General features: G+C 40.5%; 2 protein-coding genes across 5 annotated transcripts in view; one reads left to right on the top strand and one right to left on the bottom strand.

Moving 5' to 3' along the window:
* Positions 1 to 44,036, top strand: part of Nt5e (5'-nucleotidase ecto) — a 61,602-nt gene extending 17,566 nt beyond the window's left edge. Inside the window, exons 2-9 of the mRNA XM_070010973.1 lie at positions 5,640 to 5,862; positions 8,030 to 8,218; positions 28,105 to 28,302; positions 29,954 to 30,108; positions 31,195 to 31,300; positions 32,167 to 32,316; positions 33,968 to 34,168; positions 42,238 to 44,036. Of these exons, the coding sequence (XP_069867074.1) occupies positions 5,640 to 5,862; positions 8,030 to 8,218; positions 28,105 to 28,302; positions 29,954 to 30,108; positions 31,195 to 31,300; positions 32,167 to 32,316; positions 33,968 to 34,168; positions 42,238 to 42,401 (1,386 nt within the window). The 3' untranslated portion in view covers positions 42,402 to 44,036. The remainder of the gene's footprint in view (positions 1 to 5,639; positions 5,863 to 8,029; positions 8,219 to 28,104; positions 28,303 to 29,953; positions 30,109 to 31,194; positions 31,301 to 32,166; positions 32,317 to 33,967; positions 34,169 to 42,237) is intronic.
* A 13,196-nt stretch (positions 44,037 to 57,232) lies between these two features.
* Positions 57,233 to 137,314, bottom strand: Snx14 (sorting nexin 14). 4 transcript variants are annotated; one of them, XM_070010837.1, is made up of 29 exons: positions 137,053 to 137,314; positions 117,381 to 117,501; positions 117,190 to 117,266; positions 117,030 to 117,108; positions 110,952 to 110,995; positions 109,215 to 109,302; positions 104,713 to 104,797; positions 101,534 to 101,690; positions 97,140 to 97,215; positions 95,594 to 95,638; positions 95,421 to 95,501; positions 95,213 to 95,327; positions 88,509 to 88,664; positions 87,967 to 88,106; positions 87,357 to 87,415; positions 83,942 to 83,968; positions 80,316 to 80,448; positions 77,764 to 77,965; positions 75,705 to 75,788; positions 73,311 to 73,411; positions 71,902 to 72,013; positions 69,917 to 69,957; positions 69,664 to 69,783; positions 64,570 to 64,693; positions 63,452 to 63,616; positions 62,919 to 63,014; positions 59,609 to 59,700; positions 58,958 to 59,014; positions 57,233 to 57,710 (listed from the first exon to the last, which is right to left on the bottom strand). In XM_070010837.1, exons 1-29 carry the CDS (start codon positions 137,295 to 137,297, stop codon positions 57,672 to 57,674), a joined length of 2,961 nt encoding a protein of 986 aa, XP_069866938.1. In that variant the 5' UTR covers positions 137,298 to 137,314; the 3' UTR covers positions 57,233 to 57,671. The 4 variants fall into 4 exon arrangements, with proteins under 4 accessions (XP_069866938.1, XP_069866939.1, XP_069866940.1 ...); XM_070010838.1 differs by having other exon boundaries at positions 87,967 to 88,091; XM_070010839.1 differs by lacking the exon at positions 83,942 to 83,968.
* Positions 137,315 to 144,179: the final 6,865 nt, after the last annotated feature.

The following is a 144,179-nucleotide window of genomic DNA, read 5'->3' as shown; positions in this document are numbered from 1 at the left end:
CACAAGCTTTTTTCTGTTTCTTAAAAACATAAAAATGTGTTAGGCTTTTTTCTATACATGAAAGTGGGGTTGGACAGCTGGAGCTAGCCTAGATGTTCATGTTGTATCTCCATGATATGCCCTACTCTGGAATGGAGGCTTGGCAGGAAATTGTGTTTCATTTGGCTTTGGTGTTTTACCTATTATCATACCTTCTTAAAGGTGTGAGGGGTTGGTATTTGTCCAGACATGATTCTGGTAGTCAAGATGCTACAAGTCATTTTGCTAAGCTCAGCTCCCTTAAATAAAAAAAAAAGATGAATTTGGTGAAATTTAGTGCTGGTAGTAAAATATACAAGGTTATGCTAGGCACCAGTGGCTCATGCCTATAATTTTTGTTACTCAGAAGCCGGAAACCTGGAGGATTGTGCTTCAAAGTCAAGTGAGGTAGGAAAGTCCATGAGACTTCATCTCCAATTACTAGCAAAATCCAGACTAGAGGTATAGTTCAAAAGGTAGAGTGTCATCTGTGAGTAAGAAAGCCAAGGGAAAGCCCAATGAATGAATGAACCTGATATTCAGAATGAAATCTTTAGAAAGCAAAAGATGAGAAAGAGAAATCGTAACTTAGGATCATGGAAATTACTTGCCTAAGATGATGGTTAGTAAGTGACTATGATGTCACAGTCATGTTAATGTAAAATGCCAGCTGTATTTTTATAAAGGAAAAATGAGAATCGTCTATTCTGATCCAAATGAGTGACCATTGTTCCTGAACACTGATTTAAGTTACTCTGAGTGGCTTGCTCCATGTTGGAGAGGTTACTTGGGCTTTTATAGCCACAGCACTGCATTTATTACTAAGCACTCTGATGAGTCCATTAGGCAGGTGAGTTACAGAAGAACAATGTGGGAAATCTCTTTTTTTTTTGGCCGGTCTTGGGTATTGAACTCTGGGCCTGGACGTTGTCCCTGAGCTCTTCAGCTCAAGGCTAGCACTCTACCACTTGAGCCAGAGCGCCACTTCCAGTTTTCTGAGTGGTTTCCTGGAGATAAAAGTTTCTTGGACGTTCCTGCCTGGGCTGGCTTTGAACCATGATCCTCAGATCTCAGCCTCTTGAATAGCTAGGATTAAAAGTTTGAGCCACCAGCACCCGGCTGGGGAATCTCTTTTTTTAGGATTAGTTGTTAATTGAATTCTTAGCTTCAGGGTGAATGGTGGTTAGCAAAGATCTGTCCAGCTTAGCAATATGGTATTTTCAAGTTCTGTCTAGTGGTCAAAAAGATGTTAGGTAGATACTCTGGTAGAGAGTAAATGCTAGTAAGAAAGCCTATAATGACTTTGGCTCTGTGTGTGTGTGTGTGTGTGTGTGTGTGTGTGTGTGTGTGTGTGTGTGTGTCTGTGTGTGTGTGTCTGTGTGTGTGTGTGTGTGTCCAGGTCCTAGGGCCTCAGCACTATTCCTGAGCTTTTTTTGCTCAAGGTTAGTGTTCTACCACTTGAGTCACAGCTCCACTTCCACCTTTTGTTTTGTCTTTTTTTTTTTTTTTGATGGTTAATTGGATATAAGAGTGTTTGGACTTTCCAGCCCCCTTGGCTTCAACTCCCAGATCTCAGCCTCCTGAATAGCTAGGATTACAGACAAGAGCCCCCTGCACCTCTGTGGTAACATTACATCTTTCCCCATTCATAATGCTCTGTTCAACCAAGGTCAAATAATTTGAACACAGGCTCTTCAGTCTTCAAAGAACTTGAGCTCACAGATAAGAACATGCAGAGAGAACCAAAAGAGGCAGAATAAGAGGATAATCAAAGCCAAATTTGGTAGATCATTCCTGTAATCCCCCCAGGTTTGGAGAGTGAGGGAGGAGGATTACAAATTTCAGACCAATCTGGGCTACATAGCAAAACCTTATCTCAAAACAGCAATAATAACATCTAGTCAGTCCTATCTAGCCACTAGTATTTAATAATAATAGTGTTAAATTTAATAGTAAGAGCTAATAGTATTTACATGGTAGTAGGTAATATATAATCAAGAGATGATTTAAAGTTTGTGCAATATGTGCATAGTGTGTTTCAAAAACTGTGCCATTTTATGTAAATGTGCTCTTCTTTTGGGGATACTGGGTATAAAGTATTCTTAGATGAGAGACTTTGGTATCCCCTAGGGATCCTGGACCTCTGTGTTAATGGAGGCATGGCTGTCCCCTCCATTAATTGCTTGTATCTTTATTGCTCATGTCCTTCTTTTTGCATGCAGAAATTTTAAATGCCGACCTGCTTTAGTTACCACTTCTCTTGTATCATGCACAGCCCTTTTCTGAGGAGACTGTAGCTTAGAATCATGCCCTAGGTTTGCTGTTCCTAAGTGGATAGAGTAGCCAGCCCTGCCTCGGGCCTCAACCAGCAGGGGCAGGTGTCAGAACAAGCCCCCCCACCCCCAGGAATGTGATGCCAGATCTCAGATAGCCTTCTGGACCTCTTTGCTCATGGTGTTGGAGTCTATCCTAAAGGCAGCCTCTCTGTGGGATCTTAAGGTGTAGAGCATCAAGGTCAGATTTGCATTTTAGAAAAGTTATGCTGGCAGCTGTGTAAAGATGGCTTAGAGAAGGGAACAGTGATTTCTCAAAGCCCAAGTTGGAAGCCAGCGTGATGGTCCAGGAGAGAAGGGTAAGGACTGCTGTAAGGCTGTAGTGGTGGGATGGGTGGACGCTGGGCATTTCTTGGGGCAGGGAAAGTCATGCTGGGGGAAGAACATAAAGGGGTCAGCCACTCCATGGCTTTGGGCTGAAGACATGGTGGCACCTTGGGTCCAAATAGCAAGTCTTGGAGAAAGGAGCTTTTAGCATGGAAAGCTTGAATATTGTCGAGACATGGGGGAAAAATAACCACCAAGCAATTTACAACTTTGAGGTATGGAGAAAGTGGACCTGGGGATTGGAGGTTTCGAGCAGGTGGTGTGAGTGTGAATGAGATGATTTAATCTGTCCACAGCACTGAGCTCCATGGATCTGGGCTCACCTCTCCATGGGAACAAGTAACAAACAAGAACTGTAACTTTGGTGGGAGGTCAAGAGGGGAGGGAGGGCAGAAAGATGGAGCAGGGGAAGAGGGGTGAATGCAGTTGTTAGGTTCAAGGTAGATATGTGAATATGGAACAAGTCACTTAAGGGGACGGGTGGAGTTGGAAAAAATGGGGTGATGTTGGTCAAGATGCATCATACTCATAAACTGATATGGTGAATTGAAACCCCTTTGTACAAGGGGTTGGTCTTTTTTTATTTTAACTGTATCTGCAGTTGTTACCAAATGCTGTCACTGATAGGATGGGTAATCTTTTTGTGGAGAACTAGAGGAATGGCTAGGCACAGTGACATACAACTGTCATCTTAGAACTCTGAGACAAAAAGATGGTCATGAGTTTGAGGCCAGCTGGGGAAACATAGTGATATTTTGTCTCAAAAACCAAAAGAATGATAGAACCAGTCACCAAAAACAAAGCAACTTTACACTTACACACAATTGTTATGTGACACATGTCTTTCACCATAGGAAGAAACCTAACAGTTCTAAGAATAAAAGAAAACCAATATTAGGAGAGCCTTTAAGATTAGATCAGCTCTTAGGAGGGACTAAATAAGTAGAAGAGGTAAAAGGAATGGATGGTGGTTTATGCCTGTAATCCCAACTGCTCAGAGGGCTGAGATCTGAAGATCAAAGTTCAAAGCCAGCCCAGGCAGAAAAGTCCCTGGGACTCTTATCTCCAATTGGACCAGCCAAAAAGCTGGAAATGGAGCTATGACTCAAGTGGTGGAGCATCAGCCTTGAACAACAAAGCTAAGGGAAAGCACCCAAGCCCTGAGTTCAAGCCACGGTACTGGCACAAGCACAACAGCAAAGGTAGAACATTAGAGATGTGGGGAAAGGCAAGTTGAGAAGTTCTTAATTTGATAGGGAAGACAAATGTGGGAACATGAGGACACTGTGCTGCTTTCTCTATGTAAATGTATCCTTTAGGTTGTACATACAACTATTCAAGTCACAGGTACTCAGTGAATGCCTGTGTGCCAGGCAAGGGAATCATGGCACTGTGCAGGACAGAGGTGGCTCCAGAGACAACATAAATGAATGATCCACTGAGTGCAGGAGATGTTGAAGATAGATGGTGGTGACCCTCCTCACTTAAGGGGTCACCAGCCAGGGCTTCTAGGCCTATTTCCAGGTGATTCACGAAGTCAAGTGAAGCGAGAGGTGATCTTCAGAAAGCTGAGTTCACTGGTTAAAGTATTAAGTGAGTAGTCTTACAGCAAGCAGTTGTAAGTTCCCAGAGGAGGGAGCCAAAGAAAAGAGGTTTGCTGGGGATGGCATAGTTATTATGTCATTCATAACTACAGTCCTAGTAAGGGGAATGGGATCACACCATCAATGCCTGAAGCCACCCCTGCTCCCCACAAAGCCCCACACACAGGAAGGACCCAGGACCTGCTGAAGGTCACATGCTCATTTCGCCATGAGGTCCTTCCTCAGAGCAAACTGCTAAAATAGAATGAAGGGTGACCCAGAGAAACTGCATCACACAGCAGCAAGCATGGTAAAATGGAGAGATGCTAGCTCCTGCTCGCTCCTCCTTACTTCCCCAGAATTAGAGGACCAGAGCAATCCATGGGAACAGACAATTGCAGGAACCCCAGGGAACCATGACCCAGGAGATGCAGTGAGGAGGAAAACCTCTGGTCTCTGCCCACAACAAGTGCAAGTTCAGGGGCTGGGAAGGTGGCTCAGTGGTAGAGCACTTGCCTTGCATGCATGAGGCCCTGGGTTCGATTCCCCAGCACCACATAGGCAAAAAGAAAAAAAGCCAGAAGTGGTGCTGTGGCTCAAGTGGTAGAGGGCTAGCCTTGAGCTGAAGAGCTGAGGGACAGCGCCCAGACCCAGACTTCAGGTCCCACAACCGGAACCAAAAAAAAAAAAAAAGTGCAAGTTCTCTTTTTCTAAAGCCCTGGTTTATTTTGTTCATTTGGTTTTTCTTTTGTGCTGGTACTTGGGCATGAACTCAAAGCCATGTACCCTCTTGGCTTTTTCACTCAAGGATGGCACTCTACGATTTGTGCCACGCCTCTACTTCTGGCTTTTTGCTGGTTAATTGGAGATAAGAGTCTCATGGACTTTCCTGCCCAGGTGGGCCTCAACCTATGATCCTCAGATCTCAGCTTCCTGAGTAGCTAGGATTACAGGTATGAGCCACCAATGTCTGGTCAAAGTCCTGTTGATGGATGGTTCTGTTCTGACAAGCAGTTGGTGGTTTAGATGATTAGCTCTGGAATGTGGGTTTATAAGAGAAAACAGAATTTGAAAGTCTGAGCAGAGCTGATTAAAGGCAGATTGAAGCTTGCTTGGATCTGAGGATGATAAGATAGTGCCTGTGCACTTGTTGACCTCTTCACTAGGTGGGCAGCCTGTGATCTGACTGGCCCTGGGTCCAACCCCCAGTGTTTCATGATCAAAACTCTGGAGATTTGGACACCAGGCCTTTGGGTCTGTCTCATAGAACCCAGCCAGTTTCAGGAGCTACTGAGTTACTGAAATATCTTTAAAGTATGCTTTTACTGGCAATTCCAGGGTGCCTAATTCTTTTTTTTCTCTTTTTCCTTTTATCTAGGCACTGGGAAACCATGAATTTGATAATGGTGTAGAAGGGCTGATCGATCCACTCCTCAAAAAGGCCAACTTCCCGATTCTGAGTGCAAATATTAAGGCAAAGGGGTCACTAGCATCTCAAATATCTGGACTATATTTGCCATACAAGATTCTTCATCTTGGTGGAGAAGCTGTGGGAATTGTAGGATATACCTCAAATGAAACCCCTTCTCTCTCTAATCCAGGTATATTTTGCTTTTTATAGCATTCATGACTTGAAAATAAATTCATTAGGTCAGGGTTTGGCATTATTTGTATGGTCTTAGGTAAAAGAGACAGCTAGGGAAATGGTGCACGTAGCACGACACTGATAAAAACTAATCTGATAGATTCTGTGCTGTTCTAACTTACTACTTAAAGACTTTACCTCTCTGCTCAGTGAATTTCTTTGTTGACATAAACAGTATGTTTTAATTCAGTGCATTCAAACTAGAGGTGTAGCTCATCTCAGTCTGTTCCTGTACATCTCAGCCCCTAACTTAGTCCAATTGTTCCAGTCTTTATGGTCTGTATAACACGTACTTCCAGCATTTAATTCATTACAGCTAGGTAATAAAATTCTCGAATATAGCACACTTGTTTGTTTGTTTCCACTCAAGGCTGGTGTTCTACCAGTTGAGCCATCCGTGCATTTTCACCACTTCCTGTTGGTTAATTGAAGATGCTTTTCAGATTTGTCTGCCCAGGCTGGCTTTGAACTACGATCCCCAGATCTCAGCCTTTTGAGTAGCTAGAATTAGACATGTGATCTGGGTGTGAGTCCCAGGCTTATCTCATCTTTCCAACCCATGGATTTTTCTGATATCTTAGGAGAATACACTCCTTTGTTCTCAATTTCTCTGGAATTTTGTCTTCCTTCTCACCTGACTAAGAGGAGAGTCTCCTTCTCTTCACTCATTTGTTCCCCTGAAGGCCTGTCTATAGGCTAGGCACTGTGTGTTTCTAACAGCCTTGCTGCTTTTTGGAAAGAGAATTTTCAAACCAGAATTTGTAGGCTCTTGCATTTTAAAAGTGATTTATGAGGGTTTTGTATGTTTGGGTGGTTGGTTGGTTTGCTTGCTTGTTTTTGGCGTTTTCATCTTTTGTGCGGGTTCTCAGAAATTAGCCCAAGGGAGTTAAGGTCAAAGAGGACTGCTTGCTCTGTGGCAGAGGCTGTGTGGCTTCCAAGTGGCATTTATATCACTTTCCTGACAGTTGAAGCTATAATATTTGTTAAGCCATCATCCAAGGTCTGCTTGTTGACAGTTTTATTTTTGTTCTTGTTTTGTGTGCTGGTACTAGGGCTTCAACTCAAGACCTCACTCACACTCTTGCTGGGCTTTTTTTACTCAAGGCTGATACTCTACCATTTAAGCCACAGTTCCACTCCCTGCTTGCTGGAAATTTTAGGTTGGAAGAATGATTGTCCCAAGTGTCCAAACAAAGCCTTGAAGTTGGTAGTGCTGTTTGCACATCATGCATATAAGCTGAGGCTTTTTCTGCAGGGGTATTATGGAAGTCTAAATATAAAAAGAGACAAAAACAAGCCATATCTGAAGTCTTATAGTTTGGAATTGAGTCCAAGCAAAATGTTAACTGCAATCTAACCAGGCACTGGTGTCTGTAATCTTAGCTACTGAGGAGGCTGAGAGTTGCACATCATGATTGAAGCCAGCCCAGGCAGATAAACACAAGAGACTTTTTTTTGCCAATCCTGGGGCTTGAACTCAGGGCCTGGGCATTATCCCTGAGCTTCTTTTGTTCGAGGCTAGAACTCTACCACTTGAGCCACAGTGTCATTTCCAGCTTTTTCTGATTATGTGATACTGAAGAATCAAACCCAGGGTTTCATGCATGCTAGGGAAGCATTGTATCACTAAGCTACATTCCCAGCCCTTCCAAGAGACTCTTATCTCCAGCTAACCAGCACAAAGCAGGAAATTGAGTGTGACTCAAGTGGTAGAGCACCAGCTTTGAATGACAAAAGCAAAGCAAGAGTGAGAAGCCCTGAGTTCTAGCCAGGAAAGAAGGAAGGAAGGAAAGAAGGAAGACAAGGAGGGAAGGAAGGAAGGAAGGAAGGAAGGAAGGAAGGAAGGAAGGAAGGAAGGAAGGAAGGAAGGAAGGAAAGAAGGAAGGAAGGAGGGAGGGAGGGAAGGAGGGAGGGAAGGAGGGAGAGAAGGAAGGAAGGAAGGAAGGAAGTTACCTACAGTCTTCAACTAATTCAATATCAAGTAAATGATTTTAATTCTTTTTGACTTTGTAAGGATTTTGTATTTTTGATGTATTTGAAGAGCTCTAATAAGGTGTTTATTATGCTGATAAGTGATATAACAAAATTAATGTTCCTGTCATTTTACTTATTTTGTACCTTAGGCCCAAGCTTGGTGTTTGAAGATGAAATCACTGCATTGCAACCTGAAGTAGATAAGCTAAAAACTTTAAATGTGAATAAAATTATCGCACTGGGACATTCTGGTTTTGAAATGGATAAACTCATCGCGCAGAAAGTGAAGGGAGTGGACATCGTGGTGGGAGGACACTCCAACACATTTCTTTACACAGGTAATTGCTTCGAGACAATGACACCAGCCAGGATGTGCACAGAGGTTACATTGTCTCTCCTGCTGTAATTGCCAGTGCTACCAAATGTTACAGTTTGTATCTATGTCATTCATATTGAATGGGAATGACTGTAATCTTACTTAGAGACATTACTAAGAACTCATTGATTTTAATCTTATAAGACGGTTCCACTTATATATGGAATACATATACAAAATGGAAAAGAATACTAAGCTCGTTTGTTTATGACAGGTTCATATTGAAAAGCAGCATGTCATATTAAAAAAGAACTTTAAACATAAAATAATGTGAATAGGGTTATCAAAGTTCAAGATAATAGGACCTTTTGTTTGTATTTTCTGCCAGTACTGGGGCTGGTACTCAGGGCCTTTTCTAGCCTTTTCCATTCATGGTACTATGGTGCTCTACCACTGGAGTCACAACTCCGCTTCCTGGTTTTTGATAGTTGGAAATAAAAGTGTCACCAACTTTCTTGCCTAGGCTGGCTTTAAACTTGGATCCTCTTATCTCAGCCTCCTGAGGAGCTAGGATTACAGACATGAGCCTCTGTCACCCGACTGAAGGTGACAGGATTTGATCTGTAGCTTACACACATAGTAGAAGCTGGAATTTCTTAGATGGACTTAGAAGACTATTTGTGGGTTTTTTTGTTTGTTTGTTGTTATTGTCATTGTTGTTTTGCCAGTTATGGGGCTTGAACTCAGGGTCTGGGCAGTGTCCCTGAGCTTCTTTTGCTCAAGGCTAGAGCTCTACCACTGGAGCCACAGCACCAATTCTGGCTTCTTCTAAGTATTTATTAGAAATAAGAGTCTCAAGGACTTTTCTGCCCAAGCTGGCGTCAAACCACACTCCTCAGATCTCAGCCTCCTGAGTAGCTAGAATTACAAGCATGAGCCACCGGATGGCATGAGCCATCTGTTTTTATAAAACCAAGTTACACTAAGTAATAGGGAATATCCAGAAATGTTAAAAAGCAATCTTCACTAAGAAAGTAATTTTTTTTTTTTGGTCCCAGGGCTTGAACTCTGGGCCTGGGTGCTATCCCTCAGCTCAAGGCGAGCATTCTACCACTTGAGCCACAGCACCACTTCCAGTTTTCTGAGTGGTTTTATTGGAGATAAGAGTCTCAGGGAGTTTCCTTCCTGGGCTGGCTTTGAACCGCGATCCTCAGATCTCAGCCTCCTGAGTAACTAGGATTACAGGCGTGAGCCACCAATGTCAGCTCAGAAAATAAATTTTTTTATTTTCTTCATAGCACTTTTTTTTTTGCCAGTCCTGGGGCTTGAACTCAGGGCCTGGGCACTGTCCCTGAACTTCTTTTTTGTTCAAGGCTAGTACTCTACCACTTGAGCCACAGTGCCACCTCTGGCTTTTTTATGTGGTACTGAGGAATTGAACCCACTGCTTCATGCATGCTAGCAAGCACTCTACCACTAAGCCCCATTCTCAGCCCTCATCGTACTTTTTAAAAAATTAATTTACTTTATTGTTATTATAGTGGTGATATACAGGGGGATTACAATTACATGGTCAGGTAAAGAGTGCATTTCCTTTCGTACAGTGTCTTCTGTTCCCTCATTCTCTCCCAGTCCTTCCATCCTATCTCCACACATAAGTGATATACTTTACTTTCATCAGTGACCAATGAGCTCCACTGATACACTTTTGCACCCTTTTTCCCTTGAGTTCTGTACTCCCTGCCCCCCGACCCTCCTGAAGATATACATATGTGAATACACCATACATAAGGTAAAGAAGATAGAATCATCAAAAACTAAAAAAGAAATAAAGAGGTCTCTTGTTTCCATATTTTGGAGTTTGCTTCAGTATGTGTATTATTTTATATAAATATGAAGAGGCACTGAGGTCTTGCACCTTCGTGTTTCTCTCATGATTATCCTCTTTTGGTCTTACTGTGTTGAGTATCTAAAATCCTGTATAATTTATCATATTCCAAGTGTATTTTAGATCTAATTTCCACATGCCAGAGAGAACACTCACCATTTGTCTCTCTGAGCTTGGCTTACCTCACTTAACGTGATTTGTTCTAGGTCCATCCATTTCCTTGCAAATGACATTATTTTATTCCTTCTAATGACTGTGTGAAATTCCACTGTGTATAGGTAGCACATTTTTTGGATCCACTCATCTATTGTGGGGCATCTGGGTTGTTTCCTTATCCTATTGTGAATAGTGCAGCAGTGAATGTGGATGTTAAGGTGTCTTTATCATATCCTGGTTCATGAATTTCAGGGTAGATGCCCAGGAGTGATATGTCTGGGTATACAGGAAGGTTTATGTTTCCTGCCGTCCAGATAGCTATCCAGAGTGGTTGTACTAGTTTACATTTCCACTCACAGTGCAGTAAGTTTCCTTTTTCCCCCCACCCCCCACCAGCTTCTGTTGTTGTTTGAATTAGCAATGTCGACAATCTGACTGGGGTAAGATGGAATGTTGTTGTTTAGATTTGCATTTACTTTATGGCCAGGGATGATGAGCATTTTCTCACGCGTTTCTTTGTCATTCTCACCTCTTCTTCTGAGAAGTTTCTCCTTAGCTCCCTTGTCCTTTTAGTGATTGGTTTATTAGGTTTGGGAGGGGTTAGTTTTCTGAGTTCCTTGTATATATTGCCTATTAGGCCTTTGTCTGATATATTGCTGGTAAAGATCTTCTTCCAATCTATTAGCTGTCTTTCTAGTTTAATAACTATGTCCTTAGCTATGTGGAAACTTTTTATTTTGATGTAGTCATACTTGTCAAGTCACTTTCCTATCTGTTGTGCATCTGGGACTCTTTACCACAAATTTCTACCTATATGTGTATGTTCTCATGTTTCTCCTACTCTTTTTTGCAGTAGTTTTGGATCTGACTTTGATCCACTTTGAACTGATATTAGTGCATAGTGACAAACAGAGATCCACTTTTAGTTTTCTGCATCTTCATAGCACTTTTGAGCTTTTATCTTTACAATTAGAAAATGGGATACAACTTATAAAAAGAAAAGAAAATACCCCTCAGTAGATGAATGGATCAAGAAAATGTGGAATATTTATACAATGGAACTCTATGCCTCCAGAAAGAATGACATCACTCCATTCGTTAGGAAATGGAAAGAATTGGAAAACTTATATTAAGTGAAGTAAGCCAAGCCCCCCCCCCAAAATAGGTCCCATGGTTTCCCTTATTTGCAATAACTAGTATATGTCTAGGACAAGCAGAAAAGGTCAAAAGCTATGTACATGTGACCAGATAAGATGATATTTAGTGAAATGAATCCCAAGATAGGGACACAATTGGTTTTTTTTCTTTCTTGCTATTGTTTTTAACATGTTTAAAATGTACTGTCTGATTTTTTTTGTTTCTCTTGTGTGTTCTTCCCCCATGGTATAACCCCTGTTTTCACTGTATTTGATGTCAGTGCCCTGCATCTTGTATATACATTTTTCTAATTTGGGGAGGGGAAGGGAAATAACAAAATGCTGAAATAAGGATACAGATTGACTCATTGTAACAATGAGATGTACAAAACACTATGTTGAAAATGAACTTTCCAACTTGGGGGCATGGGGGGAAGAGAGGGAAGAGTTGGGGAGGTGGGGAGGGAAGGGATGGTAGGGTAAAAGCAAAGGAGGAGGCAACAGTGCTGGATAGGAAATGTACTCATTACCTTACTCATGTAACTGTAACCCCTCTGTATAGTATTAAAAAACATACAAAAAAAGAGGAAAAAGAAAAAAAAGAGGCTGGAAGTAGGCTTCAAATGCTAGAGTGCTGACCTACCAAGCACAAAGCCTTGAGTTCAAAACTCCATTGTCCTCCCAAAAGAAGGAAAGAGGAAATGGAAAAAAAAAAAAAAAGGGAAAGGCAACATTGAGTCAGAAGTTGTCATTCTCAATTCACTTGAATGATCTTGAGTGGGTCGCTTAACCTCTCTAAACCTGTTAGCTTAGCTCCAAAACAGGGATGCTCTCTTTCCAAGTATGGCATTGTATGGTGGCTGTGAGAACCCTATGTAAACTGCAAATAGCTATATCCTGCTCTATGTACATTGCTCAGTGGTAAAAATATGTTGCTCAAAGTTGTGACTCACAAAGCTGTTCTTTCACCCAAGAAAATAATGCCAGTATTAATGTGTACTAATCAAATTCTCTCACAGGTATTTTAGCCATGGGTGGTTACAAGTTAAAGAATGATTTCAAACTTAGTTTAAACTCATTAGTGATTGTAAAATGAATCTGGTAGGCCCTAACCAGTAGACTTTTTAAATTTTTTAACAGAGTAGACTAAAATAGATTAGGCACTCATCTTGCTTCACCTTGAGAATAAATATCGTTTCATGGGGGGAAAAAAAGATGTATGTAAGATGGTGAGAATGGCCCTAGCACATACAACCAACAAATGAATGTAATGAGGAGGAGGAGGATACATGATGAGTTGAATTTATTATTGTTGGTCATGGTGTAATCCAACACCTGAGAGCCTTATAGCAACTCTGGGAGCATTAAATTCACAGAGAGAGCCAAAAGCAGGACAATCAGCAGTCAGCACCAGCACAAGTAAAGCTATGTGGTCCTTCTGACCCTACCACAAGCCAATAGTGGAATCATTTGTGTGCTTGAGTCCCCTTTCTGTAGAATAAGGGCAATAACAAGAATATTTATTCTCTCCTGAGCCGCTCCTACCAACAAACAGCAGGTGCACACTGTCATGCCTCAACCTGAGGGGTAGAGTCGAGGTGATATGGAGGTTTCATGACATCAAATAACCTGCTCACAGTCCATAGGTGCAGCGTGGTAGGGAGGAGACTGTATCCAGACTGTCTGAACCATAGGTCACCCTCTTGGCTAAGTGCCGTACCACTGGCCTATCAAATCTGGTTCTCAGAGGATCCAGTCATTCTTTTTGACATACCACATAGTCTTTCCCTTCCCTGACACCTAGATGACTGTCCAGCAGTCTCTCTTCTCTGCCATCTTCTCTCTCCCTTCCACTTCTGCCCATCTTCCAAAATTAGTTTTCCAGACTTTGGTAGCTCATACCTGTAATCCAGCTACTCAGTAGGCTGAAATCTGAGGCTCACAATTTGAAGGCAGCCCACTCAGGAAAGATCATGAGAGTCTTATTTCTAATTAACCACCAGAAAGCTAGAGGAGCACCTGTGGCTCAAGTGGCAGAATTCCAGCCTTGATCAAAAAAGCTAAATTCAGTGCCCAGGCTCTGAATTCAGGCTCCAAGTACCAGCACAAAAATAAGTAAATAAATAAATTTATAACTTAATATAGGTAATGGATGGATGTATATAAATGCCCTTTGTCTTAGTCTTTTTTTTTTTTGGTGTTGCCATTGCCATCACAAAGTAGTTAAAGCTAAGTAGTTTACAAATAAAAGAGGTTTATTTAGCTCACAGTTTGGCCTGCAAAGCAAGTGACAGTGCTGGCTTCCTATTAACTGTAATGACTCTTGGTCCCATCATTGTCCCAACCAAAGAACTTTTACAACACAGGATGAAAGAAATCATTGAGGATATGGTCAGTTTGGTTATCTGTAAATCTGGCAAGAGATAATTACACTGTCTTTAGAAAAGCATACTAAGACTCACTCATTTACTTCACATTTCATAATGGCTTACCAAGGCTAAACTTGCACAGGAAAAGCTATTTTGGCAGTTGTTTTGAGAAATGAACTTAATAATTAAAGGTAATTATAAGACACTCTAAGGGCTGGGGGCCTACTTATCTATGTAAATTTTTTCAGCCTTTAAAATAAACACCAAATCATTTTATGGTGTTAGCATGAAATTAAAAATATAAATCTGCTCCACATGATTAGTTAATAATAAATTCCTGTATGTGTGTGTGCTTTTCTAAAGGAAATGCTTTTTAATAATGCTTTTTTATAATGCTTTCTCTAAAGAAGATAAAGCCTAGAATCACAAAGCAAAAATCATATTATTGCCCTCACAGAAAAGAGAATAAAGTGATGGCAGGTTGGGATCTGCAGCAAATATGTCAGGGGCCTCTGCACTCTTTCTAACCTTCTTCTTCTTCTTCTTCTTCTTCTTCTTCTTCTTCTTCTTCTTCTTCTTCTTCTTCTTCTTCTTCTTCTTCTTCTTCTTCTTTCTTCTTCTTCCTCTTCTTCTTCCTCTTCTTCCTCTTCTTCCTCTTCTTCTTCCTCTTCCTCTTCCTCCTCCTCTTCCTCTTCCTCCTCCTCCTCCTCCTCCTCCTCCTCCTCCTCCTCCTCCTCCTCCTCCTCCTCCTCCTCCTCCTCCTTCTTCTTCTTCGCCTCTGCAGTCTTTCTAACTTTCTTCTTCTTCTTCTTCTTCTTCTTCTTCTTCTTCTTCTTCTTCTTCTTCTTCTTCTTCTTCTTCTTCTTCTTCTTCTTCTTCTTCTTCTTCTTCCCCCTCCTCCTCCCCCTCCCCCTCCTCCTCCTCTTCCTCCTCCTCCTCCTCCTCCTCCTCCTCCTCCTCCTCCTCCTCCTCCTCCTCCTCCTCCTCCTCCTCTTCTTCTTCTTCTTCTTCTTCTTCTTCTTCTTCTTCTTCTTCTTCTTCTTCTTCTTCTTCTTCTTCTTCTTCCTCCTCACTCTTCTTCCTCCTCCTCCTCCTTCTCTTCCTCTTTTTCTCCTCCTCCTCCTCCTCCTCCTCCTCCTCCTCCTCCTCCTCCTCCTCCTCCTCCTCCTCCTCCTCCTCCTCCTCCTCCTCCTCCTCCTTTCTTCTGCCATTTCTAAGGTTTTAGCTCAGGACTTGGGCACACTGAAGCCACTGCTCAACTTCCAGCTTTTTTTGGTAGTTATTAGAGCTCAAAAAACTCATGGACTTTTCTTCCTCAGATGGCATCAAACCACAATCCTCAGATCTCTCCTGGGTAGCTAGAATTACAAGCATGAGCCACCGGTACCTGGCTCTCTCTCTAATTCTTTTTTTTTTTTGGGGGGGGGGGGGTCCGGTCATAGGGCCTGAACTCTGGGCCTGGGCGCTGTCCCTCAGCAATTCAGCTCAAGGCTAGTGCTCTACAACTTGAGCCACAACACCACTTCTGGCTTTTCTCTTTTTGCCTATGTGGTAATGAGGAATCGAACCCAGGGCCTCATGCATTCAAGGCAAGCGCTCTACCACTGAGCCACTTTCCCAGGCCCCTCTCTCTCTAATTTTTGAAAGGACTCCAAGGATGCCTCCTGTTTACCTTGCAGGATTTTTAACTGAAGTTTTGGTTTGGCACATCAGTCTGGTGAGCCTGTGTCCTTGGGTAGGATGAGACACCCATTTCTGTATCTGCATTTAAGGGTTACTATTGTAAATTCTGTGGCTCTTCCATAGGTAGAGCCTGATTTATGAATTTGAGGAAATACATTTTTCTGGTAGGACAACCTACAATTTCCCTAGGCTCCTGAAGAGGCCTTCATGACCCCCTTCATCCTCAGAGGCTCCCCTTTTACCACTTCCATGATGGCCCCCCAGGCGCCAATCCACATAGACTATGTTCCTGTCTTCTTTGCTCCAGCTCTGGTCTGCGTCCAGCAGGGTGTCTGGGAATGAGTGACCCAGTGCTGAGTTCATTGTGCCTTCATCACCTCTCCCCATTGACTGTCACCTCCACCCCATTTCAGCAATGTCACTTCTAGCCAAGAGCTGAGTCTCGGTCATCCTCAGATCACCCTAAGACCCTGCTCCCCAGCTCTCAGCACAGACTTTCTGTTATTCCTAGAGCTTTCCCAATGTTTTTTTATCAGAGCTAGCCTTCAGCATGAGTGAAACCTCAGGTTAAAACCAGGATCTTAGACTCCCAGATCCAAAGTCCAGGAGACCCAAGTTAGGTCCAGACACTTGCCTCCATATGCCAAATAAAAAGATATGGTGAAGGGCAGAAAGAGATCTATTGCATCGCAGCCATGGGCAGGAAGCACTTCACTACATCTTCAGCTGTCTTCTAAGGTACACATGTTGGCTTCAGGTTAAATAGGGAGAATTGGGACCAGGGCAGGTATAGTTTTAAAAAAAAATCCTAAATCTTGGCCTGGTTGACCATTAGCTTAGACCTTAGAGGGTTTCTGGAAAAGTTTCTTACTTAACAGAACAGGAACAAGATGGTCTCTTGATTTTGGATGATTGTTTTAAGATGGTAAGAGATGATAGGTCCTTGTTTGAGGGGTAGGGTGCCTTCCACACAAGATGGTTATCTATCTGAGTCTTCTTTCTTTTTCTGCAAACAAGATGATTACAAATGGAGGGCAGCGGATAATGGCTCAGATGAATGTACACCAATAGTTCTGGAAGTTTTACTTAATTCATAGTACCCAGTCAAAGCATCTTTTTTGGGGGGGAGAGGGAGGTCCGGTCATGGGGCCTGAACTCTGGGCCTGGGCACTGTCCCTCAGCTCTTCAGCTCAAGGCTAGCGCTCTACCACTTGAGGCACAGTGGCATTACTGGCCTTTTTCTTTTTGCTTATGTGGTGCTGAGGAATCGAACCCAGGGCCTCAGGCATGCAAGGCAAGTGCTCTACCACTGAGCCACCTTCCCAGCCCCTCAAAGCATCTTTTAAGTTGCCTCTTACAAGGTGTTAGCCCAATAGCCTCCTCTCTCATAGCTTATCATGCTCTTTCCCTAGTCAACACTAGGCCCATTTTGTGGAGGTAGTAAATAATTAGCCTCCACCTCCCTTTAACCTTGAGAGAGCTCTTCTTTGGAGAGCTGTAGCTATATAAGACAGCAAGATCCCCTGAACCTCACAGGTCATATAGGTCACCTGGGATGGTACTCCTTTGGGGCAACTATAACCATATAAGGCACCAAGAATCTCCCAAACCTTCAAGTTATAAAATGGTCACCTGAGACAATAGCCAACACTTCTCTCTTGTAAGAAGGGGTCTTGCCAGACACTTTGCTGGCAATAAACCTTTTCTGTGTTCTTTGTACCTGTATATCTGTGTGGTTTTCTGGCAAGTCTAATATACTCTCACACAAAGTCTCTTGAGCCCTCTACTTCAGCAGCTTTGGCTGGATAAAATGCTACCCCATGTTGCTCCTTTAAAACAGTTTTTGTTGTTGTTCATGGGGCTTGAACTCATGGCCTGAGTGCTGCCCCTGAGCTCTACAAGGCTAGTGCTCTACCACTTTGAGCCACAGCACCATTTCTGGGTTTTGAGTGGTTAACTGGAGATTAGAGTCTTACAGGACCTTATTCTGCCCCACTGGCTTTGAATTGCAATCCTTAGGTCTCAGACTCCTGAGTGGCTAGGATTACAGGTATAAGCCTGGCTAAAACATTCTTTGACTTATCAACGTTCTTTTTAATTAATGACCTCATTTTTATTAAGATTGCTTCTGAATTTAGGCACACATTGGTTGGTTGGTTGGTTTTGTACCAGTACTGGGGCTTGAACTAGGCACTAGCTTTTTTACTCCAGGCTGGCACTCTGCCACTTGAGCCACAGATCCATTTTTTTGGCTTTTTGCTGCTGAATTGGAGGTAAGAGTCTTACAGACATTTCTACCTTGGTCTGGCTTTGAACCATGATCATGAGATCATCAGATCTCAGCCTTCTAAGTAGCTGGGATTTCAGGCATGAGCCACTGGCACCTGGCTAGGCTTACATTTGTTGAATATGGAATTTAAATGTTCAGTTATTTAAAGAGCAGTATTTTGTTTGGAAAGTTGCAGTGTAATTATCAATTAGACCTTCTTTGAATGTGTCCCAGTTGCACTGGGATAAGTGAAGGAAGAAAGAAAAGGACTCAATTGTTGTTTGAAAACATTGTTCCACTCTCCTTTAATTCATAGCCTGGTAGCTTAGATAATGAGGACTAGGAGAGCAAGAAAACAATGTTTTCCACATTCACAGGACAGGGAAACATTCTCCAACAAAGAATGTGCCCTTGGCCATCAGGGTGGTTGATAAGGACTGCTGACATCCTGGTTTACTGAGTAAATGGGAGAATCAGCCAAGGGGCAGAGGTATGGCCCCAAAGATGATTTCCCGGTGAGGTTTTGAGTGGGGTAAGCATGGGGCTAACTTGTCCCCCCCCCCACATACACACACTCACTTACCTTCTCAAGTCATTTATAAATGCCCAGTCCTGACCCAGACCCAGCCTCTAATGGGAAAAAGCTTAAGCGTGCAGACTTGTGTGTGACTTAGTGGCTAAATCACACACATCAGTGTGGGCTACATTGCTTTCCAAGATAAACTGAGACTAACCAAAACCAAAATTGCAAAGGAAGATCCTTTGCAAGGAAGGCTGATAACCAACTGCTGGGAAATCCTGAGCCCTCTCTTTCTTCACCAGACACTAATTACTCCACCAGAAGTAAGTTTTTGCTTCCTAGGACATGCCTTGTGATTGTTTTGGTTAACTTGGTTTGTTCCTTGGCTCAGTCACTGCTGGCTAGTTGACCTTAGGCAAGTAACTAAGCCACTCTGAACTTCATCTTTTTGCATTTTATGTTTTCTTTTATAAATGGTGACCTCAGAGGAGCTACCTCCAAAATGTGCTGTAGGGATTAAGCATGGTAATACATGAGGGAATTGTGGCCTTAGGATATAATAAGGAGAAGACAAGTAGGCCAATTCTCTACCCACTTTGGAGAACTCCAACTAATATTGGATTCACTAAACAAATGGTTTTTTTCCCTAAAATATATTTTGCCCCCAACTCCCTCCTCAAACTACTCATACATATATATGTTTAATATATATGATTTCAAAGAGGACGTGTCTTATGAATAATTGTTTCTTCTTTGCCAACTATTTTGCTATGCCAATTTCATTTTTACAATAAAGCTCTCTAAATCCCATAAACTTAACCATCAATCTTAAATCTTAACCTAAGCCAGGCACCAGTGGCTCACACTTCTAATCTTAGCTCCTCAGGTGGTGTTGTGGCCTAGCTCCCTGGCTGTTGAGTGCACAGGTCTGGGCTTACACTTAGGCAAGACTCAACTATGTGGACGGAGTGAAGACCTGTAAGAACAAGGCCTGCTCTGAGTCATCTGACTCAGTATCAAACAGGAAGTGCCTACAGCAAAGAGTTTATATCACTTAGTCCTGAATAGGTACAAAAAGCAATCCTTGTCAGACACCCGTGGCTCACACCTAGTTGCTTGGGAGTCTGAGATTTTAGGATTACACACAAAAGTCCATGAGACTTTCATCTCCAATTAACTAGCAAAAAACTAAGAAAACAAAAACAGAAATAGAGGTGTGGCTCAAGTAAAGGCTAGCCTGGAGTGAAAAAGCTAAGGATGTCATTTATTGACTTTCTTGGGCCTTGGCTCACACATACACACAGGGCTTTTGCTCCCCAGCTTAGTCACCACTGACTGTCTGAACTAAGGCAAGATTCTAAACCACTCTAAGCTTCAGCATTTTTCCTTTGTGTATGTATGGCACACTTATACACAACCCCCTCCCGCAAAAACCCAAAGAATAGCAAAATTTACTTTGCTATATTTTTGTGTTGTCTTTTTAATTGTCTCTAAGATTTTTCTGCAGGGGCGGGGGGGGCAGGGGCGGGGGGGCAGGGTCGGTTGTCGGGGCCTGAACTCTGGGCCTGGGTGCTGTCCCTCAGCTCTTCAGCTCAAGGTTAGTACTCTACCACGTGTGCCACAGCGCCACTCCCAGCTTTTTCTGCTTATGTGGTGCTGAGGAATCGAATCCAGGGCCTCATGCATGCAAGGCAAGCACTCTACCACTGAGCCACCTTCCCAGCCCCAATTGTCTCTGAGATTTAAGAATCTGAGCTGAATTCATGAATAGTTGTAGCTTCTGACCTTAAAAAGACAAGAAAACAAGGATGCAGTGGTTTAGCCCAAACACCATGGCTGTGCTTCACCCAATCCTCTTACCTCAGTTTACCCATTTCCCCCAGGACTAGAAACATTTATGGTTGAAAACTTGGGACTACTGGTTGGTATGAGTCTCCAAGTACTTCCCATGATATGGAGCCAGGGCTCCTGCCTTATTGCCCAAGGAAGGGCTCCTGGGAAGAGTGTGTGTCACATTCCCTCACTTCCCCTCCCCTCCCTGCCCAGGGCTGTCCTTAGTGACTGCTAGGATTCAGCCCTGAGTGACCAACCCAGCATTTTACACCATAGAAGACCACTCTGGGAATACCTTCAGCTCGATGCTTATTTCCTATAATAATATGTTATATACATATATGTGTGTTTACATATATATATACATACATGTGCCTGTGTGTATCACAGGGATATCACCTATTGGCCTATTGGTCCTATTGGCCTCCTTTTTAATCTCATAGTTATTGCTTCTAAGAAGTGTTCCTAGTAAATAGAGCCACATAAGCACCCCAAAATGAAAACCAATCATTTTCTGCCCCTTTCTCTTGCTCTCTGCATTTTAATAAGCTATAGTGATAGAACTAGGGGATATCTGTGTTGTTGTGATTTTTTAAGTGTTTTCCTCCATTTGATAGACACTTGATGTAGAATGTAAAACATGAATAGGAAATCTGGAATCTAGAATCATACTCACCCAGGAGAATGCCAGGTTCTAGTAAGAGAAGAAACGGGTGGGCTGGAAAGGTGACTTAGCGGTAGAATGCTTGCCTAGCATGCATGAAGCCCTGGGTTTGATTCCTCAGTACTACATACACAGAAAAAGCAGGAAGTCTGCTGTGGTTCACGTGGTGGAGTGCTAGCCTTGACAGTGCCCAGGCCCTGAGTTTGAGCCCCAGGATTGGCAAGAAAGAAAGGAAAGAAAAGAAGAAAGGAAGAAAGGAAAAAAAGAAGAAAGGAAGGAAGGAAGGAAGAGAGGGAGAGAGAGAAAGAGAGAAAGAGAGAAAAATCAAAGAAAGAAATGGGGTTCTCTCCTGGCCTCATAAAGATGTAGCAAACACCACAGGCCTTGCCCTGTTGAACAGTCAAACTGGAAATCTCTGGCCCACACTGGAGTTCTGTAGGTAATGTCTGGATGAGGGACACATGAATGCTGAATTCTCCCTAGTCAACACATCTTCCTGCTTTCCTCAGTGAGGCAAGCAAGGAGACAGGCAGATATAGGAGCTTGCTTGCTTAGATTTCATGAGAAGTTTGGGTCTTCTATCTTCCTTGGGCACTACCTGACAATGCTTATCTAATCCCTTTACCAGCTCCCATTTGTCACTGAAAGGGTAAGAAAAAGAATGGGTGCAGTACATAGGAAGATGTACGAAGTATAGTAATTCCGTGTGGGCTTAGGTAGCAAGTAGTACCTAGGCCCTTGAATTCTGAGTGAATAGGGCAGTATGTGAAGCCTGATTTAGAACAGAAACGATCGATGAGAGTGACTCACTCCTACCATTGCTGGATGCTCCTGAGTGAGCCGTGTTGATAGGAAAGAGGACCCCCTCCCTTTTCCACATGAAGAGCCACTCCTAGATAAGGCATAGCAGAAGTGGCAGCCGGGGCCACGAGACGTCGTGAGTGGCTAGCAGTCTCCACCCTGACCCTGAGTAGCAGGGACTAGAAAACTGGGTTGTGCCCTTAACCTATTTGAGTCACTGGACTTTCATCTTGATGGCTGGATCTACTTGATACTGGATCTTTGTGTATAAAAGATCCCCATAGTTGAAAGAATAGGGAGGAAGGGAGAGAGGGATGGAGGAAGAAAGGAGGGAAAGAAGGAGAAAGGAAGGGAAGTGAAGGAAAGAGGGGAAGGAAGGAAGGAAAGAAAGAAAAAGAAAGAAAGAAAGAAAGAAAGAAAGAAAGAAAGAAAGAAAGAAAGAAAGAAAGAAAGAAAGAAAGAAAGAAAGAAAGAGAGAGAGAAAGAAAGAAAGGAAAGAAAGAGAGAAAGAAAGAAAGGAAAGAAAGAGAGAGAGAGAGAGAAAGAGAGAGAGTTAAGCCACTATTGATTTAAGTCACTAATATAAACTTAAATTTAGGAAACAAAATTAGGCCACAGAGGCTAAATGCTTCTCTACAAATCAAAAGATCAAATTGAAGTGGAGCTAGCCAGACTTGGCCTGAGAAGGAGAGTTTGATACAGGGTCTAGCAATGTAGCCTAATGTGGTCTTGTTTGTGTGTGTGTATGTATGTTTTTTTTTTTTTTGCCAGTCCTGGGGCTTGAACTCAGAGCCTCAGCACTGTCCCTGAGCTTCTTTTGATCAAGGCTAGCACTCTACCACTTGAGCCACAGCGCCACTTCCAACCTTTTCTGTTTATGTGGTACTGAGACATCACACCCAGGGCTTCATGCATCCTAGGCAAGCGCTCTACCACTAAGCCACATTCCCAGCCCTATATATTTTTTATTGTTATTATAGAGGTGATGAACAGAGGAGTTACAGTTACATAGTCAGGTAATGAGTACATTTCTTTTTGAACAATGTCACCCCTTCCCTTGCTCTCTCCCCATTTTCCCCTCACATCCTCACCCACAAATGGTATTCTTCATTTTCAACTTCGTATCTAGTGAGTACCACTGCTGCATTTGTTCACCTTTTGTCCCTTCATTTCTGTGCCTCCATACCCTCCCAAAGACAAACAAGCATGACAAAAGGAAAATAAAACAAAACCACCAGCGAGAAAAATAATCTTCTTTCTATTTCTTGGAGTTCATTTTGATAAATGTTATTTGATATGATCAAATCACATAGCTATCAAACCTTTGTGATCCTCTCTTAAGAATATCTTCCTTTGGACTCACAGTGTGAACACCAAGAGACCTGTAGAATTTATCATCTCCCAATGCATTTCTTTTCTTTCTATGATCCATTGCATTTCTAAGGTGGTCTTGATCATGCTACAGCAGCCTCTCAAATGCTGACATTATAAACAGGTGCCACCAGGCCCAGAATAATTACCAGTTTTTAAGGATCCCACATTGAAGTTCTCAGACTTAATGCCATCTAGGAGTACAGATTGCCTCTGCCCACTAGAGAATGAAAGGCCGGAAGTCTTCAAGGTAAACAGAGGAAACTTATTTGAAAGTGAAAGGAAAACCATGAATGTACCCACTAGAGAATGAAAAGCCGGAAGTGTTTAAGGTAAACAGAGGAAACTTATTTGAAAGTGAAAGGAAAACCATGAATGTAGAGACTATTTGGAAAGGGACCCCACCATGAAGCCTAATGAATCCTAGCATGGGGTTCCTCTGATACTACCTTCCCTAGGCTTTGTGCTGAGTTCTTGATGCCTGCATATCCCCAGTTCTTTTCATTGGCTGGTCAGGCACCTAGGGCATTGTGGGAAGAAGAAACATTTGAGCAGGAGCCCAAGGCACCATGGTTGGCCACATGGTATCTGACGCATGTGATGTCTGCCACTTTTTTTTTTCCCTATCTGTCTAACAATTCTCAGGCCAGCACCAGTGGGTCATGCCTGCTATTCAGGAGACTGAGATATGAAGGCAAAGCCAGCCATGGCAGGGAAGTCCGAGACTCATATCCAGTTAGCTATCAAAAAGGCTAGAAGTGGGGCTGGGAAGGTGGCTCAGTGGTAGAGTGCTTGCCTTGCAAGCCCTGGATTCAATTCCTCAGTACCACATAAGCAGAAAAAAACAGAAGTGGCACTGTGGCTCAAGTGGTAGAGTGCTAGCCCAGAGCTGAAGAGCTCAGGGACAGCGCCCAGGTCCAGAGTTCTGGCCCCATGACTGACAAAAAAAAAAAGGCTGGAAGTGGAGCTCTTGCTCAACTTGTAGACTGCTAGCCTTGAAGGGAAAAAAAAAAAAAAAGCTTAGGACCAAGACCCAGACCCTAAGTTCAAGTTCCAGGACCAGCAGGAAAAAAAAAAAATCTTCAGATAGGCTACCTTAACACACTCAGCCAGTGGAAAGCCACCAAGGCCCACTCATTGGCATGCGTGTTACCATGTGACCCAGGAGGACAGCTGTCCAGACATGTACTTGGAATCACCGAAATCCTTGGCTCTGAGAAGAGTGCTTTAGAAGAATTCCTCAGGTACCCTCCTGGCACTAAGAATCCTGGGTTTCCCAACACCCTATCAACCCACAGCACCATGCTCGTCCAGGTTTGGTTCCTGGCTAGGTGACTGGAACAGAAAGATGGACAGTTTCTATCCTGCCCAGATGATGAATCTGGTTTCTAAAGACAAAGATGTGGCTAATGTGGAGAGAATATTTTGAGCATAAGAACCTTCGGCTGAGTAGCAAAGAATGGTGTGGAAAATGTGAAGTCTGGGTTGCCCTCCCTCCCAGTGGTTTTCTGGAATTGCCAAACGGAAGGGGAGGGCCGAGAGCAGAGAGGGCTCAGTCACCCGAGAGGCAGGGATTAGCTGAACAAGACCAGCTATTGCCTCAGCCACATCAGAAACCACCTCCGGCTCCTGATTCAGTTCATTTAAGATGCAAATGAGATATTTTTTTATTCTAGTAAAGGAAGCAACAAGCTTTTCATCTTTCCTTCTTTCTTTCTTTCCTTCTTTCTTTCTTTCCTTCTTTCCTTCTTTCTTTCTTTCTTTCTTTCTTTCTTTCTTTCTTTCTCTTTCTTCCCTTCCTTCCTTCCATCTTTTTTTATGTTGGTTCTGGGGCTTGAACTCACGACCTCAGCACTGTCCCTGACCTTTTGTGCTCAAGGGTAGCTAGTAGCTCCACTTCTGGTTTGTTGGTGGTTGGAGATAAGAGTCTCACAAACTTTCCTGTCCAGGCTAGCTTTGAACCATGATCCTCATATCTTAGCCTCTGAGTACCTAGGATTATAGCATGAGCCACTGATGCCCAGCTTAAGGCCTTTCTGATCTGGGAATTGTTCTGTCTGAACAAATTCTGTCTGAATTTGTTAAGTGCTCTTGTTTGCTGTGTACTCCTATTTTCAGAGTATATGCTGATTGACAATTGACTCAATTAATTGTCAGTGTCCTTTTTTTGGGGGGGTTTTGGTCTTGGGCTTGAACTCTGGGCCTGGGCACTGTCCCTGAGCTCTTCATCTCAAGGCAAGCTTTACCTCTTGAACCATAGTGCCACTTCCCTATTTTCTATTCAAGCTCAGCTATTTCTATGATAGGCATAATAATTATAATAATAATAACATAATAATAATAATGGGGTTGGTAGCTTATGCCTGTAAATCCTAGCTACTCAGGAAGCAGAGATCTGAGGAAAGCAGTTTGAAGCCTGCACTGGCAGGAAAATCTGTGAGACTCTTATCTACAATTAACCACCAAAAAGCTAGAAGTGGAGCTCTGCTTCAAGCTGTAGCGTGCTAGCCTTGAGCGAAAAAGGCTCAGGTACAGAACCCATGTCATGAGTTTAAACCCAGGACTGGCACAAAAAAAAAAGAAAAGAGAAAAAAAGTACGGCTTGCCATTCTCTGGAAGTTGACAGGAAACTGCTAGACTACTTACTGACTTAGGCAAACTATTAGTGCTTTTTCCTCCTGCATAGGATGTTCGCCACCTAGTGGACATTTGTGGAACTGCCTCTGCCCAAACCTCTGCACTCAGAAGAGGAAATTAGAAGCTGGGGTGGGGGCTGCCCTAACTACCTGGTCAGCTGAAGTGAAGAGCAGGCTCTAGCAGGGTCCAAAGGAGAAACACGGACCAGAATAGGGACAGTGAATTCATCTTTCCTGCTACTGTGCAGCACATCTGTCTTCCTGCTGCCTCGGATTGTCTGCTTGTCAATCTGTATTACTGCATGTGGAGATGGAACAAGGCTCTCACTGGATTTCAGATCTGCTGCTTTTGTAAAAATAAAAGGTCTCAGGCTTTTGCTTTTCCTCCAGAAGAAGCATGAAAATGGTACTTTAAAGTTGGAAGCAGCTGTCTCCTACTTATGAAGTGCTGGTGTTTGCAATTACCCTGTGGTTATTGTGCTCCAAGGAGCCGCCCTTAGCACAGAAGCATGGCAAGGCTGGTGAAGAGACAGGAGCAGAAGTAGCTTGGCACAAATTATGAGTTTGCATTTAACTTTGTGAGGGGCTTTGACAACCAGCTTATGGACTTTATGAGAATCACACATGGTAAGGAGTTATTGGGTGGTAGGCAGAAAATAAGACTCTGTCTCACAGCTATGGTTTTCAACAAGTTCCCCATCGCATGTCATTGTGAGACCTTGAGTATTTTGCATTTTACAGGTAGTCTTTTCATTTTCCTTGTCTGCTTGGTGGGTGTGTGTGTGTGTGTGTGTGCGCGCGCGCGCGCGCGCACACACACGCTCGCACGCACACACGCTCGCACGCATGTGTGTCTGCACCAGCACTGGGACCTGAACTCAGAGCCTCACATACTAGCTTGACATTTTTTTTTTCTTTTCTTTTCTCTTTTTGCCAGTTCTGAGGCATGAACTCAGAGCCTGGGCACTGTCCTGAGCTTCTTTTGCTCAAGGCTAGCTCTCTACCACTTGAGACACAGCTCTGCTTCCCACAGCTTGCTACCCAGGCTGGCTTTGAGCCATGATTCTCAGCCTACTGGGTAGCTACGATTTCAGAAGTGTGCCACCAGTACCCTGCCCAGTCTTCTTATTTAAAGTATAGTTAAGGCCAGGTACCGGTGGTTCACACCTATAATCCTAGGTACTGAGGAGGCTGAGATCTGAGGATTGCAGTTTGAAGCCAGCCCAGGCAACAAAGTCCATGAGACTCCTCTGTCCAATTAATCACAGAATAAACTGTAAATGGTGCTGTGGCTCAGGTGATAGAGAGCTAGCCTTGAGCCAAAAAGGAACCAAGGGACAGCACCCAGGCCGAGTTCAAGCGCAAGACCAGCAATAAATAAACAATAAACAAAGTGTGGTTAATAATAGGGCCTGCCACATGGGAAGTTTAGAGAACTAAATGCAATACAGCACAGAGTCTGACTCAAGGCCAGCTCTTAGGATTGGTATCTGTGTGTAACCAGCATGTGCTGAAGTCTTCTGGACCTCTGTAAACACCTAACAGGAGTTCATACCTAATCATAAACAAACATAGACAGAGATGACAGAAAAACAGTAGTGAGTCTATGGGGATTGATTTCATAGTCTCTGGTTCCAAAGAGCCCAAACTATGTCATTATTCTCTATGGAGATAAGACATGGCCGGGCATGAGAGACTGCACAGGAGGACAGCTAGTTTGAGGATAGCCTCGGCTACATATTGAGACGCTGTCTCGAACAAAAAGACAGCCACAGTGAACAGGGAAGAGGTACAGTGAAAGGATGTGTACAGCCCAGCTGATGCATGCCCAGCCCAGGCTGCGGCCACGCTTCCCCCGCAGGTGGGGGCATCTGAAAGCCTGTGGGAGATGCGGCTCTCCCTAGAGCCCCCTTGAGGCTGGGCTTGCAGAATCTGACAGGGCTGAGGGCTGGCTGGGGAGGGAGTCTGTGTGCTGGGCAGTCCCCTTGGTGAACATGGTTCTTCCAAAAGGAACCCCAGGAGACAGCTTGTGTCACCACAAAAATCTAAGGACAGCTCTTAGTTATTTCTGCTTGCTTTCCATTCGTGATTCTAAGCCCGTGAGTGTGTGGCCAGGGTTCCCAGAGGTCGCCTCCACCTTGTAAGAAGCGATTGCCTCATGTGCCTGCCAGACACCATGCTAAGGAATCGTAGGCATTTCACTGTCTCAACAGGCCTGCAGATCTGGCCTAGTTATTTCACCCATTTCCCAGGCAGAGACACTGAAGTATGGTAAAGTTAAATGCCCACCTCAGAAGAATAAGGCTGAGCCAGGATGGAAATAGGGTAAGCTAGGCACCAGGCACAATGCCCTGGACTTAGGAAGGGCTTAGAAAATGCCTACTGAGTTGAGAATGGAAGGGTTTATGTGCCAAAAGGGTATTTAGAAATGGGCAGATGCCTGGGCAGACTCTGAAAGACCAGCTATGTAGAGCGGCAGCTGGCAAGTTTTAAAGCTCACTGTCATCCAGCCAGAGGTCCACGGGCCCACAGCCAGCCTTGTACAAGGACTGACTTGATCAGCTCTGGCATTTTTATTTCAGGCAATCCACCTTCCAAAGAGGTGCCTGCTGGGAAGTACCCATTCATAGTCACTGCCGATGATGGGCGCAAGGTTCCCGTGGTCCAGGCCTATGCTTTTGGCAAATACCTAGGATATCTGAAAGTCGAGTTTGATGAAAAAGGAAATGTTATCACTTCACATGGAAATCCCATTCTTCTAAACAGCAGCATTCCAGAAGGTAAGTGAAATTCAGAAGGTCATACTAGTAAAAAAAAAACAAACAAACAGGTGGTTAGATTTGCCCTTCTCTCTTCCTTTTCTTAAAAAAAGATTTCAGAAAGACTCTGATACTTTTGAAGAAGTTAGCTGCACAGAGGAAGTGATTTGATTTTTTTTAACTCCCAATACCCCAATTCCCATTGACTTCTCAAAGTTCTCTTACTTTGTTTTCTGCTTTTAAAAAGCTTTGCCCTAGCCAAGTAATTGCTAGTGACTCATGCCTGTAATCTTTTTTTTTTTGGGGGGGGGAGGGAGGGTTCAGTTGTGGGACCTGAACTCTGGGCCTGGGCGCTGTCCCTCAGCTCTTCAGCTCAAGGCTAGCACTCTACCACTTGAGCCACAGCGCCACTTCCAGCTTTTTTTTTTTTTTTTTGCTTATATGGTGCTGAGGAATTGAACCCAGGGCCTCATGCATGCAAGGCAAGTGCTCTACCACTGAACCACCTTCCCTCATGCCTGTAATCTTCACTAGTCTGGAGCTGAGATCTGAGGATCACCGTTTGAAGCTAGCTTGGATAGGAAACCTCATGAGAGACTCTTCAATTAACTACCAGAAAACTGGAAGTGGAGGTGTGGTTCAAAGTAGTAGAGTGCTAGCCTTGAGCCAAAAAGCTTAGGAGAGTAAAAACAGCACCTAAGCCCTAAATTCAAGCCCCAGGACTGACCAAAAACAAAACAAAATGGGGGGCTGGGAAGGTGGCTCAGTGGTAGAGCGCTTGCCTTGCATGCATGAGGCCCTGGGTTCGATTCCTCAGCACCACATAAGCAGAAAAAGCCGGCAGTGGCGCTGTGGCTCAAGGGGTAGAGCGCTAGCCTTGAGCTGAAGAGCTGAGGGACAGCACCCAGGCCCAGAGTTCAGCCCCCCCAAAAAAAAAATCGGGCCAAGCAGAATGCAAATCTCAGCCTCCATTCAGTAAGGACCGGTGCCATGGTCAAGTGGCTCAGTAGGATGGACCCATGTTGTTGTTTTTTGTTTTTTACAGGGGGGTAGATTAAAAATATCTTTTTTTACTTTTACTTGTCTGGGATTTAGAGTCAAAATCCATTTCATTTTCCTATCGCTTGTGTTCACACAGGATGCATACGCACAGCCGGTGCTTCTCTTACCAGCCCTGTGCTGTTTCTCATGATCAGATGAGGATGGATGGGCCATGAGACCCTCCAGCATCCAGGAGAGCCTGTGATCACAACACAGATCTCTCATTAGCTGGTGGGGGGCAGAGAAGGGACATCTAAGACCATGTCCATAATTCAGCAAGTTCTCAGTACTTGTCCTGAAACTTTCAGAATCCCTGACACTACCACCAAATCTGTCCCAGGTAGGCAGACAGGTACTCAGCCTGATGTAGAGAGTTCAAGTTCAATTAATGAACTTACATGTTCATCAGGTCCTTGCATTAAGATCCATTCCAAATCTAATTGCCAAAAAACAGAACAGCTTTTACTAAGGAAATGTCATAGATAAAGCTAAAATGTACCTAGAGATGGGAACTAATTAGCAAGTGGGTTTGACTCCTTCTCCAGGATTTACATTGTCAGATCTGCTGTAACCACAGGATTCCTCTCTTCCTCCTACCTTTATTCCATCTTTTTCCCCCATTTCCTTCTAGATCCAACCATAAAGGCAGATATTAACCGCTGGAGGCTAAAATTAGATAATTACTCTACCCAGGCACTGGGGAAAACCATTGTCTACCTGGATGGCACTACCCAGTCATGTCGCTTCAGAGAATGCAACATGGGCAACCTGATCTGTGATGCTATGGTAAGTGGCGTGGAGGTGCAGAGCACTGTGACTAGGGAAAGAAGAAAGGAAGACGAGAGAGGAAGAAAGGTACCACAGGCACCTGTGGCACAATTGGGAATTTTTACACAGTTAGTGCCCAGACAAAAGCTTGATGATTTCACACCAAGTAGCTGACCTAGATTGAGTAGCCATCATTTTATAGCTAAGAACTACAGTATTTTTAGCCAGGCACTGCTATACTATGCCTATACTCCTAGCTATGCAGTAGGCTGAGATCTCAGGGTCAAGGTTAGAAGCCAGCCTGGGCAGACAAATCCAAGAAACTCTTATCTTTAACTAGCAAGCAAAAAGCTGGACCTGGAAGTTTGATTCAAGTGACAGTGTCAGCCTTCAGTAGAAAAAGCCAAGTAAGAGTGCAAGCCCCTAGAGTTCAAGCCTTAGTGCTGGCACAGAAAAGAATTAAAACTGAAGATGTTGCTAGGTAAACAGATAGACAGTGGATAGATCTGCTTAGATCTAACTTGTCTACCCTCTTCCTCCACTTGACTCAAGAGAACCTGGAACCTTTTCCCAAGCACAGAGTGACAGCATGTAGCAATCAGAAAACATGATCGCCTGTAAAGAGCTCTTGTTTGGAGCATTCTGACTGGTGCACACAGTCTGGTATTCTGACAAGGCTTGAGGTCACTGCCTGACCCAGAGGATCCTGGGAGGAGAAGCCCTGCAGGCTGGTCCACACCAGACTTAGCTTGTAATCCAGACTGCACACATGGCAAGGGATTGTTCTACCATGGTTCTCTAGCCTGGGGGATGTGGGTTTTAGACGGGCTAAGAGCTTTCTTCTTTTCAAAGAATTTTAGAGAATCCTAGTCACATCGTAGTTCACTTATAATAAATTATATGAAGACCAAGAAGACAACTAGACCAATAATGTTTTATGACTACTGGCACATAAAACTAGTTCTAATTCCAGATGAGAATTCTCTGGGAACGTAGGTGAGGGGAGGAGTAATTTCATTTTCTTAGCAGAGCTAACTAGATTCCTGGAATTGATCCTAAGGAAGAAGATTCAGGAAAAAAAACTAATGCAAATATGTGTTACAGATTAACAACAACCTTAGACACCCAGATGAAATGTTCTGGAACCATGTGTCCATGTGTATTTTAAATGGAGGTGGTATCCGATCACCAATTGATGAGCAAAATAATGGTATGCTGCCCAGGCCTAGCTCCCTCTGTCCTCTACCCTGTTTTCCCCTGGTGTTTCAGCCCTGATCATAGTCCTGACTAGCCTCAGTATCCCTCCCCTCTGCTGCCACTCATGTACCAACACGCCAGACCTTTAAGGTTGAGTTAGCTGTTCCTTAAGTGTGGTGCCTAGCCCAAAGGATACACACATGATTCTTCCATGTAGTCAGACAGATGGACATGCAGCAGCCAGGCTCAGCAGAATCCAAGATGGCCTGTATTTCTGATTTGCAAAGCCAAATTGCTAATTGAAGCAAAACACAATGGCATATCTGCTTGAAAAAAGAAAGTCAAAATCACCAGTCTTCTGAGCAGGCCAAGGACACGTTATTGGATTAAATTGGTATTTTAGTATATTTGCCTATAGATGACTGAGATTCTGAGAAATGGGAAACAAATCAATTAGATTTCCAAAACACTCTTTTATATGCTGTCAAACATAACTGATGTCAGTATGAAGCCTCAACTGATTTTCTAGCCAGACAAGAACAAGTGGTGGCGATACACCTCTCTGAAGGAAGGAATCATGCTTAACCACCTCCTGGAGATTGTGTCCAAACCAGGCGCAGCGTGGTGGACTTTTGAATCCCAGAGAGCTCCTGCGTCCTTGCCTCCTGAGCTTGGATAAGACTCAACTCCTCCCAGCCCCACCATCCATCTCCTCCCTAAGCAACCTGCAGCCTCCTCAGCTTCTAGGTCTGCCACCCAACCCCTCCCTAAGCTCCCTGCCGCTCCCTGGCTTCCTCCCTTGCTCCAAGGGACCTGGTCTCAGGTAAGTGTTTTCTCAAGCTGTGTTTTCCTTTTTGCTGCCTCTGCGGCTACTATCAGGAACCATCACCTGGGAGAACCTCGCTGCTGTGTTGCCCTTCGGAGGCACATTTGACTTGGTCCAATTAAAAGGCTCCACCCTGAAGAAGGCTTTTGAGCACAGCGTGCATCGTTATGGCCAGTCCACGGGAGAGTTCCTGCAGGTGGGCGGTAAGTCGCTGGTCTGAGGACAGCTGATCAAGATGATGTGAGCTTTCCTGCTGGTTGGCTCATCCACCCACTCAAGGTGACCTTTGTGGTCAAGCTTGTCTGAGTTCCCCCCTCCACACACACTCAACACCAATACGTCATATTTCAATTGCTATGGAGATGAGGGTAGAGTTCATGGTTCCAAAGCCCTGGCACCCTGGCAGTGAGCAATATTTGCCAACTGTGATTTGGACATCAGGTAGGTCCTCCATGGGAGCTCACCCTACCAACACTAGGCTTATCAGCTGCTGGAGGTCTTCCTAGATTTGAGGCTGAGATCTGAGGATTGTAATGTGATGTCATCATGGGCAGAGCAATCTGTGAGACTCTTATCTCCAATAAACTAGCAAAAAGCTGCAAGGGCTTCTGAGATGTTTCCATACAGAAGTGGCGCTGTGGCTCAAGTGGTAGAGTGCTAGCCTTGAGCTGAAAAGCTGAGGGACAGCGCCTATGCTCAGAGTTCAGGCCCCATGACTGAGACACACACACACACACACACACACACACACACACACACACACACACACACACACACACACACATTCCCATCCCCCAGTAATTTTAACACTCCAGAGAATTAATCCTTAATCATTTTCTTTCCTCAGAAACCACCTTCTGGCTGCACTTTCTTTCCATCATAGCCCTACTTGAAGAGTGGTACTGAGCTGGCGAGTCTTCTTGGGCAGAACTCACTGTTGTTAAGATTGAACAGCTAGCCCTGGCCTGCTCCTATGGCATGGCCCTAACACCCAGCATTTTCCCAGCAGGAAGCAGAAGAAACAGGAGTGCTCTGATACTCTAGGTGCTAGTTCTCTACCCCTTGAGCCACATTGCCACTTGCAGCTTTTTGCTGTTTTATTGGCAATAAAGAATCTGTGGGACTTTTCTGCCCAGCATAGCTTCACAACATAAGGTGCTAGGAAACTAGTCCAATCCCAAGTAACCACAGTTTAGTGTTCAGAGTTGTTTACACAGGCCTTCTGCCTCTTTTTCTCATTGCTAAACCCTTTGAATTAAGTTACTAGAGTGATTAAGGATTTTAGGGTGGGCAATGTGGAGGTTTTTTTCCCCACAAAATTTTGATTCAATGCCCATTTTACTTCCAGTGGGTCCCACAACTCTTGGGGGAACTCAAGATGGCCCCAAGCTGGCTGCCAGTGGTCCTGCCTCTAACCCTAAGTATTTAGGAGGATGAGATGTAAGGAACAAGAGGTTCATAGCTAGCCTGAGTAGGAAAGTCTGTGAGACTTTTATCTCCAATTATCCAGCAAAAAGCCAGAAGTAGAGCTGTGGCTCAAGTGATAGAGTGCTAGCCTTGAGCAAAAAAGCTAAGGACAACAGCCTTGAGTTCAAGTCTGGGTACTGGCATACCACCCACTCCCTGCTCCCCACACACACCACGACCCTAACGAAGAAAGGGTCACTAAGCATCCCTTTGATTTCCATGATGAAATTCCACTTAGGCTCAACCTGAAGGAGAAGCAAGTCCAGCACCTCAGTTCCAGATATTGGCAAGACTCCCTTCCTTGCTCGACAGAAGTCTGTCTTGGGTCTAGTTTTAGGAGTTTTGTTTGTCTTTAAATTCTGGACATTTTTACAAATTCTTTTCTAGGAATCCACGTGGTGTACGATCTTTCCCGGAAACCTGGGGACAGAGTGGTCAGATTGGACGTGCTCTGCACCCGGTGCCGCGTACCACAGTACGAGCCTCTCAACTTGGACGAAACGTACAAAGTGATCCTCCCCAGCTACTTGGCCAGCGGGGGCGATGGATTCCAGATGATTAAAAAGGAATTGTTAAAACATGACTCCGGTAGGCACACAGGGCTCTTCCTCTGTCAGTCCCAAAAGTACTCAAGACCAAAAGAACTGGGTTGTAAAGGATGCTATTATAGTACCAGGAGGGCAGAGCTAGAAAACAGATCCTGTCCCTGTGCTGCTGACTCCCTTCTGCTTTGCCTGTTGGAAGACAGCAGCACAGCGCTGGGGAATATCATCACTCTGACCTTCCCTCACACACACATATATACCCAACCATCCCTAGGGTAAGTCTTTTTGTGTGTATGTGCCAGTCCTAGGCTTGAACTCCAAGCCTGGGAACTGTCAATGAACTTTTACACTCAAGGATAGCCCTCTACCACTTGAGCCACAGCTCTACTTGTGACTTTTTTTGGTAGTTAATTGGAGATAAGAGTCTCACAGACTTTCCTATCTGGGCTGGCTTTGAAACATGATCCTCAGATCTCAGCCTCCAGAATAGCTAGAGTTACAGGTGCAAGCCACTGGTCCCTGGCTAGTAAATCTGTTTTTAAATTTATATATATATATATATATATATATATATATATATATATATATATATATAATTTACATATATATGAATATATCATATATATACATATATTTATATATTATTTGTTTTGTACTGGGGCTGGGGCTTGAACTCCAGGGTCTGGATGTAGTTCCTGAGCTTTATCACTCAAGGCTGGGTCTCTACCACTTGAGCCACAACTCTACTTCCAGCTTTGTGGTATTTAATTGTAGATAAGAGTCTCACAAGCTTTCCTACCCTGTCCGACTTTGATTAGCTATCTTCAGCTCTCAGAACCCTGAGCAGCTGGGACTATAGGCATGAGCCACCAGTGCCTGACTCTCAACTAATTACTCTTGACCCAAGTTCCCAATGGCCTTAGTTTTGGAGTGGTGCAAAAACTATGATATCGATGACTTCTCTGAAAGGCTTCATTCAGACACATGGTCACATACAAAGAAAGGAATTTAGTGTCAGTAACCTGACAGGCTACCTTCTGGACTGAGAGTAGTAGCCAGGGGGGTACTATGAGCACAGTTACATAGGGTCTGGTTCGTGTGAGCCCTGAAGGGTGTGAGAGCGAAGGGCTCCATTATGGCGGGGCTAAGATTTATATGGTTGCAGCTGCATGAGCAGAAAATTACTTCGGGGGGGGGGAGTCTCTTGTTACCATTTATGGTTGTAGCTGCACAAACGGGATACTGCTTCCAGTGGGGAGCTGCCATTATCGGTTGCAGCTGCCTGCTTTGAAAGGCCCTGTGTCCTCTAATTTCAGGGAAGGGCCATGCTTTACTGCAAGGCCTAAGACACCAGTGTGTCTCCTGAGATGAGGAAATCCGGGTACCATTCCTCCCTTTTCTGTTTATGTTTGGTGGGAATATCACATTAGGGTGCATGGGTGATGGTCCATCTTCTGTAATTGCTTCCTGTTGGATAATAGCCAGTTATGTGGCAGTATCCTGAGGGGTAATGTGGTATTGCCCCAGGAGCATCTGACTGACCATCTGGTTGGTGAAGTCTTGCTCTTTCTGTGAGGATATTTTGCAGGCATCTAAAAATGCAAGGAATAATTAAAAGGAAAACAAAAATGGCCCTAAGAGGACCCAGCAGGGGCAACATCCATGTGGCTAGGGAACTCCATAGGGATGAATACAGAAACGAGGGAGCGTCGCTAGCGTGTAAGTCAGTGGCAAGCTTGTCTAATGCCTGTATATTTTCTTCCACTTGTCCTGACATGGTTATATAGTAGCAACACTTTTACCTTAAAAAGATGTATGTCCAACCTTTTTCTTCAGTGAGAAGGTCTAAAGCTCTCCTGTTTTGGAGTGTGCCATCAGCCATAGAATTAAGTTGAGTTGGTAGAAGGTGTAGGGTCTCTGCTTTCCTCAATAGAGAAAAGCAGATGTTCACTGAGTTCCTTAGATGTTATGGAATGGTAGAGACTCGTACCAGATAGCCCTACAGAGATGACAGTGGACATCAAGCTCACTCCCACCAGAACTGGGAGGAAAATGGCCTGTCTCTGTCAGCCTGGATGTGGGTTTGAGGTGAAGGTACTTAAGGTTTTGAACTCTGTGTGGGCATACAAAGTGTACTGTGGAACTGAAGAAACCAGTATGCAGGGGGAGGGAGAGCTCGGACTGATACACCTGGTCAAAGAGGAGCTGCACCAAAAGACGGTTCCATTGGTGCTAAGGATTTGGTCATGAGATGTTTACTTGACGTATTCCTCAGGTTTGGCAGGACACACAAGGAATTATGAGTCCTACAGCAAGACACAGAGGCATTTTATAATGCAAGAGGAGGTTTGAGGGCCACCGCGTAATGGGTGCAGAGCAGGTTTTATCTTTAGCAGAAACATTAAGAGGAACCATAGTTACAGGGGATTGCTGTAACAGCACAAAGGAAACAATTTGTTGCAGTATAATTGAGGGCTTGAAGAAAAGACTGGTTTAGTAGACTTTTCCAGGTGAGAGGCTTGTAGGAGGATAGAGAATTTTTTAAGGCTGTAGAGGACTTTTTTATGCTAGGGAAAACCACCTCAAGGGCTATTTTGAGGTTGATGGGCACATACACCCAGTAAATCTTAATTATTCTGGTAGTTAGTTGGGAATTCGTTGAACGCATTACTCCTATTTCCCACTTTTTGTCCCATGGGTTATTTATTGTAAAGGTAATATTATGGGTGCAGTTGATAAAAAAAATTTTTGTTTCTCAGGCCAAATTTTTGGTCAAGGTCCAGGGAATGGCAGTAATGAAATTTGTAGCTCCAGGAAAGGCAGCTATGGAAAGTAGTGTCTTGTTTGCAATAGTCATTGCCCTGATCTGAGATGAGACAGAGGGTCTTAGGGTCATAGTGGTAATGTGACACATAATAACATTCTGAAGTACAGGCCTGTCTTAGTTGAAGGAGAGGGCTATGGGTCTGGTGCATCCTGTGGAGGGGCACCAAGCCGAGGAAAGCACAAGAGGGAGTAATCACATAAAAATGCCAGGCATATGGTTTATGTACCTGGGGCTCTGCTCAAGTATGGGCCACATGCTGCAAGGTTTCCAGAATATCAAGGGCAAGGAAAAATATTATGTAGAATAGAAGAAGGTAAGAGAATAAAAAAGAAAGTGGGGAAAGGTATATATCTCTTCTGGGGTTAAGTCAGATATGTGCCTTGCAAGTGTAGATCCTGCACCAAACAGAGGACAATAGGAAGGGCAGGGAGGTCTAGGGTGAAAATGGCGTTCAGCCCACAAAATATGGAGAAATTGATAGTAGCGAGATATGGAGAAAAGTGGGATGTGGGGGGAGGAGATTACTCACCTGTGGAGAACAAGTCCTCAGGTGTTTTACTGTTGTGGAGTCTTCCAGAATGCTGGGCAGGCTCAGCTCCACTTTCTTTGTAATCCAGATGCAGAGGTCTTGAGGGGAGTCTGGGGAGTGTGCTGTAAGAGAGTGCTGTAGGCTGATGAAGCTTTCTATTACAGTTGTGAATCCAATGCAGCGGCTCTGGACCTTAGAGGCTGTTGGATGGAAAGTATAATGGGGTAGGGACCATCCCATTTAGGAAGGAGGCTAAAGGAGTGGGTGGAGGGTTGAGATTGATGAGTATTGGAGACATAAACTAAATCTCCAGCCTGTAAGGGTGATTGGGAAAGGCATGGGGACTTGTTGGTTTTTATACATGCTCAGGTGAGACTCTTCTTTGGATTCTTTTTTTTGTCCTGTCCTGTTGGGAACTTATTGTCTAAACTGTCCCCTTTGGCAGGTTTTATGGTAGGGGTATCCTTCTGACACTGGCAGCCTGCACTTTCAGATAAAGGCCAGGGGTGAAGTTTTTCTGAAACCCTGGAGGGGTGCTTTAGGGGAGGGTGGTCAGTAGACCATGGGAGCAGCATGGAGTTATGAGAGCAAAGCAGATCCCCATCATGTGAAACCCTGAAGAGGTATAGAAAGTTGAGGGGCATCGTGGTCTTTTCTGGCTACTTCCTGCTGACATGGGGGCCTCAAGGAGTCACTGGGTCTGGGGTCTTCAGGATCCAGGTCTGTACAGGGCAGGGCAGAGCAGGGCAGTGTAATTGAAGCCTCTGGTTGCCGGCAGTAAGAGGATGGCTTTGAGTTGCTCCCAGGTGGTATCCTGAGTGAGGGCTATTATTCTGTTAAAGAGAAACGTTTGAAAAAGGTGAGATCAGGCAGAAGGCTGACAAGGTAGCAGGACCAGTTGATATGAATGAGACATGAAAGCACACCCTGGGCACAAGCCAGAAAAGTTTCATTCTGAGCACAAGCCCAGTGTGGCCTATTATAGGGAAGGAGGAATTCCCTTGTAACTAACCTAGGGGAAGAAAGGGAGTGCCTAGGGTGTCTGGCAACTGGGTGGGGGAAAGCATGGTGGACTGGTTGAGAATAACCAGTCAGAGAGTAGGGCTGGATTGGAGTGGTTAAGAGACCAGTGAGAGGCCTTGGTAGATGTCTGGATTATAGAGTATGTATGGGAGACCTACGAAGCTGCCTAGATTAACTGCACTAAGACTCAGTTAAGTTCCTGTCCAGTGAGAAGACAGGTATGACCATTAGGCATGTTCATTAACTATTTTCTTTTGATCTCCCTGCTCTGGTTAATTTGAAAGGGCGAGCTCACAGTGACTCCATTTAGGATGTGATGCCATCCCTTCTTACTCCCCTCCACGATCCCTTGTTGTCAAGAGTGGCTTTGTCCCAGGGGTCTAGGTGCTCACTGCTGGGATGTCTTGTCTCAGTTGACATTTCTGCTCATTGGCCTGGGTGCTGTCCCTGAGCTCTTTTGCTCAAGGTTAGCACTCTACCACTTTGAGCTGTAGTGCTACTTTTGTTTTTTGGTTTTTGGGTTTTTTTTAGTAGTTTATTGGAAATAAGAGACTCAAAAGAATTTTTCTGCCTGGGCTGCTTTGAACTGCAATCCTCAGATAAAGTGAGCCTTTGCCACAAAACCCTTTTATTTCCAGTTGAAGCAGCAAAGAGAGTAATAGAAATAATAAGCAGAACCTACCTGTAATTCATTAAGAATTGACCAACAAATGCTTGCCAGCTATTTCTCTGTAAGGATAAAAATCTGTAATGATTAAAACTCAGTAGACTTGATGAGGGAGTTTTAATTAACAACTGCTTAGCTAGGTATAGCACTTTAGGATACTACTGAAACTATTGTCAGCTCTGTATCTAAGGTGGCTTACTTTTTTCTTATGTTTTCTTTATATTTAACTCTTAGACACATTTGTTCACACCCAAATCTGATGAGGTTTGCATTTAAAACTGCCTCCTTTTTTTCCTTTGGCCTGTGGAGCCAGGTTATCTCAAAACTGTCTCAAGGCAATTCAGTGTGACTCTCCCCACAGTCAGGTTGCAGGGCCAGAACAGTTTGCTAGATTTTAGGCTCACATCACAGCTTCTATTGATAAAGATTTTTCCTTTTAACGAGCAGCACACTTGATAATTAACACCTTTAACACAAGGTTTACATTAGCTACTATTGCAGTCCAAAAGCAAAGAATTTTTATACCATGATGACAGTTTGCATGTATTACAATGAGATTACTTTAATGTGTTCATACACACACTTGCACACAAAAGTTTTAAGGCACACTTAGGTTTTTTCTTAAAAAAAAAAAAATCAGCCAGGCGCCTGTACCTCATGCCTGTAAACCTACCTACTCAGGAGGCTGAGATCTGAAGATCACGGTTCAAAGTTAGCCCAGGCAGGAAAGTCCAGGAGACTCTTATCTCCAGTAGACCACCAGAAAACTGGAAGTGGAGCTGTGGCTCAAGTGGTAGAGCGCTCACCTTAAGCTGAAGCTCAGGAATAACACCCAGACCCAGAGCTCAAGCCGCACAACTGACAAGAAAGAAGAAAGAAAGGAAAGAAAGAAAGAAAGAAAGAACGAAAGAAAGAAAGAAAGAAAGAAAGAAAGAAAGAAAGAAAGAAAGAAAGAAAGAAAGAAAGAAAGAAAGGAGGGAGGGAGGGAAGGAAGGAAGGAAGGGAAGAAGGAAGGAAGGAAGGAAGGAAGGAGAGAGAAAGAAAGAAAGAAAGAAACAGAGAGAGGGGAGGGAAGGAAGGAAGGAAGGAAGAAGAAGAAGGAAGGAAGGAAGGAAAGAAGGAAGGAAGGAAGGAAGGAAGGAAGGAAGGAAGGAAGGAAGGAAGGAAGGAAGGAAGGAAAAGAAGGAAAGAAAGAATCAGTGATAAGTTTAGAATCACATGGCCAGCACTAGAAAAACAGCAACACCAAGACAATTAGTGTACAAAATGACCTCTAAGAAGCAAGCAGACAGACAAAGGTAGAAAGACAGGGTCACACAGTAACAGAGTGTGGGTGCATTCGAGGAGAGACAGAAAGACAGTTTTAACTAAGAATTTAAGCCAGGGAGGCTAGCCTTGAGAGGAAACCTGGGGGAAGGGACCCCATCTGCATCTCAACTCTCAAGAGCATAAACAAGAAAGGCAGAGAGACAGACAGACAGACACAGACAGACAGACATATAAACCCAGACAATGCCTTTGGTGCTGGCCACTTCCCCGAGGGGAAGGAGAGGAGCAGGCGCCCTGGGCTGCTGAGCTGCAGGAGGCTAGACTGAGGGAGAGTGCATGGGTGGTATGGGGGAGGACTCCAGCTGTGGCAGGAGGCAGGGGGGAGAGAGGAGGCAAGTCGAGGCAGTGGAGGTGGCAGTGTTGGTAAAGGGGAGCATGAGGTGCAGTGACTGGGCTTAGAGGGGAGAAAGGAAAAGCCTGTGTATAGGAAAGCTCTTCCCATTTTCCCCCCAGCGCTCCCAGAAGTTATATCCCAAAGGGGAGTGGGAAGGGATATGTGAAGAGGACTCTCCTCTGGTGAAGAGCACATGGTACTAGTTACAAGGGACAGTGAGCACCCCCAAAAGTTCCTCCTCTGGCAAAAGTGTGGAGGAGACGGGGAAGGGATGGTCACCCATGATCCACCAAGTCCAGGGCAAAAAGCCTGGAAGGCAAAGGCCTGGAAGGAGCCCCAGAGCTCTGCACCAAGACTTCAGCCATCAGCAATGGAATCTCAGTTCTGGGAAAAGAGCTCACTCACCAAGGAGGATCAGTGGAAGTAGATGGCCACTGGTGGATGTGAAGTCCGAGTGCTCAGTGATGGGAGAGAGAGAGAGAGTACCTCCGGTGATTTTCAGTGGGAGCCAGAGGGGTCGAGATTCGCTGATAGGGGAAGAGCAAAGTCAATGGGATGGCCCTGAACAGAGTCACAGCACCTACGAAAGGCTTCCCCAAGAAAATCACTGGGCCACATGGTCACATACAGAGAAAAGGAATTTAGTGTCAGTAACCTGACAGGCTACCTTCTGGGCTGAGAGTAACAGCCAGGGGGGTACTATGAGCACAGTTACATAGAGTCGGGTTCCTGTGAGCCCTGAAGGGTGTGAGAGCGAAGGGCTCCATTATGGCGGGGCTAAGATTTATATGGTTGCAGCTGCATGAGCAGAAAATTACTTCGGGGGGGAGGGGGTCTCTTGTTACCATTTATGGTTGTAGCTGCACAAACGGGATACTGCTTCCAGTGGGGAGCTGCCATTATCGGTTGCAGCTGCCTGCTTTGAAAGGCCTTGTGTCCTCTAATTTCAGGGAAGGGCCATGCTTTACTGCAAGGCCTACGACAGTGGCATGTCTCCTGAGATGGAGAAGATCCTGATAACATTCTCTATTCCTCTAGTCATCCAATTCCAAACAACCAGCGTATGTCATGTCTGCAGTATGAAAGGTCAACCAACTCCTTTGTCCTTATGATCACCAGTATTCTTGTCTCTGTGAACTGGACCCCTGGAATTGTAAAGTGAATGCCATCCCTTTTTTTAAAAAAATCCAAAATGGTTATTATAAATATTATGGACCAAAGGGTTATAGTTGCATAAGTCCAGGTAAAAAGTGCATTTCTTTTTGGACAATGTCACCCTTCTGAGTGCCTTCCCTTTTATAATTACCAAAAGCTTTAGAGAAAGACACTGTTTGTCCCACACTTCTTATTATGAACTGGTAATTACTTTTTCTGTAATTCCATTAATGTATGTCTTTTTCTAGGTGACCAAGATATCAGCGTGGTTTCTCAATACATCTTAAAAATGAAAATAATTTATCCAGCAGTTGAAGGTCGGATCAAATTTTCAGCAGGAAATCATTACCATGGGAGGTTTCCCTTAATATTTCTTTCATTTTGGTCAGTGATCCTTTTTATATACCAATAGCCAAAAGTTCTCCTTGCCATTAATGTGAAACTGCAACTCCCCCCAAGTGAGACTCAAATGTTCCCTGTAGGTCCTAACTTTGGGACTTTGCACATCATCCTCAGGCTCCTAAGATGCATCTTAGAGCATTGTATAAGGAAGAGATTGACCTCAGCTCTCCAGCAACCTAGTTAGAAGAAAGAGAAAGCAATCAAATAGGGAGAACACAAATCAGACTGCGCATGTACATCAAAATGTTAACAAAATCGTATTAACTTTAAGCCACATAATTTTTCTCCTGTTTATCCATTTTTATCCCATCAAACAGCTGTTTACATGGAATTGTATCTTGTCCAACAGGATTTTAAGCACACTGTCTCATTTAATGCCCACAAGTTCCTTCCCCTACTTTGACAGATGAGGAAACTGACCTCACAAGGTTCACTTGCTCAAGGCCATTTATTCATGACTGAGAAATCCATGACCTATTTCCAAAGTCCTTGACCTCAAGTCCAACCAGCTTTCGACTACATCAAGTTGCTGTTAAGATTGATAGTGAAAATCTCTTCATAGCCATCAGTGGCTCCAAGCTCATGGATGACAAGCCTCTGCTTTTATTCCTGTTCTCTACCATTTCCTTTCTGACTCCTGTTCAAATGGCACATTTAATGGGCTAAACACAGGACAGTATTCTCTTGCATCACCTTGTGCCTTTAATGAGTCAGGTTGCAAACTCGTGGAACAGATCATGGGAAAGGCCAAGGGCTGTCAAAGACAGTCTTGGTGCAAGGGAGAAAGGAAAGATGACAGAACTGATTTGCATTATAGAAGAGCCAGAGCAACTGGGTATTTAGGTCTGTTAAGTAAATATTTGCGAAAGAGTAACAACCTGACTTGTAGCTTTGGTGTTGTTAATTTTATGAAATTGTCTGGCCCTGCTTCTATGCTTACTGTACCACAAGAAGGGAACCTTCAAAAATGAGCTGTAATTCTAACACTGTACCTCTCCCTCCCCCAAGACACCAACATTGCACATATTCTAGACACATCAAACACACTATGGGAGATCCAGAGTTCCAGAGGATGAGTTGCTTTTAAGAAGTGCTATAAATAAGATGTCTGAAGTCCATCTGCCTTAAAATAAGCATTGTAAGTCATTCTCAAGTCCAGATATAAGAACACATGCCCAGAAAATACTTAGACTGATGAAATAATTTATGCCCCAAAGCAAACACAGGTTCAACGTGGAGTGGGACCAGGTAGCCTCTTCAACATTGCTTCAGTAAGTCAACAAAAATCATGGGCAAACAACAGCTAGAGGTTTTGAGAGGGAATATGTTTGTTTCCTAGTGTTTACAAATAAGTACTCTTCATAGAATTGGAACGTGGTTGAAGTAAAATAATTCCCTCAATTCTGTGCATCTACAAGTTATCCATAAACAAACATCAATAAGATTGTACAAAACAGTAAAGAAAGGTACATTAGGAGTAGATATTTTTATGCTTGGCCAGTAAACTATGTCCTAGAGTATAATTTTTAAGGAATAATTTTGCAATTTTTCTAAATATGTGTTCGTGTATTGTGCAGTGGTGTTAAGAAATTACCTTAGGCCACTTGGCAATTGTAGATTCCAAATAATAAAACTGAAGATATGCTTCTTTGTCTTTGATAATTCTTTCAATTCACTCCAATATGTGTGACTTAAGACATGTCTGAAACCTTCTTTTTTTCTTATGCCAGCACTGGTGCTTGAACTCAGGGCCTGTGCTGTTCCTTAGCTTCTTCACATAAGGCTGGCACTGTACCACTTCAGCCACTCAATGATTTCCAGCTTTTTGGCAGTTAATTAGAGATAAGAGTCTCAGGGATTTTGCTACCCAAATTGGCTTTAAGCCATAATCCTTAGATTTCAGCTAGTATTACAGGTGTGAACCACCCATGCCTGGCTTGAAGAACTTTTGACAACTTTTCACTACTATCACTTCTCTTAATTATAAACCCTAGGCCATCTGGCAACTCTCCTATTCCCTTCCTATTCTAAAAATAAAAATAAAAATTGTGTGCAGTTTTTAAGTAGGAGAGAAAGATAATTTTTAAGGGAAGACTACTGAATGTTCTGGGTTTGATACATAGAATCTAATGTAGACATGATTTTGAGGCCTAATTTCCTAAAAGTAAAACACCCAAGGTAATACAGTAGTTTTCACTAGTTTTATCTGAATTGGTTGTGTGCCTATGAATCTTTTCAAACATGCTGATAAGAAGCTAGTTTTATATCAATCGGCCACATTAAAGTCATTGGCAGTTAGTACTTCTTGTGTGTGTGCTAGTCTTAGAGTCTGCACTCAGCACCTGGGTACTGTCCCTGAGCTTCTTTGCTCAAGGCTAATACTCTACCACTTTAGCCACAGCTCTACCTCTTGCTTTTCTTGGTGGTTAACTGGAGATAATTGTCTCACAGACTTTCTTGCCAGGGCTGGCTTCAAACTGCAGGTCTCGGGGCTGGGAAGGTGGCTCAGTGGTAGAGTGCTTGCCTTGCATGCTTGAGGCCCTGGGTTCGATTCCTCAGCACCACATAAGCAAAAAGAAAAAAGCCGGAAGTGGCGCTGTGGCTCAAGTGGTAGAGCACTAGCCTTGAGCTGAAGAGCTGAGGGACAGTGCCCAGGCCCAGTGTTCAGGCCCCACTACCGTACCGGACCCCCCCCCAAAAAAAAAAACAAAAACAAAAACAAAAAAACTGCAGGTCTCAGCCTCCTGAGTAGCTAGGAACAGACATTAGCCATCATCACCCAGCTAATATTCTTTTAATTAAAGAAAATTGGTAGCTGTCTTAGTCTGTTGGGTCAGTGTAACAAAAACCACAGAATGGGTGGCTTATCCACAGAAATGTACTTCTCATAATTCTAGAGGCCAGGCCTAGTCAAAGATCAAGGTGCTGGTAGAGGTAATACCTAGTGAGGATCTGTTTCTTGCTTCCTGGATGGTTCTTGCTTTGTGTCCTCACTGGTAGAAGAGGCCAGGCAACTTGGAGTCTCTTTTATAAAGATACTAAATATGAGGCCCCTGTCCTCATCACTCAGTGACCTCCCAAAGGTGCACCCTCCTATCACCACCATGGGAGGTATTCCTAGCAGAAGGATTGTGGTGAGGGGACAATGTGTGCAGACATTCTGACCTTGGCACTAGTTGCTTTCAGCACTTTGCCATAAAAAAAGGTGGCTAAATCTCCTAGAAGGAAGTCTAGTCTGCTAACAGTTGACCATTAGAAAAAGAATCCGTTCTTCAGAGACTATAGTCTCATGGATGTGTGGATTGGTGAGCAGTGTAACTGCTAGTCACAATTGGGAAAAGGTCCCTGCATTTGTTTTCGTTTCCTGGGCTGCCATAATGAACCACAAAAAACAAGATGGCTAAATGACTGAAACACATTGTTTCACAGTGCTGGAGCTACAAATCTGAGGTCAAGTGGCAAGTAGTTCTTCGTGCTGGGGTGGGTGGGGGGAGGGAGAGAGAGGGAAAGGAGAGCTGAATGGGAGAATCTGCTCCATGTCTCTCCCCCAGCAGCTGCATCCTCAGATATCCGTGCCTTTCATCCTCTTCCTTCTGCATTTTTCTGTCCCATCCACTTTCTCCTTTCATAAGGTCAGCAGTCATACTGGATAAAGCCCACAGCAATTACTTCACTTTTGTGATCAGCACAACCCTATTTCCAGTTACAGTCACTGAGTTTAGGATTAAGTCCAGCCATGGTACTTCATCATCTTTTTGGAGAACACAGTTTCCCACCTGACCTACAGAACCAGCTGCAGTAGGTCAGTGAACAGGTGTCTGTCCTACATGTTTTGAAAATGAGTTATATTTAATGATGTGTGCTGACAAAACAATACTTTTTAAGTTCTTTTGGCGCCATTATCACTAACAAAAAGAAACAATTTTCCTATCCTATAAAAACCTGAAGAAATCTTAAATCCCAGGCGTCTAAGAACTTTAATTAAATACTTCACAAAATCCATTATTGATAAACGAGCTAGGGAACAATAACATCGTAAGCTCGATCCACAATACAAGGATGCCTGGAATATTAAAAATAGCAAAGGACTGGTGGGTGAAAAACAAATCTCTAAGCAAAGACAACTCCAGAAGGACATGAGCTAGTGCCCCACATCGTGAAGAAGCATGGAAAACCAGTTCAAAAAATGGACAGTAAGGCAGACCAGTGAAATATGGTGCAAATCCACCACAGCAGCAGTCTTGGAACACAGCTCTGGTGATGAACATTCTGAACCAAGACCAGAGGGCTGCGATGCTGGCCTCCACTGATGCTACTAGTCACAGCAGCCTTTGATTACCCATGGTCCTTGGATTCTTGCCTCTTTATAGATGGGAACATATAATTAGCGGAGACTGGCTAGCCCATAATGTCTTTCATAAAGATAAAAGCCTAAATGACAAATGAGCTCTTTTTTGTCTTTTGTCTTTCATCCTAAAAATGTGCCTCTTTCCAAAGATTTTGGGATTTCTCTAAATAAGGTTTTCTTTTACAGGTCTTTCTCCAGGATCCAGACCTTAGATTATGTTTTCTTTCCTGCTTACTCCTAATCTCTTGGTAATCTCATCTGGTTTCCTGACTTCAAAACGATATGCTGGTGATTCCCACATTTTGATCCCATACTCTAGGCCACTCCTCCCTGCAATTCCAGAGTTAGCAACATCTGTTTACTTGACATTTCTAGTCCAGATATTTAATAGGCATCTCAAATGTCAGATGTCCTAAAATGAATTTATAATTTTACCTTTTTGTTTTTTTGGCAAGTCCTGAGGCTTGAACTCAGGACCTGAGCACTGTCCCTAAGCTTGTTTGGCTCAAGACTGGCACTCTACCACTTGAGCCACAGCTCCACTTTCAGCCTTTTCTGCTAGGCAAGCACTCTACCACTAAGCTATAAACATGTGCCAGTCTCCGGCTGGGATGTAGCTCAGTGGCAACGCACTTGTCTAGAAGTGCAACATCCTGGGCTCGATCCACAGTACCAAGAAATAAAAAATAAAAATATAGACAAAAAATTATAGACAAAAAAATCTATGTACACACACACACACACACACACACACACACACACACACACACACACACACACACACACACACACGTGTATCACATGCCAGTCTCAATCCTCCTTGTTTCATTTACTAAATCTTTCATGGATGCTCAGGGCACACTATGGGCAACATTCCTGCCTGCTTCCTTTTTCTCAAATTCATATTCATCACTAAACTCTGTTGCCTATCTTTAGAAAATAAAGACTTCAGGGGCTGGGGAGGTGGCTCAGTGGTAGAGTGTTTGCCTTGCATGCATGAGGTCCTGGGTTTGATTCCTCAGCACCACATAAGCAAAAAGAAAAAGCCGGAAGTGGCGCTGTGACTCAAGTGGTAGAGTGCTAGCCTTGAGCTGAAGAGCTGAGGGACAGCGCCCAGGCCCAGACTTCAGGTCCCACGACCAGACCCCCCCCCAAAAAAAAGAAAAGAAAGACTTCAAATCCCAACAACTCCACAAATACTACCCTGACACTCATCCCACCCGAGAGCTATCTTTATTCTTGTTCTACTTTAGCCTTAATAGAGAAGCCAATGTAATTCTCTTAACACAGGTGGCCCTTGGTTTATGATGGGATAATGTCCTGATAACCCACTTTAAGTTGAAATTTTGTAAGTTTCAAAATGATTTCAGAACACTTAACCTAACAAACATCATAGTTTTATGACTCAGTACACACTGTAAAGTACTGGTGGTTTATTCTGATCTCCTGCTTGAGAGCAGAGACTTACACAGATGTTGGGAAACATCTGGAAATGCTACTAGCCCAGGAGATCATCAAAATTCAAAACTCAAAGTATGGTTTCTGTTAGATATGTATCACTTTCAGATCAACATAAAGTTGAAAAATTGTAAGATGCAGAACATCTATATAAGATCACGTTTATCTGCTCAAACCCTTTCTGTCCCACTTCAAAGTAAATGTGATGTGGTTTCCTCTGACTCTAACTTAACTTGGAACACTGCCTGGTATCTGTACATCTGCCCCTGACATCCTTCAGGGCTTTTCTTCAATGTCTCCATCCAAACTGTTTAAATTGACCACCTATACCCATACTACTCTTTGCCTTCTAGGTTTACTTTTCTCTGAGCAGGTATTGTTTTCTGAAACACTGTACTATTTCCTTCATCTACTGGGTCTCCCTCAGCTTGAATGTAGGCTAATAAGCACACAAACACATTCCTAGAATTGAAAAGTAGCAGGTACATGGAGGTGCACGGAAAATACTGTTGAATAAAATGAATAAATCTAACAGAATTCCTTCTTTCATACTTCTCTGTACCCTCCTCTCACAGTTTTTAATTTAATAGAATTTATTACAAATTTCAGAAAACAAAGCTTCACAACTGCAACTAATACATAATTTGAATAACAAAATTCCTCTCACAGTTTCTCTCTAGCATGACTCCTTCCAAAGAAACTAAGAAAACTCTCCCAGGGCACCAGTGGCTCATTCCTACTAATTCTAGTTATTCAGGAAGCTGAGATCTGAAGATCTCAGTTCGAAGCCAAGCCAGGCTGGAAAGTCCATTAGACTTATCTCCAATTTACCAGCAAAAAGCTAGAGGAGGAGGTATGGCTCAAGTGGTAGAGAATGCTAGCCTTAAATGAAAACACTAAGGGTTAGCACCAAGGCTCTGAGTTCAAGCCCCATGCTAGCACCAAAACAAAACAAAAAAAAGGAATCTTTACCACAAAAAAGCCAAACTATTTCTTTATGCTGAGCAAACTGACTCTTATTTCAACTCTCTGCAATTAAGAGGCTTTTTTCCAAGGGTTGTGTCTATCTCCAAAGATTAATTTTTGTGGCCTCCCCTTCTGTTCCATAAAGGATGGTGATTACAATTTTTCTATCAGTATCCTTTTTTTCTCCTCCCACAAACTACAGATTGAGGGCCAAATCCTGCCTTCCACTTTATATAAATAAGGTGTCATTGGAATACAACCATTCATATGACCAGGAATTATATCTAAATAATAAAATTTGATAGAAAAAGAACACAAGTGATTTCAAATTAAACTAGAGTGAAGGAGGATGGGAAAAAAGAGAAAGAAACTAGAAAAAATAGAAAAATAGAAAAAATAGAAAATAGAAAAAATTAAAGGATAGTGTCTGTTTATATGTGGTTTGTGTATGTGTTGTGTGTATGTATGTGGAGATAACATAATGACATCCACCTTGAAAAAAAGAAGAGTAAAGTGGTGCTGTAGCTCAAGTGGTAGAGTGCTCGCCTTGAACTGAAGAGCTGAGGGAAAGCGCTCAGGCCCAGAGTTCAAGCCTCACTACCAAAAAAACAAAAAAAAGAAAGAAAAAAAGAAGAGTAAACTGGTTATTACACTGAATGCATCTATAGAATCATGACAATGAAAGCCTCTTGTATTATAAATGCATGCTAATAAAAAAAGTTAAAAAAAAGGGGGGGCTGGGAAGGTGGCTAGTGGTAGAGTGCTTTGTATGCATGCATCAGGCCCTGAGTTCGATTCCTCAGCACCACATAAGCAGAAAAAGTCGGAAGTGGGGCTGAGGCTCAACTGGTAGAGTGCTAGTCTACAGCTGAAGAGCTGAGGGACAGCGCCCAGGCCCAGAGTTCAGGCCCCATGACTGACAAAAAAAAAAAAAAAGTCAAGCCAGGTCTGGTGGCTCACACCTGTAATCCTAGCTACTCAGGAGACTGAGTGAGATCTGATGATCGTGTTTCAAGCCAGCTGGGGCAGGAAAATCTGTGAGACTCTTATCTCCAATAAACCACTCAAAAAAACAGAAGTGGCACAGTGGCTCAAGTGGTAGAGCACTAGCCTTGAGCTGAAGAACTGAGGAACAGACTTCAGGCCCGGAGTTCAAACCCCATGACCTACCCCTCCCCCCCAAAAAAAGTTTAATGATCGAAGAGTCCATAGGTCCAATGTTACAAGATTTCTTCTTTGTGTATCTAGCACTGAAGACATTAACACAGCATATTCTTTGAAATGGAAGTATAGCTGTAAGGTATATTAAGTAGGCAGGTTTCATTAGGTAGCCCATCAAGAGAACACCACACGCTATTCAGGCAGGAAAAGAAGTTTATTTACTGAACTGCTGCCCCCGCCATGCATGGGGGGGAGGCATGGCTGGAAAAGGAAAAAAAAGGGGTGACCCACCCCTGGGCCAGAACTTATCTAGGCCAGGGACAGGAAGAGGTGTGGCCACACTGGATCCCGATGTGACCTCAGGATCTGGGACCCTTCTAAAGTAAGGCGTGTGACCAGAGGTGACCCAGGATGTGACCTAGGAGGAGGGGAAGGTGACTGTTTCCAGGTCTGCCAGTTACCTTGGTAACAGATACTGGGTGGAAACAGCCAAGAGGGAGGGAGGTATCCTTGTGCAGACCTTACAGTAGTATACTATCAAGACACATTCATCCATCCATGCATAGTATGCTGACTGTATCTGAAATAACTTATGCGTATACTGTTATAGTCTGCTAAGAACAGTGGGCAATTTAGGCTTCTAATTTACTTTCATATATAATGTAATAACTTTTAGCAAATCAGTAAAGAAAAATTGATTGCTTTCAACCATTTTAAATTATCTATCTATAAATTAGTATACTTATAACACCATCTTAAAATGTCCTTTATAAGTTTCCAAGTGTTTTCCCATCTACTATTTAACTTCATTGTATTCCCCCAGGCAGAAAGATGTAGTTCTGTTCCCTGTAAACACCTTTCAAGATGTTTGACATTCATGAATTAGAAGACACAAACAAAAGTTAAGTAGAAAAGAATGAGCAAAGTACGAGATTTGAAATACCCATGGGAACATATTTTTTGTCATTATAAAAGTGATGTACAAACCGAGCGCCAGTGGCTCACGCCTGTAATCCTAGTTACTCAGGAGACTGAGATCTGAGGATCACAGTTTAAAGCCAGCCGGGGCAGTAAAGTCCACGAGACTCTTGTCTCCAATAAACCACTAGAAAACCGGAAGTGGCGCTGTGACTCAAGCAGTAGAGCGCTCGCCTTGAGCTGAAAAGTGTAGGGACAACGCCCAAGCCCAAAGTTCAAGCCCCACAACCGACCAAAAAAAAAAATGTACATATACCACATTTTCTTGATCCATTCATCTATTGAGGGGCATCTAGGTTGGTTCCATAACTTAGCTATGATGAATAATGCTGTGATAAACATAGCTGTGCTGGTAGCTTTAGTATGGCCTTATGATCATTTGGGTAAATACCCAGAAGTGGGATTGCTGGGTCATAGGGCAGCTCTATGTGAAGCCTTTTGAGGAACCTCCATACTGATTTCCAAAGTGGTTGGACAAGTTTACAATCCCACCAACAAAGCAGTAGGGTTCCCTTTTGCCACATCCCCTCCAGCATCTGTCATTAGATTTGTTAATTATAGCCGTTCTAACTGGGGTGAGGTGGAATTCAATGTTGTTTTGATTTGCATTTTTTATGGCCAGAGAAGTTGGGCATTTCTTCATGTGTCTACTGGCCATTCTTATTTCCTCTTCAGAGAAGTCTCTCTTTAAGTCTTTAGCCAACTTGTTGAAGAATGACACCACCCCATTTGTTAAGAAATGGAAAAAAAATCATATTAAGTGAAGTAACCCAGTCCCAAAGAAATCTAGATCTCATGGTTTCCCTTATTTGCAATAATCTTATCAGATGAGCTTCAAAGCTTCAAAGCCATGTATATATGACCATATAAGATGATGTGAAATGAAATAAACCCCAAGATATGGACACAAGAGGTCTTTATTGTTATTGTTTTAATGTACCATGTGATTTTATTTTGTTTCCCTATGGCATATCCACTGCTGTCACTGTACTTGATTTTGATATCCTGCATCTTGTATATGCATATGTCTAATCTGGGGAGGGGAAGGGGAATAACAAAATGCTGAAACAAGGACACAGGATGACCCATTGCAACAAAGATACCTACTGGACAGTATATTGGAAATGAACTTTACAACTTTGGGCAGTGAGGAAGGGAGGGGAGATAGGAGAGTGGGAGGTGGGAGAGGAAAGGGATTGTAGGACAACAAGGAAGGGAAGGGGTAACAATGATGGACAAGTAATGCACTCACTGCCTTACTCGTAACTGTAACCCTCTGTACAACATCTTTACAATAAAATTTTTTAAAAAAGAAAAAAAAGTGATATACAGACAGGTTGAGTTACATTTCTTTTTGGACAATGTCACCTCTTTTCTTGCTCTCTCCCCATTTTTCCCTCCTGTTCCCACCCACAAGTTGTATAGTTCATTTTCAACATAGTGTCTAATGAGTACCACTGCTGTATTTGTTCACCTTTTGTCCCTCCATTTCTGTGCCCTCTCTGGCCCTCCCAAAGGCAGATAAACAAACAAACAAGACAAAAAGAAAAGAAAAAACATCAACAAGGGGGGAAAAAACACAAATAAGCCTCATTTCCATTTCCTGGAGTTCATATTGGTAAGTACCGTTTTTATATGATTAGAGGCACACAGGCATTGCACCGTTATAGGGGAACTTTTTATTTTTTGCCAGTCCTGGAACTTGAATGCAGGGCCTAAGCACTGTCCCTGAGCTTCTTCTTTCTCAAGGCTAGCACTCTACCACTTGAGCCACACAGTCACTTCTGGCTTCTTTTTCCTGTTTATGTTTTTGTGCTGAGGAATCAAATCCAGGGTTTCGTGCACGCTAGGCAAGCACTCTAGCACTAAACTATATTCCCAAGCCCATGGGAACGTACTTTTTAAGGGACTCAAAGAGTAACTACTTTTGAAAACAAAAACTTCATGAAATAACATTATCAAGAACATGAAAATTAAAGAGATTTAAGTTTGAATTCTATCTTTACAGTTCTCTTTGGCCCCAACATCTCACCTACAAAATAGGAGTTACATGATCATAAAGATGAGATCTATTGGGGCTGGGAAGTTGGCTCAGTGGTAGAGTGCTTGCCTTGCATGCCTGAGTCCCTGGGTTCAATTCCTCAGCACCACATAAGCAAAAAGAAAAAAGCCGGAAGTGGCGCTGTGGCTCAAGTGGTAGAGCACTAGCCTTCAGCTGAAGAGCTGAGGGACAGCGCTCAGGCCCAGAGTTCAGGCCCCACGACCGGACCAAAAAAAAAAAAAGATGAGATCTATTGTACAAGTCGTTATGTTGAAAAACTAACTTTACAACTTTGGTGGGGGGGGGAGGATATGAAGGGATGGGAAGGGGAAACAAAGCAGGAGGCTACAATGCTTGATAGGAAATATGCTCATTATCTTACCCATGTAATTGTAACCCCTCTGTACAGTATTTTCACAATAAAATATATATATATATTTATATATATAATATATATATATATATATATAAAGATGAGATCTATGCAGCCATCCATCCATTCATCATTTGTCATCTTTCTTAGCAATAGTTGTACAAGGAGACGGTCCAACATGACAAGTCCATATATGCATACAATGTACCTTGATCTGCTTCTCTATCCCTCATCACTTCCCCAACTCAATCACAAATAGGCTTCATTGTTCCATTTTTACCATGTACATAATGTATTTACTCTCTTCATTCACCATCCTTCCTCCCTTTAATTAAGACCCACACACCAAACATGTTTTACTTTTCCAGCCTTCATTTTTTTAGTGTATACTAATTGTTCAAGTATGTTTTAGCTTGGCATTTCACACATGCATTTTGATACAGCATTTTGATCAGATCAGCCCTCTTTTACTCTATCTTCCCCATTCCCACTACCCTTTTATTATATCACAGCTTTCAGTGAGTTTCATTCTTACCATCTTTATTCACAGATGCAACATGTTTCTGTATCATTCATTCACCTTCTAACATTTTTCCTTTTGCAAACAATCCCAGTTATGTGTTTTACAGACACACACACACATACACATAGTATACAGAAGATCTGTGTATGCTTATCTTTTGGGTCTAGCATCCACATACAAGACAAAATAGACATGCATTTATTTATGCAGGACTAGGGTTTGAACTTACAGGTTTGAACTGAAGCCATTCACTCTCATTCCTCCTTTCACAATGTGAATGCTTAATGTTGCATGAATAGACTTCTGTGCATTACATTTTCTTTAGAGCTCACCCACTGTTATGGTCTGAGTTGTCTTCTCTGAATCCATATGTTGAAACCATAACTCCCAATGAGATTGGGGACAGCTTTGTAGAAAAGTGATTCAGCCTCAATAGCTACTGATCATAATCCTTGCAACTTACGAGGATGAGACTAGGAGAATCATAATTCAAAGCCAACCTGAGCAAAAACTGCGAGCTAAATGTATGGTAAGTGTCTGTTATTCTAGCTAAGAAGCCTCAAGTAAGCATATTACAGCACAGGTAGGTAGTAAGGTCCTACTTCAAAAAAGGACTAGCACAAAAAAGGACTTCAGAAGTTGGAGGCAGAGTACTAGCCAATGAGCAAAAGCATCAGAAACCAAGTTTGAGTCCTGGTTTGAACCAAAAAAAAGAAAAAATAATGATAAAAAAGGAAAAAAGGACTACAGGTATGGCTCAGTGGTAGAATGCCTGTCTAATATGTCCAAGGCCCTGAGTTCAGTACTGTACCCCTCCAAAAACAAAAACCGAGAGAGAGAGAGAGAGAGGAGAGAGGAGAGAGAGAGAGAGGAGAGAAGAGAGAGAGAGAGAGAGAGAGGGGGGAGAGAGAGAGATCTTAAAGGTCCAACAGAATTATGTTATGAAGAGGAAAGATTTCTCTCATGTATGAAGAGTTCAGGTCAGCTGACAAGAAAGTGGCCACTTACAAGCCAAAAGAATAGGCCTCATGTGGGCTGCTCATGACTCATGCTTCTATTCCTAGCTACTCAGGAGGTTGAGAGGATCAAAGTTTGGAGTTGACCCTGACAGACAAATCTGAGAGACATTTATCTTCAATTAACCAGCAAAAAAAAGCCAAAAGTAAACACATGGCTCAAGTGTTAGAATGCCAGCCATGAGCTAAGAGAGAATAAGAGAGAAATAGGCAGGCCCTAAGTTCAAGTGCTAGTACTGGCAAAAGAAAAAGAGAAGAGAAAAAAAACAGGCTTCTAAAGGTAACCTTGACTCTGAGCCTGTAAGAACTGTGAATCTGTTATGTGAGCTATCTACTTTAAAGTTTTGTTATGCAACCCAAACGCAATAGTAACATTTTTCTCCTTCAAATAAACGAAGTATTGGGCTGGGAAGGTGGCTCAGTGGTAGAGTGCTTGCCTTGCATGCATGAGGCCCTGGGTTCGATTCCTCATCACAACATAAGCAAAAAGAAAAAAACTGGAAGTGGCGCTGTGGCTCAAGTGGTAGAGTGCTAGCCTTGAGCTGAAGAGCTGAGGGACAGCGCCCAGGCCCAGAGTTCAGGCCCCACGACCGGACCCCCCCCCAAAAAATAAATAAATAAAAAATAAATAAATAAACAAAGTATCAGGAGTAAAGGCAAACTGGTAATATGAGTATTGAAAAAGCTATAAAAAATCTTAGTTTTCCACTTACATATTAAGTCATGTTTAAATATGGACATTTACCCCGATTAATTTTTCCTATGTCCCTGAGAAATTAAATATTTAAGCTTAGTAGTAAACCCCACTGATACAAAGAAATTAAAATATATTCTAGAACTTTCAAATATTAAAAAAAAACAGAACTACTAACTGAACCATTTCTAAAACATGCTAAGAAGCATGTTTTTAAACTTAAATGAATGGTGTACTTAAATGTGTTAGTTTCCAAATCACATTAATTTCCCACATGACACAGTGTAGTATCTGGTACATGACAACAGCTTGGTCATACATTCTCCATGAAGCATTAAACCATTAATCAAACAAATACAAGATGCTCAATCCAAGGAATTTCAAGTAAAAGTATTTTGTTTGTTTTCTTGAGAAAGTTTTGCTAGGTAGGCTGGGCTAGCCTGCAACTTGCTCTGTAGCTAACAATGGCCTTGAACTTACACTCTTCCTCTCCGATCACTAAGTACTAGGATTCATCATGTCCAACGCTCAAATAAAATTGTAAATAATGAATTTTTTTGTATTGGTTCTGGGACTTAAACTCAGGGCCTGGGCACTGACCCTGACCTTCTTTTGCCCAATGCTAGTGCTCTACCACTGCTTCCAGCTATTTGGTAGTTATTAGAGAGACGAGTCTCTGGGACTTTCCTGCCTGGGCTGCCTTTGAACCATGATCTCCAGATCTCAGCCTCCTGAATAGCTAGGATTACAGGTGTGAACCCTCAGTGCCTGACAATAATGAACCTTTTTGGGGGGAAGGGGAGCAGTCCTGGATCTTGAACTCAGGACCTGGCACTGTCCCTGACCTTTTTTTGCTCAAGGCTAGCATTCTACCACTTGAGCCACAGCTCCACTGCTGGCATTTTAGTAGTTAATTGGAGATAAATCTCATGGACATTCCTGCTAGATCTGGCTTCCAACAGTAATCCTTATATCTCAGCCTCTTGAATAGCTAGGATTACAGGTGTGAACCATGAGTGCCTGACAATAGTGAAACTTTTAAAATAATCTTTTAAAATTACTATCCTCAGGAAATACAGTTCATTTTATATTTTCTTTTGAAGAAATAATAGACAGCATACACCCAAGATGTACTTGTGAGTTTTTGGAATATAGTAGCACACAATTTAGTGGAACTTAATTATAATCTGACAATGCCTAAGTATTCAGTTTTCTCATAGAAGAGGCTATTATCTAACAGTCACACACAAAGATTAAGGAAAAATTCTGTGCACTGTAAAAAAACCGGTATAGATGCTTTATTTATAGACAGTTTACTATGTACGATTATGAAGGAAAAAAGAACAAATCTTTAGAAAGGTAGTAACACTAAATTAGAAAGCAAGTGTCTAATGTTACTCCTATTTTTCTACACTAAAGAAAATTGCTTCTTTGATACAAGACAAAGATTATTGCCCTCAAGAGATTAGGAATTGTCTATTTTACAAATTGCAGTAAGTGATATAAATTCTAGTTAACAGCTGGTGTAAAATGAAAAGCTATAAAACCCAATCACTTTTAATTATTATTGTATTTCAATTAGGTCTTTATTAAAACAAAAAACAATAGTTCAGACACTGAAGTACATGATATATACAAAAATATACAAAAGTGAAAGAAAAAAAGTACAGTTTGATTACATCAGTATAGCAGTAACGTTGATTCTACACGAAATCCAAATGTTTACATCCAGGATGTCACAGAGGCAACTTCCTTTTGTACCTAAAATAAAAGTAAATCCATTTAATAACAGGACAATTGGATAGGAGTTCATTTGTGAATTACCTAACAGTGCCAGTATATTAAAATTCTAACCTAAAATTCTAACCTACTAAGGCTGAATTTGCTGGCATATGCATGTATAATAGCTATGCGTTAGAAAAAAAATAACACTGTACAATGACAGACCTGATAGTATAGAGTAGGTAGTTTCTTGGTATTCACTGCACATAACTGGATATAAAACGTCTACAATGACCTTTTCAAAAAATGCATTTAGTCTTACTAGAATGGGAAAGCTTTTAATAGGTAAACAGTCCAAATCTGGTTTCTCCTGCCGTACATAAGTCTAGTCTTGAACAAGTCCTTTCATTTAACCAAATAAATCGGTCAAAAATAAGAGAAAAGGACATAAATCTTTGTTCAAAACTCAAAATCCTCAAGATTAATTGTAATATTGCTATGTTCTAACTACAATTAATTTTGTGCTCTTTCAATTACTTAAGTCTCTGACTTACACAGCATACAATGTTCTAGATAACAATCTAGACAGCTTGGTTCATTCTAATGGTTAAGATTTAACACTCCCTGTGAGCACCAAATTTAAAAAAAAAATTAACATTCCCATCTTCCTCTGTAAAGGGTCCCTATCTGTTTGTAATTAGGAAAAGATGGGTCAAAACAGTCCTGCCCCCTTTCTGTAGTGCTGGTGATTGAAGCCAGACCTCACCCATGCTAAGCAAGTACTCAGCACTGAACTATATCCTCAGCCCAGAGTTTATTCCATTGTTAAAGGATCATAGATGCCAAGGGCAGCTATGGGAGGGAGAGAGGGAGAGAGAAAAAGGGAACAGATTATACTAAAGAAAAGGAAAAAGATGTACTTATCATGTGATTTGGAAAAAATAGCTGTAGTGTCAAAGTTTGTAGAATCCATAAGCTTTATAGACTTCACAGACTTTATAGCTTTACAGCCTCATGAAGGTTAAAATGTGTTTGTAACTCTAAGTATTACTATCCCACAATAATGTGAAATTTATGTAATAAATCTCAAAAAAACTTAAAAAAGGATTGTAGTTGCAAGTGTTTCATTAACTTCTGGGTCCTCAGAGAATAACAAGAACAACAACAAAAAATTTACCAATTTTGGTGGGAAGGACTATGTACAGGATCTCACCATGACCCCTAAGATGGCTTCAAACTCTTTGATTTCTCTGCCTCAGATTCAAAATTACTGCTTTTTCACTTACCTTATTGAGCTCTGGAAAAAGTTCTTGTATCACAATGTCCAACAAAACATAGGTCAGCTATAAAATAAATTAATCAATTAAGGAATTAAACAATAAAAAATAAACACAAAACTCAAGATGGTGGTTATTTCTAATGGGAAGGCAGGGAATGGGGTTGACAATATAAAATAATCTCAATAATGTTTGTTTCTTAAAATCCATGTGTTTACTTGTGGATATTTTATCGTTTTTATCATGTGCCTAATTCTTTCTTGTGTTAAATATTTCATATGTAACAATCTTTTTTTGCAATAAAAAGCTTAAAGAAACAAAATATAAAATTGAAACAGTACTAAGATTCTAATAAAGTATACATGAAATATAAACATAAAAATGTTATTCTAGATAACTTTGAGTTGATTTTTAATCTTTATTTCATGAATTTCCTACATAACCCAAATTTTCTACAATTCAGTATGTATTAATTTTAACTTAAAAATTTATGTCACCAAGAAAAAAGGGAACCATCAAAAACAAAGAAACACAAATAAAACTTTTTCTCTGAATGTTCAAATTACACTACCTAGAAACATGCACACTAATAATAATATACTGTATCATGCAGCAAACCTAGGCAGCATTAGTCTCTGCTTTTTTTTTTTAAGATTTTACCTGTTTATTGAGTACTGGCTGCTGTAGGCCATCAAAGAGAAGTCTGATGCTTTCATACTTGGTTTCTTCACCAATGCACTTGACTATCAGATCTAAACAAGAAACCCATATATGAAATAATTTGTAAGTGACTCATCATCAACTGGATAAAAGACCAAAATTTCTCCTCTGTTTCCAGCTACCTAATAAATCAGTATTTTCCAAACCAGTACTTCTGCAAGAGACTCCTGGAATAAAAAGGTTCTTAAGGTTGGCTTATTTATTGATTGATTGATTGATTGATTGATGGGTGTGCCAGTCCTTCGGCTTGGACTCAGGGTTTGGGCACTGTTCCTGAGCTTTTCTCCTCAAGGCTAATGCTCTACCACTTGAGCCACAGCTCTTCTAGCTTTTTGGGGGTTCATTGGAGATAATAGTCTCATGGACTTTCCTGCCTAGGCTAGCTTCAAACCTCCATCCTCAGATCTCAGTCACCTGAGTATCTAGGATTACAGGCAAGAGCCACTGGTGCCTAGGTGGATAAAAAGTTTTATAGTCAAGCTGAGAAATAGCAGTGTCCTTCTTCCCCAATGTACAGACACTACTGCACACTCCGAGGATGCTTTAGCATATAAACTCACAACTACAAAATCATTTTTTAAAAAAAGAGTATAAAATCACACATACTTTATTATACCATTTGGGTAAAACAAAAAAGATGTCTGCACATTTGTGCATACACATAAAGAAATACATAGAAAAAGATCTGGGAGGATTAAGGCCACACTGGAGCACAAGCTATCTTCTACATAGCTCAGAGGACACCTTCCACTTTTTTTGTGTGGTGGTCCTGGGCTTGAACTCAGAGCCTGGGTGCTGTCCCTGAGCTTCTTTTGTTCAAGGCTAGCACTTTACTCCTTGAGCCATAGCTCCACTTCTAGGGGTTTTTTTTGTTTTGTTTTGTTTTTTTGTTTTTTTGTGTGTCCAGTCGTGGAGTCTGAACTCTGGGCCTGGGCGCTGTCCCTCAGGAATCAGACGCAGGGCTTCATGCAGGCTAGGCAAGTACTCCACCACTAAGCCACATTCCCAGCACCATTGTTTTATTTTCAGACATGCATATAAGATATCCACCCTCATTTATCCTCTCCATTTTCCTAACCGCCTCCTACTTGTACCTGTCCCCCAAAAGACCCTATTTTACTTGGATGGGTAACTTTTTTTTGGAGGGGGGATCTGGTCGTGGGGCCTCCTGAACTCTGGGCCTGGGCGCTGTTCCTTAGGTCTTCAGCTCAAGGCTAGCACTCTACCACTTGAGCCACAGTGCCACTTCCGGCTTTTTTCTTTTTGCTTATGTGGTGCTGAGGAATCGAACCCAGGGCCTCAGGCATGCAAGGCAAGTGCGCTACCACTGAGCCACCTTCCCAGCCCCTTGGATGAATAACTTTTTAGTTACAGTTCAGGTTTCCCTGGTTAAGCCCTGGTTCCAACAGAGATATGAGTTCCTGTTTTGCAAAAACAGCTATGGTTCTCTAAATTTACCCATTGATCTCTCCTATGAGGGCAGTGATTTGTGCTGTCACCCTATCTCGCTAACTGCTGCTTTTTCAGTTTTTTCAGCTTCTTTACTTACAACTAGTGCAGAGGAGCAACTTCAGCTTACATGAAGATATTCCAGCCAAAGTCATCCTCTTCTCCTTTTACTCTGTATTTTCTCCCTGTTCATTAAGACTCTCATACTGCTACTCATCTACCTTGTACTATCACCTATACTTTCACTTTTTATTTTCTGGTCGGTCATGGGGCTTGAATTCTGAGCCTGGGTGCTGTCCCTCAGCTCTTCAGCTCAAGGCAAGCATTCTACTGCTTGAGCACAGTGCCACTTCAGGTTTTCTAGTGGTTTATTGGAGATAAGAGTCTCACGGAGTTTCCTGCCTTGGCCGGTTTTGAACCATGATCCTCAGATCTCAGCCTACTGAGTAGCTAGAATTACAGGCATGAGCCACCTGCACCCAGCCTATACTTCCACTTCTAAAATAAGATATTTAATTGTTTTACTGGACACGTGCACCTGGATAATTACAGACACTTCACATTTAAAATGTCCTAAACTTCAAAGTTCTGGGGGTTGGGATGTTTTAAACTAGTAGGTGCTCTGCTTGATCACCTGACATTTTTCCCTTTATTTCCCATCACAGTAAGAGCTTACTGTCATTCATTTACTTAATGGCAAAAACTTACCAATTTTACAAGACAGATGACCATCTTTCCCTTAATGCCTCTATAACTTAAACATTACTGCAACAAGTATGTTTTGTCTAAATGTCTGTCTTCCTACCAGACTGAGTTATTAAAGTCTACTTTTTGCATCCTTTGCAATCTGCACAGAATCTGGAACATGAATAGTACTCCATAAATTTGAAAAGGATGAATGAGCTCTGATTTTTTTTTTGGGGGGGAGGGGGGGTTTAGTCATGGGACATGAACTCTTTTGCCAAGGCTAGCACTCTACCACTCTGAGTCACAACACCACTGCCAGTTTTCTGGTGGTTACTGGAGATAAGAATCTCACAAACTTTCATGCTGGGGCTGGCTTTGAAATACGATCCTCAGATCTCAGCCCCCTGAGTAGCTAGGATTACAGGCATGAGCCACCAGTGCTTGGGCCTGATTACTTAATCATATACACTAGCATACCTAGCATACTCATGTTGTAGTGAGCAGCAGGCATTGTCCCACAATGCATCACTTTAATCAGCTCAATTATATAAGTTTGAAAGAATCTGGTTAGAAATGTAGCTCAGTGGAAGTGACATGTACAAGGCCTTGGAATAAATCCTAACACCATTAAAAAGAAAAGAGGCCAGACATTGATCACAACTGTAATTCTAGCTACTCAGAGGAGGCTGAGGTGTAAGAATCATAGTTCAAAGCTAGCCTGGGCAGTATAGTCCATGAGACTCTTAACTCCAATCAAGCACCAAAAAAAGCCAAAAGTAGAGCTGTGGCTCAAGTGGTAGAATGCTAGCCTTGAGCACATAAGCTCAAGTTCAAGCTCCAGAATTGGCACACTGACACACATACACATACACACATACAGAAGAGAAAAAAGGGAAAGAGAAAGTAAGAATATGGCTTGCTAATATTTGAGAACCAGCTTAGTCTTAAATTTTTAGTGATAACACTAGAAAAACAAACTAAGTTGTGAGTTAATTTTAATTTGTCTTTATAACTATTTCTAAAATGAGAGCCCAGAGTAAACATTAGCTTTAATAATTACTGTACAATGAAACCTCAAATGAGTGCTAATCTATATAAAATTAGGCTACAATACCTGGAATGTAATTCATCATTTCTTCAAAAGTCTGTTTTGCACCTTTTTGTTTATCTTGGGGAGAGCGAGGTTCAGTATTTTCACAGAATATAGCATCTAGAATAAGAGTAGAAAAAATATTTCTCTAAGGATATAGGTTGACCCATTGTTACATTGAGATGTACAAGGCACTATGTTGAAAACAAACTTTACAACTTGGTGGGGGTGGGGGGAGGGAGAAGATGGGGAGGTGGGGAGGGAAAGGATGGTAGGGGAAAAACAAAGGATGTAACAACGCTCCATATAACTGTAACCCCTCTGTAACTCATATAAATGTAACCCCTCTGTACAGTATTTTCACAATAAAAAATATACCAAAAAAAGGAAAAAAGAAAAATATTTCTGAAATCTTCATCTATTCATTCATACAAAATATTTCTTCAACAGTAGAAATACTAATAAACAAAAGGCAAACAAGACTCCATGTTCTTTTAGATTCAACTGAAATCACTGAGTATATACAATACGAAACAAAGACATGATAAAATACAAACCTCTGAGAAGTGTTATGAGTGAAACTAAACGGTGCTCTTGAAATAGCTGCTCTAGTTTACACTGAAGATAGTAGTCAGTGTACATTTCCAGGGTGTTTTTAAAGAGGATTCGAGTTCCCATTAGAAGATGATGAAGCCAGTCAGGAACTTGGAAAACTACCCGTCCTGAGAAGAATCAATTAGAGTACTTTTTATTTATGAGACAGATACTCTGAACATTTCTTTCTCTCTCTCTCTCTCTTTTTTTTGTTGCCAGGCCTCAGGCTTGAACTCTGGATCTGGGTGCTGTCCTTGAGCTCCTTTTGGTCAAGGTTAGCACTCTACCACTTGAGCCACAGTGCCACTTCCCGCTTTGTCTGTAATTTAATTGGAGGTAAGAGTCACAGACTTTCCTGGCCAGGGTGGCTTTGAACTGCAATCCTCAGATTTCAGCCTCCAGAGCAGCTAAGATTAAAATGATTACAGTCACCAGCTACATATGGCTTGATTACATTTTTTTGGGGTCAGTCATGGGACTTGAACTCAAGGCCTGGGCACTACCCCTCCTCTTTTATGCTCACATCTAGCATTCTATTATTTAAGTCATAGCTCCACTTCCAGCTTTTTGGCAGTTATTGGGGATAAAGAGTCTCATGGACTTCCCTGCCCATACCGGATTTGAACCATGATCCTCAGATCTCAACCTCTTGAGCAGCTAGGATTGTAGGCATTAGCCACTAGCACCTAGCTGAACATTTTTCAGTATAGAAAACACAAGTAACAATGGCCAGTCTTTTATTTGTAAATAATAACTTTAGTATGTTCAAAATTGATATTAAATTTTTTGTTAAAGAAGTATCTTCAGTAAAAATTCAATAAGGAGGGCCGGGAAGGTGGCTCAGTGGTAGAGCGCTTGCCTTGCATGCCTGAGGCCCTGGGTTCGATTCCTCAGCACCACATAAGCAAAATGAAAAAAGCCGGAAGTGGCGCTGTGGCTCAAGTGGTAGAGCGCTAGCCTTGAGCTGAAGAGCTGAGGGACAGCGCCCAGGCCCAGAGTTCAGGCCCCACGACCGGACCCAAAAAAAAAAAAAAAAAATTAGGGGAATGACAAATTTTAACATAAAATACTTATATCTTACCTACATACATCAGATAATCATAGACTCCTTCTATAGTCATCACCTCCATAAAATAGTTCTGATTTTGCTTCCTCTCTGTGTTCTCAGCGCGGTTTGCATTATTCTTAAAGAGGTCATTGAAAAGCTGAAGTTGAAATAGTAAGAGATATATTGCTTAACATACTTTCTGATGATCATCACTAAGGCTCTAGTAACATAGAGCAAAAGAAGTTCAAACTTTTTCCAATTAAAACAGAGAATTAGAATATGTTAAGATCTACTTTGAAGATCCACTTTTTTATGAACAAATTACATTTTTTTCCACAGTATACAAAATGAAAAAAATTCTTTAATTTCATTAAATATTCATCTTCCTCTCTAAAACATTTATATTCCTCTCTAAACACGAGAATAAATCCTATATAGAAAATATGGTTTCTACTTAGAATTTACATCATGTATTTTTTTTATTGTGAAAATACTGTACAGAGGGGTTACAATTACATGGGTGAAGATCCACTTTTATGTTCAAAATTACGTAACATGTATATTCCTCTCAAATGATCACATAAAAGTTTACATTTAACTTTAGATACAACAGCTAATGCATTAACCATTTAAAAAATTCCTCTTTTTTTTTTTTTTTTTTGGTGGTGCTAGGGACTGAACCAAGGTAAGTATTGGACAACTGAACTATACCCCTAATCTCCTTCTTTTTTGTTGATTTTTTTCAAAGAAATTGAGATAAAAGTTTCACGGTCCAACTTTTTTCTGTGTCTAGCTAATATTTAAAACTAGAAAAACTATTCCTAATCAAATAAAAAAGTTTCATTATGTGTCTAAGATGTCCTCAAACTCTTAATCCTTCTGCCTCAGACTCCTCACTACTGGAGGTACAAGCATGCCACCATGACCAGCTTCCTTCCTTTGTTTTTATATGCCCAAAGAAGCCAATTAACTTATAACAACATGTAAATTCAAACAATTCAAATACCTAATAGATACAGGTCAAGAAATAAAGATGTAAAGTAGGCACTAAAAAAAGAAATAAAGTGTTACAAAGTCTATTATAGCACTGCTGGTGGCTCATGCCTACCTATAATCTCAGGAAGCTGAGATCTGAGGTTCTTGGTTTGAAGCCAGCCCAGGCAGGAAAGTCTGTGAGACTCCTATCTCCAATTAATCACCAGAGTGGAGCTGCGGCTCAACGTGGTAGAGCACTAGCCTGTAGCACAAAGAGGCTAGGGACAGCACCTAAGCCCAGAATTCAAGCCTTATAACTGACCAAAAACAAACAAGCCTTAGTATAGAAGTTTCATGACAACAGAGACAATACCTACTACGGGCTCTCCTTTAAATTATTATCTATTCAAGTAGCTGTAAAAGAGGGTTCAATTTTACATGTCCATTTATGTGTACAATGTATGTTGATCACTGCTGCTCCTTTCATCATTCTCCTCTGCTTACCCAACTCTTCCCCCACCAGCCTCATCAAATTTCCTAGTTCTATTTTCATGTATATACATTGAACATTATGCTTGCATTCATTTTACTTTCCCTCTCTCCATTCATTTTTCCCCTCTCATAACCCTTATCCTCTCAAGACATGCTTCAGCTACCTAAAATTCTTTTTGTTAAGCAGCCTGTTAATTGTTCAAAGGATATAATTTATACCATGGGAACTCACTCCTACATATACTTAGGTAGGAGCCATGTCCTCAGTCCTCTATTGGCTCTTGTGTTGGGTAATCTTTTTTTTTTTTTTTTTTGCCGGTTGTGGGGCTTGAACTCTGGGCCTGGACACTATCCCTCAGCTCTTCAGCCCAAGCACTCAACCACTTGAGCCATAGCGCCACTTCCAGTTTTCTGGTAGTTTATTGGAGATAAGAATTTCACAGCTTTTCCTGCCTGGGCTGGCTTTGAACCATGATCCTCAGATCTCAGCCTCCTGCGTAGCTAGGATTACAGGCATGAGCCACGGGCGCCCAGCTGGTATTCTTATTCTTAGAAGCATAAGGTCAAAACATTTTCCCCAATCCAAGAAATATGAAAAGGGCTCTTCCTCCTAATCTACTCTCTCTCCTCTTCCATGTTTTTAAGTTCAATTTTTCATTAAAAAATGCTAATAATGGGGCTGGGAAGGTGGCTCAGTGGTAGAGCGCTTGCCTTGCATGCCTGAGGCCCTGGGTTCGATTCCTCAGCGCCACATAAGCAAAAAGAAAAAAGCCAGAAGTGGTGCTGTGGCTCAAGTGGTAGAGTGCTAGCCTTGAGCTGAAGAGCTGAGGGACAGCGCCCAGGCCCAGAGTTCAGGCCCCATGACCAGACCAAAAAAAAAAAAAAAAAAGAAAAGAAAATGCTAATAATACAGTAAATCTGAAAAGACAGGGAGACCTAACTATCTAAAACCATAACTATTACACTTATGGGCACTCCCTTATAGTTCTATGTACACTACCTATATATATGTGTGCTATGTGGTGTGTGTGTATGTGCTGCTTCAATCAACAAGGTTTAAAAAATAGCATTTACTATTTTTTTTACTTAGTAACATATTAAGGATTTTATGTTGCTTTATAGTTCATGTGAGTATAATTTATCTGCTGCAAAATACTCTTAAATAGATATTACTTGTTTATTCTCTTTTTTTTTTTTGTTGGTTGTGGGCTTGAACTCAGGGCCTGGGAGCTGTCCATGGGCCTCTTTGTACTCAGGTAGCTAGAGCTCTACCACTTGAGCCACAGCCAGACTTGCAGTTTTTGAGTGATTTATTGGTGATCAGAGTCTTACAGGGACTTTTATGCCTGAGCTGGCTTCGAACAGCAATCCTTGGGTGCAGGTGGCTCACGCCTGTAATCCTAGCTACCCAGGAGGCTGAGATCTGAGGATCACGGTTCAAAGCCAGCCCGGGCAGGAAAGTCCGTGAGACTGTGATCTCCAATAAACCAGTAGAAAACCGGAAGTGGTGCTGTGGCTCAAGCCCCATGACTGACAAAAAATAAGTAAGTAAATAAATGGAATTGTTTAAAAAAATATTTTAAAAAAAAGAACAGCAATCCTCAGATCTTAGCCTCCTGAGTAGCTAGGATTTCAGGCATGAGCCACCGGCACCCATCTGTAGATATTCCTTAACATAAGCATTCCTGCAAAGTTAAGGGTTAATGCTGTTTCCTTTTTTTATTCCAAAAGCAATACTTCAATACATGTAATACATGTCTTCACATATTATCATTACCACTTCTTCTTCTACTATATTATTTTCTTCCCATAAACTGCTAGCATTTGGACAAGGTCAAAGACCATAAACATCTAGAGATTTTTTTGTTTCATTTCTTTTTCTGCCAGTCCTGGGATTTGAACACTGGGCTTGGGTGCTCTCCCTGAGCCTCTTTGTGCTCAAGGCTAGCACTTTACCACTTGAACCACAGTACCACTCTGTCTCTTTCTCTCTCTCTTTTTTTTTTTTACAGTTTATTGGAGATAATAGTCTTTCAGGGACTTTTCTGTCAGGGCTGGCTCCAAACCAAGATCCTCAGATATCAGCCTCCTAAGAAGCTAGGATTACAGGCATGAGCCACTGGTACTCAGCTTGATAGTACCAAATTCTTTTCCCCAAAGTTTGGGCTCATTTTTAAGCCACTAGCAAAGTACATTTCTAACTTAAGCAAACTTCCGTCAACTTCTTTGCAGATATATCCTTTATATATTAAAAGTCACATTCCCATATAATTACTCTTTCCTTCTGTAATCCTATACATTAGATCTCTAATATTCCATCACTCACAAAGGTATGTGTATATACTAAAGACCACTCCAAAAATAACTAAAATTCTCACGTCTTTTCAATCATTCTCCCCCCACTCCCCCAGTGCTGGAGTTGAACCCAGGCTCTCAAACATCCTAGGCAAATATTCTACCATTGAGCTATATCACCAGCTCTTCAAGCAGTTTTGAGTATAAACATCAAGATATATTCATACCCATCCTGAAAGAAAGGACAAGTATAACTAAGACATGTGAGTGCACTTGTGTCTATTTCTGGTCAGAGAGAGCTATTAACAAGGAGGTTTGAAGACTTACTCTAAGAATCACTTAGGGTGATGCTTGAACAGAGAGGACGATAAAACTATGCCCATATTTCAAAGTCTTCTCTTGATCATTTTTTAATCTATGAGCTTTAATGATGGAATTTTTGTGCTAAGGAAATATAAAAGAATTACTAAAGAAAACAAAATGGTATATTAAGATAGACAAAGACTAATCCACAAACTGGGCTGGGAAAGTGGCTCAGTGGTAGAGCGCTTGCCTTGCATGCATGAGGCCCTGGGTTTGATTCCTTAGCACCACATAAGCAAAAAGAAAAAAGCTGGAAGTGGCGCTGTGGCTCAAGTGGTAGAGCGCTAGCCTTGAGCTGAATTGCTGAGGGACAGCTCCCAGGCTCAGAGTTCAGGCCCCATGATCGGACCCACCCCCCCCCAAAAAAATAATAATAATCCACAAACTTTCCATGGTCCAAAAACCTCTTACAATATATATTCTTCAATGTATTCACTGTGTTCATTCAGTACCTGTTAAACATGAACTTTTATTACCAAGCAGGGTTTCATAATACAACAGATCAGACCCAATTACTGTTTTGCCTGAAAGTATTTTCAGAATAGTAAACCATTACTTAAAAAAAAAAAAAATAGACTCAGGGGAAAAATTTTAATTCTAAAAATAAGCAATAAAATTTTTGCAAAAGTCTAGATAGGTTTAAACAGCTAATCAGTTACTATTAAACAGAACTAGAGAGAGATCGGGGGAAAAAAGATGTATCAAGGAAGTATCAAAAAAGATGTATCAAGAACAAAAGAGACAGGAAAAGTTGGGGGAAAGGATGAAAGATATGGGAAACAGAATAAGAATCAGTGTTCTAGGACAAGATGAGAGAGAACAAGATCTACATAGATAAAAGGAAAATTTTATACAAAATTGATAAGAGAACTAGGAAGGCAGATTGGTAAAGGGACAGCCCAATGATTGTCCCTCTTAGCCATGTTCTCATAAAACTTCCACTCATATCAATTCTGGACTTGAATACATGATTTAATAACTCTTTAGTATTGCATGCAGTACCTTTTTGTTGTTTTCTGAAGTAGGACTGAGAATGGTCAGTTCTGGTCTACTTGGTTTAGGCTTTGGAGATTCACAGGAATTAATGAAATTCATGATGAAAGGTTCCAAATGTTGACCTTTCTGTAGTGACAGATGATTGTAAAAAAAAAAATCAGTATTATGACTTCCAGTATCATATAAATTTATCATTTAAATTTATCAATATTTACATATGCTATTACTATCATGCTATAAATATATACAAATTATTCACCTCTTTCATTAGTTTTCCAGGAACAGACTTTATAATTTTCCCTGCAATCAAAAGTAAAGTATTAATTTTAAGAAGGTATAATATACTTAAGAGTTGCTTATATAAGTATTTCACTAGGTATTTCCAAATAGTAAATAGCCAAGTAAAAAGTGAAATAATCTAAAAGTTTTTGTAGTTGACCATTTCACACTCAACAGAAATTACAATCAATGGGGTACTACTCTGAACTATTTATAGGGACACTTGGGATTTACTTAATCTGATGAGGTTAAAGGTTGACAGGAAGGAAGTAACAAAAACAATGTTAAAACTGTGGAAATACAGTTGCCTCTATTTTTGTGAATACTTCAAATTTCCATAAAAGTGTTTTCAAATATTTTAAATTGATGAATGTACAATAATAATGAAAAGGTATTACTAAAATATTAAGACAAAAATTTTTCAAGTCATAAGAAACATTTAAAGTACGTGAATGATTTATATTCATGAATTTGAGATTAAGATTCCTATTGTAGCCATGCATTGTGCCACTCTTGTAATCTCAGCATTTGGGAGGCTGAGGTAGAAAGATAGACAGCTCAGCCTGGACTATAAAGTGAAACCCAGTTTTGAAAAAAATTATTATTTTAGTCTAATCATATTTTGTCAAATAAATTACTTCTTGATCTTAGGTTCCATATCATAAAGTATTAAGCATTTCAAGATTTTCTGAAACACTTAGAAATGACACAAAAAGTTAATCAAAATTGACAGATCCAACTTCAATTTCTTTCTGCTTAATTTATACAAGAGTAGACGTGTCAACAATATACTATATTAATAATAATAGGATTTTTTAGACATATAAACTACCTAGTCCTCTCACCTATTCTTGATTCTCATTCCATCCCCTCAAAATCTTTCCAACTTTCTTAAGTTATAGACTTTATTTCTATGTTTTCTGCATGTTATTACTTACTATGACATCAAATAAGATTAAAATCTCTAGGAAGCTTGTGTGCTATCTTTTCTTGCCCTATAAAACTTAGTTAATTGTTTAACAGAAACTCAGTTCAAAATTTCTCTAAATTTACCCTCTATCCCAGCAAGTAGCAGCAGTAATTATGGTGCATAGATAATCTTTTAAATTTTTTCACTTTCAGTTAAACCTAATCAGTAACCAGGTCTACCCAATTCCATTTCCTAAATGCTATATATAACTAAGCATAAAATATTGTCACAAGTTTCCCTAAAAAGACTATATACAGCAAATATTTTGGATCAATAAATGTTGATCCAGTGTTGGGAGATTAAATGAAAACTAAACACCCACTTACATTACATTACTTAATCCATTGGTTTAGTTCCACATAAACACTTAAGAGTGTATCAACTAAGTATGTGGAGAAATACTGCTTTTACCTTAATTTTAACAATTTTATTCCAGCTTCTCCATTTGGTACCTTAATTCTTTCATTCATTTTATGTTTTCTTTTGTGCATGCACGCACACATGAGCATGCCTGTCCTGGGGCTTGAACTCAGAGCCTGGGCACTGTTCCTGAGCTTTTATGCTCATATCTAGAGCTTTATCACTCGAGTCACAGTTCCACTTTTGGCTTTTTGGAGGATAGGAGATAAGAGTCTTACAGACTGTCCTGCACAGTCTGGTTCTGAACCATCATCTTCAGATCTCAGCCTACAGAGTAGCTAGGATTACAGGGGTGAAGCAGTGGTGCCTACTTTCTCCTTTTTTGCATGCAGCTTTGTTTATATGACTGATATTTAAGTTCATAAAGGCTAAAAACTATTGGTTAATTTAACTTTGTGTGATAGAATATTTATGTAGAAGTTATTAGAAGCACAAAATAAGACAGCTTAAAGTAAAAATAAAGTCCTTGCAATTCATCAAATAGCCATACCACATAAAATATTTTTCTAAACTAATCTGAAAATGGTGACTATTTTTAGATTATTCTCTTACATATGTTTTTTCACTTGACTTACCAAGATTTACATCTGGTAGTATCTTATCAAGAAACTGTGTTTCTCCACCATTGGGAGAGAGAAAGTCTGCTAGAAGCTGACTATTACTCAGTTCTGGATGCTGTAGAAGTTTCTTTAAAAAAAAAAAAAAGTTTGCAAATTCAGACAGGTAAGCAAAACTGTTGAGAAGTAACTTTTTGTTTTGTTTTTGTGCGGGTCTTAGGGCTTGAACTCTAGGGCTTGTGCTCTACCACTTGAGCCACAGTTCCACTTTCCAACTTTTGGTAGTTTTATGAGAGATAGGAGTCTCATAAACTTTCCTGCTCAGGTTGGCTTCTAACTGCCATCCTGAATAACAGGCTTGAGTCCTCAGTGCCCAGCTGTATTGAAGTAACTTTAGTAACTTTAAATAAACAAAACACAAGTTTTAAATCACCCAAAGTAATCAACCTATTTTATGCTTCACATCATGGGATGACAGACACACACATCATCATGCCTAGCTTCTTCCACTGAGAGAGAATCTCATGGATTTCTGCCTAGAATGGCACAGAATCTTGATCCTACCAATCTCAGTCTCTCATGTAGATGGGTGATAGGCTTATGTAACTGCCCAGCTATTGGCTGAAAGGGGTCTTGTGTATATGCTCAGGCCAGTCAGTCTCAAGCCACAATTCCCTAATCTCAGCCTCACAAAATCTAGTATTATAGCATGAGCCTGGCACCCAGCTATTATTGAAAATTTTTCCATTTTAAGAAGTAATTGTTATGGGCTTGGAATGGGGCTTAGTGGTAGAGTGCTTGCCTAGCATTCATGAAGCTTGGGTTCAATTCCTCAGTACCACATAAACAGAAAAAGCCGGAAGTGGCTCTGTGACTCAAGTGGTAGAGGGCTAGCCTTGAGCAAAAATAAGCTTAGAGACAGTGCCCTGAGTTCAAGCCCCAGAACTGGCCAAAAAAAAAAAAAGTAATTGTTCTGAGTGTGCTGTGGCTCAAAGTTATAGAGCATTAGCCTTAAGCACAAAAGCTCAGGGACAGCGCCCAGGCCCTGAGTTCTAGCCTCGGAACCATTCTAAAACCTACAAAATTGAAAGTGTAACAAAAATTAAACTTTACAAGAACAGGTACTTAGAGAGCAAAGCATGTATGTACAAAAGGACAAATCACAGAATACAGTTAGCAATGTTTGGAGAGGGCTGGGCTAAAAAGGAGGATGAAAGATTAATATGAAGTAAATGATTTGCATGTAGAAAAACAGAACAATGAAACTTGCTGTAATGTTTCCGGAAGTGGGGAAGGGAAAATGATCAGAGGGGACAAGACTGATTGGAATACATTGTACACATTAGTTAAAATATCACAAAGAAATGTCCCCTGTATAACTATGTATGCTAATAAAAAGGAGACTAATTATACACTTGGTGCCATACCTGTAGATATTCTTGAAACTCTTCTCTCTTTGACTTTAAGAATTCATAATTTTTAGGTCCAATAATCCTCTTGGAGGGAAGCTGGGCATCAGGAAATGTGCCTGTAATTTGTACATATTAAAATTCTTACTATGCTCTGAAACTATTTTAAAAACTAAGCTTATTTAGTTTTTTAAAATTAGAATACGGCAAATTCTGTTTTAGACCCATGCCTTGTAGAGGTATGTTGGAAATGAATTGAAAATATAAGGAAAATTAAGCTTTACAAGAACAGGTACTTATACTTTGCGGGGAGGGGAGTAGAAAGAGATAAGTGGGAGAAAATGGGGACGGAGTAACAGTGTTTAAAAAGAAATGAACTCATTACCTTACTTATGTAATTGTAACCCCCTGTTCATCACCTTTACAATAAAGATATTAAAGTAAGTGTCACAAAAATCCAGAACAAAAACTTTGGGAAATAAGTGAGATTCTATTAAACACAACTTCATAAAAGAAATACTTATTCTATTATGGGGAAAACTGTATTTTGTCAATGCTACATAACTTTAAATCCATAAGAGTACTTTCTCTAAGAGGGTCGACTGGAAATTTTAGTAACAGAGACAATAATGTTGGAAATACAACATTGTAAGTGGCTTTTGTAAGTCCACAAGTTAAAAAAAATATGGAGGTAACTTGTCTTTCTCAATTTTAAGAAAGAGGAAGTGGCGCTGTGGCTCAAGCAGTAGAGCACTCGCCTTGAGCTGAAGAGCGCAGGGACAGCACCCAAGTCCAGAGTTCAAGCCCCATGACCGACAAAAGAAATAAATAAAAACAAAAAAGTAAGAGAAGTCCTCAGAGACGAAACAAACAAAACAAGAATGGTATTTCCCCAGCCAGGAAAGCAGAAAATGAAAACTATTTGGAGACAAGTTTGGAGACAAACTCCAGATCAAAATCTTTAGAGTGGAACTAGTTAATCTTTATCTTCCTATAATAATAACCTAACCATGTACTTTACTCATACAGTAGGTATAGAAAGTTCTTGTACTTCATTGAGAATCAATTTGAATTTGGATCAAGAGACACTCTACAGGGCTTTTCTAAAACAAAAAGATTGAGAAAACAATACTTACCAACTCATGCAGAAAATGTCTAGAAATACTCATAATTATTCCTCTTATATTAATTAAAATAAATACTAATATAGGAAGAACTGAAAAAAAAAACCTCTCTTTTTCCAAAGAAAATCTACCCTCAAAAGAAACACTCAACAGCAAGCTTTGTTTCCTTATCTTGATAAATCAGAACACATGCCATAATACATAGCAAATACATGTTTACCAACAAAGATGGTGGCAGAACAAGATAATTCTTAAATGCCTAGTTTAAATTCTTTGCCACCTCAAGATAAACAAGAAATAAAACTGAATAGAGATAAATGTAGTTGTTCATAAGTTCAGAAAGTTTTAACTTGTTGTAAAGTTTACTTGTTGAGCTGAGCACTGATGGCTCACACCTGTAATCCTAGCTACTCAGGAGGCTGAGATCTGAGCATCACAGTTCAAAGCCAGCCCGGGCAGAAATGTCTATGATCTCCAATTAACCACCAGAAAACCAGAAGTAGAACTGTGGCTCAAAGTGGTAGAACACCACCCTTGAGCAAAAGAGACCAGGGACAGTGCCCAAGCCTTGAGTTCAAGCCACACAACCAACCAAAAAAAAAAAAAAAAAAAATTGAATAGAGTGTGTCTTCAGAAATATAAAGAACAGTTGCCTCTTACATTTTAATTATATTAAAAGAGTAATGTGTTGCACAGGTGGGGAACCCTTTTTCTGTCAAGGGCCATTTAGATATTTATAATATCACTTAAAGGCCATAAAAAAATCACTATAGGTAGAGGAGCCAAGGGACTCAGTGGCAGCTGACAAGAAGTATATGTGTCTGTCCTGTCGTGTACTAAATGATTTCACTGGCCTTATACGGCCTATGGGCCAGATGCTCTCCACTCCTGGATTGCACTTTAAATATACAGATATGCAAAGGTTAAAAGCTAAAACTAGTGTATCCCTAGTATAAAAAGAATGTATGTAATTTCTGTTACATATCTTTACAATTACTTAAAGATTAACCTAGTACAACACCTTTCAAGAATGCTAATGCTGAACGGTAATTTTTTTTTTTTTCCGGTCGTGGGGCCTAAACTCTGGGCCTGGGCACTGTCCATCAGCTCTTCAGCTCAAGGCTAGTGCTCTACCACTTGAGCCACAGCACCACGTCCAGCTTTTTTCTTTTTGCTTATGTGGTGCTGAGGAATCGAACCCAGGGCCTCAAGCATGCAAGGCAAGCTCTCTACCACTGAGCCACCTTCCCAGCCCCATGTAATGTTTTATATAAAAGGTACAACATACCATGAAATTCTGTTAGTTTTGATTCAAGAACATAGAATTCAAGGTATCTTCTATAGACAGACCAATGTTCAGGCTCATGCCCAACTGTAAAATGAAAACACATTGAATTACAAATAATTTTAAAAACTATTATTAAATGAACTATTCAACAATAATATAAAGGATATTTGTAGCCCTAATAACTTACTATTTTGAATATTACATTATCATATTTTGCCCTAAACTTTAATTACCTATAAGAGACAGAAATTTCAACTTTTTACGGTTATCTGAAGCAAATATACTTTTTCTACAATAGAATCATAAAGTTAAAGGATTTTTGAAAATTTATACAATTATTAAAGTCATCAAAATCACGTATTTCATTTTAAAAGTATGACTATAGCCAGTAACTCACACTTGTAATTAGGAAGCTGAGTTCTAACTGAGGTTTGAAACTGGCCAGGGCAGAGGAGTCCAGAAGACTCTATCTTCAATCAACCGGCACAGAAAGCGGGCTACAAGCCTGGCTCCAGTGGTAGCATGCCAGCCAGCAGTGAAAAGGCTGAGGAAGAGCTTGGGAGACCTTGAGTTCAAGCCCCAGTACCACAACTCCCCAAAACAAAAATGTAACTAATTGAGTCCTTCAAATATTGACTAAGTTGTCCAGATGGAACAACATAGTATAGAAGCACACTTCAAAATGACAATCTGCAATTCTGTAAATATTCTATATATCTAATAAAGAGTTGCTACTAAGTACTATTAAGAACCTGAAATATGGCTAGTGTAACCAATTAAATTTTAATTGGCTACCAAATTGTAAAACACAGGTAAGGGCTAAAACAATCAGGTCAGACCGCCTGTTCAATCCCCGGGCCTCATTTACTATGTGGCCGTAAACACATAATCTCATTGCATCTTACTTGGCTTATAGAATAGAAATAATTGTGTTTAACACATAAAAAAAAAAAAATCTACCTAAGCTGGGTGCTGGTGGCTCACCCCTGTAATCCTAGCTACTCAGGAGGCTGAGACCTGAGGATTGCGATTCAAAGCCATCCCGGGCAGAAAAGTCCCCAGGAGACTCATCTCTAATTAACCACTCAAAACCAGAAGTGGTGCTATGGCTCAAGTGGTAAAGCCTTGAGCAAAAAGAGGCTCAGGGACAGTGCTCAGGCCCTGAGTTCAAGAGCCACAACTGATAAATAATAGTAGTAGTAGTAGTAGTAGTAGTAGTAATCCACCTAAAGCACTTCCATATAGTATAGAGCATAGAATCAGCACTGATCTTCACTACCACTTAGTTACTAGCCTCATTTCTCTCAGAGACAGTTTCTTCTTCTGAGCTTAACTTTAATTTTCTGTTTATCATTCTCAAAATATGCAGGACTACTCAGAGATGACTGTTTATTCCAGTATATTGTTTACTTCCTGTCTCTACTGTAATAGAAAAAGCCAGGAAGAGCCAAAAGAAGGAAGTCTGCAAAGCAGGGAGGCAATCTGTAAAGCTATGTCTAATTATATTTTATTCAATTTTAATAGCCCATAAAAATGGGGAAAGGGGAAATACTGTCTTATTAAAATTGGAAGCTGGGTGCTGAGGCTCACAGCTTTAATCCCAGCTAAGAAGGCTGAGATTTGAAGGAATGGCTCAAAAGGTAGATCGCCAGCTAAATGAGAAACCTGAGCTAGTGAGAAGACTTGAGTTCAAATACCATTACTGGTGAAATAAATATAAATTAAAATTAAAATAAGAGATACAATACCTAAAATAGTGCTAATCGCATAAAAGATAAGTTAAGCATAATGGCCACTGATGACAACAAAAGTAATGAAAGAGACATAATGAAAGAGACAAAATGTGTCACTGGAATGTTTACTATTGTTTACTCAATAGTGTTGACTGAATGAATTAACTTACCACAAACACAACTTATAAAACTAAGTTTTCATCTAACTTTCTGTTCTAGATACTTTGTTTTTAGCTAGGCAATCATATTTAATAATTATACAGAGCAAATATCTCAAACATAATAAAGACGGGTTTATGGGCATTTTTTAAGAAGGTACTTCTTACCTACTCTTCTGTCATTTCTTTCAACATCAATACAAAACACAGGAATTCTCTCCTTCTTCTCCTTCCTTTCAGAGGAGGGATCCTCAAAAAAGTCTACATAAGGAATGCTGATTTTCCAGGCAGCAAGGTTTCGGGGAGTATTAGGCGTACTAACAGCTTCTACTGGAGAATCGTCTTCCATTACAACAATACCTTCCTCAATCTGGAAAAAAAAAATAGCAGTACCTTTAGAAATACAGAGGAACAGATACACCCATATTATTTTGATAATTTTTAAAATGTACTTAGATGATGATTTTCTATCAAAAGTATAAAAATAAAAAGTTAAAACAGGTTACTAGCATCAACTTTAGGTCTGGCTATATACATATACATTGAAGTATAATGGAAACTAACCAGACATTTCAGAGATTATGGAAAAAAATACTAAAAGCATGCAAATATAAAAAGCTTTCAACCTTGGTAGTAATACTGTCACTTAGGAATGTGAATACTGAAAGTATTCAATGATGGCTACATTTGTAATACACTATTAAGTATGAAGAATACCAGCATAACCTTTCTGGAAAGTGTTCTGACCCAGAGTTAAACTCTGGATTAAGACTGGCACTGGTGGCTCTTGCCTATAATCCTAGCTAGTCAGGAGGCTGAGATCTGAGGATCTTGGTTCAAAGCCAGCCCAGGCAGTTAAGTCCCTGAGATTTTTTATCTCCAATTAACTACCAGAAAAGCAGAAATGTCGATATGGCTCAAGTGTTAAGAGTAGTCGCTTTGAGCGGACAGAGCTCAGGGACAGCGCCCAGGCCCATTGTATTTTATATGGATATAAAAGTTGGAAAGAAGATTTGAAAGGCACTAACTTCTATAGAATACTGCTTTTTCATATCCTAACTTTCAAATTTTACATAAAATACCTTTTTGTTGGTGGTGGTGGTTGTGGGGGCTGAACTCTGGGCCTGGGTGCTGTCCCTCAGCACTTCAGCTCAAGGCTAGCGCCCTACCACTTGAGCCACAGAGCCACTTCTGGCTTTTTCTGCTTATGTGGTGCTGAGGAATCGAACCCAGGGCCTCATACATGCAAGGCAAGCACTCTACCACTAAGCCAGCTTCCCAGCCCTTAAGTTCTAAAATATTATAAGTATTTTAAAATAGAAATCCACATCTAGAAATAAATACATTGAAGGAAAAAAATGATTGATACTTTCAAATTTTATTGAACCTATTAAGCTCTATATCTTTGCTCAATTAAGACATCTCTTAATCATGTTAAAGAAATAAAATATTAGGCATAATCAACACATTCATTTTTCTTTCTTGAGACAAGATCTTAATATGTAGTCAAGGTGAGCCTAAAGCTCTCTTGGTAGCCTAGGCTGGCTTCAAATTCATGACTCTCCTGTGTGAGCTTTCTGAGTACTGGGACACACTCACCTCAAAGATTACACTTCTTTTAAGGCAGTAATCAAAGCCTATATTTGCACTTGAAAAGTAGAGGCAAGATGATATTGAGTTTGAAGCCAGCAAGTGCTATATTGTCTAATTTTAACACTAAAGTTACAGCACTTAAGAGAACTGTGAATAGTTTAATCGGAGAAAACCAGTGGTGGAAGATATTTACTCCCACTATTCTAGCACTTCATTATATAGTCTTGTTCATGGATCTGGGGATGGAGTAGGTCATAAAACAACGAGAGGGCTGGGAATGTGGCTTAGTGGTAGAGTGCTTGCATGATGCACTGGGTTCAATTCCTCAGTATCGTATCAGAAAAAGCTGGAAGTGGCGTTGTGGCTGAAGTTGTAAAGTGCTAGCCTTGACCATAAAAAAATAAAATAAAATAAAAAGAGGCAGCTCAGGGACAGTGCCCAGGCCCTGAGTTTAAGCCCTAGGACTGTCAAAAGAAAACAAACAAACAAAAACAAACCAAAGTAAAACAATTTGTTTAGTAAATACTACTAATAATAGGATATTCTTTTTATTTTGAGGCCCTGGGTTCAATTAGTACAACATAAATAAAAGTTTAAAAACATAGTTAAAATTAAAAAAAAAATCTCTAAAAAATGGGAATGCAAAATTCTTAGCAACATACAAGTATAAATGAGTAGCAAGGAACAAAGTTTTTCAACTTAAATGGTGTTTGTACCAACAGACTTAATGAGAAATCTCTATGACAATAGTTCTCTGAAATTTTCAGTGCTTCCCTTACTATTAACTAAAATTAAGTAAACATTGTGAACAAAATGATTGAATTGTTATTGCTATTAAGACAAGATTTCACAACACAGCCCAGACTAGCCTCTAACTTATTCTTGCCTTAAAAACTGAGTGATAACTTACTTCTCAGAAATTTAAGATAGCTCTTGCCCATGTAATTGTAACCCCTCTGTACAATATTTTCACAATAAAAAAACAAAAATAAAAAATCAATAAATAAAAGAAATTTAAGATAGTATACACAATGTTTAATGCTATCTTAAGTTTGCAGTTATACAAACATCAAATTAAAGAAGTTAAGCTTATAAAGCTTTCTTTACTTAAAGATTTTTTTACTTACGAAGTCATCTTCACCTTCAGCCAAACCATAATTAGGCAACATAGCTCCCTCCATTGTGGTACTCTTGAATACTCCTTTAATTTTGCTACCTATTCTGCTAATTCCAAATGATTCTCCTCTCTTCTGTGTGCTTCTAAATATTGAACAAAAACTTATCAGGCACAAGGCAAATTATCACAACAGTCTAGTATACTATAAACAATACTAAAGAAAAAGAAACCAAGCATATTAGCTCATTCCTACAATTTGAGCTACCTGGGAGGCAGATGTAGAACTGTGGTCTAATGAACAGTGCAAAACCTCAAGACCCTATCTGAACAACAAACAGAAAGCACAAGAACTGGAGAATGGATCAAGTGGTAGAGTGCTTATGTAGCAAGCATGAGGCACTAAAATCAACTCCTAGTACCACCAGGAAAAAAGGGAAAGAGGAAAAAAAATAATTTTGACACTATTAAACTAATGTAATTTTCAGTTTTCAGTCACTAATTAAATCTCAATATTTCAGAAGCTAAAAAGGACAGACTATTTAAAGGTTAAATTTGTAGTATGAATGAATGAAACAAATTTTACAAGCAAACCATCTGAAAGTTAGCTGATGTTAAATTCCAAAGACATTTTTGAAAGAGGAGAGCCCTCTGGTGGCACAGAGTTCTCATTGCCACACATATTTTTGAAATAATAAAAAAATACAAAAGAAATATATTAACCTTATCATTCTTCATTTTCTGATGAAAGTTAAATTTTGTCATCTATGACTGACAAATATTCAAGGAAAATCCAACACTATAATCATATACTCAAGAGAGGAAGACAAAGTATAAAACATCTTATTTAACTTCAAAGTAGTAAAAAGAAAATTACCAAAGGAAAGGGCTAGTCATGATAATAAAGATAAAAGCAAATGTAGCCCAGGAAGCAGCCTTCTCTCATAAATATTAAAGGTTGGTTTTACAATTTTTTTTCAAAAGTAAATTTCTACTGGGTGCCAAAGGCTCATGCCTAGCTATTCAGGAGGCTAAGATCTAAAGGATCCAAGTTCAAAGCCAGCCTAGACAGAAAAGGGGAGGTGTGACTCAAGTGATACTCAGCTTTGAGAGAAAAAGCTCAGCAAGAGTACAAGACAGGGCTAGGAATGTAGCTTAGTGGTAAGAGTGCTTGCCTAGCATGCACCAAGCCCCGGGTTCCATTCCTCAGTATCACATAAGCAGAAAAGGCCAGAAGTGGTACTGTGGCTCAAATAGTAGAGTGCTAGCCTTGAGCAGAAAGCAGCTCAGGGACAGGGCTCAGGCCCTGAGTTCAAGCTCCAGGACTGGCAAAAAAAAAAAAAAACAACAACAGTGCAAAGCACTCAGTTCAAACCCTGGTACCAGCAGAACAAATAAATTCCTAAAATCAGAAACAGCTCAAAAGAAAAACAGCCATTTTTTCCCATTATAACAAAATGCCCCAGGCTTCAAAAAGACTATAATTTTTTGAAAGACTTGGAAAAAATTATATAGTGAAGTAAGCCAGGCCCAAAGAAACATAGGTCCCATCGTTACCCTTATTTGCAATAACTCGTATAAGTCTAGGACAAGCAGAAAAGGTCAAAACTAAGTATATATGACCATCTAAGATGATGTTAAGCAAAATGAATCCCGTGGTTTTTTTAACTTTCTTACTATTGTTTTTTAACATATTCAAAATATACTATATGATTTTTTTGTTTCTCTTATATGTTCTTCCTCCACACTATAACCCCTGTTTTTCACTGTATTTCATGTTGGTACCCTGCATCTATATATACACTTTTCTAATTTAGGGAGGAAAAGGGAAAAAACAAAATGCTTAAATAGGGATACAGTTTGACCCATTGTTAACAATGAGATATATAAACACTATGCTGAAAATGAACTTTACAACTTGGGGGTATGGGAGGGAGGAGTTGGGGAGGTAGGGAGGGAAGGGATAGTAGAGGAAAAACAAAGGAGGAAGTAACAATGCTGTATAGGAAATGTACTCATTACCTTACTCATGTAACTGTGACCCGTCTGTACGGTATTTTTACAATAAAAAAATTTTAAAGACTATAATTTTTATTTAATATAAAACTCATTATTATCATAACATGGCCTTTATAATGAATACCCAAGTAAAAATGGCTATTCTTTTATTTTTAAATTGTTATTATAAAGGTTATGTACAGAGGGTTCCAGTTATATAAGTCAGGTAATGAGTACATTTCTTTTTGGACAGTGTCACCTCTTCCTATGAAAAATGACTATTTTAAAATCTAACAAAGGTTGTTTAGAACGCTTAACTTACTGGATACCTATTTGCCTAAGAGAAACATTCATGTAGTGAAATAATGCAACAGTTACAGAAATAAGAAATTGCAACTATACCAGGTACATGGTAACATCTGTATTATATGCATGCTCTGAGGAACAAATCAAAATTACTGTAAAACCAGAAATGTACTAATAATAGCAACAGTGAAAAGGGTAAGCCAGATTATCTAAATAAGCATTTGGTGTTTTTATAAAACACAGTTAGTAGGAGATGTGGCTCAAGTGGTAGAGTGCCTTCCCTGCAAACTTGAGTTCCTGAGTTCCAACTTAGTATGACCAAACAAAAAAGGGAAAACAGTTACTCCTAATAAAACTATTTCCAAAAATAAACATAAAATGTTGACAAAATGTTGTTAAAATATCTAGAACCTAGATTTTTCTCATCTCTAGAATCTGGAGACCATAAAACAAGATCTGGAAGGATGACATACTTTTTAAATGCCCCACTTATAATTATACCCAGGATCATAGAAATATTATCTGTTACTTTGAAAAGAAATATTTAAAAACAAATCATTATGCAGAATAACTGAGCAAAATCCTCTCTAAAAAAATTACTCTCTTAAAAAAAGCCCCTCTCTATAAAAAGTTAGCAACCTTGAAAAGTGAAAAGATCTTAGTATCAGAACATTTTTATTTTATTATAACATATGTCATTTCAAAGTCGAGCTATCTGTGGGTCACCAGTGGCTCAGGCCTATAATCCTAACTACTTAAGACTTAGATGCTAACATCTAGTGGTTGGAAGTCAGCAGGACTGAAAAAAGTCTATGAGATTCTTATCTCCAAATGACCAAAATGGCAGAAGTAGAACTATAGCTCAAGTGGTAGAACATTAGCCTTGAGCAAAAGAGCTCAGAGGAAGTACCCAGTCCCTGAGTTCAAGCCTTATTACTGGCACTAAAAATAAAAAAAGGAAATACCTAGAATTAAAGAAGATACTCATTTAAAAGTTATCTAACAGAGCTGGTAAGTTGGCTTAGTGGTAGAGTGCTTGCCTCGCATGCATTAGGCCCTGGGTTTGATTCCTCAGTACCACATAAGCAGAAAAAGCCGGAAGTGGCGTGGTTGGCTCAAGTGGTAGGGTGCTAGCCTTGAGCTGAAGAGCTGAGGGACAGCGCCCAGGCCCAGAGTTCAGGCCCCACGACAGGACCCAAAAAAAAAAAAGTAATCTAACAGCATAGTGTTTTGTATTTTTTCCTCTTTTTAGTTATATTTAGGTTGTTTGGAATGTACATTATGGACTTAAACAGACAAATTTATACTAAAAAGAATCACATGCTAAAGACTTACCGAAAATCATCCAAACTTAGGCTACCTCTGCAATATCAGATATGTGAAATTATATTAGGAGAAGAGAGAAAGCCCAGACATTAAACAAATTTCACTTCAGAATACCAAATAAAATTTTAACACTTTAAACAAGTAGATAAAATTTCCTTGTAAAAGGAAGAAATGCATACATAAAAACTATGATAAGTGTAACAGAAACAAAGCCTCTGGTTATGTATTTGGTATAGGGGTGAGAAATCTTATAACTAAATAATAGAACTTAAAAGTTCCATTACGTTCATGGTTCAAAGCACACCCATGCAGGAAGGTCCATGAGACTCTTGTCTCCAATTAACCAAGTAGTAGTGTATGAACTTTGAGCACAAACAAAAGCTCAAGGACACACTCAAGTCCTCAGTTCAAGTCCCAGGACTGGTACCAAAAGAAAAAAAAAAAAAACACCACATGAATATTTAAAAGCATTTAACAAAAATTAACAAAGCTACTCTAAATTTCCAGTAAAATAAAAAACTTAAAAACTCTTTTACCTTCTCTGTGTAGGTAAGGCAACCATTAATTATCAGAGAACACTAACAATATTTAAGTCAGTTCAATAAAAAGTAAAAAAAAAATTACATGGGGCTGGGAAGGTGGCTCAGTGGTAGAGCGCTTGCCTTGCAAGCCTGAGCCCCTGGGTTCGATTCCTCAGCACCACATAAACCAAAAGAAAAAAGCCGGAAGTGGCGCTGTGGCTCAAGTGGTAGAGTGCTAGCCTTGAGCTGAAGAGCTGAGGGACAACACTCAGGCCCAGAGTTCAGGCCCCACAACCAGACCACCCCCCCCAAAAAAAAAAGTTTTAAAAAATCTGTATTTACTGTCATTCATATTTTTTTAATTAATTAATTTTTCCCAGTCCTGGGACTTGAACTCAGGGCCTGGCACTGTCCCTGAGCTTCTTCTGCTCAAGGCTAGCACTCTACCATTTGAGCCACAGCGCCACTTCTGGCTTTTTCTGTTTATGTGGTATTGAGTAATCAAACTCAGTGCTTCATGCATGCTAGGCAAGCACTCTACCACTAAGACACATTCCCAGCCCTCACTTTTATATTTTAAAGCAAGAAAAATGAGTACTTAAGTATACTGAAGATAGTGAAGTGCTCTCAAAGTGGCAAAGAAAGTTTTCCATGTTAATGGTGAAATTGTTATGACCTGTTAGACTTAACTATTAAGATCAGACTTATTCTAAATCTATAAGCAAGAAAAAAAATCCCACCTATTTCTCAAGAATAATATGAAATCTGGGGCAGGGAAGGTAGCTCAGTGGTAGAGTGCTTGCCTTGCATGCATGAGGCCCTGGGTTCGATTCCCCAGCACCACATAAGCAAAAAGAAAAAAAGCCAGAAGTAGTGCTGTGGCTCAAGTGGTAGAGCACTAGCCTTGAGCTAAAGAGCTGAGGGACAGCACCAGGCCCAGAGTTCAGGCCCTATCACCGGACCCAAAAAAAAAAAGAATAATATGAAATTTGATAGAAGGCCATGAAAATGCACTGACTAAAACAAGAAGTATGTGGACTGAAAAATATTTTAAGTAGCATGGATAATATTTTGTTAAGTGAAATCTATGTTTCATGGCTATAATTATTAATTTACTTTAATATTATTATAAAGGTGATATGGAGGGAGATTACAATTACATGAGTCAGGTAAATGAATAACAATTTTTTTAAGTGACTCAGGCTAAGATTTGGATCACACCCAGGCAGCAAAGAAAAGTCCATGAGAATCTTATCTCTAATTACCACCAAAAAGCCAGAAGTGGAACTGTGACTCAAGTGATACAGTGCTAACCTTGAGCAAAAAAGCTCAGGTACAACACCTAGGCCCTGAGTTCAAATCCCAGGACTAGTACCAAAAAAAGAAAAGAGTAATAGCATAAAGGTATTTAACTACCTTTCAAAAAAGTAACTCTAGGGGCTGGGAAGGTGGCTCAGTGGTAGAATGCTTGCCTTGCATACATGAGTCCCTCAGTTCGATTCCTCAGCACCACATAAGCAGAAAAAGCCGGAAGTGGCACTGTGGCTCAAGTGGTAAAGCACTAGCCTTGAGCTGAAGAGCTTAGGGACAGCGCCCAGGCCAAGTTCAGCCCCAGGACTGGCAAAAAAAAAAACCAAAAAAGTTACTCTACTACATACATATTATCTCTACTGAAGCCTTATATAATATTTAGTATTCAAAAATTTTTGAAGCTACTCATAAAATACCTGATCAAGACAAAAAAAAAACAACCAATATACCCTTCTCTATGATTTTCACACCTTTCCATACTAACCATACATAAAATGTTCCATTTTCCAACTTTCCTACATCTTACTATCCCATCTTTAATTGACTTCAAAATGTATTGCTCAAACTAGAAAGTTCTGATAATGTAAATAATTATTCTGTATACTTTTTAATGTCTGTACCAATCTTGTAGACATAACATTCTATATATAACATTGTAAAGACAACTGAGGACATTAATCAGCTTTACAAAGTGATAAAATTCTCTCTTTTGTTACTTTTTAAAAATTAAGTATGCATTTCAACTTCAAGAGTCAGAAAGAAAAAGGAGAAACCTCCCTCTCATTTTTATCCAGTAAGTATCTAACAAAAAATTTACTATGAAAAAAAAACAACAACAACACTTAAGCTGGGCACTGGTGGCTCACCCCTGTAATCTTAGCTACTTAGGTGGCTGAGATCTGAGGATCATGGTTAGAAGCTGACCCAGACAGGAAAGTCCATGAGAGGGGCTGGGAAGGTAGCTCGTGGTAGAGTGCTTGCCTTGCATGCATGAGGCCCTGGGTTCGATTCCTCAGCACCACATAAACAAAAAGAAAAAAAAACGGAAGTGGCGCTGTGGCTCAAGTGGTAGAGCACTAGCCTTGAGCTGAAGAGCTGAGGGACAGCACCCAGGCCCAGAGTTCATGCCCCACGACCGGACACCCTCCCCCCCAAAAAAGTCCATGAGACTCTTATCCCCAATAAACTACTCAGAAAAAGCCAGAAGTGTCATTGCGGTTCAAGTGGTAAAATGCTAGCCTTGAACACAGAGAGGCTCAGAGATGGCAGTGTCCAGGCCCTGAGTTCAAGGCACAGGACAAAAAAAAAAGAAAACACTTAAAAACTCTTGAATTATCTTTGCATTTCAGTTTTATATGTCCCTACCCTCAAACAAAATAGATACCAAAATAGATTACCAAATATAAGCATATTACTTTTATAAAAGAATTCAAGCATCTGTACTATACATGGAGTAGTTCAACAATTCACTGACAAGCAGCAATGAAACCATATGTTCATTTGAAAAATAGCTAATAAGTACAATGATGCTATATTACAATTAGTATCATCAGCAAGTTCAACATGATATATATAGAGATGAATATGCCTACCTGTTGAATTTTGAATTGCGTGTTGGTGATTCTGCACCTCTTAGGAGTTGTCTGAAATACTTCAAAATAAAAAAATCAATGTCACTTACTAAACTAAAATCTGACACTGAAACATGCTACTTTGCCTTTGTATTCTTCAATTTAAAGGAAAGGCTATTAAAGGGCTGAAGGCATAACTGAATGGTAGAGCATTTGCCTATTATATACAAGGCCTTGGTTTCTATCCTCAATACTGCAAAAAATAAATGAATAAATAAAAAGAAAAAGCTATTGAAATCAAGTGCACACAGCTACAGTCAAACAGGGTAAGGATTAAAATAATTGCAAATGGAGATATTCAGGCCACTTGATTTCCTCAGGTATATAAATAATTGTATATAACTATACAAGAATGGGGTTTCTGTATCACCAAGTAATAGAAAGCTAGTTAGGCACATGGCAAATCAAGTCAATCTGGACCCAATCAACCTTGTCACATAAACACAAACATGGATTTAGAATTGAAAATGTTTTATTTTCCTGTTTATTATCGAACCACTTATCTAGCAATGTCAAAACCCTATTAAATTTTGTATAAAAATCCTTAAATAAGGTTAATACTTTGGCTTACCTCATCACTGTGGCAGAACATAGGAGTAAACACATTCTCCAAGAGAGAAAGAACATGTTCATATGCTTCAAAAAGACACCTCATAGTCTGAAGTTTCACAACATCTATGTATGGGCCTTCCGCAACTATTAAAAAAAAATCTATTGCAGAAATTATTTACAAGCAGCATAAAAACATTATTAGTTGAAATTCATTCAACTACAAAGACAATCCGCTACAACTATGTTTTATAAAAATCCACCTTAAGAAATTATACTAGGCTAGGAAATGAGAACAACTAACAACTAAAATCTATTATATGAATTGTGAATAATAAGCCTTTCCTCAAAGATTCATCTCATTAGCAAAATGAATATGTAAAGAAGTATTTTAAGCAAGAAATAAGGTTGACAAAGATTAATATTAAATACTAAATATTAAAAATGATTAACTGTTCACCTTCCTCGCACATCTACTGCAATAACAAATAGAGAATACATGAAAAAAAATTTATACTTGTAAAGGAGCTACAAAATTCATTATCTTCACCATGTTTCACTTACTTCTTTGAATTTCTTCTACGATAAAAGGATCAAATCTAATTTTATCAATACTTTCATCCAAACAATATGTTTTATAAATCTTCTGCAACTCTTCATGAAGAGAGAGCATTTCATCATTTGATAACTCTGGTCGCAAAATTCTATCATTAAATTCCTCTAACAAATACAAGAAAGAATAAGAAAAACACATTACTTTAATTCAGAAGTATTCATGAAAAGTTCCCACTCCTGTTCTAACTGTAGCCAGTACTAAATGCAACAAATAGAGTCCAATGCATCATTTTAAGCTTTTAAAATAGATTTGAGAGCAAAATACTCATATTAAATATTAATGTAAAATACATAAACAGCTTGCTAATTTTCTTGAATTTAGAACAGCAATTAACACGTGTAAAATTTTCTTTCCTTCCTTCCTATCCTCCTTCCCGCTTTCTTTTTCTCCCTCCTTCCTTTTCCTCCCCCTCTCCCCCCTTACTCTCTCTTTCTTTCTTGCCAGTACTGAGGTTTGAACTCAGGGACTGAGCACTGTACCTTAAATTTTTTGCTCAAGGTTGCCACTCTACCATTGAACCCCAGCTCCACTTCTGTGTAAAATTTTCTTTAGGCTTGCACCTATACTCCTACCTGTTAAGGAGGTTGAGATCTGAGGATCACAGTTTGAAGACTTATCTCCAATTAATCACATACACACACAAACCCCAGGAAATGGCACTGTGGTTCAAATGTTAAAGTGCTAGCCATAGGGGCTGGGAAGGTGGCTCAGTGGTAGAGCACTTGCCTTGCATGCAGAAGCCCTGGGCTCGATTCCTCAGCACCACATAAGCAAAAAGAAAAAAGCCAGAAGTGGCACTGTGGCTCAAGTGGTAGAGCACTAGCCTCGAGCTGAAGAGCTGAGGGACAGCACCCAGGCCCAGAGTTCAGGCCCCACAACCAGACCCAAAAAGAAAAAAAGTGCTAGCCATTAGCACAAACACTCAGGCACAGCAAGGACCAGAGTTTGAGCCCCAGGACCAGCAAAAATAAAAATTAAAATTTTAAAGGCAGCAGTAATATGCTCACAAAGTGAATAACTCAGCAATAAGACAGCTAACTATTCATCCACATAATAAGAATGGATCTTAGAAAGCATTATACTGAATAGATACCAGGCAAAAGCAATCTTTGGTGGAGAAATGAGACCAGTAATACTCTAGCAAGAGTAGAAGCAGGTATAAATCTTTAGGGAAGAATTTTAATAGAATTTTACTGGGATGATGTTCTCTATCCTGATAAAGACACAGAGTTACATGTGTAAACCTGATCAAACTGTACATTTAAATTCTGTGCTTCACTGTTAGACCTCAATTCTTTAAAACTTGTATTTAAGGCCAGGCACGAGTTCAAAGACAACTATGGCAGGAAAGCCCACCAAATCTATGAGACTCTTACCTCAATTAACCACCAGAAAACCAGAAGTGAAGCTATGGCTCAAGGGGTTCAACAATAGCCTTGAGTGAAAAAGCTCAAGGATAGAGCACCCAACACACACACACACACACACACACACACACACACACACACACACACACACACACACACACACACACACACACACACACACACACACACACACACAAGGATAGAGCACCCAACACACACACACACACACACACACACACACACACACACACACACACACACACACACACACACACACACACACACACACACGCACGCACGCACGCACACGCACGCACACACGCACACGCACACTTGTAATTTAAAAAGAACTAAATGTGTTACCAAAAAAATTTAAGCTTCTATGTGGTAAATATATACAATGGAATTCTATGCCTCCATCAGAAAGAATGACATCGCCCCATTTGTTAGGAAATGGAAAGACTTGGAAAAAATCATATTAAGTGAAGTAAGCCAGTCCCAAAGAAACATAGGTCCCATGGCTTCCCTTATTTGCAAAACTTAGTGTAAGTTTAGGACAAGTAGAAAAGGTCAAAAGCTATGTATGTATGACCATATAAGATGATGTTAATCGAAATGAACCCCAAGATGGGGACACAAATATCTTTTTTCTTTCTTGATATTGTTTTTAACATATTTAAAATGTACTACATGATTTTTTTGCTTCTCTTGTATGTTCTTCCTCCACGTTATAACCCATTTTCACTGTACTTGATGTCAGTGCCCTGCATCTTGTATATACATTTTTCTAATTTGGGGAAGGGAAGGGAAAAAACAAAATGTGTAAATAGGGATACATGTTGACCCCTTGTAACAATGAGAGGTACAAGACACTATGTTGAAAACGAACTTTACAACTTTGGGGTGGGGGAAGGTAGGGAAGGAAGGGATGGTAAGGGAAAAACAAAGGAGGAGGCAACAATGCTCAGTAAAAAAATGTACTCATGGGGCTGGGAAGGTGGCTCAGTGGTAGAGTGCTTACCTCGCATGCATGCAGCCCCGTGTTCGATTCCTCAGCACCACATAAGCAGAAAAAGTCAGAAGTGGCGCTGTGGCTCAAGTGGTAGAGCGCTAGCCTTGAGCTGAAGAGCTGAGGGACAGTGGCCAGGCCCAGAGTTCAGGCCCCCCCCCCAAAAATGTACTCATTACCTTATTCATATAACTGTAACCCCTCTGTACAGTATTTTTACAATGAAAAATGTATAACAAAAAAAATTAAGTTTCTGGGAAGTGGCTCTGTAGCTCAAGTGGTAGAGCGCCAGCCTTGAGCTGAAGAGCTGAGGGACAGTGCTCAGGCCCAGAGTTCAAGCTCCATGACCAACCAAAAAAAAAAAAAAAAGATATTTTAAAAAATTAAGTTTCTGATAGACATATGAAGAAATGTTCAGAAAGCAACACTGTGGCTCAAGTGGTAGAGTGCTAGCCTTGAGCTGAAGAGCTCAGGGACAATGCCCAGGCTTAGAGTTCAAGCCCCATGACCAACAAAAAATTTAAAAAAAAAAAAGAAATGTTCAACATCTCTGGCCATAAAAGAAATGCAAATCAGAGCTGGATGCAGGCGGCTCATGCCTGTAATCCTAGCTACCCAGGAGGCTGAGATCTGAGAACTGAGGTTCAAAGCCAGCCCAGGCAGGAAAGTCCATGATTCTTATCTCCAATTAATCACCAGAAAACCAGAAGTGGTGCTGTGGCTCTAACGGAAGAGCACTTGCCTTGAACTGATGAGCTCAAAGAAAGCACTGGAGCCCAGAGTTCAAGCCCCATAACCAACAAAAGAAAAGAAGAAATGCAAATCAAAACAACATTGAGATTCTACCTTACCCCAGTTAGAATGGACATTATCAAGAAAACTAAAACAGAAACGAAAACAAAATGCTGGTAGGGATTTGGCCAAAAAGAAACTCTACTATACTGTTGGTGGGCAGATAAACTTGTTCAACCATTCTGGAAAGCAGTATGGAGGTTTCTTAAAAAGACTAAATAGAGCTTCCCTATGACCCAGCAACATTACTCCTGGGCATTACCCAACAGAACACAAACAATCAGGCGGCTGAGAACTGAAGATTGCAGTTCAAAGCCAGCCCCAGCAGGAAAGTCCATGAGACTTTTATCTATAATTAATCACCAGAAAACTGGAAGTGGCGTTGTGGCTCAAATGGTAGAGTACTTGTCTTGAGCTGAAGAGCTCAGGGAGAACACCCAGGCCTAGAGTTCAAGCCCTGTGACCTACACAAACACACACACAGGGGACTGGGAAGGTGGCTCAGTGGTAGAGTGCTTGTCTTGCATGCCTGAGGCCCTGGGTTCGATTCCTCAGCACCACATAAGCAAAAAGAAAAAAGCCGGAAGTGACGCTGTGGCTCAAGTGGTAGAGCGCTAGCCTTGAGGTGAAGAGCTGAGGGACAGTGCCCAGGCCCAGAGTTCAGGTCCCACAACCAGACCTAAAAAAAAAACAAAAAACAAACAACAAAAAAAAAAACCACACACAGACACACACACATAAACACAAAACACAAAGGCCACCCTAAAGCAACCAGCTCAACCATGTTCATTGCAGGATTGTTTACCATAGCCAAGACTTGAAACAACCCAGATGGCCTTCAGTGGATGAATGGATAAAGGAAATGTGATATAGATACACAATGGGACTCTGTTCTTAAATCAGAAATAATCTTGTACCATTTCTAATGAAATGGAAAGACGTGAAAAAAAATTAAGTAAGCCTTACCCAAAGAAAAAGAGGCTGCATGGTTTCCCTCATTTGTGGTAACAAGAATGTGCCTATAGGGCTGGGAAGGTAGCTCAGTGGTAGAGCACTTGCCTTGCATGCAAGAGGCCCTGGGTTCGATTCCTCAGCACCACATAAGCAAAAAGAAAAAAGCCGGAAGTGGCGCTGTGGCTCAAGTGGTAGAGCACTAGCCTTGAGCTGAAGAGCTGAGGGACAGCACCCAGGCCCAGAGTTCAGGCCCCACGACCGGACCAAAAAAAAAAAAAGAATGTGCCTATAAATCTACAAGTAAACACACTGCAAGGTTAAAAAAAAAAAATATATATATATATATATATACACACACACACACATACTGGGGTAAGTCTCTAAATAGTCACACAGTGAAACCAAAGGAGGATATTTATAGGAGCAAGTGACAAAGGCTCAACAGTTATGCACATATGATCATATAAAATAATATTTTACAAAATGAGCTCCAAGAAATGGAAATGAGATTTTAATTGTCGTTGTTGCTTTTTTTTTGTTGTCTTTTCCTTTTGCCTTGCTTATCTGTCCTTAGGAAGTTAAGGGAGATGCTCAGAAAAGGTGGGACAAAGGATGAACAAATGCAGCAGTGGCACTCACTAGTCACTGTCAAAAACCAAACGACACAACTTGTGAGTGGGTCAGGAAAGAAAAACTGAGAGAGAAAGGGAAGGGGTGACATGGTTCAAAAAGAAATGTACTCATTAGCTGACTTATATAACTGTAACCCCTCTGTACATCACCTTTATAATAATAAAATATATTTTAAAAATAATAAATAAGGGCTGGGAATGTAGCTTAGTGATACAGTGCTTGCCTAGCATATATGAAGCCCTGGGTTCAATTCCTCAGTACCACATGAACAGAAAAAGCCAGAAGTGGTGCTGTGGCTCAAGTGGTAGAGTGTTAGCCTTGAGCAAAAGCAGCTCAGGTATAGTGCCCAGGCCCTTAGTTCAAGCCCCAAGACTGGCAAATAAACAAACAAATAAAGTTTAATCCATAAAAAATGCTAATAAATAAATAAATAAAAAGTTTACATAGTCCATTAAAAAATGCTTTCCATAGACAACTGGCCCTTGACTTCCCCTGATTGTTTCCCTGTATTTCCTCATCTGGTTTTCTTTGCCCATATATAACACTTGTTGGGTTGATTCCACACACCTTGTGTGGTTTTGGCCTACCTAAGCTTTGTGCTAACTGCATTCAGGGCTGCTGGTCTTTGAGAATGAGTCCACCAGTGGTCCTCCAGCTATCTCTTATCATTTGGCCATTCAAGTGGTGGCTTCTCTGTTTCTCATGACTGAGTTTCCTTACAACATTTTCTTGTAAGAAATAAGGTTGTAATCATGCCATGATATTATAGTTTGTAATCAAAATTACAAGTAAAATTAAAAACTAAAACCAAAATTAAACATTTCCTCCTGGGCATGGTGACTCATGCCTATAATCACAGCTACAGGTGTTTGGAGAGATGATGATGATTATATTTCAAAAAGTCCATAAGACTCCCATCTCAATCAAAATTTTGGTTACAGTGGGATGTGACAATCATCCTAGCTATATAGCAGGTGTAAATAGGACTAAGTCTGTCAGGGAAAAAACACTAAACTATCAAAGTAGCTAAAGGAAAGAGGGTTAAAGGAAGTGCCTCAAATAGAAGAGCACCTGCCTAACAAGCCCAAGACCCTAGATTCAAATACAAATACCCAATCCTCCACATACATATATATTGATTATTAATAAAAAAAAATCCCTAACAGAAGCAATGACAACATAGTACTGGTTTGTACTATTAAAGGGATCTTTCATAATACTTTCATCATACTGAATTTTCAATATTAGTCTCTGCTACTAGTATTTGATTACAATCAATGAAAGATTATGTCCCAACATGGAAAAGAATGGATTATTGCAATAAATCCATAATTGCTCTTAGACTGTTGAGTAAATTATAAATGGTAATAAATGGTTTCTACATCAGATATGATCTAAATATTTAAATAAATCAAAAGTTGTATAAAAAGCTGGGCATTAGTAGCTCATACCTATAATCCTAGCTACTCAGGAGGCTGAAATCTGAGGATCACAGTTCAAAGGCAGCCTGGGCAGAAAAAGTCCATGAGATTCTTACCTCCAATTAATCACAGAAAAGGCCAGAGGTGGCACTGTGGCTCATGGGATAGTGCTAGCCCTGAGCAAAAAGAGGCTCAGGAATAGCACATAGGCCCTAAGAATAAGACCCAGGATGGGGGTGAAAAAAAAAAGTGTAAAAATATTATAGAAGGGCTGGGAATGTGGCTTAGTGGTAGAATCTTGCCTAACATGCATGAAGCCCTGGGTTTGATTCCTCAGTACCACATAAACAGAAAAGGCCAGAAGTGGCACTGTGGTTCAAGTAGCTCAGGGACAGTGCTCAGGTTCTGAGTTCAAGCCCCAGGACTGGCGGAGGAAAAAAAAAAAAAGATTATAGGTAAACACAGGTGATCCTCACCAACAGTCAGACAAAACTGCAACACATGCACTGCTCCTTCTTGCTTCAGGAAGTTCATAAAACGAAATAAAAGATCTTGTTGTTCTCTGATTTGCTTCAATTCTAACTTCAGTACCTTGATACAAAGATATGGAAGAAGGTAAGGCTACACAAATACATTCTAAAATTATTTTTTATCAAAAATAAGTTTACTGCTGAAAATACTCACAGATGGTTTTTTATTTCTGGGTTCTGCAAATTTCTGCAAGAATGGAACCAAAGGTGAAGCTGGTTCAGTTGCTTTTTCAGGCTTTGAAAAAACAGAATTATTTGGTCAATATACCTAGAATGAACACAAGCTAAATTCAATGCTTTCTAAAGTGTTTTCTAATATATACTCACTGGACTGTCATCTATGAAGATGATAAGCAAATGATTCACAGTATCCTAAAGGAAAATAATAAATACAGTCAAGGTCATTCCATTATTGTATTTTGTCCACAATTCTCAGACTATTTATCAAATTTACTAGAAAAATGAAGCAAATGGCATAGCAGCTGAGCATCTGCACAAAGGGACTTTTTAAAAAAAATCTATAAAGCTAGTTCTTTGCCCATGTTTGTGAACATAAGCAAAGAAAAGCTATTCTGATTTTACTATTTAAAATTTTTATAAATTAGGGCTGGAAATGTGGCTTAGTGGTAGAGTACATGCCTAGCATGCATGAAGCCCTGGGTTCAATTCCTCAGTACCACATAAACAGAAAAAGCCAGAAGAGGTGCTATGGCTCTAGTGGTAGAGTGTAAGCCTTGAGCAAAAAAGAAGCTCATGGACAATGCCTAGACCCTGGGTTTAAGCCTCAGGACTTGCAAAATAATTAAATAAATATTCATAAAGTATATGTGATTCTTAAAATCCAACTGGATTAAAGATGAAATATCCCAAGGGTCCATCTGAGGATGAATAAATAAGCAAAAAGTAATATTAACGGACTATTATACTTAGCTTTAAAAAGAAAGGGGCTGGGTGCCAAAGGCTCACCCCTGTAATCCTACACAGAAGGCTGAGATATGAGGACTGCAGTTTGAAGCCATCCTCAGCAGAAAAATCCCTGTGAGACTCTTATCTCCAGTTAACTACTCAAAAGCCAGAAGCAGTGCTGTGGTTCAAGTGGTAGAGCCCTAGTTTTGAGCACAGAGGTTCAGGGACAATACTCAGGCCCTAAGTTCAAGCCCTACAACCAACCAAAAAAAAAAAAAAAGAAAAGAAAAGGAAGGGAATTCGCCAGGTGCCAGTGGCTCAAGCCTATAATCCAAAGCTATTCAAGAGGCTGAGATCTGAGAACTTGGTTCAACACCAGCACAGGCAGGAAAGTCTGTCAGACTCTTCTTTCCAATAAACTACCCCCAAAAAAGCTGGAAGTAGAGCTCTGGCTCAAGTGGTAGAACTCTATTCTTGAGCAAAAGTTCAGCTTTCAGGAAGAAGGAAGGAAGGAAAGGAAGGAAGGAAGGAAGGAAGGAAGGAAGGAAGGAAGGAAGGAAGGAAGGAAGGAAGGAAGGAAGGAAGGAAGGAAGGAAAGAAGGAAAGAAGGTTCTAATGTTCTAATAATGTTATGTGAAATAAGTTAAACACAGAGACTATATAACTACTCTACTTATATGAGGTGCCTACAGTAGTCAAATTCAAAGTAGTATGGCAGTTGGCAGGGACTGGAGGAAGGATGCAGTAATCATTGTTTAAAATTTGCACTTATGGTCAAACATACTTGTATAGTTTGTTCATAGTTTTGTTAAGTAAAAAGTTCTACAGATTTGTAGTACTGTACTGGATTGCTGCACAACATCATCAATATATTTAATAACACTATACATGTAACAATGTACTACATATTAAGTTTTATGTTAAGTAGATTTTACAATGAAAACAATGTTTAAAATAAAAAACTTACTGGATCTGCTAAAAAATCCAAAGAAGGAAGGAACACAGAACCAGAGAGAATCTCTCTTATAAGTAAGGTCAGGGACCTGGAAAAAAAATTAACAATTACATATTAATGATTTATAATCATTCTTAAGGGTTTTGTTGTTGTTGTTTGGGGTTTTTTGTACTAGTCCTGCATGGGACTTGAACTTGGGACCTGAGTACTGTCCCTGAGCTTTTTTATTTAAGGCTAGATCTCTACCACTTAAACCAGAGCTCTGAAACTTCTAGCTTTTTTGGTGGCTAATTGGAGATGTAAGTCTCGTGGACCTGGTTGTTTTCACACTCCAATCCTTAGATCTCAGCCTCTTGAGTAACTAGGATTACAGATGTGAACTGCCAGTACCCAGCTCAAGGTTCTTTTTTAGTTGGTTTTGGGGGGGGGGGAGAATGTGTGTGTGTGTGTGCGCTCGTGCGTGCACAAGCACGCACGCACAGCAGTATCAGAGCTTGACTCAGGTCCTGGGTTCTGTCCCTTCACTTTTTCACTCATGACTAGCATCCCACAATTTGAGCTACAACTCCGTTTATAGTTAATTGGATGTAAGACACTTATGGATTTCCTACCTGGGCTGGCTTCAAACTACAATCCCTAGACCTCAGCCTCCTGAATAGCTACATTAATAGACATGAGCCAGAGTTTTAAGTGCAGATAAACTACCTAAAGATCTTGCAGAAGTATAGATTATAATTTAATAGATTTGGGATGGAGCCCATGGTTCTGCATTTCTAGCAAACTTCCAGGTAATGCTTATGTTTTATAGGCTAACACACTTGAATTTGTAGTCTATTATTTAAGAAGAAAAAGAATTCCCTTACAGGAAACTTAGAAGACATCAGAAAATAATTCCTGCCTAGAATATTTACATGATTAATATATTCTTAAATTAATTTTTTGTTGTTTTTTTGTTCTGGCCCTGGGGCTTGAACTCAGAGCCTGGTCAATGACCCTGAGCTTTTTTGCTCAAGGCTAGCATTCTACCACTTAAGCTACTACCACTTAAGTGCCACTGGTGGCTTTTTTGGTAGTTAATTGGAGATGATTCCCATGGATTTTCCTTGTGTTTCCACCTCAATCCTCAGATCTCAGCCTCCTGAGTAGCTAGGAATAGATGTGTGAGCCACCAGTGTCCATGTTAAATGTGTAAAGGATGGGAATGCCTAGAAAGTACAAGATCTTAGGTCTAGTCCTCAGTTGCACTAACAAAGGTGTTAAGATTAGTATCTAATATATTTAATAATATACTGTAACTTTTTTTATTTATAATATCTAAAGTAACATTACAAATTAGTCTAGAAGAGAGTCTATGTTCCCCAAACTCGTCTCAAACTTTCAATACTAGTGCCTCAGCCTCCCAAGTAATTGGGATTACAAGTGTGTATCACTATTCCTAATTAAAGAAGTGTTAAGAAAACATTAATACAAAATACTTTCAAAAACGAAAGTACTTAAAAGTATCATTATGCCAGGTATGGTGATGCACATCTGTAATCCTAGCACACAAGGTGCAGAGACAAGTTTCATCAGTTTAACGTCTACCTGGCTACATGGTAAGTTTGAGGCAATACAACAAGACTTTGTCCCAAAAAACAAAACAAAATGAACAAAGCATACAACTGACAATAAGCCAGGATCTCTTCTCTAGTGACTACTACAGCTAAGCGTAATGAGGTAATTCATAGAAATCTCTAAACAAGCTTCTGCCAGAGCAAGGAAGAATGGACTTCATAATCTTTTAAGTATTCCCATCTAGAGAGAGAGAAAGAGAGAAAGAGAGAGAGAGAGAGAGAGAGAGAGAGAGAGAGAGAGAGAGAGAGAGAGAGAGAGAGAGAGAGAGAGAGAGAGAGAGAGAGAGAGTATGTGTGCGCGCACACGCATGCACTGGTCCTGGGGTCTTGGGGCTTGAACTCAGTGCCTGGGCACTGTTCCTGAGCTTTCTTGCTCAAGGCTAGCGCTATATTACTTGAGCCACATTCTACTTCTGTATTTTTGTGTAATTAGTTTGAGGTAAGTCTGCTGCACTTTCCTGCTCAGGATGGCTTCGAACCTTGATCTTCAGATCTCAGCCTCCTAAGTAGCTAGAATTAGTCAGGAGCTACCAGTGCCTGTTCCATCTGACTATTTTGAAACCCATACTTACTTGTAGTTTATTCACAGTGTTTATGTCTGTAAGAGTCCTAATGTGATATTTCTTCAAAAGAATATCAAGGAAATAAAAGGATCTCAGATAAGAAAATTAATTTTGTTATATCTATCTTTTTGTTTTGTTCTGTTTTTTGTCGGTCATCGGGCTTGAACTCTGGGCCTGGGCACTGTCCCTGTACTCTTCAACTCAAGGCTAGCACTCTACCACTTAAGCCAGAGTGCCATTTCCGGTTTTCCAGTGGTTAATTGGAGATAAGAGCCTTATGGACTTTCCTGCCTGTGCTGGCTTTGAACTGCAATCCTCAGATCTCAGCTTCCTACTAAGTAGCTAGGATTACAGGCATGAGCCACCAATGCCCAACCCATCTTTGATTTCTAGGATCAGTTCCCAAGAAAAAATTCTTTTTTTTTAAGGGACTTTTTTTTTATGGACTTTCTATGTCCTTAATAATTTAAGAGAAATAACATCTTCAGGGACAAATGTGAACATTTATAAAAGAACTACTAGAGATTAGGATTATAGTCTTCATTATCTTCATTGAAACAAAACCAAAGGACATCTGAATACATCACACTCCTTCTCTTCAGCGTAAGTGAGTTGTTAAACCCACACACCAATTGGTTACAGCTTGCCCCATCTTTATCGATTTTCATCAGTTATCAACTAGGTGCATAAATTTTCCTGTCCACTAGGTGCATAAATTTTCGGTGCATAAATTTTCCTGTCCTAGAAACAAGGAGAAAATATTTGTTGTCTTCTTTTCCTTCATGAATAAAGATTTCAAAAAATCCAAGTATCCTAGTTAAGAGTAATAATATAAATCTCTTTTTTAACTTTTATTAAAACTAAACACTTTGATGAATCACTTCTAGGAATATAACAAGACTTTCCTTGGGTAAATATGAATCTCAGAAGTAATTTTTTACTTTCCATAAAGAGATATTTAAGGGCTGGGAAGGTGGCTCAGTGGTAGAGCGCTTGCCTTGCATACATGAGGCCCTGGGTTCAATTTCTCAGCACCACATAAGCAAAAAGAAAAAAGCCGGAAGTGGCACTGTGGCTCAAGTGGTAGAGTTCTAGCCTTGAGCTGAAGAGCTGAGGGACAGTACCCAGGCCCAGAGTTCAGGCCCCACGACCAGACCCTAAAAAAAAAAACAAAAAGAGAGAGATTTTTAAAAACTACTGGACAGGTGTTGGACTGTCCTACTACTTTTGTTCCATACATTGTGGATTCTGATCATCTATACGTCAGAAAGCCAATGACTTCCAGATAATCATGTAACTGCTCTCTTGACTTTACAGGCCCAGTCTCTCCCTATGATGGAGAAAGAGGTCACCCTAGAATATATACTACCAATGTCAAATTGCTTAGGAAGTAATAACTTCCAGCCAGGAAACAAAACACTTAATAGAAAGGTTGTTAGTTCTGAGCAGTCCAGGATCTAGCAAGACCAGAACTGCACATGAAAACAGCTGAAGCATTTGGAGGAGGTATGAGAACAATGGCTTGCCATCATCCATGTGAAGCCAAGCTGGGACAAGGCAGAGGACAAGTCCAACTGGACCTGTCTACATGTGTCCTGGCCTGTGCAGTTTATCTCTGTGTTATATTCTGTGTTATATTTTCTTTATATAATAGTTTTAGTACCTCCTAAATAAGTTCATTTTGTGGAAGTATTACTTCCATCTTGTTTTCTTTCCATGATGACATTTATTATCATGAGAGGCGAAAACAGCATATCCAAGAAAAAATTCTAAGGAACACAGAACACCAAGAATATTTAGTACCTAAATCGTCATTTGAAGATGTAATAATTATTTTTTTCAAATGAAATACTGTTCAGCTTAAGGGTATTGCTCAAGTGGTAGAGTACTTGACTATCACATGTGAGGGCCTTCACTGAAGGCCCAGAAACATATTTTTAAAAAACAAAATCTTTGGTTAAAGATGTGTGTAGCTCAGTGATAAAGTACTTGCCTAACAAGTACAAAACCCTCGGTTCTATCCTTAGCACCAGAGAAAACAAACAAAAAAGTAAAATTTTTACACTATAGAGTTCAAGTTTTAATGAATTTCTATTATGATAACAAATAGCAATAGAGATATATATATATAGCATCTGGACATATATGGCAAATGTATGACATGCCATACAGATGCAAATGTACACTTCAAACATATACAGATGCTACTGTGGTATTTTCTAGTCTATACCTGCAGTCTGTTGCTTTTGGAGGCAAGATATAAGGAAAAAGTAACTCAGTAAGCTTCCTTAAGTATTGTAATTCATCTCTTCGACTTCTTAAAGCCACATGAAGCTCTGGACCGTATTCTTCTAAAGCTGCTTGCTGTAAAAACTCCGTATTTTTTACTGGAAAGATAAAATTTAAGTATTAATAACCGAAGTGAAAATCCAGTAAAAAAAAAAAAAAATATATATATATATATATATATATATATGTAGAGAAATATCACGATGAAACTCTATTGTTCAATAGATGCTCAATAAAATAAAATGACTATGAAAATAAGTAACATTAAGTAACTTCAGCTATTTATGTTAACATAGAAAAACATCCAACCTAATTACTCCTTTCCTAGCTCTTTTTATTTTCCAATGTGTATTTTAACAGGGAAATTGTTCAAGTAGTATATAAAAGAAAGAAACTCTTCTCCTGTGATAAATTTATTGCAATATATTTGTAATAGGCCATTTTACAAGGCAAACAAGAATTTAACTTCCTGGACTCTACAAATTATTTAAAGCAACAGTAAAAATGCTGGATCTATGGCTCAAGTGGTAGAGTAACTGCTTAATAAGCACAAGGTCCTAAGTTCAATTCCTAGTACCGTCAAAAAATACTAATAGTAGCAAATAATTTTTAATTTAAAGAAAATCTATAGAAAATATCTTCTAGTATACACAAAACTTTTGCTAAAACAATATTTGCATTCTACAAAAACAAAAATTACCCTATTCAAAATTCTTTAATTATACTGGGAAAGTGGCTCAGGTGATAAAGTACCTGCCTAGAAAATGTGAGGTCCTCAGTTCAAAAAATTAAAAAAGCAACAAACAAAGCATTCTAAGGTGACAGTGGCTAACATGTACTCTTAGCTACTCAGGATGCCAAGATCCAGAGGATGGAGGTTCAAAGCAAGCCCAGGTAGAAAAGTCCAGGAGACTCCATCTCCAAAATGAATAGCAAAAAGCTGGGCTGAAGAGATAGCTAAAAGTCAGAGTACTAGCTGCATAAGTGAGCCAAGCAAGAACAAGCCCACAAATTCAAACCCTAGATCAGGCAAAATAATAGTGATGGTGATGATGATGATGATGATGATGATGATGCTTAATTATACCTATTTTGTGTCAATATCATTTTTAAAAAAACCTTTCAGAATCTTATAATCTTCCTTGGATAAGTTTTGTATGTTCAGCCAGAGCATAGGACACAGTGGTATAACTGAGGGCTAACACCCAGCCCTCAAGTACTAGAGTAGGCTTGAGGCCCTATATCCAATCCAGTACAACAACCACAATGAAACACAGCAACAAACAAGTATCAAGAAGAGACATGGAGAACCCTTAGCTACCTATTGCTAACATTATGGAAAAGTCAAACACCAGATACCAGTGGCTCACGCCTATAATCCTAATTACTCAGGAGGCTGGGATTTGAGGATTGCTGTTCAAACCCAGATCAAGCAGGAATGTCCAAGAGACTCTTATCTACAATTAACTACTAAAAAGCCAGAAATGGGGATGTGGCTCAAATGGTAAAGTGCTAGCTTGAGCATAAAAAGTCAGGACAGTGCCAGACCCTGAGTTCAAGCCCTAGGAGATCCAGCAAATAATAAAAAAAATAAATCATAACTACAGACATATTTTTCTGTGAGTTTTTTTTTTCTTAGTTATAGGGCTTGAACTCTGGGCCGGGGAACTGTCCCTGAGCTCTTCAGCTCAAGGCTAGTGTTCTACCACTTGAGCCACAGTGCCACTTGTGGTTTTCTGATGGTTAATTAGAGCTAAGAGTTTCACAGACTTTCCTGCCTGAACTGGCTTTGAACCTTGACCCTCAGATCTTAGCCTCCAGAGAAGCTAGGATTACAGGTGTGAGCACTGGTGCCCAGCCATATTTTTCCTATTTTTCTGCTGGCAAAGTAGCCTTTGAAGGATGGACAACAAATAGATTACTTCTCCAGTATTTTTGCCAGTGACAAGACAATGCTTTTGTTGTTGTTGTTTTCTTTTTGTTTTTGTCAGCTGTGGGGCTTGAACTCAGGGCCTGGACACTGTCCCTGATCTCTTCTGCTCAAGGCTAGCACTCTACCACTTTGAGCCCCAGCTCCACTTCTGGTTTTTGAGTAGTTAGAATCTCACAGACTTTCCTGCCTGGGCTGGCTTTGAACTGCAATACTCAGCTATCAGCCTCTTGAGTAGCTAGGATTATAGGTATGAACCACTGGAACCTGGCATACATAAAATAAAGTGTAACTTGAAGTGTTTCTTATAACTGAGGAATTACTATTACCAAAGGACAAATAAACCAGTAGTTTGAGATAATTTAACATGAACTCTACCTATAGCATAATTTCCCAAAATTTGCTCTGATTAACTGAGATTATGAAGGAAAGAAAAATGGCTCCATGGTCAAGGAATTTGGGACATGCTAGACTGAATTTAAAGCTATTTGTTTGCTGTAGAACTACTCACAGATTTTGGAACCTACTAAAAATTTCTTGGACAGGAAGCCAATAGACATTAATGATCATCTCTGTGTAATAGTATTTATTCTACAGAACACATTTCACAAAGCACTGACAAAGCATATCAAATGCTAACACAAGAAAAACCTCAGTTTAACAGAAGTATAGAACACAAAAGTAATTCCGTTAAAAAGGAACAGTTTAGCTTGAATTTACAACAAAAAATCCTGTGAAGATTTCATTTAATCAGAAAACTCTTTCACTAAGCACATGCTTTGTGTAAATACTGTCAGTCCTAAGGTCTATAACTGCAATAACAATTATAACTCTTACTAGAGAATTAACATGAGAATTTTGGTATGTAGAAATTAACATGGACTAGAACAGTTCAAAAATGTTAAAATCACCAAAGAGAAAGGAGAAAGAGATGCAAGAGATGCCTCAGAGGAACAAACTATCATTCAGATAAAGACATTCACCAATAATATATCGAAAAGTTTAAGTAATTGTATTTTAATTTTCGGAGAACCTGGAGTTTTCACATCTCCATAGTTACAGATGACTGAAAAGAATTTCATTTTAAAGCATTTATGCATTTAGCAGTTGATGTGTCAACATCAGATACTTCAAGTGAAAGCTGAATATAAAAACAACACCACTGGTACTATGATGGAAAACTGTATTACCTTTCTGTCTGGCTTTAACTATCACTTCTATATGCTTCATTGCTGCTTTTAATAATTTCTTGGTTATAATAGATGGAATATCCACCTAGAAAATTCAACATAAAAATGAAACTATAGAAATAATTATCATGAAGTTGCAATGGCAAGAACACTATATTTAAGATACTGGAACACATCTTAAAAATTAAGAGTTATGAAGAATATAGTAGGGGCATTTTTGAGACAGTATGATGAATATACTCAATAGTAGATGAGTTAAAATTGCTAAGAGTAAATTTCAAATATTCTCATCACAAAAAATGTTAAGAATCTGAGACGATGTATATGCCAACTAGTTTCATTTAACTAACATTGCATTAATCTATTATAACATTTTATATCCTATAAATATACATGATTATAAATTGTCAACTTGTAATGAAACTTTTTTAACTATAGGTATTCTGAATATTTCCTACGTGCAACTTAAAAGTCATACTAACTACAATATTATACAGTTTCTTTGCCACATTATGAAAATATGCTAAAAATAAAAATTAACGTGTTCCAAATGGGTGAATTATATAACATGTAAATTATAACTCAAACCTGTCATTGGGGCTGGGAATGTAGCTTACTGGTAGAGTACTTGCCTAACATGCATGAAGACCTAAGTTCAATTCCTTAGTACCACATAATAGAAAAAGCCAGAAGTGGCACTGTTGCTCAAGTTGTAGAGGGCTAGCTTCAAGCAAAAGAAGCTCAGGGACAGTGCCCAGGCAGAGATCAAGCCCCAAGACTGGCAAAAAACAGGAAAAAAAAAAACTCATTAAAAAAAAGAGGGAGACCAGGGGCTGGTGGTTCACAACTATAATCCTAGCTACTCAAGAGGCTGAGACTGAGGATCACAGTTCAAAGCCAGCCTAGGCAGGAAATTCCATGAGACTCCCAATTAAGTACAAAAAAAAAAAAATTGGAAGTGCAGATGTGACTGAAGTGGTAGAGCATTAGCCTTAAGAGAAAAAGCTCAGGGACAGTGCTCAGACCCTGAGTTCAAGCCTCAGGACAGGCACAAAAAGGAACATATATGTATAGTCATTTACACAGACATGTATAAATATGTGTGCATATGTCATACTCCAAGTAAGAGGTGCTATTATTTTGAATCCACTAGGCTATCTCAAACTCAATACTCAATATTAATTTTATAATACTCATTGTTAATTCATTGGAAAGAGAATAACATTTCAAGTTGTAATTTAAATGTATCATTAACCATCTCCTATTTCTTTACAATTGTTTATTACATTCAATTTACTTTAAAACAATTGTTTCCAGAGCCTTTGTTTTTTTGTTTGAGCTGGTCCTGCTAGACCTCCTGGCAGAGGCACTGTCCCTGAGCTTTTGTGCTAAGGACAGAACTCTACAACTTAAACCAGAGCTCTATTTCTGGCTTTTTGGTGCTTAAATGGAGATAAGAGCCTCACAGACTATCCTACCAGTCTGGCTTTGAACTTTGATTCTTTGATCTCAGCCTCCTGAGTACTTAGGATTATAGACATGAATCACAGGTGCCCCTTGAGAACCATTTATTAAAACATGATTGGTCTCTCTCCCTTCCAGAACACCCATACTCTGTTATAGAGCCCGTCTTGCTTTCTGGCTTGTCAGTTTGTCTTACTCACTCAATAAAGCTCTGCAAAGTTTTCTTACCATTTAAACAAAAGATTAATATTTACCATTTTAAAAAAATGTGGCCATGCACTGGTGGCTCACACCTATAATCCTAGCTACTCAGCAGGCTGAGATCTGAGGATCATAGTTCAAAGCCAGCCCAGGCGGGAAAGTCCGTGAGACTCATCTCCAATTAACTGGAAGTGGTGCTATGGCTCAAGTGGTACAGCACTGGCTTTGGCCTCAAGAGCTGAGGGATAGTGCCCAGGCCCAGAAATCAAGCCCCATGACCAACCAAAAAAGAAAAAAATCAAAAAATGTACACCTACACTTATCATCTCAGCACTCAGGCTGAGAACATCTGCCTAGCAAGTATATAGCCCAGGGGTCACTCCCCAGGTACATCCAAAATAAAGGTTAAATTCAGCCCTGAGAAGGATTGAGGCAAGAGAGAGAACTGTAAGCATCAGACCAGCCTGGACTACATCGTAAATGATTGTGTTGCAAAAGCAAAAACAAAAAAACTGAAATCAATTGCAAAGAAAAAAAATCATGGTAAACAAAGACATGCACAAAAAGAACCGAAATTCAATAGCAGTCCATCACTATAATAACCATTAAGAGTGATAATGTAGCTGTGGGGCAGTGGCTCATGCCTATAATCCTATCTACTTAGATGGCTGAGATCTAAGGATCTCAGTTCCAAGCCAGTGGGGTCAGGAAAGGCCATGAGAGTCCTATCTTCAATTTTTTGAAGCCTAAATGTTTACTGAGCATATAATGAGTAATATACATGCTTGCTAACACTTAAATTTTATTGTCAAGGTGATGTACAAAGGGGTTACAGTTATGTAAGTAGGGTAATGAGTAGGTTTCTTGTCAAACATTGTTACCCCCTCCCTCGTTTTTCTTCCACTTTACCACCACCACCACCACCACCACCACCACCACCACCACCACCACCACCACCACCATCACCACCACCATCACCACCACCACCCCCAAAAAAAGCCACAAGTGGTGCTGTGGCTCAAGTGGTAGAGTGCTAGCTTTGAGCACAAAAGCTAAGACAGCATCCAGGCTCTGACTTCAAACCCCAGAACTGGCACTCAAAAAAAGTGGTAAGGATATATATCCTTAAATACATATTAGCAAGCATAAAAGCTATTCTATTTGTTATTTAAATATTTTCCTATAACCTGAGGGTGAAAATGGGAGAAAAGAATAGAAAGGGTGACACTGATCACAAAGTTCTGTATTTATACTATGGAATGTCAACCTCTTCCTACAACCACTTAATTTAAAAAAAAAAAAAAAAAGATTTTCAGCCTGGAGCTAGTGGCTCATGCCTTGTAATGCTGGCTACTCAGGAGGCTTAAATCTGAGGATCATGGTTTGAAGCCAGCCCAGGCAGGAAAGTCTGTGAGACTCTTATCTCCAATTAACTACTAGAAAATCAGAAGAAAGAGCACTAGCCTTGAGCAAAAAGAGCTCAGAGACAGCACTTAGACCCTGTATTCAAGTCCCATTACTGACCAAAAAAAAAAGTATTTTCTTCTGTAAATAAACATTACTACACAAAATGATTTTTCCTGGCTGTGTAGTTTAGATGTGTTTTATTTATTCAACAATAATTCAATCAGTGGAAATTAATTTTTCTTCTCCCTACTACAAAGTAAACTGCAGTAAATCTTTATACATTTTTATGTACATCTACTTCCTTAATTACAAATACACTTTTTAGGGGCTGGGAAGGTGGCTCAGTGGTAGAGTGCTTGCCTTGCATGCCTGAGGCCCTGGAGTCAATTCCTCAGCACTACATAAGCAAAAAGAAAAAAGCCGGAAGTGGCGCTGTGGCTCAAGTGGTAGAGCGCTAGCCTTGAGCTGAAGAGCTGAGGGAAAGCGCCCAGGCCCAGAGTTCAGGCCCCACGACCAGACCCCAAAAATAAATAAGTAAATAAATAAAAAAAAATACACTTTTTATGTACATCTATTTCCTTAAAATATATTGTAAAATGGAGTGTTAAATTTGGAAGTACAGATGTCTGTAACTCTTAATAAAGATTACTAAATTTAGTTGGGTATGGTGGTGCATGTATGTAATCCCAATATGAGAGATATAAAGGACCTCAAGCACTAGGGATCTCAAACTCAGGACAGACTAGACTGCAAGAATAGACTGAAAGACACTGTTTTAGCACATGCATGGTCTTGGGTTCAGTTCCCAGGACCTCAAATTTTGAGAAAAGGAAGAAACCACCCTTGATGTAAGGAACACAAATTTGGATTTGCATTTGTTTTGCAAACTTCTCACCATTATTAGTATATATTAATGTTCTTTCTTATCTTTCCCAATTAGATAGATAAAATATTATAGCAACATATATTAAAAACAATTTGCTGATTGTATTATTTTTCAAGTGGCTATGGAATCATGTAGCCAAAATGAATCTTTATTAATGGCTGACACATATTGTCAAAACATTTATCTTACTGAGCTAAAAAAGTGGCAGACATAGTGTTTCTATATAGCAAACAAAGTACAAATATATATCAGCCAAAACACAAACACAAAATATGGTCCCCTAAAAAAAGCTTTAAAAAATAGATCATAACCACTGCCTATTTACTCTATAAATTCATCTAATTTAAACAGGAATTTCCTCTACAGTTGTCTTTTCATTTCTGATTTCCAGAAACCAATGTAACCCAGTATTAAAGAAAACATAAATGACCAATGGATCAGAAATAATTCATTAATCTTTTAATCTAAAAACAAAGAAAAATAATATTTAGAATAATCAATCCATAATGCCCTAAATCCCAAATTTCTCATTACAAATGTATACCTTGTGAATCCTTCGTATTAAAACAGATGCAAAAAATCGTAATGTTATTCTCAGTTCATCAACAAAGGACTCATCATCTGTCACATCCCTTCAATGGAGAAAAGCAAACATTCAGAAGTTTGAAAAGATACTGTTTTATCTTCTTGAAACCCAAAGAAAGAATAAAATTTCCTTTTTCTTAATTACTTAATTGTTCATTTTATTCACAAATAATACATTTTATTGTAGAATAGAAAAAATGTAATTCTAGCAGCAAGTTGTGATCACCATTAACTAAGTTATAGCACATCTTTCCTTGCTAACATATACATGTACAGGTTTAACATCTAAGACCATTTTCTAAGCATCAAAGAAAAAAGCAATGAATATTGAAGAAACAAAAGAATATAAGATTGCCCATGTAATTGTAACCCCTCTGTACAGTATTTTCACAATAAAAAAAAAAAAAGAACATAAGATGTTAAGGTAGTTTAAACTAAAATTCTAACGAACTTTGTCTGAGGAAGTACTTTTCATTTTCCTGAAATGTTTGATGTCTCTAGCAAAATTAAGACATTTTCCTAACACACTCTAGATTTAACTCAAATACTAACATGCTTTTAATTAGAACTTATACTGAATTATTATACTGAATTATACTGAATTAATATAAAATTGGGGCAGATGTTATAGAGATTTACGGGCTGGCTTTGAACCATGACCCTCAGATCTCAGCCTCCTGAGTAGCTAGGATTATAGGCACAAACCGCTGACAGACACTCAGCTTCTTGGGCATTTTTTATGTCCTGAAAGGTACATGCCCATTGTGTTCTGTGTACACCAAAACCACTTACATGGGAGGAAAAATATTAAATTTCCACAGAATCTACTGCAATTATCTTTCAATTGAACAAAACACTTGATTTAGATTACCCCCCAGCAAATACAATTGTTTCAAATGTGAAAACTATACCAAAATAAAACTATTTTTTTGTGTGTCTCAAGTTCTCATTATATAGGTCATGATTGACTTTCAACTCTCCGTATCTTCCTGACTCAGCATTCTAACTGCTAGGGTTGCAGGCATGTGCCACTATGACCAGCTCATCAATAGTTGATTTTTATTAGGATTTTGGGGCTTCATCTCCAGGTCTTATGTTCTTACTAAGCTTTTTCTCTCACAGATGGTACTGTGCCACTTGAGCCTTGACTCTAATTCCAAATCATCAATGATTTTTTTTTTCTTTTTCCTAAAGTTTAAATTCATCAATAATTCTCTTTTGTTTGTTTTTTTTGTCAGCCATGGGGCTTGAACTCAGGGCCTGAGAGCTGTCCCTGAGCTCTTTCACTCAAGGCTAGTCCTCTACCACTTTAAGCCACTGTGCCACTTCCGGTTTTCTAGTGGTTAATTGGATAAGAGTTTCATAGACTTTCCTACCCAGGCTGGCTTTGAACCATGATCCTCAGATCTCAGCCTCCAGAGCAGCTAGGATTACAGACATAAGCCACCAGCACCCAGCTTATCAATGATTCTTAACTGCAGTCAATTATGTCTTCCAGGTAATATTTGGTAATCTCTGAAAATATTCTTTGTAGTTAGAATGAAGGTAAGAAGAGGAGGATTATACAGCTGACATCTAAGATCTGGCCTAAGCTGTCACAAGTTGAGAAATTCTGACTTAAACTGAAAACACGTTATTAGCATACTTAGTATTAATCACTACATTAAAGAAAAAAGACCTCATTCAAAGAACATACCTGTACCATGGATAAACGAAGTTTTCCAACACTAATTCAAGAACCTGCATAAAAATAATTTTTAAGGAAAAACAAAATTAGTTCTGGGAAAATTACTTAGTAACATATAATAAATACTAAATGTAATACTAAAATTGGTCTTTGTTAATACACACATATACATATACATACAGAGAGACATGCTATTATATTTTGTCATAATATATATTTCAACATTTGAAAAAATACTTGGAAAGTCATGAAACTAAATATTCCTATAATTAAACAAAATGTTTACAGTGTTTTTTTGTTGTTGTTGTTGGTCGTGGGGCCTGAACTCTGGGTCTGGGCACTGCCTCTCAGCTCTTCAGCTCAGGGCTGGCTAGTGCTCTACCACTTGAGCCACAGCACCACTTCTAGCTTTTTCTGTTTATATGGTGCTGAGGAATAAAACCCAGGGCCTCATGCATGCAAGGCAAGCACTCTACCACTCAGCCACCTTCCCAGCCCCTAAAGTATTTTTTTTTACTTTATTACTTCATTTTTTTAAATTTTGAAAATATGCACAGATGGATTACAATTACATGAGCAAGGTAATGAGTACATTTCTTATCAAGCATTGTTGCCTCCTCCTTTGTTTCCCCTTCCCATCCCTTCCCATCTCCTCTTACCCCTGACCCCCCTATAGTACTCTTGATACTAAAACTTCCCTGTACCAAAAACAGTTCTTTGGAAAGGTAAGTAACAGGTCAAGAGCTTTTTGTTTTGGTTTGGTTTTTTTTACATTCCTTTCTCTGTGTCTATATTCTTAAATAAGATATAGAAGCAGGCCAGGAGTGGTAGCTCATGCTTATAATCCAAGCTACTCAGGAGGAGGGCTATATTGGGCAAAAATTTAATGAGAACTCAAGCAATGGGTAAGCATATATGTACAGCATCAATGGGAGGCCACAGATTAGAGAACTGAGGTCCAAGGTTGGCCTAGGCACAAAACACAAGATCCTACCCAAAAACTAAAGCAAAAAAGTCAAGTGACCGGAGTCTGCCTAGCAAGCATGATACCCTAAGTTCAAACCCAAGTACTGTCAGGGGGAAAAAAGAAAGAAACAACTAAGAGTTATAAGAGATCAAAATTAGTTGTCAGAAGCTAGGCTCCATTGGCTCACACCTGTAATCCTAGCTACTCAGGAGGCTGAGATCTGAGGATCACTGTTCAAAGCCATCCCTTGCAGGAAAATCCATGAGACTTTTATCTCCAATTAATCACAGAAAAAGCCAGAAGTAGTGCTGTGGCTCAAGTGGTAGAGTGACAGCCTTGAGCAAAAGCTTAGGGACAGCGCCCCAGGCCCATCAAAAAGAAATTGTCAGTGATGAGTTTTAATGGAAGGATAGTAACTAGAAGACAAACTGTAACAATATATATCACCAGTACATTTACCAAAGTAGACTAGGTGCGTTCTTTGGCCACAGTAGCAAAGTATGTGAATTCATTAATTTCAATATAAAAGCAACAGTCATTTGGATTTTTTTAACTATAAGAGTTAAGCATTAATTATATTAATTGGAAAAAGCAATACTTATAGACAAAGATAATAAAATTTAGAATGGGGACATTAAGAAGTTATCTTTAAATATTTTTTCCAACATGCAATCATCAAATTCTACCGAATTTCCTTCTGTTGTTGTTGTTTATTTTTGGTGCAGCTCCTCGGACTGGAACTCAGGGCCTGGGTACTGAGCTTTTTTTTTGTTGTTCAAGGCTATCACTCTACACTATAGCCACAGCTCCACTTCCAGCATTTGGGAAGTTCAATTGGAGACAAGAGGGTCACAGACTTTCCCAACAGAGCTGGCTTCTGTAAGGTCTGCACAGGGACATCTCCCTACCTTTTAGCTAAGTTTCTGCCCAGTATCTGTTACCTAGGTAACTGGCAGACTGCCCCACTCCGTGCACGGTGGAGAGGCATGGCCCGAAGGGGAGACCCACCCCTGGGCCAGTATTTACCTAGGTCAGGGACAAGAAGAGGTGTGGCCAGGTGGGGGAAAGGTGTGGCCACACTGGATGTGGATGTGACCTCAGGGCCTGGGACCCTCCAATGGTCAGATGGGAGGCATGTGACCAGAGATGGCCCAGGATGTGAACTAGCAGGAGGGGGTGACTGCTTCCAGGTCTGGCAGTTACCTAGGTAACACAAATACTGGGTGGAAACTTAGCCAAGAGGTAGAGAGGTATCCTTGTACAGACCTTACAGCTTCCACAATACTCAAATCCCAGCCTTCTAAATCGCTAGGATTACAGGCATGAGCCACCGGCACCTGGTCTGAATTCACTTTCTGAGCAGCTCTTCTTGTCCTCATCTTGTGTCCCTTCATATTGAAGCAAAAGCCTCTGAATTAGTCTAACTGCTTCCAGCTTGCTCTCCTCCAAAAGGCACTAGAGTAATCTAAAATGTGTACTTGAGCATATTACTCCCTCATACAAAACCCTCAACGTATCAAAGCACAACACATGAAAGAAAAGGAGCTGCACTGATTTTGAAGAGCTCTGCAACTGTGACCACTTACTTCCTTTCCACCTCCCACAGCATCCTGTGAGCCACATCTAAAGCACTAATTATACCATTTGAAAACCATTCGCTTCTAGATCAATCAATTAAATCTAAACTCTGTCAGCATAACCTTCAAAGTCTTTTGATTTCTAAAGCACTACATAAAACCATAGGGTTGGGAGAGAATATTTTGTTTGTTGCAGAACTAGGATTTTAACTAAGGGTCTAGCACTTGCTAGGTAAGTGCTCTACATCTTTTTTTTATTTTTTTTTATTTTTATTTTTTGCCAGTCATGGGGCCTGAACTCTGGGCCTGGGCACGGTCCCCCAACTCTTCAGCTCAAGGCTAGCGCTCTACTTGAGCCAAAGTGCCACTTCTGCCTATTTCTGCTTATGGGTTGCTGAGGAATTGAACCCAGGGCCTCATGCATGCAAGGCAAGCACTCTACCACTGAGCCACCTTCCCAGCCCCTGTGGTCTACATCTTAAGTCACAACCTTGACCTTTCTGTATTTTATTAATTTTCAAAAAAGGTCTTGAATTTATGCCCTGGCCAGCATACTTCTATTTATACTTCTTGTGTAGCTATGATGACAGATACTTGCCGTTGTGCCCAGCATTTTAATGACTGAGATGGGGGTCTTACAGCCTTTGCCCAGGCTGGCCTCAAACTGCAAACCTCTCAAATCTCAACCTCAAAGGTACCTACGAGTACACTTATGAGCCACTACAACCAGCTATACTAAGTTTTTGAGTGCTGCTATCAAATGCAAAAAAAGATTAAAACACTCCAAATTCCTGTTTACTTTTGATAATATCAATAATAGCACCCATTTTATACACTGGGTATAGATTACATGAAATAATGTATATATGCTCAGTACAGATCTAAAAATGCAATAAGGATATCAATAAATGATTACTATAAAATACCATTTCTTGGATTTAGGTATGGCTCAAATGATAAAAGTGCTTGCCTAAAAAGCACAAGGCTCTCAATTCAAATTCTAGCAAAGTGAGTGTGAGTGTGTGTGTGTGTGAGTGTGAATAAAGGATATCAGAAAAAATTTCAAATGCATAATTCTGTTCTTGAGCTTAGTATTCTGTTTTTTTCAAAATATAGTTATCACCTACCAACAAGATATGTTACCCAAGCTTGTTAATGGGAACAAATGAGACTCCCCCATACAGTCAAGAACTTGATTGCTTTCTCAGATGCATAGAAAAGACAAGTCTTGCCAGGTGCCCGTGCTTATGCCTGTAATCCTAGATACTAAGGAGGCTAAGATCTGAGGATCACGGTTCAAAGCCAGCCCGGGCAGGAAAGTCCATGAGACTCTTCTCTCCAAAAAACCACCAGAAAACTGGAAATAGTGCTGTGGCTCAAGTGGTAGAGTGCTAGCCTTGAGCTGAAGAGCTGACAGCGCCCAGGCCCAGCACTCAAGCCCCACAACTGACCAAAAAAAAAAAGGCAAGTCTCTGCAACAATGAGTTTGGTGTGTGGCTTTAAGGAGTGAACCTGTTCAATAAGTGTGAAACCCTCAATTCAAACTCTAATAATCTCCCTCAAAAAGTGAAAGGGGTTGGGAAGGTGGCTCAGTGGTAGAGTGCTTGCCTTCCATACATGGGTTCGATTCCTTAGCACCACATAAGCAGAAAAAGCTGGAAGTGGCGCTGTGGCTCAAGAGGTAGAGCGCTAGCCTTGAGCTGAAGAGCTGAAGGACAGTGCCCAGGTCCACAGTTCAAGCCCCACGACCAACAAAAAAAAAGTGAAATAAAACTACAAAAGCATGTATACTAACAATCCAAGCACATAAAATCCAAGTAGAAAAAAAAAAAAAAAGAAACATGCTTTCTAGTTTAAATTATCCCTGTTCTACCCTTAAGTAAGTGTTCAAACTGGGATAATTCTGTAGGATATACATTTGTTATTGGCAGTTCAATGCTCCTTCGAGAATTATAAAATGGCCATTTCTAATTTCTAATATCTATTTTTATGAGGCAAGTAATAACCATGTAAAGCTCTAATTTCCTTTACTAAAATGTTTGTTTAAACCTGAGATCTAAGGTTAATTAGTAATAGCTTACTATTCAAGTTGCTTATTTGTGATCATCAACAGCTTAGCCCAGAACATATTAAATGATACACAATGAGAAGTGTTTTGTTGTTGTTTTGGAGACAGACTGGAAGTTAGGATTCTCCTGCATCAGCAGCTTGAATGTTAAGATTACAGGTGTGTGCCATTATAAGTAGTCTATAAAGGTCTTTTATAATTAAATGGCTGTTGTTGTTATTGCTTTTTGCCAGTCCTAGGGCTTGAACTCAGGCCCTGACCTTCTCTTGCTCAAGGCTAACACTCTACCACTTGAGCCAAAGAGCCACTTCCAGTTTTTTCTGTTTTTATGTGTTACTGAAAAATAGAACCCAGGGATTCATGCCATGCTAGGCAAGTACTCTACCACTAAGCCACATTCCCAGCCCCTAAATGGCTTGTTTTTTCTGTTTTGTTTTGTTTTGTGCTGTTCCTAGAACTTGAACTCAGGGCCTGGGCACTGTAACTTTTTTTGCTCAAAGCTAGCACTCTACCACTTGAGACACAGTTCCACTTCCAGCTTTTTTGATGGTTAATTGGAGATCAAGAGTCCCATGGGCTTTCCTGTCTGGTCTGGCTTTGAACAGTGATCCTCAGATCTGTCTCCTGAGTAGGTAAGATTGTAAGTGTAAGCCACTGGCATCCAGCTTATAATTAAATGTTTTTACAAAAATATCTGAAATTTTTTTCATAGATACTAAACATTTTCTATTTGTGTATACCGTTATGTACCAAATGACATTTCAGCCAACAACAAACCATATATACAACTGGTGATCCCATTAGACAACAAAGGACAAGAAAAATTCCTGTGAGGTCATAGCTAGTGAAGTACAATGCACTACTTATATAATGTAGTGTGATGACATTGTTATCAAATCTACAGCCATACAAGTTATACAAAGCAGAGTATGTATATTACAATTATATATAATACTTGGTAATGAAACATTTTACTGGTTTATATATTTACTATAAAATATTTTTATCTAATGATACTATTATGCCTCAAGTGGTACAGCGCTTGCCTTGAGCTGAAGAGATCAGAGACAGTGCCTAGACCCAGAGTTTAAGCCTCACGACTGACAAAAATAAAATAAAATAAAAATAAATAAATAAAAATAATTTTTATCTATACCATAAAGTACTTACTTTTATATACTTATACTTTCTATTTTAGAGTATACTCCTTCTGCTTTCTAAAAACAAAAACATTTTTGTAAAACAGTACAGCCAGTTACTTCAGCAGCGGCCTCCCTCACACAGCTTGTATTAATTGCATTCCTTGATTGCATCAATGTCAGTGTCCAGTGACTTAACTCTGGCGTCTACATCTAAGCAGTATACTCTGTGGTGTTATTAAAATGACAAAATTGCTTAACAATAAATATCTCCAAATATATACCCATCATTAAGCAGCATATACTGTAACTGCTAATGTTAATTAAATCCATTACCTCTGAGAGAGATGCATCAACCTTGGAAGAAATTTTCAGGTCTAACCATGGCTGGTAGTTTTCAAGTAGTAAGGAAGGCCTAAAGAAAATCAAATACTTAAATCACTTATAATCTAAAATGAAATTAGAAAGATCAATAAATAAAAAATGTTTAACTTACCTATGGCGTTTACATTTCACTTTACCACAAACAGCACAGCTATGGCCTTGAGGAAATAATTCCTGGAGTCCTAATTGCTAAAAAGAGGAAAATTGAAGAATTGATGTACTTCATGTCCTCTAAAACACTTTCAGTAAGAAATAGCACAGTATCATATAAACTAACTTTTAAAAATAAAAACATAATTTTACCTTGGGTTTGTATTTTATTGTGAAGAATATATTTGGTAAGAGAGAATCAGGACCTAGTGAGCAGTAGAATGTGACAACTCCAGCAACGAATGACCAAAAGATCATTAAGACATGAAGATACCTTAAAAAAAATCAATTAAAAAAAAAAGGTCAGAACCAAAGAAAATGTGTGACTCTAAGTCATCCTTTCATTGCTTTAACAAATATTTATTAGGTATCCCAGTCAGAAGCAGTGTTTCCTAATCATGATTATATCTGTGTAATGTACTTATTAAACACATGAACCATAAAATAAGATGCTATTAAATTATAATTCATCCAAAGTAAAAGAATTTTCAACATTCCTTAATTCCTATAATTCCTATATTGTAGCCCATACTACATTCTTCCAGAATGTCATTAAACACCATTATGTTCACATTTAAAAAATTATCATTTCTTGGAAGTAGTACTGTGGCTCAAGTGGTAGAGTGCTTGCCTTGAGCTGAAGAGCTCAGGAACAGTGTGCTCAGGTCCAGAGTTCAAGCCCCGTAATAGACAAAAAAAAAAAGTTATTTATCAAAAAATTATCATTTCTCATTTAATTAAAAGGAAATTAACTAAATACCTACTTTGTTCTAGTCAGTGTTAGGCTCTCTCTGCAGATATAGTTAGGGCACACCACTGTTTTGTGCTCTATTTGAATGGAAAACACCATCTAATAGTATAAATAAGTACAGTGTAATGTGATCATGTGTTCCATATTACGACAAAGTATATGATATACAGGGACACCACAGATCAACTGCCTAACCCAAATTTGAAAGGACAGAAATATCCTTTTCAGAAACAGCAAAATACATAGGAAAATAGCAAGCTAATATGAGTAAACCAACAGAACAGAGTATAGAACAGGAATAGGAGATGGGAAAAGGCAGGAAATTCAAATTTGAGAGAACCATATGGCTAAGGTTTGGGGACACTTCTATAAAATTAACCTTGAGAAGACTCAAAAAAAAAAAAAAAAAAGGAATCAAAAGCCAGATAATACAGTGTCATCATGCCAAGATATCTCAATACTACAAGCAGTCCTCATGCTGTACAATTTTGACATGCATGAATTTCAGCTACCACAACTTTGTTAATATCATATATGCAAATGAATATAACTCAACAGTCAAGATACCTGTACAGCCATAAGCCAAAATATGGAAAAAACCTATGTGCCCATCAACCATGGAGTGGAGAAAGTATGTGGGTGTGTATATATATGCATGCACGCACACACACACACACACACACACACACACACACACACACACACACACACATACACACACACACACACACACACACACACACACACACACACACACACACACCTCATATTATTTAGAAAGCAAAAAGTGAAATTATGGCTGGGCACCAGTGGCTCAGACCTGTAATCCTAGCAACTCAGGGGGCTAAGATCTGAGGATCATGGTTCAAAGCTAGCACGGGCAGGAAAGTCCATGAGACCTAAAGCTTGAACCCAGGGCCTGTCCCTAGCTTCTTTTGCTCAAGGTTAGCACTATACCACTAAGCTTTTTCTGTTTATGTGGTACTGAGGAATCAAACCCAGGGCTTCATGCATGCTAGGCAAACACTCTACCACTAGGCCATATTCCCAGCCCTTCATAGGACCTTTTTTTTTTTTTTTTTTTTTGGTGGGTTATGGGGCTTGAACTTTGGGTCTGGACGCTGTCCCTCAGTTCTTCATCTCAAAGATAGTACTCTACCACTTGAGCCACAGCACCACTTCCAGTTTTCTGGTGGCTTATTGGAGATAAGAATCTTAGACTTTATGGGGCTGGGAAAGGTGGCTCAGTGGTAGAGTGCTTGCCTTGCATGCCTGAGGCCCTGGGTTGGATTCCTCAGCACCACATAAGCAAAAAAGCCAGAAGTGGCACTGTGGCTCAAGTGGTAGAGCTCTAGCCTTGAGCTGAAGAGCTGAGGGACAGCGCCCAGGCCCAGAGTTCCGGCCCCACGACTGGACCCCAAAAAAAAAAAAAAAAAAAGAATGACAGGAATGTAAAATGGGCTCTACCTGAAGATACTAGTGGGAGGAGAAAGACAAAGGGGAGGAATGGAGTGTAAGTGCTTTATACATGTGTCTGAAAAATACGACAATAAAATCTGCTGAAAAAAAATTTTAAGGGAAAAGGGAGCCAGGGTGCCAGTGGCTTACACCTGTAATCCTAGCTCCTCAGTAGGCCAAATTCTGAGGACTGCAATTTGAAGACAACCCAAATAGGAACGTCCAAAAGACTCATCTCCAGTTAGCTGCCCCCCCAAAAAAGCCAGAGGTGGAGGTGTGGCTCAACTGGTAGAGACCTAGCCTTGAGCGAAAAGCTCAGAGACAGCACCCAAGCCCTGAGTTCAAGCCCCAAGACCCATACAAAAAATAAAAAGGGGGCTGAGTGCTTAGTAGAGTAGAGTGCTTGCCTTGCATGCATGAGCCCCTGGGTTCGATTCCTCAGCACCACGTAAGCAGAAAAAGCCAGAAGTGGCGCTGTGGCTCAAGTGGTAGAGCGCTAGCCTTGAGCTGAAGAGCTGAGGGACAACGCCCAGGCCCAGATTTCAGGCCTCACAAGCCACAAAACAAAGAAAAATAAATAAATAAATAAATGGGATGAAGGGAAGTGACAGAGAGGGTGAATTTGAATCAAAGAACATTTATGGAAGTATTATTAAACCCTTTGTACAGCAAATATATGCTAATAAAAATGTAAATTGAAAATAACATTGTAGTTGCAATTTGGATAATGGTCTAGCCAAGGAACAAGAAGCAAAATCAAACACTGAATTGAAGAATTTAGGAGACTCAGTGATGCACAAGAGAAGTAAAAAGATGCTGATCTTTTTTGAGGACATCTGGAAAGAAAAATTGAGAGGATTAAAAAAATAAGCAGTTGATTAGTCCTGAGAAGAAAGGAGATTTTAAAAGTCAGACTTTGAAGAAAATATGAAGAGGGCTTGGAAGGTGGCTCAGTGGTAGAGTGCTTGCCTTGCATGCCTGAGGTCCTGGGTTCGATTCCTCAGGACCACACAAGCAAAGAGAAAAAAAAAGCCGGAAGTGGTGCTGTGGCTCAAGTGGTAGAGCGCTAGCCTTGAGCTGAAGAGCTGAGGGACAGCGCCCAGGCCCAGAGTTCAGGCCCCACGACTGGACCCCCCCCAAAAAAAGAAAAAGAAAATATGAAGAAAAGATTTTTTTAAAAAATGGGAACTAGCACAAAAATAACTGAAGTATGGGAATAAAGTATGATCCAGGGAAAAATACATAATTAAAAAGGAAGAGACCATTGAGTGAGTACAAGAGGGGAAAACTGGGAGAGAACGAGGGAAGGGGTGACAATGTCCAAAAAGAAATGTACTCTTTATCTGACTTCTACAATTCTAACCCCTCTCTATATTATCTTACAATAATAATTTTTTTTTTAATTTAAAGAACCAGGTCCAAATGGCTTCATGCTTATAATCCTAGTTACTCAGGAGGTTAAGATCTAAGAATCAAGGTTTAAGGCCAGGCTAGACAGTAAAGTCTGTGAGACTCTAAGCTCCAATTAAACAGCCGAGTGGGAAGTTGAGATGTAGCTCAAGTGTAAAGTGCCAACCTTGAGCAGAAAAAGCAAAAGAACAGTGACCAGGTCCTAAGTTCAAGACCAATACTAGCACATATACACACACACACACAAAAGAGATGAGGGGCTGGGAATGTGGCTTAGTGGTAGAATGCTTGCCTAGCATGCATGAAAACCTGGATTCCATTCCTTAGTACCATATAAACAGAAAAAAACTGGATATGGTGCTGTGGCTCAAGTGGTAGAGTGCTGCTAGCCTTGAGCAAAAGAAGCTCAGGGACAGTGCCCAGGCCGATTCAAGCCCTGGGACTGGAAAAAATAAAAAGAGAGATGGATAGAGTTGTGAAGCCAAATCAATTACTTATTAGACAATTAGAATTAGACAATTCTCTCCCTTTCTAAAGGAAAGAAAGGCTAAGGTGATAGGTGGAGGAAACAAAGAAAGCTTTTAGTAAAAAATAAATCACAAGCTGGACATCAATGGCTCATATCCATAATCCTAGCTATTTAAGAGGCTAAGATCTGCCGGGTGCCAGTGGCTAATGCCTGTAATCCTAGCTACTCAGATCTGAACATCACAGTTCAAAGCCAGTTAGGGCAGGAAAGTCTGTGAGACTCTTATCTCCAATTAACCACCAGAAAACCAGAAGTGGCACTGTGGCTCAAGTGGTAGAGCACTTACCTTGAGCTGAAGAGCACAGGGACAGCACATAGGCCCAAAGTTCAAGCCCCAGGACCAAAAAAAAAAAAAAAAGCTAAGATCTAGAGGATTAAGGTTCAAAGCAAGCCCAGCAGAAAAATCTTCAAAAGTCTTTCTCCAAAATATCAACTACTTTGTAGTAAAAAGGGGTATGGCTCAAATGGGAAAGTACCAGATATGAAGAAGAAAGCAAGAGAATGATTCCAAGTTCTGGTACCACCAAAAACAACCTAATCACACTTGAAGTTGCTAAGTGAGAAGACAGGAGAAAAAAGGTAAATGAAAATGTAACAGAGAAGACAGATAAAGCTGAGATTCAGAATCTAATTAGAAGAAATGGTAAGTAAAGGGAAAGAGATCTTTCCCTCAGAGTAAAAGGTACAGGGGTCCTAATCAGAGATTATAGAAGCTGGAAAATTCTAAAGGTGTTTCAGGGTAGAAGGATAAGATATTCTCAATAACTGCAGCACAGCACTGAAGTTAAAGAATAAATTTTCAGTAATGGGATTTTCTCTAGTAATAAAGTTCAATTTCAAGATATGAACACTGAAAAAAAGCAAAAAGCATCTGGTTGCCAGTGGCTAGGATACTGGAATCCTACTTACTCCAGAGATTGAGATCCAGAGAATTGAAATTTAAAGCCAAGTTAGGCAGAAAAATCAGTGAAACACCATCTCCAAAGTAACTAGCAAAATATGAGCTGCCAGCAGGGCTCAAGTCTTAGAGCACACCAGCCAAGCAAGCAAACTAAGCAAGTATGAGGCCCTGAATTCAAATACTGTTACTGGCAGGAAAAAAAAAAAAAAAAAAGGCAAAAAAATCACTGCTTTTGATGCTGCTGCAGGCTTCCTGCAATCATGGTTAACATTCCTTAAATAAGCTGTACTTTCTGTAAATGTGGCACACACCAACCTCACAAAGTAATACAGAACAAGAAGTGTAAGGATTCTCTGTAGGCCCAAGGAAAGTATCATTATAACAGGAAGCAGTGTGGCTATGGAAGTCAGACTAAGCCAATTTTCTGTAAAACAGATTTTGTCAGATGAGCAGAACAAAAGAATAAAAGAAAGGAATATACCATACTGGCAATGAAGTACATGAATCAGGAGAGTCATGACTCTAAACTTTGTAGGAAACAATGGGACAAAAGAAGAAGGGCAATGGATTGACAAGGAGGGAAAAAGAATAGTCACCAAATAGAATATTTTATTTTCCTTTATTTTCATTTTTAAGAGACAAGAGGCTTACTAGAGAGCACAGACTTCCCTTGAACCTAATTCTCCTGTTTCAGCTTCCCAAGTGCTGAAATTACGAAAGGTTGGGCTGAAACATGGTTGAAGTGGTAGAGTGCCTGCTCAGCAAGTACAAGCCCCAAATATATATATCTACATATATATACATATATATACATATATATACATATATATATGTATATATATGAGATACTGTATCTCTGTCACTGTAAAATATAGTGAGCCAGATGCCAGTGTTCTATATGGACACAACTGATCTCCATATAAGAGATAACATATGGTTCAAAGGAGTAAGAAGTTTCTTTGACAACAGCAATTAGTACTGGATTTGCCTTTCTCCCACAGAAAACTGGATACCTGGATCCTAGAATCTTCCCATCCCAGATATCCTGCCAGATGCAGAAGAAATTATGAGGTTCTGGGGGTTCACAATTGGGGGATGCAGCAGCAGGCAGTAAGAAAACAAATGAGGAGTGCTTACATTTTACAGATTAAGCAAAGGCCAAGCCGCCCTACTACATAAAACTACCTGGTCACCAGGCTCTCAGAGCAATGCTATACTTGATAAACACCCACTGCATGCCTATGACTAAAAATGCTCTCCCTCAGTACTTAAACCTGAACACTATCACCAACGTAAATCCCTGCTTTGACTTCATACCACCTATAGAAGGTTCTGTTCAGCCTTTATGGTCTATTTCAATCAGACCTTGATTTACCTTTCCACCCGTTTCCTTCTATACTTCTATTCAAATTTTCACTTGAACCAAATAAGCACACTTAACATCTAAACATTAAAAAAAAATAAGTAAACCTTATTTTAAGGTCTACCCTGGCAGACCCTGGCAGGCCCTGGCATCCCTACCTCCTGCATAAGTCTTCACCCAGTACCTGCATCACCTAGGTAACTGTCACACCTGGAAGCAGTCGCCTCCCCTCCTCAGAGGACACATCCAGGGCTGCCCCCAGTCTCACCTTCCATCAGAAGCAGGCAGGGTCCCAGGCCCTGAGATCACATCCGTATCCAGTGTGGCCACACTTTCCCTCACCCGGCACCTTCTCTCCGCCCCTTCCCTACTTAAACCCAGGTGCAACTGATGTGCGCCTCCACCTTGCATGACAGGGCAGCAGTTTGGTAATAAAACTTCTCTTCCTGCCTGAATACCAAGTGGTGTTCTCTTCATCGGCTCCCAATTAAACCTACCTATTTAATTTACCTTAAATTTAGGTCTGTAAACCAAATCAGATGTGTATTCACACAGGAAATTGTGAAACTCATGTCCATGGTTATTTCCAAATTAATTTAAGCCATATATGATTTAGAATTTTAAGAGTTTTGAAAAAGCATATAATGTGTATTTTATGAATAGTTGAATATGCCCAATGAGGTCTGATGTTAAATCTCATGGGATATTAGTATGTATGAAACAAATTATATGGACATAAGAAACAAGTAAATGAAAAATAAATACTATAATTGTATGACTGTTTAGTCCACCAAATGTAATTTAGTGCCAAAATTAGGGGAAAAATTAACTTTTTAGTTTTTTTTACTTTATTTAAAAATGTTTAAAACATAGGGGTTACATATAGTTACATACGTGAAACAGAGTTTGGTTTTGTTAGTTTGTTTTGTGTGCCAGTACCAGTTCTGAATTCAGGGCCTTACACTCTTCACTTAGCTTTCTCCCTCAAGGCTGGTGGGCTACCATGTGAACCACAGCTTTTTTTGTTGGGGGGGGGAGGGGAGGCGGGGAATCCTTGGGGCTTAAACTTAAATCCTTGGGGCGCACTTCCCTGAGCTCTTTGCTCAAGACTAGTGCTCTACCACTCTGAGCCACAGCTCCACTTCTGGTTTTTGAGTGGTTAAATGGAGACAGGAGACTCACAGGGACACTTCTGCCTGGGTTGGCTTCTGCCATCCTCAGATCTCAGCCTCCTGAGTAGCTAGGATTACAAGCATAAACCACTGGTGCCTGGCTACTTTCAGTTTTTTGCTGATTAGTTGAAGATAAGAAGCTTTTAGAGCTGGGCACAGTGGGTCATACTTGTAATCCCAGTTACTCAGGAGATCTGAGGATCCAGTTTCAGGGCAGGAAAGTCTATGAGACTCTTATCTCCAATAAACTACTCAGAAAAAGCCCGAAGTGGTGCTGTGGTACTGTGGGTGAAGTGGTAAAAAAAAAAAAAAAAAAAAAAAAAGCAAAGGGACAGAGCTCAAGCCTTGAATTCAAGCCCCAGGACTGACAAAAATAAAAAATAAATAAATAAATAAATAAAAATCTTTTAGGTCTTGGGTTTCAACACCATATATTAGGAAGATGGAGGGAATCAGTTACTCCTGGCACTTCCCCTCTCCCGGGTTTTGGCACTATATAATAGGAAAATGGAGGAGAAAGGAAGGAAACAGGCCAGACTCGATATTCCACAGGCAAAGACTGTTTATTGAGATAGAGCAGCGAGGGACACAGCCTTCCCACAGGCTTGGAGTCTGTGTGCCAGAGCTGGGACAGGAGGTGGGTTTTCGAGGTCTGAGCAAGGAGGCAGAGGTTAATGAAAAAGCCACGAGGTTAATGAAAAAGGTCAAGAGAGGTAGGGAGTGTTCCAGTTGGTCCCATGATAGAATGTTTACACCAGGCTTAGCCTGCCCTGCTGGAGTCAGGCAGTTTGCACTTATCTTTGGTGGCTGGCTTGGTATCTGTATAAACTTGGGAAAGCAGGGTGGGGATCAATCCTTCAGTGTGTACTGAGGCTGGCTTCAAATCTCAATCCTCAGATCTCAGCTTTCTTAGTAGCCAGGATTACAGGCTTGTTTATTCTAGAAGTTTCTGAATCCAGAGTTATAGAGTAGGAATTTTGGAGTCAGGTACAGTGGGATATGCCTATAGCTCTAATTTGAGGCTGAGGACCCTTTTATGCCAGTGGTTTGAAGGAAGCCTGGACATAGGCTTCCCCTCTCCCCCATTTCTGGGGGGAAAATATTGTAACCTTGTACTTAGAGTGAATGACAACATATTCTACATACAATAAGTGTGAGTTATTTAGAAAAAGGAATTAAGATGAAATGTTGTAGTTTTAATCCACAGTTTTAAAGGTATTAACTGTGGTTCCAAACTAGGAAAGGAAAGGATATTGCCCACCACTACATATATGCTTGACACAAACATATTGTCCCACCTTTAGAAGATACTCTCAGCATACTACTTAGTTTGATTATAAACCAAACAAAGCTGCTACTAAAAATATACTATAATACACAGTATAGACCCTCTCAACAAAGAATTATCTGGCCCAAAATCTCAGTAGTACTAAGGGTATACTGTATTAATCAGTACAGAGAAAGTTAGGTGAATAAAAAAATAAGTCCAAGGGCTGGGAAGGTAGCTCAGTGGTAGAGTGCTTGCCTAGCATGCATGAAGCACTGGGTTCAATTCCTCAGTCCCACATAAACAGAAAAAGCCGGAAGTAGCGCTGTGGCTCAGGTGACAAGAGTGCTAGCCCTGAGCAAAAGAAGCTCAGGGACAGTGCCCAGGACCTGATTTAAGCCCCAGGACTGGCAAAAAAAAAAGTCCAAGCTGGGCACCAATGGCTCATGCCTGTATTCTTAGCTGAGATCTGAGGATCATGGTTTGAAGCAAGCTCGGACTGGAAGATCTGTAAGACTCTTATTGCCAATTAGCCACCAGAAAACCAGAAGTGGCACTGTGGCTCAGAGTAGTAGAGTGCTAGCCTGAGTGATAAGGCTCAGGGACAGTACCCAGGCCCTGATTCAAGCCTCACGACCAATAAATAAATAAATCCAAATATAGAAAAAGAAGGGAAACAGTAAAGACCAAAACATAGTCAAGGGCTGGGAAGGTGGCTCAGTGGTAGAGCGCTTGCCTTGCATGCCTGAGGCCCTGGGTTCGATTCCTCAGCACCACATAAGCAAAAAGAAAAAAGCCGGAAGTGGCGCTGTGGCTCAAGTGGTAGAGCACTAGCCTTGAGCTGAAGAGCTGAGGGACAGTGTCCAGGCCCAGAGTTCAGGCCCCATGACTGGACCCAAAAAAAAAAAAAAAAAAAAACATAGTCAAGTGGAATATAATGGCAAAAGCAACTAACAAAATATAAACTAGTTCTTTGGGAAAATAATGAATCTCTAAATGGATTCTACTGGAGATTAGTAAGGAAACAAAATAAAGATTAAAAACTGAAAATTCAAGAAAAAGAGTATAAGCATTTAACCTACTTTTTGAGTTTAAAGTAGATTTTGGAGTAAGAAAAATAGACCAAATAGATCAAATAACACATTTTGATAAAACAAAAAAGGAAGTTAGGACAGGGAAGGGGAAGGGGAATGGGAAAAGGAAGAGGGGGAAGGATTGAAGTATAAAAATACAAAAGGATTAAAAACTTGTAAGCTGGTGGCTCACACCTACAATCTTAGCTTCTTAGGAGACTGAGATCTGTGGGTTGTGGCTGGTTCAAAGCCAGCCAAGTCAGGAAAGTCCTTGAGACTCCAATTAACCACTCAAAAACCAGAAGTGGAAGCCGGGTGTTGGTGGCTCATGCCTAGCTACTCAGGAGGCTGAGATCTGAGGATAACGGTTCAAAGCCAGCCCAGGCAGGAAAAGTCCATGGTACTCTTTTTTTTTTTGGTCCAGTCATGGAGTCTGAACTCTGGGCCTGGGCGCTGTCCCTCAGATCTTCAGCTCAAGGCTAGTACTCTACCACTTGAGCCACAGTGCCACTTCTGGCTTTTTTTCTTTTTGCTTTATGTGGTGCTGAGGACTCGAACCCAAGGCCTCATGCATGCAAGGCAAGGGCTCTACCACTGAGCCACCTTCCCAGCCCCGCATGGGACTCTTATCTATAATAAACCACCAGAAAACTGGGAGTGGTACTGGGCTCAACTGTTAAGAGTGCTTGCCTTGAGCTGAAGAGTTGAGGGACAGCACCCAAGCCCAGAGTTCAAGCTTCATGACTGCCAAAAACAAGACAAACAAAAAACCTTTGATTTGCAACTGTGAGTGAAGTAATTGACTCAGGAAAGACATCAATGGTAAAATCAAACATAGTTTGTTGGTTGAAGTATCAGTTGACACTACCTGAACTCCAATTCCTGTCTATGTGCCCTCTGATGTGATACAACTGATACACAGTACCACTGAAGTATTCTTGTGTGTGTATACATACACACACACAAACTATTAAATGCAACAGAGACTACAGATCTACATTACTATCTACCAAAAGTGGAGACAAGAAACTCCAAAACACAAGGGAACTATCAGCAAAATACAAACTCAGAACAGATGACTCACATTCCGCAGTAAGTCAATAAAATAGTAGGTGAGAAGGCATGTTCTAGATTAGGGTTCACACACTGTTTTGGAAGAAACTTCACAATAAAACTGTAAACAACTTCTGCAAAATAAATGGCACCATTTTGTGGTTTTTTTTTCCCCAACAAACTGCAAGTTAAAAAAAAAAAAAACAGAAGACAAGGAAACTTGAAGATTGAAGATTTTATATTGGCCTTAATGTGATTTACTGCAATAATCTGTTATAAAAGTCATATTTATGATGGACAGAGTACCAGATAATCACTTGAAACAAATCCAGTAATATGTTAATGGCAAAAATCTAGGCAGTACAAAATCATACTTATGACAAAATTCATCTTTGCTGTATATTTGAAATATTTCACCAGAAAATGTTGGTAGATGGAGTCCTTGTTAGAATTTGCTAAACTCAAGAGAATCTGAATACTAAATGCATATTTGGTGATGTTAGGGAATTCATTTCATGGTATGCACTGGACACTATTGAACATGCATCACACAACATGTAGCTAATGATGGGAGGGAAAAAGTGGAAGAAAGCAGGGGAAGGGGTGACATTGTCCAAAAAGAAATGTACTCTTTACCTGACTTATGTAACTGTGACCCCTCTGTAAATCCTTTATAATAACAATTTTTTACTAATTTTTTTTCCAAAAAGAAATTCAGCCAAGTGCTGGTGGCTCAGACTGTAACTCTACTCAGGAGGCTGAGGTCTGAGGATCCTGGTTTGAAGCCTGAGCAGAAAAGTCCACCAGAGATTCTTAGCTCCAATTAACAACCAGGAAACCAGAAGTGGTGCTGTGGCGCAAGTGGTAGAGCACCTGCCCAGTCCCCAGAGTTAAGCCCCATGACCGACAAAAAAATAAGTAAATAAGAAATTCATTTTAAACCAGGCACCAGTGGCTTATGCCGATAATCTAACTACTCAGGAGGCTAAGAGTTGAAGATGGCAATTCAAAGCTGGCACAGGCAGGAAAGCCTGTGAGACTCTTATCTCCACACTACCACCAAAAAAGCCACAAGTGGAGCTGTGGCCCAAGTAATAGAGTGCTAGCCTTGAACACAAAACTTTAGGGACAGTGCACAACCCCAGAGTTCAAGCCCCAGTACTGGCACACAATCACATACACACAAATAAAATTCATTTCACACTACAAATTTCACACTACAACAATACATTTGGCACATATTCTTACCATACACCAAAAAGTGAGATAATGTATATGTTAATTTTAAATTCCCATGTGTGTATTACATGCTGAATTGATTTGGCCAAACTCAGTCAGTCCTGTATTGCTGTCATTTGGGTTTAAATACTTGTATGACTTAATCCCTTCCTGAATCAAGTCTGGTTTTGTTTGGGGAATAGAGGAGAGACAGTTTCTGCCAATTCCAGCCCTTGAACTCAGGGTACTAAGCTCATTTGGCTTGCTTGTTCAGCTGGTGCTTTACTATGTAAGCCATGCTTCCAACCCAGCTTTTTGCTGGTTATTATGGAGACAGAGTCTACAGGACTTTCCTGCCTAGTCTGGCTTAGAAAGATGATCCTCTGGCTCTCAGTCTCCTGAGTAGCTAGGATTACAAATGTGAGTCACCAGTGCCCAATGGTTTAGTAACTATGTGCATTCTTAATTCCCAAAGAAATCGATACATCACTGATTTAAAATTCTACAAACTTAGCCGGGCACTGGTGGCTCATGCCTGTAATCCTAGCTACTCAGGAGGCTGAGATCTGAGGATCGTGGTTCAAAGCCAGCCCAGGCAGGAAAGTCCATGAGACTCTTATCTCCAATAACCACTAGAAAACCGGAAGTGGTGCTGTGGCTCAAGCAGTAGAGCGCTCGCATTGAGCTGAAGAGCGTAGGGACAGCGCCCAGACCCAGAGTTCAAGCCCCACGAATGACAAAAATAAAAAATAAAATAAAATCTACAAACTTTAAGTAAGTTTTGGGTCTTTCAAAGGACTTTCTTCTCCAATGAGAAAATAGAACAGATAGCCTTTTAAAATGACTAAGTCATGTTTCCTGGACTAAGTACATCTAACACTTTGAAAAGATAATATCCAAACAAAGATCAAAATGGTGTCATCATGAAAACTGGGGTGGAGGGGGAGCATGTTAATTGCAAAATTTTAAATTGTGATTGCTATTTCCTGCCCTCAATTTTGTGGAAATATGCCTCCGTAAAAGCAAATGGTGAGTGCAGAGTGGTTGGTCGTTCATTGGGATAGTATCATCCCTAATTCACCAACTTCAGCTCTGCACAGGGGAATAGGGGTGGCACAGTGGTCTGAAAAACAGCCTGAAACTTCAGCTTTGGGTGAGAGAAAATGGCCCAAATCAAACAGACTACTTGTAAATCAACTGGTGGGGAAGGCACCCCATAAGCAGCTGGCCACCCTGGCACTGTGGCTCTTCAAGAGATTCATCATTATCAGAAATCCACTGAGCTTCTCATTCAGAAGCTGCCTTTCCAGAGATTGGTGAGAGACATTGCCCAGGATTTTAAAATGGACCTGAGATTTCAGAGTGCTGCCATCTGTGCGCTTCAGGAGGCTAGGGAAGCATAGCTGGTGGGTTTGTATGAAGATAGCAATCTGTGTGCACCCACGCCAAGAGAGTCACCATCATGTCCAAAGACATCCAGTTGGCTCGCCGGATACGGGGAGAGAGCTTAAGTGAAAGGCAGTTATTATTGGTATTTTGCAGTAAATTCTGTAAAATACTTAGGTTTAATTTGTAATTTTTTATAAGAAATTGTTTATAGTATGTTGCATTTGTACTTAAGTCATTCCATCTTTCACTCAGGATAAATGGGAAAGTGATTGTTCATAGATCTCACTGGTGCACACTGGACTCAGGAGTGGCAAGTTGCTAATATGCAGAAAGGATGGGGGATATTTCTTGCTTCTCATGATGCATGTTTCTGTATGTTAATGACTTATTGGATACTAGAATTAAGGTACTAGAATTGATAAATATGTACAGGGTCCTTTTGCAATGAAACTGGTTTCGTTCAAGTGTTTAACAACTGGGGCTATTAAGTCTGCCCATACATCACTGTGATAGAATGTGGGCTTTTTCAAGGGTGAAGATACAGGTCTTTTTTTTTTCCCCTGTTGTGGGGCTTGAACTCCAGAAGTGGCGCTGTGGCTCAGGTGGTAAAGCCCTCACCTTGACAGCACCCAAACCCAGAGTTCAAGACCCAGAACTGACAAAAAATAAAATAAAATAGAGGCAATAATGCCTATCATTACAGTGTTAAGCACATAAACAAGACAAAAAATTGCTATGTGCTAAGCACTTTCCCATGAAGTAACGCACTTAATCATCAAAAACAGCAGTTCACTGTAGGAACTAATATTAGCCTCACTTTACAGATGAAGGGATTGTGACAGATTAAAGTTAGATAATTCACCCAAATTAAACTGGTAAATAGAGAAGCCATAATCAAATTCTTGCAGTCAAGCTCCAGATTCAAAACTTTCAGCCACAAAACAATAAATTGTCTTAATAATTAATGAAAAAGCCCTTAACACAGTAACTGGGAGAAATAAAAGTTTACATTGCTGTTTGGTACAGGTAGCTCATGCCTGTAATCCTAGCTACTCAGGAAGCTAGGATATAAGGATTGAAGTTTGAAGCCAGCTCCAACAGGAAAGTCCATCAGACTCTCACCTCCAAATAGCCAACAAAAAGCCAGAAGTGGAGTTATGGCTCAAGAGGTAGAGCACCAGTCTTGAGAAAAAGCCAAGCAAGAGTACAAGGCCCTGAGTTCAAGCCCCAGTAACTGGCACATACACAAAAAAATATTCATAGTTGATCATCATCATTGTTAAGATTAACTTTAAATATCCTTTTTTTTTTTTGGTCATGGAGCTTGAACTCAAGGCCTGGGCCCTGTCCCTGAGCTTTTTCACTCAAGGCTAACATTATACCACTTTGAGCCACAGCACCACTTCTGGTTTTCTGGTGGTTAATTGGCTTTAAATATTCCTTCTTATAACATTCAAGTATTCAAACCTAGCCAAGTGCCGGTGACTCACACCTGTAATCCTTCCTTCTCAGGAGGCTGAGATTTGAAAATTGCAGTTCGAAGCCAGCCCAGACAAAAAAGTCCCCTTAAGATTCTTATCTCCAACAAACCACTCAAAAACTGTAAGTGGAACTGGGATAGAGTGCTAACCTTGAGCACAAAGAGGCTCAGGGACAGCTCACAGGCCCTGAGTTCAAGCCCCACAACCAACAACAATAACAAAATGGACTTAATTCTATTTATTAGTTTATAAAGGGAAGTACATAATTGTTGTAACTATTTTACTCTACTCTTCCTACAAATTACAACCCTTCAAAGGTTATATTCATTTACCTTTACATAAGGGCTATAACTTAATTCACATAAAAATATTTTGGTTTTTTTTTTTTTTTTTTTTTGCCAGTCCTGGGGCTTGAGCTCAGCGCCTGGGCACTGTCCCTGAGCTTCTTTGCTCGAGGCTAACACTCTACTACTTGAGCCACAGCGTCACTTCCAGCTTTTTCTGCTTATGTGATACTAGGGAATCGAACCTAGGGTTTCATGCATGCACTCTACCACTAAGCCACATTCCTACCCCATGAAAAGAAAATTTTATATACTAAATACTACGTGAAGACATTTAGGAGTGGGCTGGGAAGGTGGCTCAGTGGTGCAGTGCTTGCCTTGCATGCATGAGGCCCTGGGTTCGATTCCTCAGCATCAATTAGCAGAAAAATCTGGAAGTGGCGCTGTGGTTCAAGTCATAGAGCGCTAGCCTTGAGCTGAAGAACTGAGGGGAGGCACCCAGGCCCAGAGTTCAAGCCCCATGACTGACCCAAAAAAAAAAAAAAAATTTAGGAGTATGTTTGAGAATATATGAAAAACAATAATTTCAAAATGAGTACTAAATTTAACCAGCTAGAGTAAAAGCTTTGAACTTTTATATTAGTGAAGATTTTAGACTGAAAATTTCTTTCAGAGTTAATTCTAAAAATTACTTGCAGAAACACAAGTATTTATCAAGTATGTTTAGATATGTTGAGTTAAAACTCCTTTGTATAACTAAAGATAATTTAAGAATTAAATAATAGGGCTGGGAAGGTGGTTCAGTGGTAGAGTGCTTGCCTCACATGAATGAGGCCCAGGGTTTGAGTCCTCAGTACCACATAAGCAGAAAAAGCCAGAAGTGGCGCTGTGGCTCAGCCTTAAGCTGAAGAGCTGAGGGACAGTGCCCAGGCCCAGAGTTCAGGCCCCACGACCGACCAAAAAAAAAAAGAAAAAAGAATTAGCTAACAAAAATAAAACAAATATGTTTCTAATACCATCCTTATTATCCCAAGGATTTTTATCTATATTATAAACATACATAATTTTTTTTAAATTTCAGAATAGATGTAACTTGTACTCTCTATTTCCAAAAGACGAGACTGTCTGGGAGTGTGGCTCAGTGGGAGAGCACCTGCCTAACATGCACAAAGCCCTGGGTTTGATTCCTCAGTACACATACACAGAAAAAGCCAGAAATGGCACTGTGGCTGAAGTGGTAGAGTGCCAGCCTTGAGCAAAAGCAGTTCAGGGACAGTCCCAGGCCCTGAGTTCAAGCCCCAAGACTGGCAAAAAAATAAAATAAACAAAAGACAAGATTTTCTTGTATAACCTTCCAAAGATAATTTAAGAATGTACAAGCATATGTTTGTAAATATGTATATATGAGCACATGCATAAATTTGATTTTAATTAATTTATTGGTGGTACTGGGGTTGAACCCAGGACTTTCTGAAAGATGCCCAGGCATTTAACAGTTAAGCCATACATCCAGTCTATTTTAGTTATTTTTGGGATAAATTTTCCAATTTACATACAGATGAGCTTAAATCACTATCCTATTTTATGCTTACTACATAGCCTGGATTACAGGAATGTACCACCACACCTAACCATTGACTGAGATCTCTCCCTTCTCTGTATCCCTTGAACCATGATATTCCTGATCTCTGCTTTCCCAGTAGCTAAGACTACAGGGAAGTCTTGCCATAAACACAGACTGTAAGGAAAATATATATCCGTGTGTGTGTGTGTGCCTGTGTGTGTTTGTGTGTGTACTAAAAACCACATTATATATACTGTTTTACACCTTCCCACACATTTTTCCTCAAAAGGGGGTAGTTAACTATTCTTTTATTTTGTTGGGTTTTCTATTGTAGTTGCTGTTTGCTAGTACTAGGGTTTGAATTCAGGGCCTTGTACTTAGCTAGTTTGCTTACTTCTGGGCCAGTATACAAACACTTGAGATAGACAGATGAATTTTGCAAACGACAATCCTCTGGATCTCTGACTCTTAAGTAGCTAGAGTGACAGGCATAATAATTGGGCACTTAGCCCTAACTATTCTTTCATTCAGTTTACAACAATTAAAATCATTTTTTGCTACCAGGAGCCAGTAGTTCACACCTGCAATCCTAGCTACACAGCAGGCTGAGATCCGAGGATTAAACTTGAAAGCCATCCCTGGCAGGAAAGTCTGTGAGGTTATTTTTTACCATCAAAAAAAGCTAGACTTGAGCAAAAAGCTCAGGGGCAGCACTCAGGTCCTGAGTTTAAGCCCCAGAACCAATGTCAAAAAATTTTTTGTTTTTTTTTTTGGTAGGTCATGGGGCTTGAACTCTGGGCCAGGGCACTACCCCTCAGCTCTTCAGCTCAAGGCAAGCACTCTTACCACTTGAGCCACAGTGCCACTTCAGGTTTTCTGGTGGTTTATTGGAGATAAAGAGTCTCACAGACTTTCCTGCCCAGACTGGCTTTGAACTATGATCCTCAGATCACAGCCTCCTGAGTAGCTAGGATTACAGGCATGAGCCACTAGCGCCCGGCGTGTCAAAAAATTTTAAGTCCTTTTTGCTAATCACAGATGCAACTAATGGACTGAACCAAAAAAGTATGCAAAAACAATTTCACTCATAAAATCTAACCACTCAAATAAAATGTGTATTTCCTTTCCTAAGTGCATAATACAAAGTCATGTTACAGACTACCTGGAATGCAGATCAGAAGGCATTCTATGACTTAATAATATGTGACATTAGATACTATGGCTACAAAAGTTGGCAACCTGAGAATTCTAACTACATGTCTATGTCAGCCTGGAGACCTAAACCGACCCAGTTACCAAAGAAGATAGTTAAGAATGCCTAGACAAAACTTAATCACTTGTAGCTTTCCTTTTGATCAAGCTAAACCTGTTAGTCTAGCTTGGTATATCCTATATTACAGAAGAGTAGTAATTAACAGTTTGTACTTGGCTAAGGGTCCCAGTTCTGTCCTCGCATCACCTCACCATCATCATCAAGAAACACGTCTCTATAAAATACCCATCGTTACTGAAGTGCAATTATTATTTAAACCCAGAAACAGCAAAGTAATCGATAAGGTGGAAAATTAGGTTAAATTTCTGCTAACCAAAAGATAAGGGACAGTGCCCAGGCCCTGAGTTCAAGCCCCAGGACTGGCATACTGGCATGCATACATATATGCATGCATGCATACACACACACACACACACACACACACACACACACACACACACACACACACACACACACACACACACACAGTTCTTTACTACGGATTGTATGAATACCATTTCTTGAAATGGCAAAACGAAGATCTACAAGCTGCTTCTGCAGAAAACAAAACAAAACAAAAAAAAAACACATTTTTTTTTTCTTGGTGGGTCGTGGGGCCTGAACTCTGGGTCTGGGCGCTGTCCCTCAGCTCTTCAGCTCAAGGCTAGTGCTTTACCACTTGAGCCACAGCACCACTTCCGGTTTTCTAGTGGTTTGTTGGAGAGTCTCACGGACTTTTCTGCCCCGGTTGGCTTTGAACCGTGATCCTCAGATCTGAGTAGCCAGGATTACAGGTGAGAGCCACCAGTGCCCGGCTCAAAAACCACATTTTTATCTCAAAATGTCCACCAACTTTTAACTTTTCCTATTTCAGCTTTAAAACAAATCTCTTTAGAATACTTTGAGAATGCTGTATGTGCAATTCTGCTTTCGGACTTTATGTCAACAAATGTCTATCATCTCCCTTCTTGGACATTTAAATAGGTTACGTCGTGACGTGTGGATCTGTATAAAATGTATATGTAGTTTCATCTTATTCACCTGCACACCATATAACCCTCAGACCTTTGTAAACCAACCTTTTTTTTTTGGTCCGGTCGTGGGGCCTGAACTCTGGGTGCTGTCCCTCAGCTCTTCAGCTCAAGGCTAGCGCTCTACCACTTGAGCCACAGCACCACTTCCGGCTTTTTCTGCTCATGTGGTGCTGTGGAATCGAGCCTAGGGCCTCAGGCATGCGAGGCAAGCGCTCCACCACTGAGCCACCTTCCCAGCCGGTAGGTTGCTTACGCGCGCTGTCAGGGAGTCTGCCTGGAGCTGGAGCCACAGGACCTTGCACTCGCCCCTCGCTCCCCCCCAGTCAGCTGACTGGACAGCACCCCGAGTTTCACACTGCGCTACCAAGACTTCACTAGTTGAGAAACACTGACGATGAAATCCAAGTGGGGAAATGGCTGCAAAGATGAGTTCGCTTCGGAGAGGAAGCCGGCCCCGAAGGAGCCGCTCGAGCCCGGCCCCCGCCCGCACTTCCGGGCCGCGAGGCGCCGCGGGACTCTCGCGGCGGCACTGCCCGGAGCTCGCCCTCGAGCCGCGGCCTGGCCGCCGGCCGATCCCGGCCCCCGGCGTCCCCCGGCCGATCCCGGCCGACCCCGGGCCTCGGTACCTGTTGAGGAGCAGCGAGGCGGCGCTGAGGCACAGCAGCAGGAAGCAGAACAGCGGGTACTGGCGGCAGATCTCGCGCCCCACGTCCAGCCGCAGCCGCTGCTTCAGCTTCTCCGCCGTCGTCCGCACCCAAGGCACCATCTCGGTCCGTGCAGCTGTGCCCGCGCCGCCCGCGGACACCTGGGGGGAGGCCACCTCCTCGGTGCGGCCGCGCTCCGGCCCCGCCGCCCGGCGGCGGAACCACATAGCCGCCCCCCACCCCCGGCGGTCCGTCGCCGCCGGCCGCCGCCGCCCTACGCCCCGCCCCCGCGGACCCCACCGCGCCTGCGCGCTGCGCCCCCGCCGGCCGAGGGACAGCCTCTAGGCGAGCTAGAGGTCTCCGCCCAGCCCCGCCGGCCCGGTCCGCGCGGGGGACGCGGTCTCCGCCGCCGCTCCCTTAGAGGAAATCAACAGGGAGAGGATTGGAGCCATCCGCAGCGGGCCCTGCGGCTTCTGGCGGCCGCTGTCCGCGGGCGCCCGGGACGCGCGGAGGCCGCTGGGAACCGTAGGCCCGGTGAAGAGCCCCGGACAGCAGCGGGGCGCGCGGCCGGCGGCCGCTCCCCTGAGCCTCGGCGGGCGCCACAGGCCCGGGCGCGGAGCCCTGGCACCGGGCGTCCTCTGTGCCTCGGTTCCCTTCATCGGGGAGACCAAGCAGGTTGACAGTCTAGGTCTTTGTTTTTGTGGGTCGTGGACCTGAACTCTGGGCCTGGGCGCTGTCCCTCAGCTCTTCAGCTCAAGGCTAGCACTCTACCACTTGAGCCACAGCGACACTTCCAGCTTTCTGGTGGTTTATTGGAGGTAATAGTCTCGAGGACTTTCCTGCCCAGGCTGGCTTTGAACCACGATCCTCGGATCTCAGCCTCCTGAGTAGCTAAGCATGAGCCACCGACGTCCGGCTAGATTAAGGTCTTAAAGGATCTCATCGACGCCATCGATTTCTAAAAATGTTTGCCCTACGCGACTCTCAAAAGATGTAGGAAGACATAGGCATAGCAAAAACGTGGTCTTAAGTAGCCCGTAAAAGCAGTTCCGCTTAGCCTTCCCGCGGTCAGCTCCTGTTGTAGGTGCTCTACCGTGAAACCATTTTACAGCCACAGTCGTTAGGCACTCAGGACTTTACAACTAGCAAACCCAAGGTTTGAGGCAGGCCTACCAGACTGGCACTACCATGCTGCTGGTCATCTTTCTCCAAAGAATATTACTAGAATGCTGCTCTGGAATGCTAGTCTCCAAAGTAGAAAAATTAAAAGGGGTGTGTGTGTGTGTGTGTGTGTGTGTGTGTGTGTGTGTGTGTGTGTGTGTGTGTGTGTGTGTGTGTGTGTGTGTGTGTGTGTGTGTGTGTGTGTGTGTGTGTGTGTGTGTGTGTGTGTGTGTGTGTGTGTGTGTGTGTGTGTGTCGGTCGTGGGACTTGAACTCAGCGCCTGGGCGCTGTCCCTGAACTCTTTTGCTCAAGGCTAGCGCTATATATCATTTTGAGTCACAGCACCACTTCCAGTTTTCTGGTGGTTATTTGGAGATCAGCCGCCCAGGCTGGCTTCTTAGCCTCCAGAATGGCTAGGATTACAGGCCTGAGCAGCTGGCTAAAATACTGTTGTGTATGTGCCATTTCATAAATATTTTCTCATATTATTCTGAAAGCATGGGTCATCAATATTTTTTTCCTTTTCAAAATGTACCATATTTTATTCTGTTGCTAATCAAACAACCTGACAGTCAATTTGGTAATCATAAGTTGAAACACATTTCTAACTCCCTCAGGATCAACTTGAATTCTGGATCAAGGAATAATAACACTAACATTCTCGACATACAATGTCGAATTTCTTTGTAGAATAGGTGATACCCATTCCTCCATGGTGTGTATTAAAGATCTTCACCATTATTGTTATCTAAATTAACACCATCAATTACTCATGCTCACAACTTCTGAAATTTTAATACTTTTGGGATTTACAGGGTGGTGTGCACCAGTAATCTCAGCAACCTGGAAGCTTAGGCAAGAGGATAGAATTTGAGGCCAGCTTAGGCTGCATAGCAAAAACCTATCTCAAACAATAAACAGAAGGGGAAAAAAATAGACTGGGGCTGTAGTTAGTAAAGCACTTGCCTAGCTCTGGGTTCCATCACCTGACAGACACATACACCTTCAAGTATAACTCCTCTTGTTTAAATGAATAGTGCTACTGGGTATCTATGGTTCATACTTGTAATCCTAGCTACTCAAAAGGCTGAGATCTGAGGATCACGGTTCAAAGCCAGCCCAAGGCAGGAAAGACCATGAGACTCTTATCTCCAACTGATGACCAGAAAGCCAGAAGTGGAGGTGTGGCTCCCTTAAAGACTTATTCTGAAATTACTGTCAACATCTTTACTAAGCCGGTATACCTTAAAAATGTTTTCAGTTCTGTCCAAATGAGACATTTTTACATCTGACTTTTTTCCTTCATGATTTCTTAGCAGATAACAATCAGAAAAAGGTGATTACAAAAGACAAAATAGTGGACTAGGGGAATAGCTTAAGTGATACAGTGCTTCCTAGTATGTGCAATGGGTATGAGCTCAATGCCCAGACCTAAAGAAGAAAAAAAAAGTTACTATAGACATCTAAAAACATCTTTATTAAATCAATCTCCTTTACTCTAGCAATAAATTGTCATAGTCTAGTATCCACTGTCACATTTGAATAGCTTGAAATTTTCTCCCAACTTTGCATTAAGTTTGAACTTCCTGGAAGAGATATGGAATACCAACGACACTATAAAAAATCACCTCTACTTCCTATTAGCAACATGCCACTGAACAAGGTTAACAACTTCAATCTATCCCAGCCCCTGAACTCTTACCTCCAAAATAGGTATCTTCCTCATAAAGTTTGAAGATTTTGTTGTATTAATTAAAATAAGTGGGAAGTATCCAGTGGTCATCTTTGTACAATTCTTTATGAACTTTGAACATAACAAAAAGCTAATTTTTCTTTTTTTTTTATTGCCAGTTCTGGGTCTTGAACTCAGGCCCAAAGGCACTGTCCCTGAGCTTCTATTGCTTAAGAATTCTTCTCCTTAAGCCACAGCTCTGGCTTTTTCTGTTTATGTGGTACTGAGGAATCGAACCCAGGGCTTCATGCATGCTAGGCCAGCACTCTACCACTAAGCCCCATTCCCACTGTGAAAATAACAGTGAAAAAACATGAAACCAAAATTGCTAAAAATCTTTTTCATGTGTTCTGGTCCTGGGCCTGTGCCACTTCCAGGCTTTTGGTGGTTAATAGGACATGAGTCTTACTGACTTTCCTGTCCTAGTTGGCTTCAAATCTTGATCCTCAGATACTTGCCTCCTGAGTAGCTAGGAGTAGAGGCATGAGCCACCAATGCTTGGCCACTGACATATTTTATAATTTAAAAACAAAACAAGTTCTGCCAGGCAGCAGTGACTCATGCCTGTACTCCTAGCTACTCAGGTAACTGAGATCAGAGGGTCACAGTTCAAAGGTACCCTGGGCAGGAAAGTCTGTGAGAGACTCATTTCCAATTAACCACCAGAAAACCAGTTCTGTGGCTCTGTGGCTTAAGTGGTAGAGCACTTGCCTAGAACTGAAGAGCTCAAGGACAGCACCAGGCCCAGAGTTAAAGCCGATGACTGACAAAAAAAGAAAAAGTTCTGAGAGGTTTATTGCCTGATGTTCTAGACCTAGAGTCTAATGTAGTAGATACTAATCAAATGTGGCTGCTAGCTTTTGAAATGATTCACTACAATAAATATGCTGCACCAAAGGGTATGAAAATAGGAAGTTACCACAATTTTTTTAAAAATTTGATTAAGTATTTGGGAAATTTTTAATTTTAATAAGGCTAGAAACTGGAAAGTCACATGTGGCTTGCATTATATTTCTATTAAATGCTACTCTGTACAGTTAGCTGTGCAGAGGCAGTATAACTAAAAGTGCTAAAGTTTTGATTAGTGATGCAATTATCACATGTCCTAGAGATATTTACAAAGTAAAAAATGGTAATGACTCATTTGAAGGGCTCATAGACATCAAACTTCAATAATGTCCATCATTTTTATATTTATTGAAAATCAAGTAAGTGTAAGGCACTGTGCTGGATGTGGTGGAAGATACAATGAGTTTAGATGCACTTTTCTGACCTCCAAAGGCTTACAATCTAAAAAGAGACAAGTCACACAGAGAAATAATGTATTAATACAGGGCAAATTTACATGGAAGGCTGTAATAATTTTTTATGACAAGTAGTGGGGAAATTTTCAACTGATTATCTGGAAAGGCCTGTAGGAAGATAATGATTTGAACAAACAGGACTTATCTCTTTTCATTTAATTTTCAGAACTCATGAAGGACTAGGCAAAGATCAATCATCAGCAAAACTGTTGCCACTTAATTTAACCTGATTTTTCCCCACCCTATCAGCAAAATGCACAATTGCTTTATAAATTCGGGAAAGAGTTTGAGAGGTAGTGTTGAGCAGTTGAATCCCAGTAATTAGACCCTAAGTCTGAAGGTGCTGAATGTAAATTACATTTTTACCTGTTGAAGACCATTATTAATGTTACAGGTATATGAGGAAGAAGATAGGTGATGGCATACTCTACCCCTAGGAGCCATTTCACAGATGCCTCCTTTAGACTATGGTGTTATCAAGGAGAGACATTCACAAACTCCTGATCTTATTTCCATCTCAAATAATACAGGCTAGAATTTTACCTTTTGTAGTATTTTTAATTTTATTACAGCCTTAATTTTATGCTATGCTTAATAATCTCCTCATTTCCTTGGAATCTATTCCTATACACCAAACTATCGATATAAGACCTATATATTAAAAAAGGGGTCACAAATGATTTTACTTTATGAAGTTTCTTTCCTTAGTTTTCAAAAGGAACTCATTATAATGGAGAGTACTAACTCTGTGAAGAGAAATATGAGATCTTTATAATAAAGATCTGATACTTAAAATGTACCCATTTTCATTTTTAACCTTCGATATAAAACCTCATTAGGAAGATATGAAGAACTGTAATTTTAAAATACCATTGGCTCACATACAGCTACTTCTTGGTAATAGCTGTTAATACTATGGAATTCTGAGTGGTCTCATTAGCACCAAAAAATTTAGGTATTACATCATAAATTATATGATGGACTAGCTGGCCGATCTTTTCTCAAATCTTTTTTTTTTTTTTTTTGGTGGTCTGTGGGGCCTGAACCCTGGGCCTGGGCACTGTCCCTCAGCTCTTCAGCTTAAGGCTAGCACTCTACTGGCTTTTTCTGCTTATGTGGTGTTAAGGAATTGAACCCAGGGCCTCATGCATGCAAGGCAAGCACTCTACCACTGAGCCACCTTCCCAGCCCTTCTCAAATCTTTAATGGAAAAAAAAGAAAATTTTAAATTACTAAAAAGTGCATGGCACTTGAAAAGTTCACTTGTTGAGCCAAGCGCTGGTGGCTCACTCCTGTAATCCTGGCTACTCAGGTCACTGAGATCTAAGGATTGCAATTCAAAGCCAGCCGGGACAGGAAGGTCTGTGAGACTTTTATCTCCAATTAACCACCAGAAAACCAGAAGTGGCGCTGTGGCTCAAGTGGTAGAGCACTAGCCTTGAGCTGAAGAGCTGAGGGACAGCGCCCAGCTGAGTTCAGGCCCTTTGACCGGACCCCCCCCAAAAAAAAAAATTACTTCATTTTAGTCCTTAACTCATTTAGTCCTAGGAATGTTTACTGAAGGGCAGTTCTATTAGCAGTACTACCTACTAACGCCTCACAGTTCAGACTTGTAACAAATATCTCTAACAGTACCTATAACAGTACCTTAATTCTGAGGCTTCAGAAATTCCACAAAATCAGCTTGTTTGTCCCCAGAAGCCAAGGCCAGAAGTTTTACACTCATGTTTTTCAAATGGCTCATTTCTCTGACCTATGTTGTTGATAGTTTTGATGTTCCTACCATAAGATTTTACTTATTGTTGAAGACAATTTTGTCTTCACAGGTTCATCTGAGGTGTAGAATTCCAAGCCATCAAAATGTGAGGTGAATCTGGGTGCCAGTGGCTCATTCCTGTGATATTAGCTACTCGGGAGGCTGAGATCTGAGAATTGTGGTTTGAAGCCAGGCTGGCAGGAGAGTCCATGAGACTTTTCTCTCCAATTAACTACCAAAAAAGCTGGAAATGGAGCTGTGGCTCAAGTGGTAGAGTGCTAGCCCTGAGCAAAAATGCTCACAGAAAAAGCCCAAACCCTGAGTTCAAGCCCCAGAACCAGCACAAAAAAATAAAAGTGAGTTGAGCCAGACAGGCAGGCAAATCTTTTGCCAGACAATATTATAATAGAAGGATGAGATTGGCCAATTTAGAAAATTTTACCTTATATAACCTGCTTTGTATTTTCAGTAAACAGTGATGTTATAAACTATTAGTATAATGTGCTTTTTTCTGTATTTGCTGGTACTGGGACTTGAATTCAGGCCCTGTCCCTTAGCAGCTCTGCCATTTGAGCCACACATACCTCCAATTCCAGCTTTTTGGTGATTTGGGGATAGTCTCAAATGACATTCATGCCCAGACTGGCATCAAATTGTGCTCCTCAGATCTCAGCCTGAGCTAGGATTACAAGTATGAGCCATGAATGCCCATAGAACATGTACCATTTAAAGATTGGGGCCAGGTGCTGGTGGCTCACACCTGTACTCCTAGCTACTCAGGAGGCTGAGATCTTAGGGTGGTGGTTTAAAGCCAGCCCGAGGAGGAAAGTCTGAGACTCTTCTCTCCAATAAACCACTCAGAAAACTGGAAGTGGTACTGTGGTTCAAGTGGTAGGAGTGCTAGCCTTGAGCTCAAGAGCTGAGGGACAGTGCCTAGGCTCAGAGTTCAAGCTCCATGACCAACCAAAAACATAAAAAAAAAAAAAAAAAAAAAAAAAGATTGGGCATCCATGGTGCTCAACTGTAATCCTAGTTACTCATGGAGGCTGAGATCTGACGATCACAGTTCAAAAGCCAAACTGGGCAGTTAACTCCCTGATACTTTCCTCTCCAATAAACTACCAAAAAAAGCTGGACCAAAAAAGTCAAAGTAGAG

Source organism: Dipodomys merriami, unplaced genomic scaffold, assembly GCF_024711535.1.
Source record: "Dipodomys merriami isolate MVZ:Mamm:240054 unplaced genomic scaffold, mDipMer1.0.p SCAF_8, whole genome shotgun sequence".
Classification (NCBI taxonomy): Eukaryota; Metazoa; Chordata; class Mammalia; order Rodentia; family Heteromyidae; genus Dipodomys; species Dipodomys merriami.
Note: the sequence above shows the minus strand (reverse complement) of the source record. Positions and strands in the feature narration are given on the sequence as shown.

Bases quoted from the DNA above. Each gene is read 5' to 3' on its own strand.
- Snx14 (XM_070010837.1), bottom strand. From the start codon at position 137,297: ATGTGGTTCCGCCGCCGGGCGGCGGGGCCGGAGCGCGGCCGCACCGAG. The intron at 95,502-95,593 runs GTGAGTATATAT...GTTTTTTCAAAG, and splicing joins TCTTCATAGATGACAGTCCA to CCTGAAAAAGCAACTGAACC. The intron at 73,412-75,704 runs GTATGTTGTACC...TACAAATTACAG, and splicing joins AAAACTAACAGAATTTCATG to GCACATTTCCTGATGCCCAG.